Source organism: Pseudopodoces humilis, chromosome 3 (assembly GCF_049639895.1).
Source record: "Pseudopodoces humilis isolate 2021_Gansu_Grassland_sample_001 chromosome 3, ASM4963989v1, whole genome shotgun sequence".
NCBI lineage: Eukaryota > Metazoa > Chordata > Aves > Passeriformes > Paridae > Pseudopodoces > Pseudopodoces humilis.
In genome coordinates this window covers 7724530-7868708 of record NC_142202.1, presented here as the reverse complement: position 1 = coordinate 7868708, position 144179 = coordinate 7724530, and the positions used below count along the sequence as shown (strand labels likewise).

At 39.6% G+C, this 144179-nt stretch overlaps 5 protein-coding genes and 2 long non-coding RNA genes across 15 annotated transcripts; 2 read left to right on the top strand and 5 right to left on the bottom strand.

Moving 5' to 3' along the window:
• Window positions 1-28457: 28457 nt before the first annotated feature.
• C1D (C1D nuclear receptor corepressor) lies at window positions 28458-40766 on the bottom strand. 8 transcript variants are annotated; one of them, XM_088053399.1, is made up of 7 exons: window positions 40655-40677; window positions 35445-35527; window positions 34746-34840; window positions 33653-33802; window positions 32288-32354; window positions 31759-31814; window positions 28458-28901 (listed from the first exon to the last, which is right to left on the bottom strand). In XM_088053399.1, the coding sequence occupies exons 4-7, from the start codon at window positions 33797-33799 to the stop codon at window positions 28725-28727; spliced, it is 447 nt and encodes a 148-aa protein (XP_087909525.1). In that variant the 5' UTR covers window positions 33800-33802; window positions 34746-34840; window positions 35445-35527; window positions 40655-40677; the 3' UTR covers window positions 28458-28724. The 8 variants fall into 8 exon arrangements, with proteins under 8 accessions (XP_087909525.1, XP_087909522.1, XP_087909521.1 ...); XM_088053396.1 differs by having other exon boundaries at window positions 33653-33801; window positions 34740-34840; window positions 40655-40675; XM_088053395.1 differs by lacking the exon at window positions 35445-35527 and having other exon boundaries at window positions 33653-33801; window positions 34740-34840; window positions 40655-40759.
• A 10523-nt stretch (window positions 40767-51289) lies between these two features.
• Window positions 51290-58068, bottom strand: DNAAF10 (dynein axonemal assembly factor 10). Its single transcript, XM_005525417.2, has 8 exons — window positions 57863-58068; window positions 56812-56912; window positions 55648-55778; window positions 55086-55187; window positions 54226-54341; window positions 53739-53873; window positions 52886-52983; window positions 51290-52156 (listed from the first exon to the last, which is right to left on the bottom strand). The coding sequence occupies exons 1-8, from the start codon at window positions 58052-58054 to the stop codon at window positions 51949-51951; spliced, it is 1083 nt and encodes a 360-aa protein (XP_005525474.1). The 5' UTR covers window positions 58055-58068; the 3' UTR covers window positions 51290-51948.
• Window positions 58069-58132: 64 nt separating this feature from the next.
• PNO1 (partner of NOB1 homolog) lies at window positions 58133-63622 on the top strand. Its single transcript, XM_005525418.2, has 7 exons — window positions 58133-58327; window positions 58414-58563; window positions 60154-60237; window positions 61775-61835; window positions 62320-62437; window positions 62937-63007; window positions 63353-63622. The coding sequence occupies exons 1-7, from the start codon at window positions 58148-58150 to the stop codon at window positions 63418-63420; spliced, it is 732 nt and encodes a 243-aa protein (XP_005525475.2). The 5' UTR covers window positions 58133-58147; the 3' UTR covers window positions 63421-63622.
• A 1431-nt stretch (window positions 63623-65053) lies between these two features.
• Window positions 65054-104194, bottom strand: PPP3R1 (protein phosphatase 3 regulatory subunit B, alpha). The gene is made up of 6 exons (XM_014254679.2): window positions 103956-104194; window positions 79778-79817; window positions 71012-71188; window positions 69522-69581; window positions 68613-68797; window positions 65054-67214 (listed from the first exon to the last, which is right to left on the bottom strand). Exons 1-6 carry the CDS (start codon window positions 103956-103958, stop codon window positions 67167-67169), a joined length of 513 nt encoding a protein of 170 aa, XP_014110154.1. The 5' UTR covers window positions 103959-104194; the 3' UTR covers window positions 65054-67166.
• On the bottom strand, window positions 80243-85394 carry LOC148184568 (uncharacterized). Its single transcript, XR_015772187.1, has 3 exons — window positions 84874-85394; window positions 81976-83807; window positions 80243-81563 (listed from the first exon to the last, which is right to left on the bottom strand). It is a non-coding gene; the product is annotated as an uncharacterized LOC148184568 (long non-coding RNA).
• Window positions 104195-104316: 122 nt separating the features above from the next.
• Window positions 104317-124407, top strand: LOC106628305 (uncharacterized). The gene is made up of 6 exons (XR_001331631.2): window positions 104317-104455; window positions 104860-104983; window positions 105069-105150; window positions 108803-108995; window positions 122830-122935; window positions 123829-124407. It is a non-coding gene; the product is annotated as an uncharacterized LOC106628305 (long non-coding RNA).
• A 4215-nt stretch (window positions 124408-128622) lies between these two features.
• CNRIP1 (cannabinoid receptor interacting protein 1) lies at window positions 128623-139256 on the bottom strand. Of its 2 annotated transcripts, none has more exons than XM_014254621.2 (3): window positions 138991-139241; window positions 138194-138338; window positions 128623-129069 (listed from the first exon to the last, which is right to left on the bottom strand). In XM_014254621.2, exons 1-3 carry the CDS (start codon window positions 139167-139169, stop codon window positions 128995-128997), a joined length of 399 nt encoding a protein of 132 aa, XP_014110096.1. In that variant the 5' UTR covers window positions 139170-139241; the 3' UTR covers window positions 128623-128994. The 2 variants fall into 2 exon arrangements, with proteins under 2 accessions (XP_014110096.1, XP_005525476.1); XM_005525419.3 differs by lacking the exon at window positions 128623-129069 and adding an exon at window positions 132195-133631 and having other exon boundaries at window positions 138991-139256.
• Window positions 139257-144179: the final 4923 nt, after the last annotated feature.

The following is a 144179-nucleotide window of genomic DNA, read 5'->3' as shown; positions in this document are numbered from 1 at the left end:
GTGAAATTTAGTTGTAGCATACAATGCTAGTCCTAAAATTTAAAAATCTGAAAATTTTGCAATGAACAGAACTTAATGGGATACTAAATTAGGTGTTTTAGCTGTGGTCATGAGTCATTTCATGAGAAGAATTCCAATCCATCCCCCAGATGTCATGATATTTCTTTAGGGGATTTTGTTTCAATAGAGTGGATTTTCACTTTGTGTTCCACTAAGTTCTCTCATTTTTTTGAGATGGTCACTGCAGCATAGCACTAAGAAAGTAATTTATTATTTTAAAGTAGTGCAGAGAATGCCCCAGGTGACCTTACAAAGTTGTTGGGAAGATTAACCAGGATATGCAGTCATATGGCATTCATGATAAAAATAGTGTTAATAAAAGGCTAGATGAGGAAAGAAAATGTGTGCCACTCCAAAAAAAATCTCAAAAACACATCTAAAAGCCCAAACAAAACACCCAGGTTCCATAAGTATGTAAGACTTCTGTGAGAGAATGCTTATTTTTCCTTCAGATTTTGACAAGAGTATGATATACCTCTGTTTTCCACTTCTTGAGCCATGTTTAAGTCAGCCTTCCTTTCTGCACATGAAAACGTGCTGCCCCAGAAATACTGAATTCAAGGATAAAGTGCATTTCAGTTATTATTTCCATACCACAAAGCTTACCATCTACTGGGAAGATATCACAAAAGATAGCAAAGAAACATCCAGTAAGTAAAACCAAGATCAAAAAATCATGTTTTACAGACAGAAGATACTCAAACCCCAGGAAATTTTCATTTTGTTCTAGAAAGACAATCTGAAAAGAAATACTGCAAAAGAAAATCTATCCTACATTATGAACTAATACTACACTGAAGAGTTTTCTGTCCTATACTGGTGGATTTGCCCACTCTTTTTTAATGAATTGCTCCTTCCCTATCAGTGCTGTAGGGCAGAAGAGATTTCAGCTGCACCTGCCCACAGACAAACATCTGTTCCTTACCCAGCTGTTCTACAGGAGTAGAGGGTCTCTAGACCCTCATTTTCCCTCTGTGCTTCCACTACCATCCCCTTTTCAGAGAACAGAACCAAACAGCAATACCAGGAGTGCACATTATGGTCTCCAAGGCGAAAACGAGCCAGCTAACAGCTCCAAGTATCACTCAAGGACTGGGGAAAGTACTCATCGCTTCTACCACCACCTTCTGCTTCTGGAAACAGATCTCATCACAGCCTGGAGTGCTCTGGGGCCAGAAGACTGAAATTACAAGTTTAAACTTCTCATAATAACACAGAAGTAGAGAAACTTCCATTGGAAATTGTACTCAAAAATCCCATGGCATTTTTTAATCTCTCTCCCATACGATGATTCATCTCACCACCTATCCAAAATTCCATCTTCATTCTTTAAATTTATGAATCAATCCTCCCACTAAAAGATAGCAGAAAGCTTCCCATACAAAAAGTCTTTTATATAATAACATTCTTTGCACAAAAGAGTTTTCATTTTTTTTGAAGAAGACAAGCATGCAGGCAAAAGCCAACAAGTACACCCACCAGGATGAAATCCCAGCAAATCAGAAAACAAAACCAGCAAGCTAACAAGAAACAGTGGTTTTACATCCTATAGCCACTCCACTGTTGAACTCTCAGCCCTGATCCACTAGGATCCTCAGCCTACAAGTGACCTTCAAAATGTAAGCCTGAAAACAAAGATTTCCCAGCACAGTGGTTGCTGAAGATATCACTTAGCATGGAGTTCCCAACATACCTTAAATGCAAGGGACACCCTTCCCTTGTCTTGTTTATTGAGGGTGTGTTAGGCAGCCACAAAGAAGGTAAGCAGGAAAACTGCTTTCCAACACTGCTGGGTTTTGGTTTGTTTCCCTCTTTCTTCCACCACCACAAAATCTGAATCACAGGCATGGTGCATCTGGAAGAGCAGCTGTGGGCTGTTGTTCACATGGATGACTTCAAACCAGGGCTCATGTAGGTGTACAGGGGGAAGGAGGAGGGAAATAGGTATGTTTGAGGAAAGAAAATTAAAAAAAAAAAATAAAAAATTACATGGATTAGAAATGTAAGTTGGAGATGAAAGGATATCCTTCCCTACTTATTTTATTGTGTTCTTTCTGGCTGGAAAACTCTCTAAACTTAATTTTAGTAAACTCATAAAACAGGACCCTAGGGATGATACTGTACTCTGTGCAACCTGTAAATAGCATGAATAACTAACAAAAAATTACAAATTACAGGAAATTCCACCTAACTGTCTACTTGTGAATGAATATTCTAGTTTAGAGATTAAGTAGTATCTCAAGTGAACCTGAACTCTGGGCAAACATTGTGACAAAGACATTGTTTTCTTTCTGATTTTACTTTACTTGGGTTTTTTTATCTCATTTCTTTATAAAATAAGTTAGGGCAAGAAAGGAATCTGATTTAATTTGACTGAGGTAGCTCAGTTATATGAATATGAATTGGTCTCAATTCAGATACAATCTGAAAAGTATCACTTGGATTCAAACTCACTGTTTGCTTTACAATCAACCAAGTTTGAAAAATAAATTGTCCAAGATACTTTTGTAATATCTCTACTTCAGGGGGAAAGTCCCCAAAATAACCTTCAAAGACTCTTTTTACAAGCAAACCCAGCCATAAATACTACACTTGAACCAAGAACCAAAAGCAGAGATCTCTTGAAGTCTGCCAAAGCAGAATGCAGGCAGAATCTGCCACATATCCCTGGGATATCCCTGGGGCTGCTGTGAGACAAACCAGGTTCAGAATGTCCTAGGATTACTGTTCTGATTTCCCAGCTTAAAGCACAAGAAGCCAGAAAAATATTGTCTTTCTATCCCTCCTCTACACCATATTAAAACCCATACCAAATTACTCCTGATGACAAACTTGGGATTGCCTGCACTTGTCTGGTTTTCCTCCATTTACAACAGACCAATGGAAAAGAGAAAAAAATATGAAGTAGCAGCCCACACAGTGAGAGCTCATCAAGAGTTATATGATGCTGGAGATGGACAGCTACAGATATTCTCCTAAATTCTGGGAATGGCAAGGAAGGCTGGGTGTAGTTTTGCTATGTCCACTGGTACACGATGTACTCTGTGGAAAATCATGGAACCTGCTCCCTGCCAGACCCAGGGAAAGGGTGTACCAGGGTTCTCTACCCAAGGGGCTGTAGCACAGGGAGCAGTTTCCTGCTTTTCCTTCTGGGTGTTTCCAGGATGACAGCCAGCACAGAGACCTTCTGTGCTAACAGCATCATGCAGGGCATCTGTGTCAGACTTTACTTCTGTGGTTCTGAAGAAGTCAGAGTCACTTTGCCACTTTGTTCCAAGCCACTGGGAAAGACTTAACTTTCTTTGACCTGCCATTGTAGAGAGCAGATATAAGGATCCAGCTGCTTCTTCAACAGGAAAGGAAGGGCAGTATTCTCTGGTGGATGGCTCCTATTTAGGTACCTCAGGAAAGGGGAAAAACCTCCACAACTTTCAGCACCCAGGAATTCTAGCTGGTACTGGCTTTTTGAGCAAGGGAATTCTTGGCTTTTGCCTGCTTGAAAAATACTGCTGCAAATGGCACACAGCAAACACAGAGAGCCAAACATTCATTGGAAACTGCTGCCTCTTGGTCACTGATGGAAATCCAGCTGCCTGGGTCCTGCATGGCACTGCCACCTATTTTCTCAGTTGTCACCACGTGGTTCTCATTTTGCCAGAGAATGTGACTGGTGTGAAGATTGCCCTTTCTTCCAAGCTCTTCTGTGTGGGCTTGGCCAAAGCATAAACAGACGTATTTAAAAAGAGCAAATGGAAGCGATGCATCATCTGCAGCTCGCACAGGCTAACAGCCAAATTACTCTGTTTACTGCAACTTCTGTGCCCAGAGAGGTTTCTTTTGTTCTTAGAATAGCATCAGTCACTGCAGAGTGGAGATACAAGGGAACTGAAGAGTATATATATATATACACATACATTTTGTCACAAGTCCTGGTGCATGTACCTATTGTTCACTTTAATTACAGATTTAATTGATTTGCATATTACAGTACTGCAGCTTCTGTAGACCAATAAATATATCAGTATTGGATGTTAAATAAGAATATTAAAAGGCTCCTCTAATGCATAATTTACTTCATGGCAAACAATCACTTCCTCTCAGATCATCACTATTGCAAATTTGGAACCTTACCTGAAAGGCTTTTCCCTAATGTGTTTCCTAGTAATTAAAAAATTAATAAAGTATGATTTGATTTACATTATGATATTTTAATTCAAGTTGAGTAGCAGCATGGGAATGTGCTATTTTCTTAATTGAGCAAGTATTAAAACTTGGAGGGGAACATAGCAAGCTCTGAGTTTGAATGTATTTATTTTAATTTTGTTACTGATATAACAAGTAACCACCTTAGATTCCCAGCCCAGGTCAAGAACTCACAGGCCAGAAACTCTGCAAAGCTATCGTAAGGAAAATGTCCCTGGCATAAAACAGCTTGCAAAAAACCACATGATGGAAAACAGGAAGACAAAACCCTGACTATCATTATCCACACCTTGAAAAGCAAGGATGGAGATGCAGACTGCTGGAAGTCACAGTGACTTAAGCCAGGGAGTCTGAACTGTGGCAAGAAAATGGAACTGAACTCTATTAAATTTATCAGAAGATATGATCAATGCTTACAAGGGGAATATTTCTGGTACTAAAGGTCTCATTACTCTAGTGGAAAAGGCATGACAAGACCTCATGGCCAGGAGCCAAAGCCAGACGTGAAGGGTGACCATTTCTAAAAAGGGAAAGTAGGCCATTAGAGTTCCAGCAGTGCTACACAGAGACTCAGAGACTTCTCCAGCTCCTGAAGGCACTGAAATAGAGCTAAATGTCTGCCTAAAAAGGCAGAGATTCTGTGCACCAGAGTCACAGGCCACTTGCAAGAATCACTACTCATATTTCACAGTCTGGTCATACTCAATGTCAAACTCTTCAGATTTTGACTGAGTCAAGAGCAAACTTCCAAATTCCAACCTTTTATCTCAGCTACTTTATCTCATAAAGATCACATAACTACTAAGAACAAGCTAGACAACAGAAAGGTACCATCAACAAAAAAAAAAAAAAAGTATCCCACAATCCCTTCTTTTCAGCTGGGGAGAAAGGATGTCCTTATGTCACTCCCTGAATTTACACAGTGAAGGAGGAAGGAGACACTCAACAACACCATCACCTTTGAGAAGTGGCAGGGAATCCATCCCTGAGGTACAAACCAGGAATTAGCAGATGCAACCCACATATGCCCGCCTCATGGAAGGAATGGGAAAGCCCTCAACAAGTCCCAAAACATTTTATATATTTATATATTGCCACTGCAATAATGTGACCAGCTGGAAGAAATTTTAAAGGGGCAAAAAGTTTTGGAGTCTGGTGGTGCTTTTTAGGTGGTTTGGTTTGGGGGTTGTTTGTTTCTTTGAGGTTTTTTTTTTTGTTCAATTGTATTGGGTTTTTTCCAGGTGCTTGTCTTATAACTGACCTTACAAGCAAAGAAAAATTTCCCAAAAATGGCTTCATGATCTGCCATTCATGCACAAGAAAAAAGAATATGTGGTTTCTTTCAAGACAAGGTTTTGGACAGAGCTAGTCTTAAAATATTGAGTTAACTTTCCGCTCCAGTGCCTTGCAGCTCAGTTCTAAATAATGGCCAGTGAATGAGAGCAGGCAGAGAAGAAACAAGTTTTAATTAGCTGTACAGTGAGTGTCTTTGTCCCACAGATAGATTTGATTGTATCACTGATAACCTTCACAGTGTTTGTTATCACATTACACTGTGCCATTCTTCAGAGCTGAAGACATTTTCCACACACCCCAAACAGCCTTTGCAGCAGTGAAAAAATCACGTCAAAAGTCCCTTCCAGATGCTTTGGTGGGGTTCTTCTGTTTGACTGAGTTCCTTCAACTGGGATGAAGCCAGGAGAGCTCAGTGGTGGTGCTGCAAGTAGTGAGTGATACCAACACAGATCTCTGCCAGTTCGGTGTTTACAGGGTTAGTTTGTAAACCTGTTTATGCAGTTGTATGTGGTACATGAAGTGCTTTACATTAATTCCTGAGAATACCATCTGGTAGCTATAGACCAATGTGCTCTGCATAAACTCAGACAAGAAATATCAGCACTGATACTACCCGACATGTTGTGAACTTCAGGCATCACCCACTTTAATTTTACATACCCTAAGCTGTCACAGAATTGGGCAAGCCATGGAAAAAAAGTCCCTCAAAAACAGAGCAAGTTGTTTTGGCCATGACTTCAGCACTTCCACTGAATTGTTGTGCACTTTTGAGAAGTACACCTAGTACTGAGCTTCACTTCCCTTGCTAGTGGCTTGCATATGGTACCAGGTAAGGAGAAAATCAGAATCTGTTCTACAATAGTATTGAGGGGAAAAAGGGGTTTGGATCTAGCAGAAGGCTTTTTATACAAAGGTAAGTGGCCTTGCAAATAAGCACAGGCAGCCTGGATCATTCATTTCCAGTGACTGCACCAGCCAAGAACGAAGCCTTCCTGCTGTACTTAGATAAGTAGCTGTAATTTAGTAGGGCTCAGACAGCAGTCATTAACCACAGGATTCCTTCTCCCCTTCCAAATCAAGGGAACAAGAAACTGCTCCACAAACTGTAAGGTACAACAGATGAGATCCTCACAGCCCACACACAGCTTATACTGCAGGCATAACTTCTCCAGGGGATTAGCTCTAGTTCACAGCAGGACAGTTGAGGGCAAAATCATGCATTGCCACCTCATCTTTTCACTGCTGCTGGGATAGATGGCATCTTCACCGTGCTTGCAAGGAGGCTGAATCCAGACATGTGTTATCTGCTGCAAAACTGAGGTGGCAGGCTCCAAACTTGGCACCATCAGAGTGGCAGGCTGCAAAACTATGTCTGGTGATGAGCAGAGAACGAACTCAAATGTAATAATTAGCAAAAAATAAATTGGTAGTAATATAGACATATCCTAAAGCAGATGTGAGTCATATTGTGTTTATACTCATGGTTTCATCACTCCATTGGCATTGTGACACCCCTGGGGGAAGAAGAAATAGTGGCCAGTAAAACCCCTGGACAAGTCACAATTTCCTGCACTGTCAGGTGCATATTCCTTTGTGGGACTCAGGGAAAAGGATTTTCTCTTCTATTCTGTTCCCTGTGTGTCCAAATATGGACATACAAAGCAAGGAATAAAAAAATTACACCTTGGACTTTTTACTTCCAAGCCTGTCCTGAGTTTTGGCTGCTGTTTATTCTCATGGCAACACATCATTGTACTTCCTCACACACCCTTCATAAGGCTGGGTTATTGTTGATTTACATATATTAACAGGAAGACTGGGCAGAAGTTTCTCCTCCTGGCCTCACCTCCCTGCTGAGGCACCCATTTCTCCATGGTTCCCACCTGAGATTCTCCAAATCCTGTTTTTCTGGAATTCAGTGGGCCACTAGCTCTCATAAGGAGGGGCCAGGGCTCCTGAACCAGCGGCGGCAGCGCACACTCGTCTCTTGTAAGAGGCAGCCAGGACAGCTCTTCTGAGGACAAGGACAACATCCTGCTCCTGCCAGCCAGACCTGCTGTTTCTCAGAGAATGCAAAGACACAGCATCTCTGATGGATGCCTGGTGGGTGCAGACACACTCCTGACTGAGCCCTGCTGTTGCAGGTAGCGCAGGGTGGTCCAGCCTCAGCAGCTACAGGGGCTGTACTCAGGTTCACAATTTCCCCTCCCACCTTGCTCAGCACATCCTGCTTCTCCCTTCCCAAACCCAGGGCAGCAGTGCCTGGAGACCTTCCACACAGCAGCAGCAATGAGGCACTGCCACAGACACCGTGGGTGCTGAGCCCCTTGGACCTCTGCCCCTCGGTGGCAACTAATTCTGCCCCAAAAACACACACCTCCTGTCAACAGCAACAGCATTTTGGCTCTGTGTTGGAGGACAAGTTCAGCTGCTGGAATGTTGTAGCTCACAGAGCTGTTGTCCAGGGAAGAAGCTTGGGGGGCTGGATGGATGAGAGCAGGAGCTTGGAGCTGGCCTTCAGGCCACCAGCTGCACCACCTGGAACACTTGCAGCTCACGTCTCCGATGGTGCCAAGGAGTGCAAGGCTACCTCTTCCACCATGTATGTACTCACATCCCTAACACACACACAGCATCTGGTCAGACTTTACAAATCAAGGTTTTATTACAAAGTTCTGTTTACGAAGCTATTCCGAATCACGATCCCTTTTTTCTAGGCAGAGGTTTTAAAGGTTTACCTTTTCACACGGCGAAGAAAGGAATTCTTTTCCCCCTCTCCCCTTTCTTCATAGCACTGCTTTTCCATGAACTCTTCTGCACAGCTGTGACTGTTCATTTGCATTAACTATTCTCTCAATCTTTCTCTCTTCCTGAAGAATCAAAAAAGTATTCTGGAGAAAACCAGATTTGAACTGAAGTCAACAGAAAAGCACCAGTTCTGGGATCATGCAGCTCCTTAAGCATCAGTTCGAAGCTATCTGCCTAAGACTTATTTTAACTCCTTGGAGGAGACCTACTGATTGCCAAGACCAAATATTCATTTTCATCCTAGCACTATGCATATTTATTACTCCTTTTTTTTTTTTTTTTTAACTAGAAATTACCGTGAAGGAAAAGCAAAGCATACAGCTAAGATCACAATTACAGCAAATAATTAACCACTCGGGATTTAATACACCTCTCTGCAAATGTTTCTCTCATATAAAGCCCTTTGGCACACTGACAAGTGAGGTAAATCAAATAGCAAAATCGTTTGGCCATTGCAAGGTGGGGGAAGAGGATTGAGCTGAGATGTAAATTCCAACTTCAAACTGAGGAACACTTTCTCTCAGCCTTGTAACATCACATAACTTATTTTAATAATCTGAAACACCCTAAAAGGCATGATTTTGCAACATCATCTGTTGAGTGGATCTTCAGGAACTAACAAAAGCAAGATTATCTTCAGGGAGCCTGATTTAGCCAGTAAAAGTCATCACGTGCTTCAGCCATTTGCATACACGCCTTTTATTCAAATCCTGAAAAAGCTTGACATTCCAATAGCAGAACTATTACTGTTACAAGAAATGTTTTGCTGAAAAAATAGGCAGAACCACCAACTGCTATATTACACCTTGAGCTGATGTATGAGCCCTCACTTACAGGAAAAGTTACCGGGAATTTTCAGACTTCTAGCAAGGTGATACTCTGAAACTCTTCTCAGCTTTAACACATTTCTATTATTGCAGAATAGTTCCAATATGTTCTTTTGTTAGAGACTGGACACTTTAAAGCTACTCCTTAATTATATAAAGAAATGTTTAATATCTCTTCCTCTCCTTTTTGCCCCCTGTCCAGTGGTTTTGCCATTTCTTGTATTGCTGACTGAGCACCTTTGGCTCTTTGCTTGATCTCTCCCACATCAGAACATACTGCTTTGGCCTTCAAAAACAACTTGATAGAAACTAAAATGACTTAAAAATATATATGGCTGCAAAGCATCAGATTAATACTGGAGTACAGGAAATCAGAATGTTATATTCTAATGAGATGGCAGGTGATTCATGATCATGATAAATTTCATACTCTAGCTGACACATTTTCAAATGTTAATGTCCTCTAGAGGAATAAACTGTGTTGTAATGACTGGAATAATGGCTTCAAAGGTGAGCATTTGCCTTATTATTGTTTCAAACCCTGGCACTCAAGGTACATAGGTGTTAGGCTACGCACTCTACAAAAAGGAAATAATTAGCATCGTATAATGAAGAAAGACAAGGTTTACAGAAAAGAGGTTGTGAAGATCTCAGTGATGGAGAGAACAACCTCTTTCATCAGCATGAAACAATAGCTAATCAAGTACTGTACATAACATAGCAGACAAGCACTTGCAGGCATCCCAAGAGCCACAGTGTTCTGGATAATTGCAGCAAGTGTCTTGGTGGTTGTATGGTTTTGGCAGAAGTAAAACTCCTGTATTCTGCTTCCTCTCTCCCACCCTTTCCCCTCCACACACACTGCGAGCTGGTTTGCTCAGGGGAAGGAACACAGACTGCACAAAAGAAGCAAGGAAGCAGAAAGTTGTGCTTTAAGTCCAGTCTGATGGCAGCCAGTAACCAAAGTGAGAAAAGCATGTGCTGGGAAACAAAAGGAATTTCCATTTTTATGTTGTAACAAAGGATTTGGATTTTTTTTTTTGTCTTGTGAACCGTGGGCTCCTTACAGGCCAGGGCTGTAACTCCACACTTTCCCTTAATGCTCCCACATTCTCTGCTCACAAACATGGACACACTTAAATACTGGAGCCCAAAAACACTTGAACACCACTGCTCCTGCAGAAACAGCAACAATCCCTAGGCTTCCTTTTTGTGGGTATACAGTTCCCCCCCAGGTATTTTCTCAGTAGCCAAAAGTTCCCTTGCACAGCCACGAAGTAGCATTCTCCTCTAACAAGGAGGAGGCAATTCTTGGATTGTGGAATTAACCCAGTTTGCATCTAGTGATGACCCCATGGCCACGACTGCATGCTTCTGTCCTCTTTACAGTGTCTTGTGTTTTCACTGTCACAATAATTTATGCCTTCCCAAGAAGGGAAGAATCAACTGCTGAACAGCAGTCATGGCCTTATTTGCTCAGCTCTTGCGTAATCCTACCTTTGCCCCCATAACATTTCTTTAAAAGTGTCCTCTGTCAAGAGTCACTCTGCAATCAACATTGCTGGCCATGTGTTATTAATTAAGTAATTTTACAAAATTAGAAATACAAATCACATTGTTTTCAACCAAAATAACGATCTACCAATTATTCTGCCAACAGGAATGACTTGTAGCTTTTGGCAGGTCTTTTCCCTTTGGCCATTGTTTTCTTAGTTATTAACAAGGTTACAGTTGGTCCTTTTGATTAAAAAGCTTTTTGGCCAGAATCACTGCTATGGGAAAACAAAACCTGAAATTCAATATGCTTCTAGAATTCTTTTGAAATTCAATCTCAGTACCAATGAGGGAGGAAGGTGAGGGGCCACAGGGGACATATTTTGAGAAAAAAAAAAGAAAAAAAAGAAAAAAAAAGAGTATTTTGTTTTCACTAGTCTTCCTGTAAGGCACACACCATATTACTTAGGAGCTGATTGCAACAGCTTCAGTCTTCTAAAAAATATAAATTAGGTTCATGGAGTTTACAAGCTGGGATAAGGCTACATAGTGAGGTGTATCTCCATGACTCATTCAAGCCACGTTACCCACACAGACCTAGAAGATTCTTTCAGTTCCTCTAAAGGCAAATAAAATTCAGGCCAACAGAATCCACAGCCTTCATGAACCATAAAAGAATTTATAAACCTATACAAGTAACTATCATTAAAAAATTATTCTTTTTAATGTGACCAAAGCAACAATATAATTTAAGAACTAAATTTCAACACAACACCTGATTCTGCTAAGCATACCAACAAAACCTATCCTTGTCCTTCAGTATTTAGCACTAAGGGTGCCATGCAGGCAGTTTCATCCTAGAAAGATTACTTGGAAGGTAAAGTGCGTGCAACAGGGTGGTGCTGTACTCACATGGGTAAAGATTAGTCTCTAGGCTTCCAGCAAAACTAAACTTCTCTGAATATGAGAGCCTAGAGAAGTGATGACAGGCCTCACCTTCTGTGCAATACTGCAATTATTATTATTGTTATTATTATTATTATTATTATTATTATTATTGGTTTTTTTAAGAGGGGGTGCAGAAGAAGACCTGTAATTTGCCTGCCCCTTTCAAAAGGGGTTTTTCAAGCTGTGATGCTGTGAGGGCCAGCATCATAGAGAGGGACAGAAATGTGCATGAGCAGGAATATGCAAAAGCACAAAGAGCATTTCCAGGTTTCTCTATGAGCTGGCTTGTTCCAGGTACCTCAGATTTAAGGTTTAAGCAAATGTGTTGGGCACTTCAAACTCGGAAGATTTTAAGGTTTGTGTATGATTGACTAAACAATTCAGAAAATGGTGCACAGGGGTATCAGCTTTGCATATCAGCAAAGAATCAAACCTTCCCTTCTCCATTGTTCTGCTTTCTTGCTCAGGGAGAGCAAGTGCAAATAAAATATCTAAAGAGTAACCACGTTTACATAATTTTCAAGAAATAACAGACTAGATCTTTAACAAGATAAACTGAAGGGGGTTGGGTATTGTTTTTCCCTTTTGAATTTCTCCAATATTTTCACTCAACCCTATCAAGTGATTTACCCCAACTAAACATCTGGCACTGAAAAAGAAAATAGCACTATTTGTTGTAATTAGAGCTCTAGCCAACAGCACATTCCTGTAAGAAAGTTACTTCAGCAGCTTTTGGATCTCAGCCTTTGCAGTAACCCACCAATAGTCCTGCTAAAGCTGCTGGGAGCCATCTGAGAAGTTTTCACATCCTCAGTCATGAAGTTAGAAAAAATGCCATCTCTTCTGCTCTGACATGGTGCAAAGGCCTGGGAGTGAACCAAAAAATTCCTTACAAAACACTCTTCCAGAGCCAGTTTGCTCATGCCATTCTTGGCTGGGGATGGGGAAGGAGGAGAGTGAAACAAGAAAAAAAAATAAAATAAAATAAAATAAAATAAAATATTAAATAAAATAAAATAAAATATTAAATAAAATATTAAATAAAATAAAATAAAATAAAATAAAATATTAAATAAAATAAAATATAAAAAATAAAATAAAATATAAAATAAAATAAAATGTAAAATAAAGTAAAATAAAATTAAAATAAAATTAAAATAAAATAAAATAAAATAAAATAAAATAAAATAAAATAAAATAAAATAAAATAAAATAAAATAAAATAAAATAAAATAAAATAAAATTAACCCATCAGAGGAAGACACTGGACAGCCAATGTTGAATGTTACCATTTTGATTGCAGAGACAGCAAGGCTAAAATTAAGTTATGGTGTACTCTTGCTTGACCTTAGAGGAGAAAGTTCATGCATTTCAAGACTTCTCACTATCAGTAAGATTTATGCAATTCTGCACCAGTGACACTCACAGAATGTGCATCATGCTTGGCAACAGGCCTGCAATCCAGCTATTACTCCATCATGTATTATAACATAGAAACAGAGTCACACCTGCAAAGCCTATGACAAATGACATTTTGTTAACTTTGAAGGCTGCTGGATGACTTTCCCAGGTTACATGTCAGCCAAGCCATAATACTCCTTTCAGCAGTCTATCATGAATAGAAAGTCACTAAAATGTCCCAAATATTTCAGGGAGCAAATACTTCTCAATTTGTTAATGATAAAGTTCTATGTCAATTAGATGTAATGGGATAAAAATGGGATGTCAATTAGATGTAAATGGGATTAAAAAAATCTATCATTAGAGATCCTAGGCCACACAAACTTAGAATGGTATCTCCCACTGCTTGTTTTGTCATTTCCCCTCTCTCTCTCATATTTATTTAATTTTTTTACTGTTTCAAGTGACTAGTTCAGTACACTTCTCACTATCTGCTTTCATGGCAAACAGTCTTTCCAGGTATTTCAGTCCCTTGATGATTTCATGGGATCAACAAATCAAACTGTGAGGTTTTACAAACATGAAAATGTCAACAGAAGAACATGGGATATAACAGCTCAGGTGCTTTCTTTCCAAATAAAATTCTTTCTCCCCCCCCCCCCCCCCCCACTCCAGTCTGTTTTGGCTGAGTTACAACAACCAAAGCCCATTTGAATTGTGTGGGTGTAGGAGGACAGCAGTCTGTGCTGCCCACAGAGAAGGGATTATAAAACAGCTCTTTGTAGAACACATGTCCGTGTTTTGCTCACTGTGACTTCTGCTGTCCTGAGTGATTGCACTTCTCACTGCCCTCGTGGAAGGAGAGGTGAGAGGTGGGGGTTACTCACAAAGCTGAGCACATCTTTATTGGCTCTGCTACACAAAGGCTCGTGACTTTGAGCCAGACTCCCTCCTGAAACTTAATACAGCTTAGACCATGGCCTGCAATCGGATCCCACGAGTGTGCAAGGTTCTGCAGGCAGCAGATCCGGGTGAAATTCATCTCCTGAGGGCATTAACTGCACCCCACTGGCCTCACAAAAACCTAGGGAGGAAGACAGCATTCACCCCAGTCCTACAATTATTCCTCCAGCACCTGAGGATCAGAGAGTGATAGTCCTGGGGCACTCCTGGTGTGGGGAAACACTTGTAATAAACAGGAGGTCTCCCTTTTGCTTAGCCAGAAGCAGAAATGCCTGGAGCAAGAGAAAGGAGTCTGGCTCTTAATGTGGACACGCCAGTCCATCAATCTCCACTCAAGCTTATCCTGAAGAAGTCATTGGGAGCACCACAACCCTTCACAGTTCAGCTGTCCCTTCTGAATGATATCCAGCTGCACATCAGATCACAGCTGATACAGAACACTGTCAGCAAGCACCTGTAGTTCCTCCCACAGAGCACAGGCTGGCCCTCCATGCCATCTCACTTCACATCCAGATATCAGAGCCTGCCCCTTGCTCTGGGCCTTGCTCAGCCACAGGGGAATTCAGTCAGGATTAAGCTGCATGAGCTGCAAAGTCAGAGAGCTGCCAGGTCTCTGTCGGTGTCTGTTGGCTTCTCAAGGAATCATTCTGGCAACACTTATAACTGTAATGAAAAGCTATTTGCATCTTGAAAGCAAGGAGCAAACAAAATTTTAATATTCCCTAACCACAACCTCTGGGGCCAGCTGAGGACATATTTCTCTTGTGAGCACTCTGATTTTGAAGACACAAATTAATTTGACAAAATGTAAACAACCTGTTTCTAGGGTACAGAAACAGAGAAATGCAGGTGATAATATGTCAACATCATGTTGCTCTTCCCTAAGGAAAGCCAGCTCCATGGGTTTGGTGCACAGCTTTGCAATTGTAAATACACCTACACCTAAGACTCATACTGCCTACATTGCTCTGTGAGCTGCAAGTTACATCTCATAGCATTTGGAAAAAAATATCTGAAAGCAGTCTGTTATGTACAGATGGCCCATAAAAATTAGTCTTATGTATTGTGCTGATTTACTTAAAACAGGCTGTACTATTTTGGATTGGCTCAGAAGGTTCTGCATCAAACACCATCACAATGATCTAAACTAGGTATTGATTGATTTATGTCCTTTTACCTTAAAACATACTATGTCAGGCTTCATCCATTAATTTTGTTCTGTTTAGGAGTTTAGGTTTGTGTGTGTCTGTATTACTATTGTATTTCAGCTACATGCCCTACAGTAAATAATCTTAATGATCAAATGACAGGCTTCATATCTCTCTGAGCAGAGTTCATCTGATTTATTAAAGTGACACCAGACATTTACTCAAGGAGTAAACAGAGCTGACATTATAGGATGATCTCTGAGGGGAACACTCCAAGGTAAATACTGAGGAGAAAGAGGGGTTATGCATTCCATTCCTTTGTAGCTCTTGCCTGATTTTTTACTTTCTTATTCTTAACGTTCTTATTAGTATCTTTTGTGATCTTCAGGCAATAATCTACAAAAGGGAGCCCTTTTAAATAGTTTTACCTGTCAGTTTTAAACAGAAAAAGAGTAACTGGTTGAATCTGGAGAAGAATCTGGACAAACACCTGGAGAAGCCCAATGACTCTTTGTCTGAAATCAGCCTCAGTGAAACTGTGACTATTTGCCCTGCAGTGGGATCCTGCCTTTACAAGGGAGTCATTGAGGAGCTCTGGCTGAACCTCCTCATCTCTAGTGACTACTTAAAAATAGGATTGCTGCCTTTCATCCTCTCAAAACACCAGCCAGATTTTCTTGTTAGGATCTTGAGTTTGTATTTGTTAATAAGAACAAAAGGAAACAAAAGGGAAGAGGGGAAAAATATATTAAAAGTGATAAATCTCCCAGTCTAACCACAAGTCCACAATTTTCTCTTATGACACACAGACAAAATGACATGTGGATTGGAATGACCTGACCCAGCAATCCTGCCCCCTCTGTGAGTGACAATAAGAACCTCTGTAGCTCACTCTGAGCAGCCAAATTATTAAAAGTTATGAAAAATACTCTGTTATTTGCATACAAAATAAGCCTTACCCTCTTCAAATCAGGGACAACATATTCTGTTTCAAGACCCTAGTCTGGTGAACATCCCTGCCCTCAAGAGCCTGAAAATGACACTTGTAGAAGTGAAATGCTTTCTATACACACTGGCCAAAGCCAACAGAAAAGGAAACAGTTTACTGCTGGTTTTTAAATGACAAGCAAGAGCACAACAGAGCAAGATGCCTTTGTAGAGGGGAAGCAAAACGTCAGGGCCAAGAGGGCCACAAAGAACTTCTTTACAGCTTTCAGTTTTACAGAGATGATGGTCTGGTGACAGCAGGGAGAGGATGAACCCTCAGACAATGAAACAATACCCACAGGCAGTACAGAAGGCCAGGTCTGGCGTGAGGCACAGAGCAGGGGAGGCAAGAGCACACAGAAGACAACTCTAGGTGGTCTGTGAACATGCAAGCATTGCCTTCTCTCACCTCTTCTCCCACACGCTTTGACAGTCCTTGAACAAAGCTGAAGCAATGACAAACAGCTCTCACTCTGTCAAAAAGAAAACACATCACACTTGTACACAGGGAAGGGGAGAAGCCCTTGAAAGTGCTTTATCTTTTCAGCTAAAATTTGGCTAAAATGCTGAAGGAATGCTGCTGAAAACCATAACTTTGCCTTTCAAGATTGTTCCATCTGCAACATGGCCCCACACATGAAGGTCCACATCTGCAGTTGGCATAACTCAAAATAATGCTCCTTCAGCCAGTAGCCATGTGAAGAGCACTTACAGCTCCAAACTTAAAGGCCTCACTGCCATAAAGACAGCTAGAAAATTATATTTCACTATAACCAGCAAGTTAACCTGATTCTGTCATGAAAAATGTCTGTTTCCTTGACTCATCCATCATCAAGGCATAATAAACTTATAATCAAAATTATATCAATTCAAATGATTCTGCCAATCTTTCCTTAATGGATTTAATTTAATAAAATTTAAAAGAAAAAAATTCCATGCCTGTCTACAGTAGACAACAATAATAATAACAATGGATTCATGGGGACTGTGGGGAAAAAACACCCAACCTCTTTTCCCCCATGGCTAAGTGCTCTGTGTACCAGCTGCTGCTGGGGAGCTGTGGGGGCACTTATCCTCACAGGGCAGAACTGAGCTTACCTGTCCTTTCAGGGAAAAGCAGTGAGAAGAGATGACATATTCTCTTCCCAGTTCTATTTTCTCTGCCACTGGCTGGAATAAAAGCCTGGGAGGTTTGCTTGCTGCTGTTTGAGGAGGGTTTGAGGAGTTAAAGAGGGTTAGGTCTCTGTACCCGTAAAGAACATCGTAAAGTCACGAGATGGAAACTGCTATTCCCCTTTGGAAATTTGAATCATTATAGAAATAAAAAAAAAAACAAAGAAAAATTTAATCTTTAATATCCTCCTTTCTTCCAATCACTCATGACGATGGGCACAGTGTTGACTGAAGTTTTGGGCCTCCTGCTGAGCTTGAAAAGACCAATTATTTATTTTACTAGAAAATAGCACCCACTATTAGAAGCACTCACTAGTAGAAAGGTAAATTAAGTTCTGCATTCAGGGCAAAGATTCACCTCCAGATCCAGAAGACAGAAGGACTTTGAATTTATGATGGCAAAACCTAAGCCAAATTAGGGAAATTTGCTTGGGACTTGAGATCAGAGTGTTAGTATTGTATTTTCAGCACCTACAGACAGTTTCTACCAGTTGTAATCCCACTCCCTCCATTACAAAGCAAACCTATGAATAATAAAGATTGTAATGGATCAAAACCAGAAAAAGTCACTTCAGCTGGAGCAAAACTGGGCTTTCCATTTAAACTAAAGCAGTACTTAGACACAGGAACAAATGGCTTGTAAGTTCCATATTTTGGTTTGAAATAAGAAAGTTGTCACTAAACCAACTGCTTAAATACAAGAATACAGTTATGGAACAAGTTTTTGGGGGCCAATAAACCTAATTAGGAATGTTGACAGGATTTTTTAACAGAACTAGGCAATTCTAATGAAGTGCAGAAACCATGGTTGCCTAATTTCCCTGTCTTAAAATCCATCTTAATTGTTACACTGATGTCCTTTATAGAGTTACTCAGGAGTGTTATAAGAAGCAGAACAAGTCTAGACACGTCATTTAAGAAGAAAAGGGAAGAGGAGAAAGGGTATAAGTTCTTTTTTTCTCAATGGATATAAGTTTTCCCTCTAAAAAGAAATTTTAAAAAAATGGGCTAAAGGGTTAAAACCAGATTCATTCTTTTCAGGGTTTCTTCTGGAAGCTGAGTATTCTGCATTCACTTTCCAAGATTCAAACAGGGAACTCATCTTGGGATTCAGCCAGGGTAATTTTATACCAATGGGTTGATTCAGGAGCAAAATCTTCAAAGAGACTCCAACTGCTGAAATTCTAGACAGAAAAAAAAAGAACAACCAATATGCAAGTAACTAGATGGGTCAGTGGGCTGTGACTGAACCCAAAGGCTGGATTTTGCATTCCTCCTAAATTCAGTGGGCAAACTTGTCCAGGGGAGGTGACTCACCAAAAGGTTTACTCATGGAATGTAAAGCAGAACTCTCAAGCTCTATTGCCCCCATCAGGATTTCACAACCACAGAGCACCAGTGATTTCATTAGAGTCATACCTGGCGTATTAAAAAACAGAATCAAATTTTAGGTCTAAGGAGACTCTTTAAATAAGTCCTTACTAATATCTTGATTTTTTTTTGTGGTGTAAATCCACAGGAATCAGTTAAGCTACCCAGGATTTACAGAGGTATAAGTTAAAGCAAGATTAACATAAGAGTTTCTTGGACCTGTGACATGCTTATTTGCTCATTTAAGCACAGGCATGAAAATAATTAGTGACCAGATGCTAAGCAGAGAATAAACCCCATGAAAATTAGACTTTGACTCAAAAAAACTTTCCCAGATAAAGTCATTAAAAAAAAAAAAAAAGGGTATTTGTTGCTGCCATCCTGTGCTGGTGAAACTCAACATCATTCCATTAAGAGAAGAACATCTACTTTTGCTGGCCAAGGCTGCAGCTCTTGATCATCTTTCCCCACACAGTGGGAAGGACACAACTCTAATCTGGACAGGGCACTGCACAGATGTGCTCACCCCAGACAAGGTGTGACACACCAGGCCAGCAGTGACCACAGAACACAAGGCAACACCTGCTTAGCCCTTCTGGTAAAATCATTAATTCCCAAAGAAATGCAAAGCCTTTAGAGCCCACAGAGCATCAGCTGGGGTCCTGTCCTCCAGTCTGCAGAGGAGAAATGCTGCCCTTTTCCACTCAATATTTGCCACCTATCAGGATCCTGAGAATAAAGGACCTAATCTGCTTCTTGCTTACACCACTGTAAATCAGGAGCAAAGCTATCCACGTTAGCAGCCTTCCATGAGTATAAAACAGGTGTGAGAGTAGAAACAGGTCCATAAACTCAGCTGAATTTAGAAGGCAGTGTATTACTTTCCAATTTTGCAGAGATTACATTACATTACTTGTGTACATAAACACACACGTATACACACACCATTTTTAAAACCTCTCCAGGAAATCAGACAGAAACCAAGCAGAACATATGGAAATTTAACTGGTTGCTCATAAAAAGCTGCTAAAATCTGCCAAAGCCAAAAGACATGGTGGAGTCTGTCTACTCCCATGGTGGAGTCTGCTACATGGGCTTGTTAAAAAGAGGTAAGGTAAAAAAAAAGCATCATTTTTAACTAGACTACCTGATGCATGTAGCAGCAGTTTTACTTGTCTCAGAAATGCAGTATTTTTGCATTTTTAAAGACTTTGAGAGCTTGGTTTCTGGAGTTGGGGTTTTTTGTTTGCCTGTTTGTTTTTGGTGGGTTTTTTGATTGGTTTTTGTGGGGGGGGTGTTTTGTTTGTTTGGTTGGTTTGGTTTTGTTTGTTTTGGGATTTGGGGTTTTTTTGGGGGGGGGGAGGGATGTCTGTATGGGGTCGTTTTTTCCCCCATAGAACCTCAGGAGCAGATTTCTAAGACTAAAGCTCTTCTTGCCCAGTTCTCCTCTTCTCTTCTTCTCTCTTCTCTTCTCTTCTCTTCTCTTCTCTTCTCTTCTCTTCTCTTCTCTTCTCTTCTCTTCTCTTCTCTTCTCTTCTCTTCTCTTCTCTTCTCTTCTCTTCTCTTCTCTTCTCTTCTCTTCTCTTCTCTTCTCTTCTCTTCTCTTCTCTTCTCTTCTCTTCTCTTCTCTTCTCGTCTCTTCGTTTTATCTACTCTTCCCTTCTACCTTCCCCCTTCCCTCTTCTCTCTCTTCTTTTTTCTTTTCTCTCTTCGATGCTCCTTTGCTGCCACCACGTGGCAAAGATACAGGGCGGCAAAAATGTGCCCAAAGCTCCTGGAGCTGACACCAAAGGCCTCGTCTCAGTCTGCTTTCCCACCTTCCCAAGCCATCCCCTCCTCCCCCGGGGTCACCTGCAGGGATGGGGAGGTGACACTGTCACCCCCAGGGTCACCCCCAGCAATGCCGCCCCTCCACAGCACTCCATTCATAGGAGAAACTGGGAAAACGTGAGAAGAGACTGTCCAAATAATAAATACACAATGCCACATCTGACAGGCACCGTAAGGAAGGGGCTCCTCAGGCATTAAATGCATTTTCTCAGTAACACGTCCCCGCTTTGCTGCCCTGCCGAGCTGCTGCTCCTCCGCTGAGGGACACGGGTGTGCTTAATACAGATAGAAACACAAGGAAAAGTCCATTTTTTCCTTGTAGAGGAAGCGAAGTACAGCTCAACATGTGCTGGGAAGCAAACACAGCATGTGACAGGCCTGCTCAGTTGAGGGGAGGTGCCCCTAAGGCAGCACCACTAATTTTGTTGATGAGATTTATGAAATGGTGAAAGGAACAAACTCCCATTGCGTTGTGAGCAGGTGATTTTGGGGCAGGAATGCTGCCCATACTGGAGGGCACTGAGTGCTGAGGGAGACACTCGGGTGAAGATGCTCCCGAGGAGCCCAACAGTTCATATTGGTTTTCAGGGTTGTTTATACTGTTCACTTTTGCTTTTAATTTAAACCATTTTAATGTACTGTAAGATATTCTCCCCATTTTAATTCATCGTTTTTGTAGCAATTATTGTCTTTTAGGCAATATCACACACATGTGCTCAAGGAGCACAGAGTCGTGAGGAGCCCTGAAGAATTTCCGGCAGTATTTCTTTCATTTAATCTAATTTCAGAGGCAGAAGCAGAGCCACACAGCTGAATTACGTTGAAGGTGAACATAGGAAAGGCAGCTGAAAGACTGAAAAAGAGATTAAATGGCCTTCAAACACTAATGTAATTAAACACGAGAATTTGCCCACCTTCTGTGTTGTGCTGTGTAATCAAACTGAAAAAAAAAACCCAAAACTTAATACTTACACAAGTAAGCTAAACTGTTAAAATAAAGAAATACAAGAAACACTAAATAGAGAAGAATTACAAACTTCTAAGCTCATGGTTGACTGGTTCATTTTCCAGGTGCTTTTCAAAACCCAAGCTCTGTCTGTGCAGTTACAGCAAAGAAATATTCAGATATTTTAGCAACATGGGGGTCCCAAATGTGCTAACACACACACACTGCCAGCAAAGTCACTGCAGGTAATGCCACCTGAAAATCAGCTTTCAGATTTTTTTCAGGTGTTTTTTTTCCCCCCTGTTGTTGGTGGGATGCTTGAGTAAATCATTACTATCTTGCCAGCTGAGGTACTGACTACTGAGGCCAGCCAGCTACCCAGTGTAGGCTTTGTCTTAAATGACTTAGAACCTCAGATTCCCTTTGGGCCAGATGAACTTACCATTATGCATTAACTGAAGGCTTGGCTCAATTATATCTTGCCTTTTTGCCATGGGAATCACGGCTTCAGATAATTCTGCAAGTCAGAAATCCCTGTAGCCAATACCAGAATCTGGCCTTTTGCATTCTGAAAACTTGTGCAAGAAAATCCATGGGCAAAATCTGACCCTTAATTTTTTCTGATAGTACAACCTCACCCAGGTGGCAAAAAACAAACCAAACAAGAAGTTTTTTTGAAGCTTATTTTTTTCCTGTTAAATCGTGTAAGTAGGTATAAAGTGTACAAGGTACATAAGTCTCAGTCTGGGCAGTTTGCCCTGGTTTGGACCAAAAGCACAGGTACATCTAGAAATACTAATCTATGCCCAGAAATTACTCATTTACCTACCAAAAGTCTTCTGTGTAATTCTATATATAAGGGATGAGGTCGAATTCTTAGTCTTTAATGATCTATCTTCCAAAAAAACAGGATACTTCATTTGACACACCACAAGAACAGCTATTAAAAAGAATATGTGAAATGGACCAGACTTCATTTTACCAGCTCAAGCAAAGAGCAGACCCCACAGCTTAAAAAAATAAATGCACCTCCTTTTACAAAACAAACGAACTCAGTATGACAACTGTAACCCTTCTTTCTGCTTTGAGGTGAGACAAAATCAAAGTTTCAGATTTTTAATACATCCAATATACTTAAACAGTGAAAAGAGGCACCCTTACACTGGAGTTACCACTTAGGGAGATGTCACATGTGAGTTAATTCCATTTTTGTTTAACTGGTACAAAACTCAATCCCAGTGTGATCACAATGTAAATGAATCAGATACATGTAAGAGCATCTGTGGTCTACCTTAGGTATTTAAAAATCTGAAATTAATAAAAATCTACATTAAAACAACACTGTTAAAAATGGAAAAGCTGTACTACATCTGAAATTCTTCAAATATAGTATGTTAAAGAGCCCTGTCATCACCTGAGACAAACTGAACTTTAATTTGCAAGCCCATATTCCTCCCTAACCAATTTGTGTCTTCAGAACTGTGCTGGGAGCTTCCCATGCATGGCAAAACCAGAACACGAGCAGAGTAAGGGCCACCACCTACCAAGCACTTTGTGAGGTACCTGGATAAATGTTCACTGAGATAATTTTTCTTTTTAATCTCCTAACAATGTGTTTCAAATTTTTACCTCAGTGAAGGAGAGTTACAACCTTTAGAAAACCATAGTTGGAAATTTTAAGCTGACATTCCAATGTGGCCTATACCTCACACACCATGTTCTTCAACCACTCTAAGAACTACTCAACTTTTCTGGGTTTTGGAGAATTCACTCATGGAAGAGACCAAACACGAAAAAGTTCAATACAAGTAGCTAAAAGCTGGCAAAATTACAAACATCTGGGACCATGTTACCGTAAGAAGTTGAGGCACTGTATGGAAGTATGAATAGTAAGCCCTGTATGTAATAAAAAGTAAACAAAGCTTAACAAATACTCTCAAAGCAGGGAGGAAGTAGACTTTAACAGACTAATAAATTTCACTGGAAGTAAGTATTTCAGTGCTGGTTTTGTTACATAGAGACATTCATACCTACATAAAGTCAAATTCTCAGTTCTTTTATACTGGATTTTTGCCACTGTGACCTCAATGAAATCAAGAGTTAAACTGACTTAAAGCAAAGAGAATTAAGCTTCTGATGTTATAGTGAGTCTCCAACAATAGGATTTCAGTAATATGCACTTTGTATTCTGTTAAACACCGAACTTCCTGACAGCCTGGAGATCTGTAACACACAGGTGGATGTGTAATGTGTACATCCACAGGCAGCACCCCATGCGATTAACTGCCTTAAGGAATCGCCCTCTCCATGGAAACTTCACAGGAGAAAATGTGTTTTGTCTTGTGTGTGAGGTGAGGAGTAGGTCTGTCAGCCCAGGGCAACAAATGAAAAAGACTGTTTATGCTCTCCAACTTGTGTTTGTTACTAGGCATTTCTTCTTCTCACCTTTCCATAATGGGCACAGGGACCTTGTTACTTTAAACAATGAAATCATTTGTTCCTATGGGGGCAAAAACCACTCAGGTGGCAATGAAAAAGAAGCAATCTACAAATAAAAAAATGCTACACCATATTCATGGAAATATCTATATCATATGAGAGAATATCACAGACCCCTTTTTCCCTTGCAGAACTCAGCAGCTGCTCATTTACCTTAACAGACTCTGCAGGTAAACAGTAGCTAAGGATTTAGCCCTAGAATCAGTACTTTATTGAAGTCCATTTGCAACCACATTTCAGTTTTACTTCTTTTCTGTCTGTTCTGGAACATTGTTATCCAAGATGTATCACCAGAAATTGGAGGTGATCCTTCTCTTGAAAATTAGTTTGTGGTTCATGTACTCTTTGGATATGCTCTCTAGGTACCTTTGATACCAAGACTGTCTCTCGATGTAAAGTTGGAACAGTACAGAGCTGGGTTAAATCCATTTTCTATCACTTAGGCTTTAAATTTGTCCGTGGAACATGTCCACACTAGACTCAGAAGAAGCCTCTTGGCAATACTGAATTATCATACTGAACTGCTTCCATCAATTTGCAGGGGCTGCCAAATTGTAATGATGCATGTCAAGGCAACCCTACACTGAAAAGTAAAAGATAGCCTCTTAAATGTTCCATTTATAAAGCTTTTTATTCACAGTCAAATTTAGTATCCCCTCTGAAATATATCACTTTACAAATTGATACCTTGCCATTACAAGATTTCCATGCCATATTCACTCAGCTTAGTAGTAAAAACAAGCTTTTGCTCTTTCCCCTTTGGTACAGCTGATGAAAACAGTGCAGTTCAAGGTCTGCTTCTTAGATCACCAACACTAAATATTCCATAGATCTGTAATCTTCTGCTACAGGGAAGGTTAAAAGTCAGCAAAAAGATAAACGGTTGGTTTTATCAATAAAATATCACAAGTGTATCCCCACTGGAAAGCAGAAATTGAAGGGGAAAAAAACCAAACTACCACTAATGCTAAGGTGCTAAGAGTGCTCTGCAAAACAAAAGCATTCATGCAGACTTTCTGAAACTTTGTGTAAGAAGCACTACTCAAAGCAGATTAGGAAAAAGAAAATTATACTGTTCCACTGCAGAACTTAAATGCATTTTTTTAACAAAAACGTATCATGTGTAATTCTAAAATGACAAACTGTATTTATTTTCTATAAGGGGTGTAGCTTAAAACCCTTTTTTAATCACTGGCAAGTGAATGTCTAAGAAACGTAAATAATAACATACACTAATAATGCTGTTTTGACATCTTTACATCTCAATTTACAAGAAACTCATAGCCTTTGGTACACATTTGGGAAGCAACCACTTTCAATTATTTTGGGACTTCTAAGTTGGAAACCCTGTGTCACAGCTGCCACTTCCACCAATGTAACTCCACACATCTGGAATTTGCTGCTCATGGCTCCCAAAAGCTTTCTGGGGCTGAGCTGGTACAAATCTTGATCTAGGTAACCAAGGTCTCTCCTTCTAGAGCTGCAGAAACAGGTCACCATCACTTCCTGGGTAATGTGTGGCATTTACTATGAAAACCAGGATTTCCCTTGACATCTGTAATGGTCCCAGCCCTGCAGTTAAAAACTGAGTATCAGTCTCAGTTTCTTAAACCCGAGAAAATTCTTAATCCTGAGAGAATTTTGTTTGCTTAGCTTTTACTATTCCAGATAAATATGTCTGAGGAGATTTTCAGTGTAACTGCAACACTGACAGTTTTTGACAAAGCTCTATGCTAGCACTGATTTTCAAGGCCAGGGAAAATAAGATGACTTAATAAAAAACAAACTCTTAGGAATGCAGTTCTCCAGTAATAAAAATACTGAAGGAGTAGAAATGAGCCTCACTGATATGTTGACTTCCCAAGTCATATGGGTAGCATTTTTAAGGCTGGAAATTTAAGCCCTAGGAAAACTCCCTCTTTGTTTACAGCCACAGTAAACTCTCTGTCAGAGAAATGTTTTCTAGGAATAGATCTATGGAAACTTCACACAGCTCAGAGAATACCTAGTTTCTCATGTCAGATAATCATGGTGTTACAGTAAAAATCTCCTTATATGGCTAGGACAGTTAATGCCAAATTGCTTTTTTTATGTAGTTATTTGCCACTAACACGAATGGGATTTAACATCCTGAGCTGCAGTTTAATTTCTCTTATGAAATATATTTTTGTGAACTTGGAAAATTCACCATGCAACCTCATACCAAATTCTAGTCCCAGCTGCCAACTTCACGTGCTCTCACCAACCTCACCACTTCCTTGGTGCAAAGAGTGGAAAGCAAGAAAAGTTTCAACTCATAAAATGTCTGAATCAAAACAAAATTTTTAACAAAAATCACTTCAATGATGCAAAAACCATTTAGCATTCACAATCATGATTTCAAGCTTCTTTCTAATAGGGCTGTTAGTGCATAATAAGCACAGGGTGAGGTTGTGGTGTATTTGTCTGGGTTGTGTTGTGTCAGAAAACCAAAGCCACAACCACACTACTGACAGCCATACTGAATGATGCAAGCCTTAAAAAAAAAATTCACAAAATTGCATATGCTCTATCTATTTAAACTGCCCTATTAAAAATGTCAAATACCTGCATATGATTAATTATGCCAGATGGACTTCTATCTCAGCGAGTCTTAGCTAATAGCCTTGCATTACTCTTGTTTAAATATTTACCAATGAAACCTGTGTATTTTACTGCACAGTGAATTATGATCCTTTTCAGAAATTATCCTTTTAAAACAAAACCTGTAATTGAAGCTTAGGAGGAAAATCATGTAATGGAAATGTCCTCCAACCCCCTTTTAATTAACAGCACTGTGCATAAGTACAAGCTGAGCTAGTCATTTCCTCAAGACAATGCCTCTCAAAGATGTTATCTCCCAGAAAATTTCTATATTAAAGTGCTCTGGTTTGTGCTACTTCAGGCCACTTCTACCCAACCATCTTCCCCACTAGTGAAAGAACACCTGACCTATTTTCTTTTTTTTCACACCAGTGAGTCTGAGATTAACATTCTGAATCCCGTGCTTTGTACATGCAGACCTCAGCATTCACACCTAGTCCAGAAGTCTATTTATAACAGTCTAACACTGCCATCTGCAGTATCAGGTTGAAAGGGATATGAGACAAGGCACACAGACTTCCAAACAAACATCATCCAAACCTATTTAGAAGAACTGCTTTACACAAATGTGCTACTTTTGGTCAAGAACACACTTTGGGTCTTTGATTTTTTTTAAATTAATTAAACAAAATTAAACAAAAAAAAACCCCTCCCGAGTGCAACAGCTCCTTCATTTGACACAATGGTGACATTAAACTGAAGAAATAAAGCATTGTAATTTTAGCTTTTTATGGGCCTTTGACATGTATACTCACATAAGCAGTCCTGTGGATATGAGGCAGCAAAACAGTTCTCTTGTTAGATGGATTGAAGGCATTGCTATTTACCTGAAGAGTTTATTGTAAACAAAAATATGTAAATTCATACCATTAAAAAAGCTTCTGGACATGTAATGAGTTTAATAAACTTGTCAATGCATTGAATTTTTACTTCCAAATATGTATTTCTAGATAATAAACACCTTCATTTTAATACCTAATTCAATTTAGCTCACACTCTGCATTGCCTGCTGCAGTACATTGCCAAGGACAGTAACCATCCACTGAACATCATTCAGCTTGCAGTACTAGAGCTGTACTGCATCCCTCTGTTCTTGTCATTTAGTCTTTCACACTAACATTTCCCAAACACTTGTATGGACTGCTACTCAAACTGCACTTTTGTGAGCTAAATCATCTATTTTTCCTTCATAATTGTTAATTCCTTGCTAATTTTTCAATAGTTTTGGGGCAGATAATTGAGCTTTGCATTGTAGCATATTGAAAACTGCACCCACCTAACACCCCCTCCTTTCCTAAATAACTAAACTTCACATTTTGAGGAAAAAGAGAGTATTTGCAAGATGGAGCAGTAGTTTTCATTGTACCAGAGGATGCTTTCCCTAATGAAGATTTGAGAAACACCAACAGACGGCCACGTTCCTACCACCCCAGAGCACATTTCCCCGAGCATCAGCACTAAGGGATGAGCACTGCAGCCAAAATTCCATCAAGTTCCTCCATGTGCTGCTTCCTAATAGCCATCCCCAGCCTGCTCCTTTTTTTGGACCCTACAAACTGCCCTGAGGGGATATCTAACTTTTCTACTGACTAGACACAGGGGCTTAAAGTGGAATCCAGGATGTGTGACTGTGGCTCTTGAAGCCCTGCTTTCTCAGAGGCAACAGAAGTAAGGAAAAATTGCACACATTCAAGTTGAAAGGCTAAAAATAATTTAACACAGTGAATAAACCTTACAAAACTCTACAAATTTCACTCAATGCTCTTTCATGAACACCACAGCCTGGATAGCAGTGTTTGAAACTTTTTAATATTGAGGAGATGGAGGACATATAAAAAAGTGTCAAAAAATCATTAAAAAAAATTGAATTAATAGGCATAATAAACAAAACACAACTAGTATTTATTACCAGCAAGTATATGACAGGTTATAATCATTTGAGCAATGAAATGTCAAATGTGCACCAAATGGCATTTATATACACTTTAAATGTGATCACCTCAGTGACAAGTGTTCTGGACAAAATACAATCCTGTAAAGTTTGTAAGTATAATTTAATCTGTTATACAGCACTTCTGTGAGACACATCCAGTATGAAAAAACATTTCCAAGTTAAGTCTGCTACTGATACGAGGGGGAAAAAATGATTTAGTCCCTCTGTCGCTTTTTTCCTTTAGTAGGAGTTTTGGAAGTATGTTCATTTTCTGCATTTGGTTCCCAGAGTGCATTTTTTACAAATCTAGAAGCAGCTCCTTTATCCAGTTTTGATGCCTTTTTCTTGTCTGTTATTTCTTTGACCTTGTTCATGTATGTCCTTATTCTCTCCTAGGGAGAAAAAAAAAGGAAAAGTATTTCAAACCATTCTCCCAAGATCACTGATAAAATGAATCAATGAGTAGAAGTTCTCCACACTGCACACTTCTAGAACTACAATACCTAAAAGAATAGTATTATTTAAATAAATATACCAGGCCCTTTGCAAACTTGAGGCTTCCCTTTAGGATATTTTCCATCACAGGTACCTACCATACCATCTGCACAACACCCGCTATAACAGGAACACAAAGTCCTACAGAGATGCAGACTCTGCATCTTATTTGCAGAGATATGGGAACTGCTCTTGCAAGCAAAGTTAGAAAATACTGAACTCAATTTGATGTTTGACCTACATAACAATGCCAAAATAATGTTTAGGTATTTGACACATTTATGGATGAATTATACTGCTTGACTAATGTAAAAAAAAAAAAAAATTAAAAAATACAAATCATCAAGTCCAAGCAAAGCTTAAAAAGCATCTTACACAAAACCAAAGATGGTACAAGCATTACACATGCAACTACTCACAAGTCTAGAGGTTAAGTTCCTGAAATGGTCAAGGGGGATTATCAAAGAACTTATTTAGGGCAGCCTGATGAATTTCCAGCCATATCAGAAGTTCATTTTATGGCCATAAATAACAATACAAGCCTGTTTCCAGGGAAAAGGGTATGTTTTCTTGATGTATCCTAGCCTAACAAAGTTATTTAGTGTTTATGGGCACTTTTTTTGACCAAACCATGACTTGGACTCAGCCCCACAGAAGTATACCCTCCCAGTTTAACAATCTCATTTATGTGCCTATTCATCCTCATCTGCTCCTGCAACAAATAAATAAAATTACTTTGAGGGGGTACTAAGCAGCATTAAAGATGGGAATTCCCCTCTGATGTGTCTGCTTCTCTCTTCACTGACTATGGAGTACATTGACAGCAACTCTGCAAAATATTTAACAATTTAGTTTACAGATTTCAGGTCTATATATTTAGCCTAATATGGCCTTTAACTGTAGGGCCTTTGGCTCATACCAACAGTAACACACACACACACACACACACATATATATATATATACACACATATATGTAGTGCTCTACCTGATATCTGAATTATAAATGTGGATTAACAGAACACGTGTGGATACTGCTAAAATAAATTTTGATATTAACCCACACATTTCTCACACAGCCATTGCCACCTCTTTGAATCTGTAACAAAAGTTACAAGACTTACACTACAGAACCGATTTTCAACTCTTCAGTGATCACTATAACCAGCTGTCAAAAACTTGGCCACTCTTTCTGCATTAAAAACAACAGCTTTAACAAGGAGAGCTTTACAGGGTCTGAAATCATGATCGGCCGTAGTATTTCTTTGGTGACTGAGATGGCTAATGAGAACAGATGGCAAACCTACATGGTGAATTAACATGGGAAAAAGGAGCTGGAAAATGTCAACTTGACAAAAGAAATGAATTCTGATAGCTTGAGTGTAAGTTTTATTAATACAGTTTGAATACCTGTATGTACACATGGAGAGCAATTCTAAAAACAAAATAATCGTGACAGAACAGTCTTTTATAATTCCCTTTCCACATGAATAAGAACATCACAATGCCTTTGGAAGGAAGAAATGTGCATTCATTCAACCTTGATACTTGCAAAAGGAAAAGAGATCTGAGTAACAATCTAGGCTATGAAAATATTCACTCCTCCTTCAGAGTTAAAACGACAGTTGTGAAGTAAAATATGAACATAAAATATCCACAACAGAAGAGATAAAAGCTTTTAGTATCACTAAATTAACACAATATTCAGACACTATATAATACAGGAGGAACAAAAAACTGACAGAAAGCTCATGAAACATTAACTGATGCATTTTTTAATATGATATAGTCTAGACTACTGAAAAGCTCACAAAATTAAAAATAGAAGTATTCTTGTTATTCAGGCTAGCTTTCCACATTTTTTAGTCCTCTCTTCCATTCCACTGGTTATGTAAGGACTACATTTAAGCTAACTATTTTATATCTGCTGAGATTTAATATTTTCATTTATTCAGGAATTAAAATGAATAGTGAGAAGTTTTGATTTCTGTTTTTGTTTCAGGCTAAATGATTTGGTTTTTTAAGTCAGCAGAATTTTCAAGATAGCTGGCCTTCCATACTGTAGCCATGCATCTAAATGGAATATAAAGACAAAACTAAAGATTTATTATCGGTCGTAAATATGTCACTAATGCAGAATTACTGGACAATACACATACAACTGGTGCCAAAAAAGCTTTTAGCTTTGTTGCTGAACTGGATTCTTTACTGCTGAGAAAATGAATTAATGGAGGGCTTGGAAGTGGGAGGGGGGCACGTTCCCGTCTTTGCTAGTAAATCAACCACACTGTACTTTCAGAGTCATACAAAAGTAAGAAAAGGCAGCCTCAGAGATTAACATGATTCCAAGTATTTATAAGAAAAAGAAATGCCATACTGGAAGTTGTAAATCATTATCAGGCATGTAACATTTTTCCATTTAGCAGATACAAGTGAAAAGCTGCTCTGTACAGAATCCAATTCTCAACCAAAGGTAGAAAAAAGGAAAAGATAAGATGATATCATTCATCATCCTTTTATTATTTCAGCAGACTCTCCAACTTTACTTTAAACAGTACTATTTAAAAGTAAAAAAAAAATACTTTCTTAATTTAGAGAGCCCAGCAGGGCATATAAATAGTTTTATAACACCATGTAGCATATGCATGCTAATATGGCAATGTATCAGTTTTAAATGTAGATATAAACATTTTTAAACTTCTATTTGGGCTAACCATCCTGTTCAAGTAGGATGCATGCAGTGCAAGCAACTCACCAGTTCTTGTTTCACTGGATGTTCCTTTGCATTGATTCCCTGGGTAGCCAAGTATACTTGGAAAACACAAAGAAAAAAACAAGATTTTTTTGAAACTGAAGGCTGTCTGTGACTGAGGACCCTATCAAGCAGTCACACAGGAAGACCAAAGCTTCCACACAAAATCATTAAGAAGAATTATTAACTGTGTCATTCAGTATCTGACAAACTATTATTATCAAATATTGCAGCTAAAATACCCCCACCAAACAACTAAAATGGTTAAAACCTTTGGTCCCTTAAAGGACAGAAATGGTTGCCACAAAGAAACCAGAAACATACCCATGCATGTACAAAATTAGCTTTTCTAAATATAGATTTTTGATTCAGTTTCAACATCACTTACCCTACGGATGGTAATAATGTGGGTCCCCAGGGTAATTATGAGTTTATCATTATTTGGCTATGAAATATGATTATTAGTGTTTGTGGCTGTCTAGGTGTTCAAATGGCAATCACAAATACTGTTTTCCTTTTACCACATACTTACTCCAGAACATAGAATTTAATGTGTACACCGAAACCAAATCCAGCTTTGCTTGCTCAAGAGGATCTAACTAGAATGAAAAAAAAAATAAAATCATGTTCGAAGATTTTTAAGCAAGATATGCACAGATTGTAGTAATGTGCACATTTTATAACTGCAAATGTATTAATAAAAGAATACACACTGAAGGAGCACAATTTTGCATCACAAATTCACCGAGACTATGTTTATGCCTTATTTCCATGCCATCACAGGACCATTCATTCTCTCTTCTCAAAGTATTCATGTAATTCTCCCAGTCTGAAGTTAAATGCCACACTCCCCACAAAAACAAAAGCATAATCCCTTAGCATTTAGCTCTTGGACTACTGCTCCCACAGTCAGAAATAAGTCCCTGTTTTTCCACAGAAACTTAATTCAAAATAGTTGTTGCTATCAATGGAAGGGCAAAAAAAAAGTTTAAAAGTTGCTGAAATGTCAATATACGATCAATGAATGTTAACAGTACACATGACAGACTGTGTTCAATGCATGCTGGAATACTTAGGGATATAAAGCAAAGGAAGAATAAAGGTAATGAAGGGGTTTTTGTTTCCCTTGACTGTCAAAGTCAATTTATTATTTTAGTCCTACACAGCTTCCAGAAACTCTGATAACATCATTGTACAGCTCACTAGTTCTAACATGGATACTGTCAAAACATCTGTGTTGTCAAGACTGTTTTCTTCATAATTTATTTGTGTAAGAAATCCTCACAGGATAAAGAAGTTCCCTCATGTGCTGCCTTTTTCTTGCCCTACAGAAAGAAATTACACATTAGGCTTTAATTTGTTACAAGACTGAGATGCTTATATGAAACTCTCAGGCACTACCTTGCCCTGATAAAAAGCCACATTTTACAGACTTATGCTTACAGCACAGCTTGAGGAGACAGCTCAGGCTCTGCAAGTCTAGACTTCTGTAATCAGATCAGCTCTCACTTCTGCCAGTTCACCTTCACATCCTGCTGGGTACACCAGTTCCATTCAGTTTGTTTGTAAAGAAGCCTCAGTCAAAAATGTGAATGATCTCTCCATTAAGGCAGAGCATGTTAAGGAAGGTCAGGAATAAACTGTAATGTCCTCGAGCTAAATGACTCACTGGTAAGATTATCACATACCAGCTTGGAAGAGTAGGTGTTTCACTGTTGAGCTTGTAAGACCATCTGGATTTCTTAGAAATGTAAGAATCTAACAATAGGTGTCAAGTGTAGGAGTGTCATTTTTGTTATTCCTCAGTGCAGTGGCTGGCCTAACAGAACCTTTTATTTCAGTTTAAGCTCTCAAGTATTTGCATATTAATAACGTTTTCAAAAGGAAGATAACTTACCTTTTGCAAAAGCTCACTCCTAGAAACTGACATCATTGTCTTCAGCATCTCATCTACAGAACCAAGAGACTTTTCAAATGCTGTGAGATAATCATGAATTTCAGTGGGGTATTCTTCCATGTTACTATCATCTTCTGACATTTCCATCTGGAAAGTAGAAACAGAAACAATAATGATTTTCATTAAGTACCTACAGAGTCAAAAAGACTAACTTACAAAACAAAGCACTAGCATTCTTTCATTAAACATTAGAAGAAATGCCTACATGTGAAGAGTTCCAGCAGGCAATGTCAGCAGCAACACAGTTAAAGGTCCTGTAATTTCAGGGATATCTCCTAACTCCTGTGCAAAATGGCATGAAGAAGCATTACAATTTACATGACTTTAGTACCTATTCTTACAACGGTCCTAAAGTAGTATTTAGCTTTTATGATCTGTGATAGAAGGAAATTATTTGCGTGTTTTAAAAAAGTGCTCTTTATAGAGCTACACCAAGCAGCAGGCAGGACACCAGGGAAAAAAACAAAACAAAACAAAACAAAACAAAACAAAACAACTAACTACCTAACCAAAAAGAAAAACAAATCACAAAGCAAACCAATGGGGATAAAGCTTCAGTCTTTCCTAGGATTAGACATTACTTCAGCACTGGTTATGTCATGGTCAGTTCATTTAGGAGTATGTCAAAAAAATTCTTCTTGTGAACCCTGTATCCAGTTTTCTGGAGTCCCTATGGGGTATTAGAATCCCCGATCTAACTCTACCTGTAACAAAGCTGAGCTGTTTTTGGGATTTCAGAATACTCTTGAAATCCTGTCAACCCATCAGTGCACAGCAACTGGGAAATAAGATGTGAAAAATGCCAAAGCACTCCATTTTTGTTCTCAGAATTCATAGTACCATGGTATGGCTACTGCCAAGGCATCTGGCTGCTGGTTATAATCTGTATCTTTAATTCCTCTCGAATCATAAATAGTGTATTATCATAGGGAGCTAATGTTACTCAAAGCTATGTTATTTTCTACAACTTCTACTGAGCAACAACTTTTCCAATGTTTTAAGGAAAGAAGAGAAGAAATACATAACTTTCCTGCCTGTTTGGTGAGCTGCAGCAAGAACAGTGGGAGCACCTGGATCACTGCCGACTTTTCTTCTTAGAATCAGTGTGATAATCCCACTCTCTGGATGCTGAGTACAGAAACAGAGAGACTGCACTTTATCTATGAACACCAAGCCACACAGTCAGTACAAACAGCAAAGAGCTGTCACATCACCAGAGTTTGTTTTAGATAACAATTTCATCTTTCCCTGGCAAAAGCATGGGATGTGTGAGAGAGGCTTCTTTTAATTTAAATTGTCTCTTGGAGAAGACGACTGGGAGGGAAAAAAAAAAAAAAAAGCATGAAGCTACTCAAACTTGTTTGCAACTTCAGTTTTAACCACACCAGTGTGATTCCAGAAACATGATCAGCCAGTTAACAAGCCCAGTTTCACTGCTATTGTTTGCATAGTTAAGAATTATAATCCTACTCAGCTGCATGACTGCTTATCCTGGTCAGAGCTGGTTTTCACACTGAGTACAGAATCACAATGCCAACCACGCTAAAGGTCCCCACCCTTTCTATCTCTGCCCTTCCCAAGAAAAAGCCCTTCAGGTGAGAGAGTAGCCAGCTGCACCTTCCCCCACCTTGGCCATTTCTTTTGTCTCTCATAAGTACCGGTTGTTACTGTCTCTTACAACAAATGGGACAAAATTCCATGAGAGAAAGGAAAAAAAAGGAGAAGTCTTAACCTCCAACAATCTCACTTCAATGGAAGAAGGCAGCCCTTTAGCCTGTGTACAGAACCCTCCAGTGACAAGTCTGCTGCTTCTGCCTGTGGAGCAGGAAGAAATTATTAAACTTGTGTTTTTCTGTTCATTTCGACAGGAACTAGCAAGTTCCTATTCCTGCTGTGTAGGGACCTCTCTCTTTTCATTACACTGTTGTTTCAGCATAACTAATCTGTAAGCAGGCTATGTCACAGTGTTGGCACATGCCAGCAGTGAGGCAGCAGCCAACAGCCTAAAATAATTTTGGTAACATTAACAAGAGCAAACTACATCAGAAAACATCTACAACAGAAACTCCACAAATTTGTTTCTGCCAAAATCAACACAGGGGTTGTGTACTCACAACCTGCAGAATGGCAAAGCCAAAGACGAGAGGAACTCCATGACTCTCTAAACATACCCAAAAGCTATACTGGCCTCAGGACTAATGTTTCAGTTATTAAACAACACATAATTTTTCCTGAAAGTTCTTCAAGTGTTTCTTTTTGCATTTTGAGCAAGCAAAAACTTAAGTCAGTGCCTGAAGACAATGTTTATTAGACAGATTTTCTGATTTGAATTTACTGACTTTCAACCAGATTTTATTTGGCACTGAGTTCTCACTTCAAAAATTACTATTCAAAAATTAAGGATAGTAGAAATATTCAGGTAAGAGAAGTAATGAAAAATTCTAGCTAGGTAAGTCATGTGAACAATGGGGAATTCTAAAGGAAATAAAACAGAATTTTTCTTACCAAGCAGTAAGACCTATTGTGATGCACAACACACAACCTGTGGTTGTGTTACAATGGTAACACTTTAAAAGATCTTTAATTTTGAGAATGCAAAGTAAAGTTCACAACCCATAAACATAAAATACAAAAGAAATTGATTACTTTGATTAAGGACACTGAGGCAAAAAAAAAGGTGATGAAAAACGTTGTACAACTTCATAACATCAACTTACCAGAAACAAATTTCCCTTTCAATGACCCTGAGCTGCCATGTAGTTTTGGGGAAAAAAAAAAAAAAGAATATGTATTTGAGGAAGAAAAGTACTTTAGATTGCAAAAGTAAACCATTTTCATGAGGAAATCTAAGCATTGCATTTAGGTCTGTTTAAACAATGTTGATTAGCTTCCATAGGTGGAAAATTTCTAAATATTCTGAAATTTCTGAAAAACTCTGAATAAATTCTCATTTATTCAGAAAGATGACTACCTTTATGTAAACTTCTGCTCAGAATACAAGGAACACCTTGTTCTCTTTGTAGTCAACATATCAATATACTATAAACCAAAGTAGGTAATACAAACTGCAAAAAGGGAGGGAAATACCAGAATATTAATGAACCACGGAAAAGACACAAATATAGAAAGGAGAAAGAGAAAATATGTCATCTTCCACAGACTCTATAAAAACAACTACACAAGTGACAATCAAAGCAGTTTGCTGTAGTGTTAACAATTATTGATCTAAGATATAACCAAGTTAAATGCCATATTAAGGTATTTTAAATCAAAACAAACAAAATACAGATGGTTGTGCACAGTACTACTAGCAAAATTAGCTATATTTATCTTCCAGGAGAAGGAAGAGAACTACAGACCCCTTTTAAGAAAAGAACACCCAAGAAAAAGAGAAACTGCAATCAGTTTTCAGGTGGCTTTTATGAATAATCTTTTAATATACCTAGATGATTTAATATACCTAGGTGATTTAACACCAGCCTTAGAAAGCAATTGCCAGCTGGCTTAAAAAGCAAAGCCGAACTTCTCTTCCTGCTCACGCCCCCCCACCTGCTCCCAGCAAAACCTTGTAGTACTGAAAGATATAAACTCTAATTAGGCCACAAGTACCTCTGTGAGAGATTTTGCTGAAGATACATTGTGAGAGTAGTGGAAGCTACATGCATCTGTCAACATGGCAATAGGAAACCACTTAAGACAGAAATGAAAAATGCTCAGTGCTCGCATCATGCATGTGGTTTTCAACTGGAATTCAAACTTCAAGTTCGGGATAAAAATGGTGTGTTTGAAATATTTGAAACATGTAAACAGAAGGCAAGAAGCAATTTAGCATTCTGCTAAACACTGCAATTCATTAATCATGTTAATTCTACATATTCCTTAAGCACTAAAAGGCCTTTTCTTCATACTTAGCTCAGATTTTTCTGTTGTTGTTTTCAGATTATTCACCTAATAAAAACAGACTAGGTAATTAGATTATTTCTTCTTTTCATGGATATTTACAGATTGCATAGAGGAAAAAAAAACATATTAGAGAAAACACAACAAACCCAAAACCTTTTGGTCAGGGCACATAAAACTGCTCTCAAATTCAAAATAAACACATGAAATCATCAATACGACAAACCATCTATGTCAGCTCCTGAAACCTAGCACTGTCCTCCCTCTTGTGAGCTCTGACTCACAACCTGCAGTGAATGCAGATGATGTGCAAGTGCAGCCACGTTTAGCTTCTGCCCTAACATTGTACTTCACTGCTGTGGCTGTAGGGCAACAGAACAACCAGCATCCTAAATTTAAAGCAACCAGAGATGAGTATTAAGTTCTTTGGCCACAAACCTCCTTAGGGCAGAGAAATCCATGTTTGCGAAGTTCTGAGTACAAAAGGCTCTAATCTGTGACAGACACATATTATTGCTGATAATAAAGAATTACTTGCCCTCTAGTCATCACTGTGTCCACAGGCCTGCTTTGCTTTGTCCTTTCAAGCCTGCTTGGGACAGCTGGAAAGCAAATCTGGTACAATTAGAGCGCTCTTGCAATGCCAACTCACAATCCTGTTTGCAAGAAAGATTTCCATTGCAAAAGTGAAAAAGCCTATAGTGAAATATCAGGTATACACCAGTAGGCTTATCTTGATCCCCTTAAAAATATCCCAACTCAAGCCATGGTAGTTAAGCAGGGCATAATTTGCGCTATATTACAACTGGGAAACAGCCAAGAAATCCCTGCCTTCAAAGCCAGGCTCCAGCCACCACAAAAGCCTGCACAGAGCCATCCTACAAAACAGTCTCTTGCTGATGCCACTGAGTCACTTGAGCTTCAAAGGATTTGCAAAGTTTATTCTCATCTGTTTTAAAAGGAGATTAAAATTTTAAGGGTGGGAGTAATATTAAAGGCTCATTTACACTTCAGCCAATGGTGGATACCCCACGGGAAAACAGTTATCTCAGCTTGGATTAAACATCCCTCATTCACCACAGCCCCATCTATATCCACTGATGTAAACCTTCAACTCCGTCTGCATGATTCACAAAGCACTTTTACTCTCTGTAATCAACTATCCCAAATTCCACATCTTTGATGACATAGTGGTTTCCTCTCCTGAACAAATCCAGTATAACCTGGCTCTTGTTCAGCTGCAATCCATCAGTACACCCAGCATAAATATAATAATAAAGACAGCTTTCTTCAGGTGTGTGCAGAACATTTCTTTGAGAAATGTTTTCATAAAAGCTCCCACACTCAGATATGCTGTCACACTTCAGCTCAAATTCACTCTAAAGTGATACTTAATTTGGGTCTCTAAACTGGTCTTTAAAACACACACTTTTATTGGCACTGAACCTACCAGGAACTTCTTGTGCAGCAGAAGACTGTCTCCTTGGACAAATCAGTTTACACACAGTGGGGACGACAATCAGTATTGAATACTTCTGTCCTACCAAATTTGCAGCAAACAGAAAATTATATGTCTGCAGTTTTCACCCCCTGTATACTTGTAAACTATGGAGAGTTTGCTACTTCTAAAACCTACTGTCACTCTCCACTCTCATGGTGGTATCAACACCATGAATATCCAGAATTAAAGCCAAGAGGTCTTTTCAATCCTTTTAAACTGAAAAAGCACTTCCCTTTACCAAAATGCAATTTTCTGTATTTGCAATTCATGCAGTGCCTCTCTGTACCATTTTGAACAGTAGTCCACGTATATTTTTGGCTGGTTTTTATTTGGCTGTTCACTGTTTAGAAGCGTCTTTACCCATTTTTTGGTTCAATATAATGCAGTAACTATGGGATGTTTGTGTTCTTAGCATCAGTTTTATTGATGCAGGAAAAAACATCTACCTGAAGCTATAGTGGCCAGTCCATTCCCGTGTACTGTTTATTTATTTAGAGGAAAAGCAGACCACAGATGAAAAAGCAATGCTAAAAACCTTAAATCACTTCAAAGAGAAAGGCACTTATCAGAAAGATTTGTGTGACCTGGGCATTGCTTTTCTGGTATAAAGCCTGAAAATTCTACCAATTGCTTTCAAGTTTCTCACACTCTGGAGAAGAGCCTTGGGTTGAGTGTTTTCTCATTTCTTTACCAATGGTCATACTGCCACAGGATTAGCAACATCCAGGTATTTCAGATTTGAAGCGGTTTTTTAATACTTTTAAAACCAATAAATTAAGCTTGACACCTTTCAATGTTGATTTTAAGGTCCAGTTCTTCAATTTCAGTCCCAAAAATTAGGTCTTTTAATTGGCAACATCTGAAGTTTTTTAAAAACTTTAACATTTTCTAGTCAAAAGTCCATTCCACGTTGCTGGCAGCACCTAAGCTTGTGGTCAGAAAGCTGTGACAAAGAGTAAGGAAGGGGAGATTTTGACCTTTGCAGCAACATGAGAGACACCGATGTTTCATTACAAGGTGCTCATAACTTCAAGTACCCCCTGCCTTTCTGTTGGCAGAAACTAACTCTTTTTTAAGGCCTAAATATTATGCACACTGTGCCTTCCCTTTGGAAAACTTTGCTAAGTTCTCAAGGCTCCTCAAAAGTTGCAACACCATTTTGCTAATTTTTAACAGGAATGAAACCGTTTACTGCCTACAGAACATCCATCCTAAAAATAAAAAAAAATATAAAATAATAATAATAAAAAAGCGCCTACGTTAAACATTCAAGGCCAGGCCGGACGGAGCTCTAAGCAGCCTGGCCGAGTGGAAGGCGTCCCCGTCCATAGCAGGGGGTTTGGAACGACGCGGCCTCTGAAGCCCCTGCCAACCCACGCCACGCTGCCATTGCACACACCGCGCTCACCGCGCTCACCGAGCAGCGCCAGCAGCTGCCTCCCGACAGCCGCACCTCCCCGCTCCCCGAGGCCTCGGGAAAGCCCCAAAGCCACAGCAAACCCCCGGGCGAGGGGGGACAGCCGGGGGCCGGCCGCTCTTACCTGCGGGCGGGCGGGCGAGCACGGCCCGGGGATCGGGCGGCAGCGGGGCGGGCCCTGGGCCGCGTCACGGGCCCGAGCGGGAGGCGGAAGCGGCGGCCGGGCCGGGCGGCCTCAAAGCATTCCGGTTCCGTGAGGGGCCGGTGCGGCCCGGAATCGAACTCTCGGCGGAGAAGGTTCCGTGAGGCAGTCCCTGGCGGGCTTTGGGTAAAGGGGAAGGGGGAAAAGAAGAGAGAAAAGAAGAGATGAGTTAAAGGGGGGGAAAGAGAGGGAGAGGGAGAGGAGAGGGAATTGAAAAAGGAAAGAAAAAGAGAAAGGAAAGAGGAAACTAAAGAAGAAAAGAAAGGAAACGGAAGGGAAAAGGGGAAAGGAAAGAGATAAAGGGAAAAGGAAAAGGAGAAAGGAGAAAGGGGGAAAGGGAAGGAAAGGGATACCTTTTTATGTATAGGTTTCCCTGCCCCAAAGACGCGTTTTTCTCTCTCTGTATAAATCAGTTCTCATGCACAATCTATTTTATCAAGGGTCCTGAGTGGTCTTGGTCCCCCCTACAGCCCATGCCCACTTCTTGGCCTCATTCCTGTCCTTGCACTGTGTGTGTTGTGCTTATCTCCAAGAACTTCAGCCAGGATATTTGTCCAAGAAAAGTGGTGTCCTACCTCCTCGTAGCCCCCTTCTCCAGTCACAACTTGTTCTTCCTCACAGTGTGTTAATAAATAATAAATAAAATAGTGTTTAATGTTAGTACTCCTGCTATTACCAAGAATTCTTGTCCGATTCATTGGCTCCACAGCCATCCAGTTATCAGTGCTTGAGACACATACTGGGCCCTTCTGGGATTCTGCAGTGGGGAGGAAGATGCTCTTTTAAAGCAGGAACATGCTTTCCAGCCACTGGCTCCTCTGAGTGGAGAAGATAAACAGCTGGCATGACATATCTCCAGCTGTTCCCAAGCCCTTGCAGTTGCTTTCTGGAAAAAGGGAGGCACAAACTGTGTGTAGAGAAGGACTCCTAAAGCCAGAGATTGCATGGAGTCATCCTAGAGGGTTTGCACTGGCTCCTGCCTGACACTGCACATCTTTGCCTCACCCTCACGTGAAAGTTGGTTTCTGATTGTGTTATTGGCTGTGTTTTCCACTGTGTTTCTCCACAAGTCCAGAGGAGGCTACCACAATGATTGGAGAGACAGAGCACCTCTTCTACAAGGGAACTGGTTGTTCAGCCTGGAAAAGAAGTGGCTTAGGGGTGATCTGTGGCTTCCAGTGCCTGAAGGGAGCCCACAGGAAAGATAGAGAGGAACTTTTTACAAGGGCATGTGATGACAGGACGAGGGGGAATGGATCCAAACTGAGCAGTTTTAGATTGGGTATTGGGAAAAAACTTCTTGACTGTGAAGGTAGTGAGGCCCTGGAGCAGGTTGTCCAGAGAAGTGAATGCCCCATCTCTGGAAATGTTCATGGCCAGGCTGGATGGGGCTCTGAGCAACCTGGACTAATAGAAGGTGCTCCTGCCCATGGCAGGGGATTAGAACTGGAGGATCTTTAAGGTCCCTTCCAACCCAAGTCATTCCAGGATTCTATAAGACTTCAGCAAATAAATCTGGGTTCAAAATGCAGTGGATTAATATTTCTCCACTGCAAGAGCTCAATGACCATAAGATTGTACCAACACATCTGTGGCTCCCAAAGATAAAAGACACATTTTACAGGATTTTACATTCTGATAAGGAGTAAAGCAGAAGTCAGTATCTGCATCAAAAGTATTGGCATTACTTACCAAAGGCTTCTTTTTGCCTCCTGTTCACAATCTCATCTGAAGTTTATTGTAACTCTGGCTTTGCAGCCTATCCCCTCTCAGGCAGATCAAGATAAGATCACTGGAGTCCATCATAGTTGAAGAGGAACTCCTCTCAACTACAGGTTACCAGGAGTCTATATGTGGCTGACTAAACAGTGGCTGGTTGCCTGAAGGGAATGTGCTGAGCCTGCTTGCTCAGCGACAGAGTTTCTAGAGGAAGAGAAAAGCAGGTCCTGTCTGGAGAAGGACAAGTTCAAGGCTGGGGAAAGTAGAGTTACATCTCTAAGGGAAACAGGAGTGGAAGTTGGGGATCTTACCTAGCTTCAGTGCACCTCCCTGCACCTTCAATGCTTTTGAAAATACCACAAAAGTGGTATTATTTTTCCTTTTAATAAGTTCCTTTTAATAAGTTGGTTTACATCATCTAAGTGCTATACTATGTCAATTCTAATTAAATCAGTGTGTACTGCAAATGAGTCTTTCTCCCTAGTCCCAGTTGGAAGCATATCTAAAGATCTTCAGATGTCATCATTACTTGTTTACATTTTGTCTCCTTTTCCTACAGGAGATTTGGAGGTTTAACTTTGCACTTTCAACCAAAAGTGGCTGCAAATGAATAAAAGCTTGGGTTTTATGAGGATTATAAATGTAGCAAACAGAGGGATTATTTAAGAGTCTTTCAGCTATGTGTGGGACACACAAAGGTGGTGGAATCACTGGAGTAGGGAATGGTATCCCTTTTGTGTCCTAATATTTTAGTGTAATAATACAATTTTTCACTGCATTTTCTTAGCCATTTCTTATTTCAAAAAACACAGAATTATTGCATCATGTTCATTTTTACTGGTACACCTACGGAATTATGCACTGTAAATAAAAGGGAATTTAGGAGAGTTTTCTTTTCAAAGTGTTCAGAAATGGAACAGTCTGAAGGGTAGCAGATAATTAGCAAGAGCTGCACTCCTAAGTAGAATAATACTTTGTAGTTCTAGTATGCCAAATGTCTACAAGGAGGTCAGAACACTTAACATATGTTTAGTTCATTCTTACCTCAGTATTCACATGTCACAGACCGGGAAATACAGAGAGGGGATTTGATTGATAGACTAATTGATTTACCAAATGTTAGATAGAAATTGTTGCCAGAGTCTTATTTCCTAAACCTAATATTTTGTTTCAATTACAAGATCAAAGGAAAATGCAACACGTGCTGATCAATGTTCAGATTCAGCCAACTCTGTTTGTAGAAGATTGTACCCATGTAGAGCATTAATGCAGTACAGATTGTGCTCTTTATTCCCTGATCATACAGTGTGGCTCTGTCTCCTTCTACTGGTTTACATTTGTTACAGATTTGCTCCTACTGGCTCTGTACTACTACAGATTTATACTTTTGTTCTGTTAACTGGAGTTCCTACACTGAGTGCCAAGTCTTGGAATTTCTTGAGCCAATTCACTCAGGAGATTATTAGGTATAAAAATATTCATTTTCTGCTTAAAAGTGGCTGCACTGCCTGTATGGTTTTCAAGAGCAGTGAGTGATGAGTTAAGAATTCACAGTTAGCCCAGCCAAAATCTGATTGAGATACAGCTCATATAATTCAAATGGTTTATGCTGGTGCCACTCTGAAAATATATTATTATTTTATGTATGGATGTCTATAGACAAGTCTATCCATGAAAAGCTGTATTGGCATCTGGTACTTAATGGAAACAATTTCATTTGAGAGGCCTATGAAGGATTATTGATTTTTTTCTATCATTCCCAAAACAAGAGAAAAGAATCCTGAATTTTTTTGCCAAAATAGTTAAAGTGACAGGCATCTTTAACACAATTACTGCATTGTTATGATGCATCTCATCCACTGTACATACAACATAAGGATTCCTGCAAAGTCAATGTGCTTTGTGGAGCAAATGTGGAAGCCAAACCCTGTAGTCTTGGCCTCACTGGAATCATTATACAGCCTGGGCCATGCAAAGCACCACAGCCTGACATACAGACCAGCCCGGGCACCTCCATCTCCCTGAATCAACACCACTGAAAAACCTTTGGGAGATGTCATGCAGAAGACAATGGAAATGAAAAAATATAGCCTAGATTCTTCTGCTGTGAGTCTGGTGTGAATGTAACAAAAATTACTAGAAGCTGCTTGTAACAAAAGGGTTAATAAACCATTGGCAGGATAAAAATAGACTCTAAAATCAGACCAAAAAATCTGGCAAGCAGACCAGTCTGGGAGACGTTTGTGTGTGTAGTACAGGTGTGTCTGAAGGGCACCTTGGGCTCTTTGGAATAGGCATTTTGTTTTTGAGAGGCCCACTTCTTGGCAGTGTAATCTAATGAATTTGCAATCTAATTTCTTTGCAGTGTAATCTAATGAATCTACAATCCCCTGTGTGGGCAGACCAGCAAGTTACCAGAAGAGGGTGTAGCAGGAATAAACTGCAGCACCAACTTCCATCTGCTTGCCAGTATCACCCGACATGCACTTGCTCCTTGGTGAAAGAAAGGCAAGTACCCAATGTTTCCTCTGGTACATCAGGAGACAAACATTCCTAAAAGGACAGTGACAGGCAGTTGCCTGGCTCGATGCCCTGATTATGGGAATTTATGTCTGTGCCTGAATTCTGCTGAGACCAGATGTATGCAGGGAGGGAGGGCAGGGATAGAGGTTTTACAATGATTTATTGCAATGCAGATGGTGAGAGCAAGAAGAGAGACTAAGGTATCTATTTGGCTGCCAGTTTTGTTTTTCTTACTTGCTAGATGGGGTAAGAAGGGGAAGAGAGTCGTGAGGCTAACCCACATTTTCAGCAACTAAAAATCCTATGGTAGTGACATTATCACAGTGAAAAAGAAATGTAACCTCCAAAATTTTCCATGTTCTGTTACAGTTTGCTGAACTCGGGCAGTGTACGTGGCAGGCTAAGCCCAAGTGAACTTAGACTCACCTTTCAGTTAAAATGCTCTGGAAATGCCTTTTTGTCTGCACTCAGATTAAATTAGAGTGGATTTAAACCTACTAAACACAGACCCTTTTCTCTTTTGAAAACATAAGATTTCTAATCAAAATACAGATGCAAAAGTACATGGAAAGATGGAAACTGAGATTGATGTATCTTTGATTTAGGGAGGAAAAATAATATAATTCAATAAGATTAGCTTAAGCCCTCTAATTAAAGCTTTTTTAACATAACAGATAGGGAGTATGAGATCTACACTGAGATAGTGATAGTTGGTACAGATCAAAGAGCTTGTGTTCATGCCAGTTAGATTAAATGACAGGATGTGGTGAAGGACTGGGTTACTTTACATACAAAGCCTTATTTACTGAATGTATATATATCTATTAGGCTAAATACATTTATATATGGAAACTGTAGAAATAAATTGAAAGCAATTTATCATGTATAGAGTATTTGTCCTGATAGTATTCTAAGATTGCATCTCTTCCAATTAGTATGTGAAGCTGTAATTTTTTTACAGCTATCTCTCTTTTACTAAGATTGCGGAAGTAAATTGTATTAGAAACTGAGGTTTATTTTTAAATGCATTGGCATTCCACCTGTCTCACTTGTTAGCTTCTGTGCCTAAATTCAATAGAATCATATATTTTATACTCTGTTTTAGCAGAAAGCCTAAGACAACTTTAGGAGTAAATTAAACTTAGGACCCAAATTGTAGTTGTCATTTTAAAATGTTTTATAATATTTATTTATCTTATCATGCCCCCTGAAGAAGCAGGATAGAAGTCTTTGGCCTAACCCAGTGTGGCTGCTGTTGCATTTCTTATGCACTCTGAAACAGCAGGATGTGGGAGGAAGGGAATGAAAATGTCAAGAAGGGAAAACACTCCTGGATATAAAGATGCCACAGGCCTGTGCCATAACACACTTCTGCAAGGCAGGAGTTGTCTGTCCCTCACATCTGCTGAACAGGCCACAGAATTCTGCCTCCTCAAGCTGTGATAGAAAGAAACAAGGAGGATTTCTGTCACCTCTGCAGGAGGACTGATGACCTAAAAATGAAAGGTTTGGCCTGGGAGGAACTGGTTTCATTAGCTGCATCTTCCTGAATTTTTCTAGTGGTGGGTTTTACTGTAAATAGACACTCCAAAAGCAGCTGAGACTTAGGGAGTTAACTAGGAATTTACTTGATGGAAAGGGTAATTTCAGCTGTAACAGTCAGTCTAATAGTGAGCAACTGATACAGTGCAATCTGGTAAACAGGCCGAGCTACTAATTCTGATCCGCTGTCACATGAAAAGGTCCCATCATGTCTCAACTGCTGTGCAGTTCTGTGGGCTTTACTGCTTTTCTGCAAGCCACATGTCCTCTAGCTCCAGAGAATGTTTTCAGTGTTTCATAACCTTAAAATCACAAGCAACCTAGGAGAGCTTCTCTGTGCTAATTTATGCTGCCAATAAACTTTTCACAGTGATGAAAAATATTCAGCTTCACTTCCATGCTTAAGAACCATATAATCATACTATTGTTTAGAAAGGAATCTTTAGAAAAGATCATCAAGTTAACCCACCACTAAACCATGTCTCTTAAGTCCTTTTAAATACCACTAGGGATGGTGACTTCACCACTTCCCTGGGCAGCCTTTTCCAAAGCTTCATTACCGTGTCTTCACCACAGTGAAATTTTTCCAAATATCCAGTCTGAGCCTTCCCTGGCACAAAATGAGGCCATTTCTTCATCCTGTTGCTTGTTACCTACCTAGAAGAGGCCAACCCTCATCTGGCTACAACCTCATTTCAGAACAATAAGGTGTCCCTTGGGCCCTCTTTTCTCCAGGCTAAACAACCCCAGCTTCTTCAGCTGCTCCTTTTAAGACTCTGGTCTTCTAGTAAAGACTGAGGCAAAAAAGGCTTTGTCACTGTTTCCTCTGGCATCCAGTAAAGGAGATTCTCCTTAGCCCTCCATTTGTTGCTAATGTATTTAAGAATAAGACAGGTTAAGTTCTACCTGGGCTTTGGCCCTTCTAATTTTCTCCCTCCATAAAACTTCATGACATTCTTCTCCTTCTGAGTTGCCTGCCCCTTCTTCCAGAGGTCAGAAACTCTCTTTTTTCCCTGAGTTACAGCCAACACTCTCTGTTCAGCTGCACATTTTAGGAACCTTCTCAACAGTTTCCTCTCTGCTGTATTTCTAGCAGACATCTGGTCCCCCACAAGAACAAAGACTAGCAATTGTGAAATTCCCAGCTGCTTATAGAGCCTTTAATCTGCCTCCTCACCTTGGATGGATGATCTCTAATAGATTCCCATCAGGGTATCTGACTTGTTGGCCTGCCCCCCTGATTTTTACCCATAAAGGCTCAACCCTTCTGTCACCATCACTAAGCTCTAGACAATCAAAACACTCTTTAATATACATAGCTACCCCAGAAGGAAGTCAGGGTGTGAAGTAGAGACTGTCAGCCTTGGGTGGCCTCTTGCACTCTTGCAAGAGCGGAAAGAGCCATTGTCCTGGAAAGGGAACCCCAGTCCCTACATTCTGCACAGGTTATTTTTACTGCCAGGCATAAGAGAAGAGGGAACTTAGAGGTGCCTTCACATGGTTCTGCACCTCAGCTCCCTCTGCACATCCCCATACATGGAGATGGTGACAGAAGATTTAACTAAGACTGCAGAGGCAGGGGAGTACAGGCAGGAGAGGGGGAGATCTCTTGGAAAGAAAGGAAAGTACTCATTGAAGAAAAATCCCAGAGGAGAGAGTGTAGTTGTACTAAGCTAAACAGCAGTGGGCTCATTCTTTGGCTCAGAGATTGATAAAATGTGGGACCATACTGTTAAATTGAGCTAGTCTCCAAAGCAAGGCTGCCACACACATATTACCTATTAGAAGCAGCTCCTGCTCATGCTCCAGTCCTGAATCACACCAGCAAAGCATTGGGCCAGCTGGTCCAGATCAACCATTTCAGAATATAATACTGAATAATACTATTGGGAAGAGATGTCTTGCTGTGATCACCTTTCCTGCAGGATCCTGCAAAACTGCTGTGACAATTGCCTTTTTGGTGGCTGAGGAGGAGACAGCCCAGAATGTGGGGCAGCTACTCACTGCCCTTGAGACCCTGGATACTCTTGCAGCCTTCAGAAACACTAATCCACTTCCAGTGTCCTCTGTGGGACAGCGTTGTGCAGCTCCAAAGGCAGGCTGTGCTGTGGGAAGCAGGTCCTCCCAAAAAGGCCAGCAGGTAATGGAAACATTTCACAGCCAAGACCAGGCTAGAACTGGTCACCCCCACCAAGTCATCGAGTAGCTCTGGCCCAGATCCACAGAAATCCCATCTGGTCATTCCTCTGGGCTGAACCTGCACTGCCAGAGGCAGTCCCATGGCTGTGCTTCGCAGTGCACTCCGAGTGATACAGCTCTTGGCTCCTGCCCGAGTCAACAGCCGCCCTTGCACAAAGTACTGGGACTTGGGTTTGCCACTGCAAAGTATTTCGCATATATGAAGGCTTTAAATACATGGTAGACATACAGACTGTGGTCTGAATGTTTTTGAGGAGCAGGCAGTTCTGTTTAGAGTGCATGCTTCTGAAAACTTGACAGTAACAGCATCATGAGCAAGAAAATGAAGGATTAATAATGGGGTAAAAAAAGCAGTAAATCAATGTATTTTCCTGGCACTTTGTCAATACCAACTTTAGACAACTTCATTACCGAGTTGAATATGAAGGCCACAAACCTCTTACTTACAAATCAGTCAGCTTAACCAAACAATCCCTCTCTGCTATCAAATCTATTGGAAAGGAATAATTTGGGGAAGGTGAGCTGAACAGTACTGACAAACTGTGTCTGCTGTCTCTGAAGGAATCACTGAAGAGCAGATGTCTTTCTTTTTCTGTGCAATTCCCCATCTTCCTTCTTTGTACCAATTCCATGATGGCCCTAGCAGAATCAGTTGCTGTGAAGAGGTGAGAGCACAGCATTGTAGCTTCCCACAGAGTTACAACTTGCTTTACATTGCTTAAAATTCAGTCCAAGTCATGCCTAAACTGTAAATTACCTTTTTCTTTTCATGACAAAAAAAACCCTATATATTGTATGACTCCACACACCGAAACCTTGGAAAGTTGTAATCTCCAAGGACTTGTACAAATGGTGAAACTCAAAATAACTACACTGGTGTGATACAGAAAACCCAAACCTGATAGTTGTGGATTTGGGCAGCATCTTGTTAAAAAAACACAAAGCAAAATCCCAAAAAACATGTGATGTCCCTGTATACAGGCTGCAGTCGTGCCCATAAACAGATTATTTTCTTCCATGAGCACACAGGGATGGTTTGCACAGGAAACAAGCAATAGCTGCCAGGGAGATACACTTGTTAAATGTAGTCACTCCAAATTGGGTAGCACATTCCATTTCCCAGGCTTGGGAGAGGCAGGGGTTTTCCAGAGCGCTCCTCAGTGCTGCGTCAGAGAGCATTTGGTCTGGGCATGACATCCCAGATACATTATGATTTTATTTAGAACACACTTCAGCTCTGCAGGCTGCAGAGGCAAGGTGCCAGTCTTCAGCAAGAGGGGGAAGGACTATAAATAGAGCAGGCTGGGCTGCCACAGCCAGCTTTTGGTCTTCTTAAGTTTCTGGTTTAGCCTCGAAGAAGCAGAAATCCAATCTGCTGAGGAGATAAAGCACAGTACAAGCGCAAGCAACAGCTCTTCTCTCCAGCCAGTAACTTTCATTTTGTAGGTACACAGGTACAGCTACTTACCTTTAAGGAACAAAGACACAGCACCTTCCATCTGTGCTTTCCTACAGCTCTCAGTTTTTTGCAAGCTTCTGATATGCAAACTGTCATGTTTTCATGAAACCACCTACTCACAAGGGGAACACATTTCTTCATTTTCAAAACAAGAAGTAAAATGAATCTCAAAATAAAGTGTACAAAGGTAACACATATTTCATATTTTTGAGGCCCGTGGAGCTTTAAGAATTGTTGTTCCTGCTCTAAGTTGTATCCCACTAGGAGATCCCCCCTGGAGTTGTTCGACTAAAGAAGGGACATTTTTGCTGCAGGACAAGTACATAAAAATAGCACCAAGAGCCCAGTCCTGTGCTCAGGAGATTTTTGTTTTCTCTTGCAGGTACCTACACTGAGAGCTTTTTCTTCCCTTAGTCTGTGCTTGAGAGTTACTGTTAAAGACATATTTCCACCTATTTCCACTGCCTTTCACACTTTTCCGTGAGTATATTTTATTTACAGCACAAAGCTAATGGAAGCCATCTTTGAACAGTGAATTTTGCACCTGAATTCTCCCAAAGCAAGCCATAACCAAGACTGTGGAGTAATAGTTTCCCCTATTTCCTCCTGCTGGAATGCACCCTAAGAAGGACATTTAAAATAATTTCAGAATATGCTCTCAACATTGCACCATGCTCAAAAGGAGATGGGATTACTAGGGTCAAAAAAAATTCATATACAAAATACTACACTGAAAGCAAGCCATCAAGTCTTAGGGAAGACAGCTGAATCTCAAATTTTTGTCTTCCACAAAACATTTAGCCTAAATTCCCTGTGTTTTCATCCCTGCTGGCCCTTGTTAAATCTGAGATACAAGAACCTAAGTTTATAGACAAGATAGAGGAGAGTATCAGTAACCTGCTTAAACCTAGGACTTCCAGAGACACACTGTGTTTATGGGCTACTGAAATGCTCCTCCTGCCCACCCTCTGCTACACAGGCATGAAGGATTTCTCCACTCCACAAAGTCTAGGGTTTAACAGCCTGTGAGGTTTTCTGGACATTACTTCTCTAAATCTCAGGATATTTGAATAATATACTTTGTTCATATTAAGAAAACACTATATATAATTTTATTTGTAGAATACCAAGTTGAAAACAGATACAAAAACAACTGAACATATAAACTAAATAGGAAACCCAACTAAAATAATAAAACAGTGCACTTTGCTCTATAGCTTAATTTCAGTATGATCATCAATAAAAACCTTACTCCATTAAACCTGAATATTTTAGCCTTTTTTATCATTTCTCTACTGTATCAAAGAATCCTAAGTCACTTTAACAAACATTCTAATTAATAAATCCAATAACACACTGAGTTTCTGTAGTAGTTCCCACTGCATGAATGCACATGGACAATACCACATATAATAAAGCCAAACCAGTTAACAAGTGTGAAGAGATTTGCACTGTGAATAAACCGAACACAGACCCAAGTGAACTCTGAAATTACAGAGCTGTGTTAACACAAAGGCACATTTTATTTTAAGTGTAAATTCACATTTCTAGAAGGTTAAATTTTGTGCCCAGGCAACTTCAAGTCATAACAGCATAATCAGCCAAACAACTATAACTGCATGTATCTGAACTTTCATTAGAAAAATCTGGCTTCTATTTCTTTAATCCAGTTTTATTAAGGAAAAAAATTAAATTAGAAATAGAAGGGCTCCTCCTCCCATATTTACAGACTGCAAACTATATTGCTTTCTCATCAGAAATTCTAGTTTTCTTGTCAAATTTTGTTAAGCTTTGTAACTATCAGCACCCTCACAGTTTGGTCGAAAGCCCCACAGACACACAGTCCCTTTTTGTCAGGGCTCCAGTCCAGGCTAGAGATGGGCTGTGTTGACAGAGTCACATTCTGCAAGAGACTAACAGATCCTGCCACCCCCATCTCAGATCCTTCCGAATCCTTCTTGGAGCGCTGGGCTGGGTACTCACTGCCAACGAGAAAAGTGAAACAAAAGCAACTACTTAGAAATTTATTAATACAACCACATCATCATCCTCTTTATTTCCTCCTCTACAGATAAGGAAAATAAATGTCTTAAAAGAAATGAATAATCATACCCAGCTATATCTACACTGCATAATTTAGTAGACCTTTCATGGAAGAAAAACGGAGGTAGGAAATTGTGAATCCTGACAGCCCTCTCCTATAGCTCTTCATTTTTTAACTGGTTGGCTTTTACCACGGGCAGAAAAATTCCAGCAAAATTATGCTTCTGAAACTTAATGCACCAACTTCATTGCATTTAGGACAATTAAATTAATTTTCCATGTAATGTAAGAAAATAGAAATATAAGAATCATTAAGTCAAGGCTTTCAATATTCTTCTCAGATGTAATTGCTACCATATGAGAATTTTAAGAAACCCATTTTTTTCCATTTATCATCTTGTTAACCAAGGATTTAATCAGATCTTCATTACGTTAAGACAACAAGGGCAAGATTCACCTGTGCTGTCACAGTCTCTCATGGATTAATTCAAGATTCCAGATCATGTACTGACACTGAAATCACCCTTTCTACTGCATTTGTAAGCAGTAATTTCAACCAGATATTCTGAAGTTGGAAGCAGGACCCCACTCAGCATTTTCAGAAAGATTCTTTCTTAAATCATTAAATGGTTGGTTTCTTACTCCTGGCTGGAGAAGTGATCACTTACTATTTCCACAGATGAAGGCTCCCTGATCCTCCACTTGTCATAAATATATCTCTGTTCTGTGGCAGGTGTCGAACCTGCCAAATGGTAGATTTTTGTGCCTAATAAAAAGAAATCAGCATTGTACAGAAGTCATTTGGGGATGAACTTAATCAGAACGAACACAGAATCTTAAAACAGAGATCACTTGTATGAAGAGGGCCAGCCTTGCCATAGTGATGGTTAATTTCACTGTATGGTATCTCTTAAAATTATTACTGGAAGGTAATATATTACAAACACTGTGCAAACACAACACATAGTCAACAACTCAAACCTCAACCAGGGCACTGAGATCACGTAACAACAGAAATCACTTAGGGAAAAACCCCAACACCTCCTCTGACTTAATGCATATCTGTCTGCAAACGTCCACAAGGAACAGCTTGAATGCACTAAATGAACAATAAAATTATATTTTCACATTTCATTGCAAAATTATTTATAAATAAATAAATTAAATTTATTGTTTTATCCTGTAAAAAACTTCTTTGATTCAGAATAAAGTACCTCTAACACCTTATCTGCTTTGAATGATAGTACGGAAAATACCAAGAGATACTGAGTTGAAACTCAGCCTTTTCTAAAAAAAGGAAGTCCTAAAGAACTTCACCACAAAAGTGCATTTTCTTGAATTATCACCAGATTTTGTTCACTAAAAAAAAACCCAAACCAAACCAAACCAAACAACAAAAGAAAGTTTTATAAAGCAGCCTAGGCATTTCTTATTTACTTGTACTAATTACCTGTAATAATTTGACAGCATGAATTTAGAAAGTTTTTTTCTCTTATTAAGAAATTCTCAGTCTCCCCATACCTTTTCTGAAACAGAAGCAAAACCTTTGGTTGGATGCTGAGTTCTCATATCAAAAACATGGAATTTTCCCTCAAGTGATGTGGCCACAAGCTTATTCATATTTATATCTTTTCTGTCAAACTCCACACTGCAAACCTGGATATAGAACAAGATAAATTCAGTTGTGTAATTCAGCCACTGTGAAAAAAAAAAAATGGGTGCTTTGTGATTTGTAAATATGTATTAATCATTGGTTATTTCCACAATAATATCATCACCAAATAGGAAATAAACAAGTTCATCTGAAAACATGAATCCACTGAAAAATACCCCATCCTGTCCTGATCAAGAATGTGAGGGATACAACTTGCTGACCCTAAAGAAGATTATTCTTTGGTGCAATCTTAGCAGAAACATCTTCTGGGTAAGTTTCACACAGACAGAGTACTTTTAATTTTTCCATCTTACATAGAAGCTGGAATGAAAAATACTTTTATGATTTTCTTACCCCATTCTTAATGTTGGTCTCCCATCGTAGTGACATGGTTTTTAAGTCAAACAATTTAATGTCACCATTGTCATATCCAGCACATACGACACGTTCCTCTTGATTGTAAGCATTGCCTGAATGCAGAGAGAGAATTAAGCAGAAAACACAAAACCTCTTTAGCCTGTAAATTTTAGAAGTCCCAGGCCTGCAGTTCAACTTTCATTTATACAACAACAACAACAACAACAAGAAGTTACTGTTGGGATACTAAGATGTGGTGAACTGGATGGTTTTCAAACCTGAAGGGTCTAGAAAAATCTTGTGTAGGACACAAGCAGCTTTGCTCTTTCCAAAGAAAAATGCAGAGCTCACATCAAGCATTGCTGTTTTCTTTAATTAGCTCTTAAGCTTCAAGGGTCTTCTCTTTAATTAACTCCTTAATGCTTGGTAGCTGGAACTACACTGCAACCATGATGGGTTCCCTGTACATGGCAACATTTACACTCCTTTAGGCCCATACAGCTGGATATACTGTTTTTACATTCCCAGGCACATAAATAAAGCTTGCACAGCTCATCTGTGAAACCAAAGAATCATCAAACCATTTATGTGGAAAAGACCTTCAAGATGATCAAGTCCAACTACAAATGGTGACCAAAAGTGATTAGAGAATGAGTCCACAACCTATCACAAACCCACAAAACTGGTTTATTTTGAAGAAAAAAGCCACACACATAAATTTAACAGTGTAGAAAAGGAAAACCTGCTACTTATGCATTTATTTAAAACAAAGTTTTCCACAGCATCCTGAAATACATGGATAATCATCAAAGCACAATCATATGAGAGGGAGGAATGGTCATAATCTGATCAATTACCAAATGCCACAGTCCAGCAGTCTCTTTTGCTCTCCCCCTGTACAGGTTCCATATTAGCCACAGGAGTGTCATTCTGCCTCGGGTCCCACACCTTCACAGTTCCTGGGAAAGAAAGACAATAGATTTTGTGTTAGGAATACACTGTCATACTGTGTTCACCTTCCCAGGAAAGCCTTTTGCTTTTCATCCTAATAATTCAAAAGACAGGAGCAACTCCTTCAATTCTAGAAAGCCTCACTGTGTTTTGTGGATATAAGAAAGAACCACAAAAACAAAAACAGAGTGAAAGCATTTGTTAAGGGTGTATTTTCTCTAGCTGATATTTTTCATTTATTCTGGCTTGTGTTCCTTCTATCTCATGCCCAGTGACAACAATACCTTTTCCTTATCTGTGGCTTCTAGAAGAATTAGAGAAAATGGGCCCCAAGCAAGATCCAAAAGACAGTGTACAAAGAACTAGTTGCAACAGTTTGTAACTAGTTCGGATGGCAGACTGTGCCCTGCCATCAAGAGCTTGCAGGCTCAGAGGAACTGGAAAGACTTGCAGAGTTCACTAACTCACCATCTCGACTGCCAGTCACAATTTCTGGTGCACCTTCCCCAATTCCTAAGCCACCTACACCATCTATACTGTTTATGATTTCCTTATGACCTTTCACAGAATACACTGGTATTTCAGGAGCTTCTAAATTCCTAGGCAAGAAAGAAAAAGAACAGAAAACATGGCATTTTTCCTTGACACTCAGGATTTGTATAAAAATGAAAGGAAACTTGAGTACAAATCATAAAAGCTCAGATTAACGGTGAGAACAAATATGGATATCACCACTAGCAACTGGAGTCTTTGATTCCTTCTTTGGCTACTGCTTTGGACTGACTGCTCCGAAAGGTTTTGCTCTGTTCTGGATCTCCCTGTTTGTAAAGGCAGTTGTGGGATCCACCATAGCAACTGCTCAAACCCAGTTTTTACACTGGGCTCAAAAGTCAATCACACTACAGACTGAAACACTCCAATTAGCTTTGCTTTCAGTAGGTCTATAAAATAACTTGATTTGTTGATCCCCACCTAGCTCTGATTACTGCTCTTTAACTTCAGGTGAATATTGTATCCAGCCATGAGTTTCATGGTTCTTTCCCACTGATTCCCATTCTTCGAGAATCCTACAGAATTTTATTTCACATTTCAACTAGTAACTGTTCCATGTAATTCTTGCAATTCCAACAAGAACCAGTAGTTCCTTGATACAGGGCAATATAATAATAATGACAATAAACAATCTCCTTTTGACACTACTTTATTTGATCATAAATTTACCTAGACATCAGTTACACAAATAATTCAGAGACCTAGAGGAAACATTTGAAATTTCAAGATTAAAAATATTAAAAATATATAAAATATATATTTAATCTATACATTACAATCTTGTTTGTATCCATTCAAAGCCTCTTTTTAGAGGACAAGCTCACAGAACTTCAACAGGTTTTTGCAGCTGCACACAGAAGAGGGGAGTGAAGCAGCACTGAATTAAACACAGTGCAGAATTCTGTGTTGTTTCTACAAAACAGGCATGGCCCAAATACAGTAGCCAGCAAAGCTTGCACTGGGTCCCAACCACGGGCAGCACGGAGAGCATCTCATGCAAAAGCCACAAAGAGAAACCTCTGTTCAGACAGATGTGAACAACATTAAGTGAAAACGCTTCCAGAGAATATCTGTGCTTACCATATGTTAAGGGTTCCATCAAAATCTCCTGTAGCTAAGTATCTTTGCTGCAGAGATGTAGCACCAAAGGTCCCACATTTTATAGGTTTAGGCTTTTCGATCTTTTAAAGAAAGGAAATGTCTTTGTCAGCACATGGAATAGGCAAAATCACCCACAGCCCACGCAGTTCTCGGGAGTGCACAGGGGCAAGTGCCAGCGAAACACACATGGGATAGATGGTGCAAAATGCTATCAAAATGCAATCGAAGGCAGGCTACACTTTGAGTTTAGTCCTTGTGCACAGAAAAGCAGAGGGTCAAGTTTACTGGTCATGAAGAAAAACATTCTGCTTGTGGCCTAGTGGGGCCTTATGCACCTGAGGAACTGCTACGCCTCAGAAGCAGCAAACACGCAAAGATCAATCTGAGAGGAAAAAACCAACCGAACAAAATGCTAATAACCAACCAAGCAGCAAAAAAACAACCCAAAAACCAATCAAAAAACAACCTATCAAGCAAAAGTGCAAACAACAAAAAACACAAAACAAACAAACGAGAAAACGCTCAGAAAAAGCCAAACACAGACAGAAAGCAGAAACCCGTAACGCATGAAAAACACGGCAAAACAAAATCAGAGAATCACAGCCTTAGTTAGATTGAAAAAAGGCTTCTGGGATCGTCGAGTCCAACCTGTGACCGGCCACCACCTTGTCCATTAAACCATGGCACCGAGTGCCATATTCAGTCTTCCCTTAAACATCTCCAGGGACGGGGACCCCACCACCTCTCCGGGCAGCCCATTCCAATGTCTAATGACCCTTTCTGTGAGGAAATTCTTCCTGATGTGGAATCTAAACCTCAGCAGCTTAAGTCTATGTCTCCTTGTTCTGTCCCTGGTTGCCCGGGAGAAGAGACAGACTCTACAGCCTTTCGAGGAGTTGTGGAGAGCGATAAAGTTACCCCGGATCAAGAAACGACAGGGTACCGCTGAATCGGCACATTTAACACGGAAACCAGCTCCTGGTTTTTATCCCCGGCTCTGGACAGCCGTTCCCGAGGGCCCCGCGCTCACCTCCCGCAGCAGCTCCAGACGGGCTCCGTGCAGCTCGTACAGCTGCACCACGCCGGTGCCGCGGGCGGCGCTGCCCAGGCACAGCAGGCGGGCGCTGCGGGGCACCCACTTGCAATCGAACACGGTGTAGCTCAGCGCCTGCTGGGCGTGCGCCACCACCTGCGGCCGCTCCGGCCCCAGCGCCGCCGACATACCGGCCCGGCCCGCCCCGCCCCGGCGGATGCGGCGGCAGCGGCCGCCAGCCCCTTCCGGCGGCGGGGGCACCACGCGTGTGCTGCGGCCGACATGGAGGGCGAGGCGGCGGCTTCGGCAGCTGGCGGCTTCACCAGCGTCCTGTCCCGGCGGAGGCGGAGGAAGCGGCGGGCGGGCGGCGAGGAGCCGGCGGCCGGAGTTGCCATGGACACGGCGGAGCCGCGGCCCAGCAAGCGGCCGGCGTTCCCGCCCGTGGCCGCCGAGGCGCTCGGGGTAGGTGGGGCGCTGGGGAAATGCACCCCCCGGTTCTCTGCTGTCCCCCCGCCTCACGGCCTGCTGCTGCCTCTCGCCCTCGGCAGGTCGGGAAAGGGGAGCTGAGGAAGATCCCTGTGCCGGCCAACAGGTACACGCCGCTTAAGGAGAACTGGATGAAGATATTCACGCCCATCGTGGAGCATCTGCAGCTTCAGATCAGGTTCAACTTGAAAACGAGAAATGTTGAGATCAAGGTAAGGGAGCATCTTCTTCTGCCTTCCCCGGTAAGCTGAAGAGAAGGGGTTGTGTGCGGACCTCCCAGAACCTTCCAGTGACTGAAGGGGCCTCGAAGGAAGCCGGAGAGGAGCGCTTTGTCAGGAGCTGCAGTGATAGGAGAAGGAGTTGCGGGTACAAATTGAAAGAGGGGAAGTTTAGTTTGGATGTTGGGAATAATTTTTTTTTACCGCGAGAGTGGTGAGACACTGGAACAGGTTTCCCAGGGCTGCCCCAAGCCTGGCAGTCAATGCCGGGTTGGATAAGGCCTTGAGCAGCCTGGTTTAGTGCCAGGTGTCCCTGCCCATGGTCGGGGAGATGGGACTAGATGATCTCGTGGTCCACTGCAACGCCTTTCCATTCTATGATTCTGCCTCCTGAAAAGCACGGCCTCTCCTCATGGGTGTTTTTGGTCCACAGATTAAGGACTAGAAAAGTCGTAAATCCTATATAATGCTTGGAAAAATGGGGACTGTGTGGTGTCACCTCCCCGGGGATCAAATCGAGCAATTATTGCTTAGAAAAATTAGTTACTGCAAGTAAAATCCAAAAATACAAGTTTGTTCCGGAAGGAGCCTGTAGAAGCTGGGGGAGTGTTCAATTTTTGTAGGAGAAAGTTATGTACTATAGCATTAAGGAAAAATTTTCATCCATGCCTTAGATACAATTTTGTAATTCAATGTTTTCCAGCTATTTAAGGCTACCAAATAATTACCTGACAATAAACAGTATCTTTTAAGGGACACTGAATCTACTAGTGCCTTTGCTTGTGGCAGATGATAAGGGCCCATAGTTTAATAGCATGTGATTTTTTTTTAATGGATTGCCCTAGAATACTTTAGGGCACAGACACCAGTATAAACCTGTAAATCTTGTAGATGCTCATTCTTTATCCTTATTCCTCCTAAGGAGTGTTCACACTAGGAGATTTTAAGGGCATATCTGAAGTTTTGACATACAACTCACTGTTATTAGCAACAATGACATGAGATCTTTTAATGTAACACTGAAAATACAGACAACAACAGGAATTCTGCTTTCTAGCCATGAAATGTTATCACAAGTTTGATGGCAGGAACTGGAGGAAAGGTGACAAGAGTTTTCTCTTATTTACACTTCCTAGAAATAACTTTAGGGGAAAGGTAGGGGAGGAGCAGGAACTCCTGCAGTTTCACTCAGTAACTGTGCAGGAGAAAACCCTGTGATTTTAACACCACTTTTTGATATGCAGAGTAGTTTTGTTCTTAATCATGCTGATTTAATTTTGCCCATATCCATCATGACTGTAAAACTTTGAAATGCGTTTCATTCATCTGCTAAGGCATCTTTAGAATACTGTCATTAGAATAACTCTCCTGGCATCACCATCCTTCTCTTTTTTTTGCTGTTCACTGCTGCAGTTTAGTTTGCATTGGTTTTGGGTTTTCTCCACTGAAAGGGTTCTCCTCAGTCAGTGGTGGTGTGGATTTTCAGCAGCTTTTCTCTCCCCTCCAAGCACAGGCTGATAACTTTTAAGTTCTGCTCCTAAGTTGCCTGGTCTTAATTTGCAAACATAACTTCTTGTCTTGCAGACTTGTCAAGAGACAAAGGATCTCAGTGCTCTGACGAAAGCAGCTGATTTTGTGAAGGCCTTTATACTTGGGTTTCAAGTAGAGGTGAGTCTCCCAACAACCAGATGGTGAGATTGCTCTAGTTTTCTCGTCTGTCCCTGGCCTCTCTGCAAGTTACAGTAAGAAATAAAGAAAAAATCCATAGTTGGTTTTCTAGAAATAAATGTTTTCTAGAAATTGTGACTAGAGTAGACATCCAGTTTCTTAAGATAATGCCAGATTAAAAAGTAGCCTTTGAACAGCAAGTAAACAGAGGACATAGATTATATGAGACAAGCATAAAGCAATAATCTGTCTCTGAGTTGCTCTGCACAGGTCGAGACTGTTCATTTTTCCTAAGCCCAAGCCAATAACCTTCAGTCTGTGCAAAACTCACAGAATCACAGAATTAACTAGGTCGAAAAAGACCTTTGAGATCAAGTCCAACATATGACTTTATCAACCAGACCCTGGCACTGAGTGCCACATCCAGTCCTTTTTTAAAAACTTCCAAGGATGGTGACTTCACCAGCTCCCTGGAAAGCCCATTGCAGTGCCCAGTCACTCTTTCAGTGAAGAACTTCTTCCTAATATCGGGCCTAAACTTTCCTGGTGCAGCTTGAGACTGTGTCCTCTCCTCCTGTTGCTGGTTGCCTGGGACAAGAGACCAGTCCCCATCTGGCTACACCCTCCTTTCAGGCAGTTGTAGCGAGTGATGAGGTCTCCCCTGAGCCTCCTTTTCTCCAGGCTAAACAACCCCAGCTCCATCAGCTGCTCCTCACAGGACTTTTGTTCCAGACCCTTCATCAGCCTTGCTGCCCTTCTCTGGAGAGCACCTCAACATCCTTCCCAAATTGGGGCACCCAGAACTGAACACAGGACTCAAGGTGTGGCCTGACCAGTGCCAGGTACAGGGGAAGAATGGCTTCCCTGCTCCTGCTGGCCACACTGTTCTGATAGAGGTCAGGATGCTGTTTGCTTCCTTGGCCACCTGGGCACACTGCTGGCTCATGTTCAGCTGGCTGTCACCAGTACCCCCAGATCCCTTTCTGCCTGGCCACTGTCCAGCCACTCTGTCCTCAGCCTGTAGCACTGCAGGGGATTGTTGGGGCTGAAGTGCAGGACACAGCACATGGACTCACTAAACCCTGTATCAATGGATTTGGCCCATCAATCCAGCCTGTCCAGGTCCCTCTGCAGAGCCCTCCTACCCTCCAGCAGATCAACACTTGCACTTGCAGCTTGGTGTCGTCTGCAAATTTACTAAAAATGGACTCAATCCCCTCATCCAGATCATCAGCAGATACTAAGTAGGACGGGGCCTGTTGGAGAAAACAAAACCCACTTTTTTTTCACTGTTGGAGGGGTTGCTCCTTCCTCTAGACCTGTACTGGATTCACTAGAACAGGGAAGGCAGGGCTGAATGCAGGGGCATCTAAGCCTGTGTGGGGTTCTCTAGATGGAAATATTTGTATTGCTGTTGAAAAAAGTGGATTTAATTCTAGCTATTATTTGCTAGGTTATGTGTATAAAGAGGATAGCAGCTTTTAACTGTGGTACTAGAACAAAATAAGTGCTGATAACAGATTTCCTGCTCTTTTAGGATGCCCTTGCTCTCATCAGATTAGATGATCTTTTTCTAGAGTCATTTGAAGTTACAGATGGTGAGTACTTTCTGCTGCAGCATTCAAGAAGTCATGTGTGCATCCTGCTAGTATGGGTTTGTTTTTTCTCTCCCCCTGCTCCACTTGTATCACTTGCCCTCAAGGATCAGGAAAGCCAGAAACATCTAATTTTATGTAGCACTGGCACACCTTGGAGTCCCCTGTAGAGCAGGAGCTGAACCTGATCTACTTAATTCTACTAGTGTTATCTTGGTGCACTTTGACTCCATTTCCTCAACATGAGGTGCAGTGCCTTCCTCTGCAGTTCTGAAGGAGACTTTTGCATGCCAAAAACCCTGTGTCAGCATTGGATGCAGTGTGCACTACTAGTCAAAAAAAAGCTGAAATCCAGATGGATCTGTGTTGACCAGTGAAGCTGCTTTCATGGTACTTGGCATGAGTTGTTTCCAGCAACTTGACCAAAAGAAACATAACAGGAATACACACCACTGCTGTTACCCTGGGCATGCTATTCTCATTTCAGTCAAACCTTTGAAAGGAGATCATCTGTCGAGAGCAATAGGGAGAATAGCAGGGAAAGGTGGAAAAACCAAATTCACCATAGAAAACGTGACCAGGACACGCATCGTTCTTGCTGACGCGTAAGTACAGCCTGACTTCCTCCCAGGCAGAGCACAACCCCTCAGCTAATCCATGTCCTCTGCCGGGAACAAAGATAACTTAAAATTTATGAGTAGTAATAAGAAAAAATATTTAAGAGAATATTTTAATGAACACAAGCTATTTGGCGTTTTGTTATGAGAATGACAGTGTCACCAGCACACAGAGAATTCAGTCATTCCCCACAGTGTAAGAACTCCTTCTTACGAATAAAGTTGAACTCACCAGCACAGCAATGCTTTCCTCCTGAAGCTGCTACACTTTTAAATTTGCAAATAGTAAAATCTATTTTAAAAATATTTAGAAGATCACAGGTCTTATACCGTAGGTTTTGGTTGGGGTTTTTTTTGTCTTTTTTGTAGAAAAGAAACTAGTTCCCCGAGAGAAAACTCCACACCTATCTCTAACCTCCTGTTCTCTATTAAATGTGTAATCTCCTAAGTTACTTTCCATTAACTACTGCTACTTTGCTTTTTACAGGAAAATTCATATTTTGGGATCTTTTCAGAACATTAAAATGGCAAGAACAGCAATTTGCAATCTAATTTTAGGTAAGTCCTCTTATCTAATCTTCACTCTATAGAGATCCTACAATTTGAGAAACTGCTTTGTAGCTCTCACCCTTTTCCTTATCCTGTCCACACCAACATTTGGAGCAAATAGCTGGCTTTTGATTTAGCTGCAGCATTCCCTAAGGGGTCTCAAAAGCCAAAGGGAGCAACCCACTCTGAAAGCAGTTGAGCTCTACACTTGCAGTAAGACAGGGTGACTGACCTGGACCAGCCTTCTCACCCTTTGGTTTAGTTCTCCACTTTTAACACAGGTGTGAGCAAAACACATCCATTTTTGTGATAGATTACCTTGTTTTCTGACTGGATTTGTGCCTTCTTCTGCAGGAAGTCCTCCATCCAAAGTCTATGGCAATATTAGGGCAGTGGTCAGCAGAGCAGCTGAGAGGTTCTGAGTTGCACCACCAAGGACTGGGGCTGGAAGTGCAGGCTCCTGGACACATGAGAAGCTGAGAGCTACAGAAGCCATCAGTTTTCTGCTGGATTTGGAAGCTCAGAAGAAAACCGGGACAGTTTGTGCAGTCTGATTGCCTTTGGACATGTGGTCTGATTTGAGCTTAATGTTTCTGTGTAGTCATTAAAAGATATTTTAAATTGTGTCTATTTCAAAAGTCCATATCCAAAAATGATTTTACTTGAACGGCCTGAAACAAAAACCTGCTTCATTACAGATTTTCTGAACATCAGACTTAAGAGGCTGCTTCTTCAGAAAACCTTGGTGAATAATGTTTTGAGCCTAAAGGGATTAGCAGCGTTAAACATTTATAACCACACATCATGGTTTAGTATCTTCCTGAAAAAAGGAGACAACTGGAACACAGAGTTCACTGGCACAGGCTGTCCTCTGTCGCTGCTGCTGGAACAATGCACAGTAAAGAGTAAGATGAAGAGGTAAATAACACATTTGAACTGAATCCTGAATGGGCATTAGAATGGGCATAGATTTCTTAATTCCTAAAAATGATCTGCAAGGACAGCCTAGTGAAGCCAAGAGCTACCAGGTTAAGCACTTTCCAGTGTACCAGAGCACCAACAACTAAGGTCCCGTGTGTCTCCTCCTTAAAATATTACATAAGTAGCATAATGCAGCAAAAGTAGGGGGAGAAATTGGAGTGACCAGTCCCAGTATGACTTTAAAATGGACCCTCTTCTAAGGTGCCAGGCAACCTTCTGCAAAGTGTTTTGCAAAAAAAATGATTCAGCTCAGGCTTGGGAATGAAAATAAACTGAAATGAGATGATTAAACGCACAAGGAAATTGAGTAAACATTTAGGTCAATGTCCAAATTTCCAGAATAGCACTTCACAGTATGGGATTATCACTACAGCCAAACTGATTCAGTCCTTCAGTTGCCTGCAAATTTAAGCCTTTCTGGAGTTACCTCTTAACACACAGAATTTAGCAGTCTGAGCTATATGTAGATGTAGACAGCGTACACATTCCGAGCAGCTCCCAGTGCACATACCTGGTCACTGTGTTTTCTCTTCGTTGGCTGCTTATGTCATTTATTTCAATTAGCTTGAAAGATAAAAGAGTGAGGCAAGAGCACACAAAATTAATGTTTATCCTAAATGAGGTGCATACTGACACTAACCCAAAACAGCAGAAAGGTCCAAACACCTGCACCCCAAAGAGCACAGCACAGAGCTGCTGGGAAGGGCATACCTTTGCAAGGAGGCCAGCATCACCAGCACAAAGCTCAGACTTTTTCTGAGACAGGAACTCCATTCTCCACCTATGTTCATGTTAGGGTGGGACAGTTTGTTTTTTAAACCACTTTCTGCAAGGATTTCAAACACATAATGTTACCCACTTCGAACATTTAGCAAAGAGAACCAGATGTGCCTTTAAACAACCTCAACATGTCTTGAAACACTGAAATGAACCCTGGAGGTGTTCAGCAGACTGCACCTTGTGGAATTTTTCAGTAAATCTTAATCGAGGAGTGGACAAAAAAATATATACAAGTTTCAGAGCAAGGTGCAGAGCTGATTTAAGGTGAACAAGAAAGGTACTGAGCGCCCCAGCCAAGGTTCAAATATTTTATTTTGTATTCATACAGTATGAAGGTTCTTATAGTTCCCACAATATATGATGTAGCATGCAGAGGAAAAACTAAACATTCAACATAAATCATTTTTCCCCACACAAACTGAAAAAAAACCCCTCATCCCTCCCCTTCCAGTCCCCCTAAAGAAATAACATTAGCGCTAATTTCTATAATGCCAGCCAAGATATGCACAAGCAAGAAAAACTGAAAGCATTTGCTAAAATGTTTGTAACAAATACTTATGTACAAAAAATTCACAAAAGACTAATTCCCCCTTGAAGCAGAGCACATGGCAGTTGACACTGGAACAGATACAACCACTGGCTGGGATTATAAACCACGTACTGATCCAGAGGAAGAAAAAAGTTACATGTAGTGGAGATTTTTGTTTTGAACATTAACATTTACCAAAGTTTGGCAACATTATCTTTTTTAATTATGCAAATTATGTAAACAAGAGGAACATTTCAAATCGATCTACATGCAAAACTTCATGTCATGCAAGGACACTAAGCACCTGGATTTCTCTCTCACAGACAGAGCCCATGATGTGCAGCACTCAGTTGAAGGAACAGCTATGGCAGACAGGTGCTCGATTGAAGAGGTTCAGACAACCTGCACTTTCCACTGCTCATTATAAAACAATTTTTTTTAAATAGAAAAACTACTATACAGGAAAGATGTACTGTCCTAAAAAATCTAGCAAATGTTTTTCTTCCAGCCAATAGTACCACTGCAGAAAAGGGAAGGGATGATATAAAGTTGTAAAACATGGCTCGCTACTTTTATATCACACAAATAGATCAAGTTACCTTCCATTACAAATTATGATATGGACAAATCTAGAAAAAAAAAAAAAATTCTCCAGGAAAAGGACTGGAGAACTGCAAGAGGTATAAATTTAGATAGTGTGAAGTTTTCCTCCTCTATGGCATAGGTTAACAAGATTTCCCACCTGTATGAATCATATATACATATATATATATAAAATATTACCAGTTATTTAGCTACCTGTAGTATTTTTTAAATGCAAGGGGGAAAACTATCATGGGTGAAACAACAGAATTTAAGTGGCAAGAACATTTTATAATCTAAGTACTGTATAAAATAAGTAGATGGGAATCCTGCACAGTTATGTTGATCCTAATTTCATTAAGCTAAGCACAAGAGAAAATCATGAATGCATCTACCACCTTAAGCAGCTGTATCTAAACTGAACCCAGAACAGAAGAGTTGTCTTGGCTTCAGGACAGCTGTAACTGCTCCCAGTTCCTGGGTGACGAAATCTAACAGCCATCAAAGCATTCTGCAGTCACTATATGCACACGAGGACTAGTTCTTGGCAGTAGCATTAAACTATATTCTCATATTAAGTTGAACTGTACTAAGTTATTTAGCAAAGAGACACAGTCCCTGGTAATACATTAACAGGTATAAATAAACTTAGTCTCCCGTGTTACAAAAAAAAAAAAAGTAATTAAGGTGATTTAATAAGAAGCAATGCTTTGTCAGCCATTCAATATATAGAAACATCTGAACAGTCACAGGAAAGAGTTGACCTAAGACCCAAGTTAAAATTTTACATTCTTCTACTATATATATAAAACTGTGTGAAATAAAAGTAAGGATGTATATCCATATATTGAACTGTTAATATTCTGCTTGGCACTTTGTACTCTAGGTTTGTTTCTGAATCAAGTATATTAAATTAAAGCCCACCTAGCTACTACATATAGAAAGCTACATATATATCTATATATAAATACACACATATATATATATAGATAGATATTTCCTTGTTATAAAAGATGAAGAAAAATAAATTAAAAAGCCAACCCCTTCCCTTTCTCCGCCACACTGATATGCTCTTTCCATCTTTGCTGTCCTTCAGACTTTAAAGTGCTACACTGAGTTATTGAGAGAATAAAAGTTCAATAACACTTAGTTGGCTTCATGAGGCTCATGTTGGAAAATGTGGCTTCACAGAGAAAAATACTTCCATTTAAATACACAGAGAGCATTGCTGGACGTCTGGAGCAGATCTTCAGAGATGGAGAAGAAAGCAAAAGTGTTGGGTGGTGCCCTACAGAGTCACACATCTACGACCATCTTTTTGTGGATATCTAGGCCTCCTACAACCTGGGAGAAAAATAAGGTTCAGAAAGATGAGCACTGAAAGTTAGCAAGGTGCAAAGAACACATTCAATAGATGCATTGAGGTCAATAAAGGTAGTACCTCCTGGCCTCTCCAAACTGATTTACATTTTACAAGTACTGTGAGAGATTAAATTAATTACGTACAAACCAAGGTAGTTCAATATTAGTACAATTTACACGCTCAAGGGCCTGAAAACCATTGCAAATAACACCATTAGGCATTCCTCTCCATCTCATACTACAACCTTGTAGTATTTTTGTGTGTGTTAAGTAAAATGGTGACTTCTAGAACACCCTGAAGAACTTCTAGAACACACTTCCTAGGAAAAGGAAAGGGCCTTAGGAACAGCTGCAGGATTTCTGACAGGACTGCACACACCCAGGAAAGAATTACCAGTGTTCACAGGTGTGTGATCCATGCAGAACAGAAGGAAAAGAAAAGGTGCTATGTCAGAGGAACATTTTATAATGCAGGAACAAAATTCAAAGGCCTAATGGTATGTGCCAAAGACAACAAATGAAGAGGCATTTTTGTAGAAACGCAGCGCCAGATTCAGAGAGGATAAAACTCAAAAAGAATAAGAGGTTGTAGAACAGAATAGTGTCTTGTCAGGAGGTCAACAAAAACTGAAGAAATTAAAAGTAAGGAAGAGAAAAGTCCATCAGTAGCACAAGGCCAGAAGCCTGGGCAGAAGCCCAAAGACAAAAGAAGAGGCAACATCACATTTGATGGATGGCTGGAAGACAACAGCCCAGTGCAAGAAATAAAATAAGCAATGCACTAATCCAGGCATTTGCAGGCTGCAGCTCTAACTTCTTTGCAGACAAAATGTTTTTTACATGATGTCACAAAAATAATTAAAATTTTTTAAGAATCCCCAAAATGCAAACAAGAGAACCTTTTCACTTTATGAAAAGTGGGGATGGCAGATTTCCACCACCCCCCTCCCCTTCTTTTTTTTAGAACTCACATATTTTTTGAGTTATGAACAAGTTATGTTTGAACTGAAGTTGTAAATTCGAAGATGAGGACAAAAAGCAATGCCCAAACCATGCCATCAAGTGTATCTTCATTAATACCATTTAAAATCAATGTGTAAACACTCATTACTGCAATTTTCAAAGGATCAAGATTCAACGTGTCATTGACTTTTTTTGAGAAACTAATTTAAAACTTGCTGTCAGGTAATTAAATAAATATACCACATGGGTTGAAATCAACCCCTTCAAGCACTAAATGCTACATTTAAGTATTCTGATCAGTAAACCTCTAAGTTTTTAAAATGAACCTTTCAACTGTTTACTCTTTTTCCAGAGCAGCACTTGAGAGGTTTTATTTCTCTCTGTAAATGACCCAAGTTTTCTTTAGAAGTTACTTACAGCACAGAATTCTTCAAAGGATATTCTTCCATCACCATCCTTATCTGCATTAATTATGGTTTTATCTACAATTTGCTGTAACTGAGTGTCTTTGAGATTGTTCCCAACCATCATCTTCAGCACCTGGAAGAGCTCTCCATTTGAGATATAGCCATCTTTGTCCATATCATAAATGCGAAAAGCAACTGCAGAAGTAAAAAACAGTGATCAAAAATAAATCAACCAACCATTTGGTAGCAACTGTGGATGGAAAATAATACATACTCACTTTGGAAAACACCTGAAATTGTTTTAGCACCAGAAGTAAAAGCATTGTATGAACACCAAAAAAGAAAATCTTCCCCATCACAAGTAAAGCACCCAGGCAGCAAAAAAAAATTACAACCTTCCAGGAAACAGATCTCTCAAAATCCCATCTGCTGCAAACAACTTGGCATCAAGACTGAATTTATTTTTAAACATTTCAATCTTATTTATTGGAAGCAACATCCGTAACTGAACCTGTCTCTTTTCTACTCCTAAAAGCCTGGGTCTGGAGATGCACTTCTGAAACAAGAATTAATGCTTCCCTACTCTAAAAGCAAAGAATTAATTGAGAATTATTCTCAGATCCTGTAAGTTCACAGAACTATACAGCAAGCTGTTCTTAAGTGAATTTTTTTTTTTAAAAACAGAAAGCAACCAAAATTTTTCAGAAAGCAACCAACCTCCTTCAACCTTCTCTGCAGAAAAGGGTGCTAACAAAGCTTCACACAAATAAAGGACAAAATGTGCAAAAAGCTTACAATCTACTTTCATGATTTTGCACTCTTTACAACAATTTGGATTTGCCAGTTTCTTAATCTTAACTTACAAAAGTGTATTTCTGAGGATCAGAAAAGTTTTGTTAAGGAAAATCAAAATACTTACACCTCAACTTCTGTTCCTTATCTCCTTTGACACTGAACTGGGAGACTCCTTCTATAAATTCTAAGTAATACAAGGAAAACACGTATAAAAAGTGTTATTTTTTAATAAACAAGTCAGTATTCAGAAAATTTTAGAAACTGTAAAGCCAATCTAATCTTTAAAATTCTAAATTCTAAAATATTGTCTACCTTGTGACACCTAAATGTCTGCATACTTTTATATTTAATGCTCTTCAGTGGAGGAACCCCAAATCAAATGCAGCACTCACTAAACAGACTTGGTCAAACCAGGATTTAAGGAATTTTGTTGCTGGACCTTCACAAGAACCTGACAGAAAACTCTAAGATCTTTACTAAAGCTACTCCAATTGAGACTAATTGTACAACTCCTCTCAATACTGGTTTCTTAATGTAAAGAATTACATTGAAACTGAAAACTGCTTTTGAAGAATTACTAAAGTAATATTTTTCTCTAAAAAAATAGATTTTTGCCAACTTCCTGCTCCCACCCAAGAGGAACAACTCTTGATAACTGTATTAATCACAGCTCAATGTCACAGACAACATGATCATCATTGTTCATGACTATCTATTTTTAAGAAAGGAATTTTAAATAGTTCCATGCAACAATTACTGCTTCCAATCAAAACATTCTGGCTACACTTCAGCTATCTCTGTAGATATTTATGGGGTTTTGCAAAGGTTAGCAACTCTTGTATATTAATACATTATTTAAAATGTCAGTCTGTCAGTATAAATAAGATTTAAGTACTTACTCCAATTTAAAAAAAAATGCAAGACTGATTAACCTTCTCCAGCCATAAGCAACAAGAAATACTAATTATTACCTTGGACAGAAGTTACAAACATTATCACTTCTAAAGGTCAGACAGTGTTTTAAGATAAACTAGTGATGAAGATTATAGCTTGCTAACCCTTTTAAAGATGAACATTTAAAATAAGTCTAAAATTTTGAGAAATGTTCTAAATCAAATCTTCTGGGTTGTCTGAATATTTTTTTTCCTTCAAGTGTCAATCTAAGATCTATCTAAAAAGCATCCCATATAAGAAGTATCAACAGAAAAACCTGGGCTCCTTTCTATTTTCTAAATACTCCAAAGGACAGATTTCATTTGGATATTTAGATAAATACAACTTATGCAGCAACACACCACTTAGCCTAACACACTTCCTTCTTCTCCTCAGCATTAAAATTAAGAATCTAAATTGGTGTACTTTAAGAGATATTTAATGAGTAGTCCTCAGTCAGCAAGACCTTAAAGGCAATTACTAAACAATCTGCTCTTTTTAACATTTCACTCCAAAGTTCCCTAATGCAGAGAAACTAGTTTTACTGATATTTACTTTCACTAGGATTTAGTACGTTATTTTAGCAAATTTTCCTCATCTCTCCTCTCTCAGATGAAGAAAAACATGAAAGCTCTAGGAATTCTGAAGTACCACCACCTGTCACAGAACACTGTGCCTTACCTTTGAAATCCACTTCTCCATTGCCATCTGTGTCAAATATATCTATTACTCGCTGTACTAATGGGTTCTGTTGCAATTCAGGTAAAGACATGAACTCCTCCACGCTCAGAGAACCAGAGTTGTCCAAATCAAGCTTCTTGAATCTCTTTCCTAGTCGTTTTATCTCATCAGCATCAACTGAAATGAAAAACAACCCCATACTTAGAAAGGCTTCAAGTAAACCCTTTGCAGTTAAACACAAGGCACATTTCATTAATTTCCTGCAAAATTCTCTCCTACTTTACTGTAACTATTAAACCCCTATAAAGGTACCATGAAATTCTGAAGCAAAGACAGTTTTATTTTAAATAAGACTTACCTTTTTTTCTCCCTGCACCTGCCATAATACAGCTATTAGCCTTGTGACTCACTGAATACCACATGCTGACACAACATTTTGAAGGATTGAGGATGCTTAGCTAGTTAGTTCTTAGTCAGCTCTTACAAATACCATTTATGAAGAAATCAAGGAAGAGACCAAGTGTTCTCTGAAGGAGCTAGCATTATGTTTACACTAGACTAACAGAATATGTTAGGACAATGACAAAAGATAATTATATTAAATTATATTCAACTTATTAGCAAAACTAGTGTTTCTTCAGCACACTGAACATGAGATCTCCTGGGATAAGTGTCAAGTTAAGCAGGTTAACTGTCCTACTGTTGACCAGTTATCTCTCACCTACTCAAAACATCCCTCTGACTGACCTAAAATAATTTTTCCTCTCCATTTCCAGACAGGAAACAGATACACCTGTAGCCACAACCTGCACACAGCTTTTTTTTGTCCCAGAAATTAAAGTAGATTCAGGTTGTGCAGCAGCATGTCTTCATCTAATCTCTTCAAATTTATAGAGAATCTCAATTAAAGCATACACCTAGTACCCTATTTTACACATCTCATTATGCCAAGGATAGACTAAACCTGTGAATCCATAAACACAATTAAATGCAATCTTGTACGTTGCTACTGCCGAAAGGCTTGAAAAAATTTCCCCAGAACAACCTGATAATATCCTGTCAGCAGCTCCATTTACAATATCCCAGTCTGTTCACATGTTGCTCACCATTTTTGGCTATAAAGGAGAAACTGGGGTTCTCAGGAATCCTAGAAGAAGCTCAGCATAGAGCAAACTACAGCAAACAGACCTTGCAGAACCTAAGGCTGCAAACTCCCCCTACCAACCTCCTCCTTAACCTGAGCAATTCCTTCAGTATTTCTTAGCTCCATTTAGTAGTGTGTTTACTGTAATAGTAACAAAAATTGTATCCTATCTTCCACAAGGCACATACCTCCACCTGATCCATTTCACATCACATTTGCACATTCTTAGGCTTTTGTAAAAGTGCAGCATAAACCAAACAGCTCTGAGTCCTTTCAATACATAAGGTCAGCCAGTCTGCAGAGCTTCATGTTCTGAAACTGCAGCCAACTCAAAATCGTGATCCTCTACCAACAGTAACCAACTTCCAATTCAATTCCTTCCTCAAAACCTTCCATTGTTTTTTTTGTCTAAAAACCAATGAGACACAAATAGAGTCCTCACTGTATTATTTCAGAATGAGAGAGAGCCTGAGAGAAGTCCAGAGGCACAAGATGATTTTTCTGACGCTCTGCAGTCAGTCTCAGTTACTGCTTGCAACTGCAGAGACAAAGGGTAAAAACCAGTGTACAGTCCCAGAATAATCTTCTCTTTCCTCTGCCAGAAAGTGACAGACCTGATTCTGCCTCTAGGGCTATAAAAGCAAGACTAAACATAATTTGCTTCCCTCGGTTTCTAGTAAGCAGTGTGGTATTTCACACAATTAACCTCTCGACTGCTCTGAAATATTCCTTTTACCCCGGTTTGTGCAGAAGCCTTGAACGTGACTGGAGGTGTACCCTGGACAGTGCAACGCCACAGCAGGGGCAGCAGCACATTGCACAGCTACCCAGGAACCTCTCTAGAGGACACAGAAGGAGATAGAGTACCATATAGTAACCTGGATGTAGAACATCATCATGTGACTAAAATACAGTATTAAAGAGGAATGGCAAAGCAGAGCTCCACAGGCAATTTTAGGAGCTCCATCAGCACAAAATGCTGCTTCCCATCAATACACTGAAGGTATTTTCCAACTTTTGCCTCTGTACACAGAAACTCTTTTGCTTCCATTCATCCTTGATCCCAGTCCTACCAACTGGACAACTACTGGGCCCACCCCATCTTAATGCAAAGACAGCACCTTGGAAAGCTGCAAATGTGGGAACTTCATTTTTAGTGCAAGCTCTACTTGCAACTCACATAGAAAGAGTTGATACCCTCAAAAAATCCTCACAGCAAAAGCATTTGAAAAAGCATAAAAATATTAAGGGTGGCTTATCACAGTACCTATGTGTTTTACTACCTTGTAAAGTAAGTGTAGGAATAGACATAATTTATACCCTTATTACTTCACTTTAGAACAACTAAACAGCAAACTCGAAGTATTGTCTATGGTGTATATACTGTCAGTTTCTTACCAGAGTAGTGGAATCTCACTTCCAGTATTAACAGAAAAACTAATCTTTCCATATGGTCATTCTAAAGCCTCCTAAGCAACCTAAACACCTTCATAGTTCTGCAATTTCACAAAATCACAATGGAGAAAAATGACAGAAGCATTAACACAGCTGGATCTCTTCTCCCTTGCCACAAAAACTAATGAGTTAATGAATTGCAAGTTCTGTAACATTTCCAAGTAACACATAAACTCCTAAGAACCAAAATACAGCATTTCATTTCACAAATTAGGATGGAAACACAGAGCTGCCTGGGTAACACCATTTTCTCACAACCCAGAGTTCACACTAAAGAAAGTCTTATTTCATTACTTCTGTTCCATTTCCTGCTTTGGGAGCTCAAGTCCATGCCATTTTTCCTCACAAATATAAGAGCAAAGACTGGAAGTGACACCCAGAGTTCTGTCAATGGTCTGCTATGAAGTGGAGCTAATTAGCACACATACAAGTCACTCACACACGGCTGCACAGCTTAAACTGGCACAAGCTGGCACAAAAGACAGACAAGCCCAACTTTGCCATTGCAGAAAGACATGCTAAGAAAACAAACTGTTGTCACAAAGGTATTTTATCTCGAGTTAATGTATCTCCAGCAGGAACTACCAATACTACAAAAAATGTTTTCTTGTGGCATTCAGAAACTATTTCACAGAACACAGTATTAACAAGCAATGCTGCTCTGCCATCATGTGCTGGGCACAAGAACCACTGTTGGGTTAACCAGCCTCGCATTTGCAGTTAACAAGGTCCTTAAATTCAAAAGCTAGCAAGTGTAAGAGAAGAAATTTTGTTTTGTTTTAAAGATTGTAGGCAAGGAGGTCAAGATTATGGATGACAAAGATAAGAATCAGATCACAGGAAGGGGAGGAGGTTGCAGAGGCTTGTAGGGCTCAAGAATGTTCGTGTTTTGCTGAACTGTAACAAAGCAACAGCTGCCGCAATAATGAAATTAAGGATACTTGAAAAATGTTAATTACTCTTTCTCCACATATACACACATCCAATTTCATAGCTCATACCAGCTCAACTTCAATGCACAGTCCAGGTACAAACATCTGGAAACAGTTCCTACTAGAAATGGGATTACAAATTTCTCATTCTAAACCTTGAAACATTCAAGCAAAGGGTTTGCCTGCACTGGAGATCTGAGAAAGGTTCTTTTCTTAAGGGGCAAAAAACCAAAAAAGGTCAAAAAACAGTACTGAAAAAAATTAGCATCTCTGCCAAAAGCTGACCAAATAGTAAACTCTTCCAATGTTCTGTTTCTGGCAATTGACACACCATGAATGACAGTACTTGCAGGAGGAAATAATGAAAAAGCAAAGTAAATGCCGGACTAAGAAAATTTTCTTTAATAGTTCATGAGCACATAAATGTCTGTTCCTAATGGATGTATCTGGATAAACATGACATCACTGTGTTCATAACTGACTTTTACCAGAATTTAGTATCAGAACCTCATTATTTTTCCTTAAATATATTGCAGGCACCTCATCTCCCGTTAAATCCTTTCCACAAGCTGAATTTTAAAAAGCTTATGCACTTGAAAAAAAATTATATTTCAGTAGCATCTTTGTCTTCATAGAACAGCTTTAAGATATAAGAATGCAAATATAAAATTAGGGATGAATACATCACAGTATAATATGCCTTAGATTTGCATACCTTCTGTCTATTCTTTCTTCAGTTCAGAGTCTTCATTTCTGGTGACTCTCCCTGCCTATGCTGAGTTTACCTAACAACTATGTAGGTCTTCTGGGGATTAATGCTTGTTTCTTCATTCTCCTTTGGATTTTTTAAAGGAAAACAGCATACATTTATGTGGAACAGCAGATTTCAGTAATACCTTATTCATTTTTTGTTGATATTATCTCCCAGAATGAACATATACAACAGTTCCTATCCAAGATGGATGCTCCCCTTTTTTACAAGGCCTTTATTTTCCTTGTCCTTATCAACAGACTTTCTTAAAATTCCACATAGTTCTCACTGAAGAACAGAGCATTGAATTAAATTTTTAGTCTGAACAAAAAATATGACTTTGTGCCCACACAAACTCTCTTAAGTTCTGCTGGAAATGCAAGGCACAAGCTAGTTCAGATCAAGGGAAAGCTGAGCTGAGAGGACTGACGGTGGCAGTAGCAGACAGAATTTAAGAAGACCAGCTCAGGAGACCAGGACAGATAGAAACACTAGGAACTCCACGTCCACAGTAGTGTAAAAAGGCAGTAACACCACTGAGGCAAACCAGGAGGACTGAGCTTTGTTTACACTGTTTGAGGCAGAGTTTGCCTGTGACTCATCACCACAATGAACAACCCTGAGCATTCCTCTCCCTCAGATCTGAATTAGCCATTTTTGTGTTGTGCTCCCCAGCTCACAGGGGGCTTTGTGCTTCCTATGCCTTCCACCAGAATCTGACACTATCCCATCAGCTTGGCTCTGATGCCTGAGCTTACAAACTTACTAACTGGCTGGAAATAATAACTGCTAAGTGCTTTTCTTTAAAACCCTCTCTTGGCAGCCATGTAAAACACCAAATTCTGCACTGTTCTAAACCACGTAGAATTATTTATGTTTATTTCATAATACATTTTGAATCTTGTTCCCCTTGTAATTAACATAAGGTGGGTGTTAAATAGTTCTGGGGTTTTTGTTAAAGAACTATCAGTACTTTCAAAAGATTCCTCTTCTATCCAAGTATTAAAATTCTTAGGGCCAACACCTGCTTCATCTCTTGAATTTGTTTGCATACATCTAAAAATATGATGAATCAGGTTAAAATGCTTCCAAGAAACTACATGCAAATGCTTCCCCTCACTCCCATTTTAGTGCAGGAGCCTTATCTCCCAGTTGCTCATTTTCTAATATGCTGATCCACACCACTGAGCTCCTCAACTTCTTCCCCCAGCACAGCAGTAGAGGATGATCCATCAGATTTTAAAACAACTCTGTTTCAAATTGTTATGCACCCAACAATCTCAGATAAGACTGTAAAAACTATTAAAGTGGCAACTCAAAAAGCTTTATTAGAAGCCAATTCCACTGTGCTCTATCTTGAAAACTGTAATTTCAGAAAAGAATTTAATACTATTTTTTCCAGTTAACATAAAGGTACATAGCTTTCTATTAATGTAAGAGCCAGAAGTAAAGAATGCCCTAAAACTACAGGTTTCTGAAATCCACTACACTCAGTGATGCTTTAAGAGGATAATTGCTTATGTATTAAGAAGCATGGTACATCCATTGCTGCAGAGCACATAATATACACACAGACATCTGCAAAAAGTACAGACCTTAGAAAAGCTGTACATCTCTCAGCAATTAGGTGCTGAGCACTTCTGAAATCCATAATGTTTACCCCTGTATTTAAAAGGCTGGCTTTTCAGAAACTCTTAGAATATTGGTGCAAAGATTTAACTAATAAAAGCCAGATCAGAGTGTGGTCACAGAGAGCCCCATTTCCACTGATTTTTCAAATATGAAATCATTATGGACAAGAATATTGCTAAGGTATTAGGAGAAATTTTAAAATCAAACATGTTCTGAAATTAATTTTAAATGTTTCCAGACTAACCTTCCCCCAGAAGAATGTATTGCAGAGATCTCAAAATAAAACAGAGCTTCAGCAAAACTTGCACCTCTACCTACGGTCTCATCTGATTCACAAATATAACGTTTCAGAGTAGCAACTAAGTCAGCCATTTCAGTTTTGGAGATCACATTTCAAAAAGATGACGCCCTTGAGAACACATTCAACCACTTGTCTTGTATATGCTTACACACAGCTGGCCTAATCCTTTTCATGACTTCAGATGTGTCAATTACAATTTCCTAAGTTAGATACTAGTCCTTCTTATCCTAAAATCTAAACACTCTACAAAAGAATGTTTATATTAAAAATACTACACCATAAACTATTCTTTACTGGATAACAAAATAGTTTTTTCTGTATCTTTTTGCTATAATAAAATTTTCTTACAGATAATTTGACAGATTCTGGCTGACATCAATTCTTCACCAGGGAAAGCAGTGGTAGGTTTTCAGTAACTTCTGGTACAGCATAGCTAAGAAACAAAACCAAACCACTTTAAGGAATCCAACAACACTAAATCACCCAGTGAGAAGAACCAGTGTTCTAAAATGAAAGGTCAAAAGAATATGCTTGACTATTTAATGGTGTGCATCCTCTCCTTCATTCAGTATCCTGAATTTGCTTCACATAACTGCCAACTTTAACACAAAGTTATTCTTATGAGACACTAAAGTAGCAACTGTAGCACCAAGCAGAGGTTATGACCCAATGCCTCCATGCAAACAGCATTAATACATTTTTACTAATTGGCAATCTTCAAAAGATGAAAATTCAAAATTCCTATCAGATGACCTTCAAAAACATCATCTGGTCTTGCCTTGAAAGCTTTAGATCTATCAGTAACAATTTCTGGGAAGCAGCAGGAACATTTAACATTTGAAAAATGATGTGAATGTCTACTTCGTGGACCTGCTTCCAGACATACAGCTGTGCACATCTGTGCTCAAAACCCCCAGTTTTAGAACATTGAGGCACACAGGAGCTTTAAGCACAGCCCTATCACTGCAGTGGCTGGCCCACCCAAGCAAAGGGACAGTGATAACTCCATTTTCCTGGTGTGTATAGTTATGTTGCCCAGGGATACAGCTGAACTTTTGCTGTGAGAAAGGCCATCAGAGCAGAAGAAACTTTAATCATGCAAAACTTCACATTTAAACAACAACAGCCTCAACATATGGTTTAACCACAGAATGTAATGTGAAAATCCTCACCTTCTCTGCAATCAAAATGGGCAAACAAGCTCAGTAATAAACCTTTAGGCTGCCCATTGCTACCAATGAATATAGCTTGTCCTAAGAATCAGAAGTTAAGGATGGAGATGCTTACAACTCTGACATTGACATGGCTAACTAAAAAAAAATCATTCTTCAGAAACCAGTTTGTCTCTAACAAAACACTGACCAATACAGCAGTAATGTAAGATTGAGATATATATGTATACTATTCAGGAAAACACTACTGAAGTCTTCATCAAATACAAAACTCCAACCAGATACTTGCATTTAACAAAATATACTGAGAGCATTACACAGCTATGCACTGCTGTGGATGATATTCTCAAGTGTTTGCAAACTTATGACTCAAATTAGAATTCAGGTAGATGCCCCTATTAGGCACACAGGACTTGCAAATTACCAGCTAAAGCCTCATGTCTGAAAAAAACCCCACATTTAGACAAAGACTTCTACATGACTATCTGCTTTCTATTACAGTTTGAGTTATGAGAGCCAAAGGCCAGCACAAGCACATGACAAGCATTGTGAAAGAAATCCAGAAAACAGTCTCTCTCTTTAAGAGCTACCCTGTTTAAAAACAAGATCTGATTCACCCAAGGTAAGGAATTTTATGAAGTGGTTCAGAAGACACATACACATATCTACATACACTTCAGGGCTGAAGAAAATCATTCCATAGGAAAGGCAACTAAGAATAGGTACACTTAGCACAACACCACAAGAACATTACACAAGAAAACCCTTTCTTTGGTCAGCTTTCAGCAAAAAATACTTTGTCATTTTTACAGGGTAGACTAACCCCATGAGATGGAGCAACAAATTTTATTCTCACATGGCCAAAAGCAAGTAACACCAAGTGGGTTCTCACCTAACTGCTTGGCTGCAAGCACACACAGGAGAAAAACAAAGCTCATTTGGTCTCAACTTCTCCTTCCTCTGAGGGCACAAAGCCAGTTAATGCAATATACTTCGCTCCTAACACATCACAGACTGCACCATGAGCTGCTCCATATCCCTGAGGAACTGGCACCAGGACTGATGGAAAAGCCCCACTGGCTGAACTACACTTCACCCTACAGACATCAAGACTATCATAAGTTTTTTTTATATTCTAATGGAAGACTCAAAGAAAACCCTCAAAACTTGAAGTGATTTTTGTTTTAAAGATGGACTGATTTTTGATTTTACAATCTAACAGCAAAAACTGTATTATTTCCAAAGGTAATTTTTAACCTTTTAATTTAATTATTTTGGTTAGTATATAAACTGCATACCATACATGGAAACTGTACATATCAAGCCCCAAACAAAATTCACTTCTGTAACAATACAGTGTAGCAATTAAAAAAACTTACAGTGCGAGCACATTTCCAAAGGGTAGCTTGCCTCATTTCCCTGAAACACAACAAGAAAAAAAGAGCAAAGTTGCAATTACTCCCAAATTAGCTTTGAGGAACTGTTTACATTTCAGCATTGCAAAAATCTCAGGCAATACAAGTTACATTGTTATTCAAAAATATGTATTTCAGACCCAACAGTCATAAACAGTGTTTTATTTGGATAGATCTATGTTACCAAAACAAAAAAAAATATAAAACCATTAAGAGGTCTCCTTAAATGAGAATTCCCATGAAAATGTCAGTTCACATAATTATAACAAGAACTTCAATCCCATATTCTAAACTCAGAAAAACAAACTCACTACTTATATATTGAGCAAATGCTACTTTTCAAGTTAAAAACATTTAATTTCAAAACTTCACAAAACCTGCTTTACCGTTTTATTTCATATGCAGAAGCAGACGCGTCCTTACGAATTCCGATGACAAATCTTATCAATTTGCTTAAGAAAACTGTATCAAGTTTTCTTCCCTGAACAACCTGCCCATTCCCCCCAAAAAGGATTCACACAGCAAGAATCAAGCAAAAGAAGAGCTTTACATGACCACAAACTCAGACATAACAGCTTTACATTTAAATATTTTTGTAATGTACTATGTTAATATGTTCCTGCTTTATAACTGAACGGAAAGTCAAACTAAGACTTTAAATCCCTGCTACACAACAACACAGTAATAGCACAAAAAACTTAAAACTTTGAGGGTATAAACACTAAATTTGTACACATGGAAATTAGCATTAACTACTGCAATATGAACGCAAAAAACCCACAGAGTTTGTATTTTCCTCCAAATGCCTCACTTTGAGCCAAAGATCACAACACACACATGCTTAATGACTTTTCTAAATCCATTAGCAAAGGTGCAGCCAGATAACTGAAGAGATTCATAACCACTTTCAAAACTAATGTTTTTAAGGGAGTGTGTTACATAAGAAAACAAAACGTATTTCAGATGTGTCTAAGACAATCTATTCAGCAGTAATTCTCTTATAGTGTGGAGTACAAGGGATTCCACAGCTGAGCACTTGCAAAGAAAGGCTCGTCAAAATAATATAAAACTGAACAGATACAGAGAGATTACTTGACAGAAGGCAGGGGGAAGAATTACTTTTAGCCTAGAAGTTAAATGTGACTGCACTTCCTAATTAGAGCAAAAAGGGGCAGAACAAACATCTCATGAATCTAAACATGTCCAAGAGGAGACGTGGTGGTGGTGTTGTTGTTGAGGGGAATTGTTTGCATTTTTTCATCTCAGAAACGCTTTCACTTTGCTTATCCCCCACAATCCACAGGCACTCTTGCTTCTTTAAAAAATGTTCATGCATTTGCTTTCTAAGTAGGGCAGCAAAAGGTACAGCCTTAATGTCTTCTCCAATGTCTACTTAGAACAAGACAAAGTGGCAGAACAGAAATGTAGATGAGGACCATCAGGCCACAAAAACCTCAGAAGCTCAGCAGGGATGTTCTTCAGACAAACTAATTGAACTGTGGCAGGCAATCCAGGAGAGCAGTGCCACGTGGAAATATTGCACGGAACCCAACCAAAGTCTTAGGATAAACAGCAAAGACTAAAACAGGTAGCAAAAGGCTAGTGTATGCATATGACTATAAAAGGGTAGGGAATCTAAAACGGGAGAAAGCAGAATTTTGAGACAAGAAGAAACAGGAACCAGGGGATCCAGCTAGGCTGCTCAAGACACGAGGTCATGAAGAGGCAAGAAAAACACCAGACTGGAAGGCTGCAAATTAAAGGAGAAAGTTGAATTAAAACCAGTGCATTTATGCACATGCACACAAATATACAATCTTAACTACTACTGCTCTTTTGGGCATTTACATCCTTGTTCAGGTCTTGGGAGAAAATTAATTTCTGGTACGGGCTGCCTATAAACACATAAAATGCTTCTGAAAACTGAGCAGGACAAAATGAAAAATTGAGAATAACTGTTTCCAGTTCATGAAATGAGTAAGTGTAATGTTTATAAGGAGCCTTACTATACATTTAGATGCACATGCTAAGTCATAAGCTAGTTATCTAAACGGAGTAGCCTAAAAAACGTATTTGGAGATCAGAGAAAAAAGTGAATAAACTTCAGCTTAGCTTTTCTTTGAAACGGCTATGGCTAAAAAAAAAGTGTTCAGAATACTTACCTATCCAGGACTGGATCTTGAATATCTAAAAAGGTAGAAAAATCTAGTAAATTACAATGTAAAAATTACATGATTATTCAACATTTTCCACATAGTATTTAAGCAAAGTATTTTAAAAAGTAGTTACCTGCTATTGATGTGTTGAATATTCATCTTCACAGGAGAATCCAAAATTCTTGTAAGATTCAATAGGAGGTTGATGGGAGGTGGGGAGTGTGTGTGGTACAAATAAACATCTGAACTACTCATGCCAAAATTCCTGTTTATACTGCTGTGACCTGGACAAACACAAAGATGGTGCTCTATACCAAAGCCTTGATCTTCAGAGATTAAGAGGAATGATTTGGTTTCCGGAGCAGGCATTTTTATCCTATTCCATCAGCAGCAGTACAAGACGGTTGCTTACTTGCCCCCAAATACAATCAGGAAGTGTATATGCTCTGAGACAGGAGATAAACCTTGTAACACAAGCACTAAGCTGGCTGAATATTCTGGTTGCTTAAGAAGCAAGGACTGTTTAAGAATAGACAGGCAGTTAAGTAAAATGGAAGGTCTAGAGTCATATCCACATTCAGGTGTTCAGAAAAAAAGTAGGGAGGGAAGCACAGCTATAAGACATCAGTAAGTATCAAACAGACCCTCTAAGTAAAAGGAAAGAAACTGGATACACATTTTTATCTGTACAGTTTTAATGCAAACAATTACCAAATTTTAGCACCAGATAAGGAAGCATTCTAAAGAACGCTGAAAAATATTCTTTGTGATTGAGTGCACTAACAGAAAATTTGAGTTACTGCAAATGATCACTATAATTATACACCTTATTCATTAAAGTAACACTGCATTTACACTTTATTTTATAGTTTTAAATTATACTAATCTATAAAGACCAAAGCCAGTGTAAAACTCCAAAGCTGTAATTTCATCTCCAATATAAAAGTTCATTTATACAAATGCATCTGAGTCACAAGGTTCTGACACAGCCCTAAATTGTCAATTTTAAAACCTCATTATAATATTAGTGTTTCCTGACAGATATATCTTTATCATACCTCACAAAAAGTAAGAGTATCTGCTCATATACACTATTTCAGCACATTCAGAAACCAGTGACACGTGGTTTGTTGAAGAAATGCAGCTTTTACAGAGTCAACGCTCCACAAGAGATTTACTTGGCACCTACGCCCAGTGTAGAACATGCCTTCCTCAGCTGCATCTGGGTATCCCAACCAGACTGCTGGAACTCCACTCTCTCCCAAGCTGCATCAGTAGAAAAAGCAGCCGAGATACTACAGATACTTTGAATACCCTTATTCTTTTAGACTAGTCTTGAAATTTTCTTAAATGCTGTTAGAAGCCTGTGAGTTAATTCCCAGTTAAACAGACACAAAAATCACAACTTGTTGACAGAAATAATTACAGATAAGGGAAAAGTCCAAAATCTACTAATGGAAGGCTGACCCAGTTCTGAGTATTGCAGAAATACCAGTTTCCTAGAGAGAAGTCAAAACACATCACAAAAGGAGCTGACGTGACACATAATGTGTTCCTTTAAGAACAAAAGTAGGTTTTGCAATTTTCTACTAAGTATTCTTTTCTCCTTTCAGCAGCTGTGCCTTTTTACTAGGTAAGAATAACCTCTTAATGGACTTTAGTTATTATACCTTCTGTAAATTATAAATAAAAAAGTCTTTGTTGATTTTTTTTTCCCCTGGCAGTTATTTCAAATACTAATCACTCTTCTTAAGATCAGTTTTATACATGCTGCTCCAAGGTACAATAGTTAAGGCAATTATCTTGACAAGTTTCCTGTTAGTGAAAGACATGAAGATCTATGGATAGAAAATAAAAAAGGAAATTAGCAATTAGCAAAATTAGTAACATAATTTCAATTCTTAGCTGCAGTTGTTTATACAAAACGGCTTGTACACAGACATCACACTGCAAAGCAGTTCTTCAGCATATATTAGTAGAACACTGTTTCTAGGTCTGATTATGCATTTCTTTTCTGCATGATGTGCATTTTTCTGAAAATAGTTCAGAGAGATAAATCACAGCTTTAACCCTCAATTAGTTTTCTTTTTTGCCTTTTTTTTTTTTTTTTTTTTTTTTATAAAAGCAGAAAATGTGTTTAAATGTCAGCAAACCACAATTTCACCTTAGGACTAATCTGAAATTTAGCCCTCCAAAGGGGGTGGGAGGGTGTGTGAGTCACTACAAATGAAAATTAATTCCTGGACAGTCTAAAACATTAGGTTCTTTCAAAGATTCTGATTTGTTTCCACAGCCAGGCAGTAAATTCAACAAGGAGCAAGACTGGTCTCCTGACCTCTTTAGTTCATGTACAGGAGTAGTTGACCAAGATTTACTACTTTCTCCAGCAGCACACAAAAGCAACGCAAGATGTTCATCCTTGTAAATTGCCTTAAATTTGACAACTGCCTTGTCACAGCACTGGCTGTTCCACCTCTGTCCTAGATGCTCCTGCATTTGTGTTTTTAATGCAAGGGCACCTCTTGGGGTGTTGGCAACACACTGTATGTTGTGCTTCTTGCATCTGCTTCTATACCTTCTACACTACTTATTACCACTGTCAGCAAAAGCAAGAAACTTCAGCAGGCAGTGAAACAATCCAAGTCATGTCAGCTGGGGACCAGAACTAGGCATTATCAAGATAGCCAACTTCAATTCTTAAGTTACAAAAACGCTGTTTTCCATTATCCCTTACTACAACACAAAATAATGGGAGTATTAAAATGAAAGATGGAAACAGCTAGCAGCTCACTTCTACGGAGAGTCCACAAGACCCTCCTCCCTGTTCCACAAACACACAAAATGTTTCTCTGTCTTTCCTCATTCTTCTCCCTACCACCAGAATTAATGATTGATGACAATTACCTGTTGCAGAGAATTCTTCCTCCTCCTTCGAGCTCATTTTCCATGTATTGTCGCTTTCATAAAGCTTTAAACAATGAAGAACTCCTTGGTGAAAAGAAGTTTGATTTGGTTGGGTTTTTTTTAACGATCATTGTTTAACAAATTACTAGAGCTTTGGCTGTCAGAGGTTGGTATTCCTCACTAAAAAACAGCAAGCAAATAGGCAAACTAAAAATGATGGTATGCGTTTTCATGGCTCTAGAAATTTCTGCATGAATAGGACATGCCACACAGACACATCTACAGTGTTTAAAATAAATTTCACACAAAGCCCAGGAAGCTTTAAGCCGCTTTAATATTTGAATTTCTGAATTAAATGTTGGTCACAAAAATATACAAGATCTCACCTATTGTAATTTATACATTTTATAGGGAATTTACCAGAGAATTAAAACAGTAAAAGGAGTTTACCAGAGAGCAGATGAAAGACATACAAAGTTTCTGTAGACACCACAAAAAATACGGCTTAAAACAACAAAAGCAAGAACGAGATTTCAGTCAAAAAAAAGCAGCAAGAAAAATACTTTAATCTTCATAAAGAGTATGAATATACTTATACTTTGCCTTTTTTGTTAAATTCAGTAACAAAATTCAGTAACAAAAAGAAAAAAAAATTCAAAAACCCTTGAACAAACTACTCAACACAGGAATGCTGTATCAGTCCAAGAGGAGTCTATGAATCAAGAAAAGTATGTCACTGATTATCTTCTATTTAACAGAAATATTCAATTTATATACAGAAAAAGGAAACTTGTAAAGGAAATGTTATAGATAAGATCACCATGGAATTTGGCATCTGTGTTTTGACTTGGGAGTAATTAAGTCACCTTTTAGGCTTTTTATTGCAGGCAGTAAATAAATCTGCCTAAAATTTGAATATCCAAACATAATTACCTGAAAACAAAACTTAACTGAAGAACTGGTAATAGTGTGAACTAGCTGACAAAATTTAGCAAGTAACATTTAAAACGTTGGTGACTTCTGTATTGTTTTATGCACAGCAACTACTAAGTACTTGGCTTTGCTTAAAAGTATTCCAGGCAGAGAGAGTGCAACTCTCCTAAATCCTTCCTCCTCCAATTAGCAGTTCTCTAACACAAGACTTCTACTCAAAGAAAAGAAATCTATCTCTGAGGTGCTTACACTGGTACTAACGTTGAGGTAGATTTTGTGATGCAAAATTAAGTGAAGCCAAGAAATTAGAAGACATTGAATAGGAAGGTTTGTGGAAGTTCACCCTGAGAGCAGTGACAGTTTCACTGCTGAGCCCACATTCTCAGCCTGTTTTCTAAGATCATGTGCTAAAGAAGGAATTAAAGAAATACATAAAAATTCATGTGAGGGGACACCCACCTCACATTCAGTAAGTTCAAAAATTAAATATCTCCTAGCAGTAAGCTAGTCCACAGTCACCAATCATGCATTATGTTTTCAGGTCAACAACAAATCCAGTCTATCCTGAAGCTAGGACAATATGACAACAATTTAAGATCCACAACTTCCAAGCTGAATTCAGCTCAAATGACAATTTATTGAGCCTTCATGACTACACCACAATTTTCACCACCTCAGCTCTGTTTATGTTCGTTCTGTTCACTGTTGTAACCAAAGTCCATGACATTTTCATGGCTATCCATTTCCATGACCATTACCTTGGCTATCCAAAAATCCAATATATTTTCTGGCACTGGACTGTCAAATCTGGGCACCTTGCTACCCTATGGTGGGAGCCTTTGTTGCTGCTGGACACAAAATGAGTCACACGGACACAGCTCTCAAGGTGTGGTGAAGGAAGAAGAAAACATTATTATTTCTCTCAGAATTTATAGGTTTCTGACCATGGCCAGGGATTGGATAGTCAGGATAACACTTTCCTAACCACACTGGCTGTGAGAGATGTCCATTGAAAGATGTGTATCAGAAATAATGTATACATATCTATGTTTACAGTTACTGTCTTGGGAAAGTCTTTAGAAACTATGTCAAGATCAAAAAACTGAGTTTTCAGGACGACAAGCCTCCAAGTCATCCACATGTGAAACAGAAGGAATTAAAGAGGACACAAATGAGCAGCAAATTCTTATAGGTTATACAGGAAAGTCAAGGATTAAAGTAAAAAAAAAGATAAGATAACAGAGAAGCAGCCATAATGTTACCAGGTAAGTAGCACAGACCACAAGTGTGACAGTGAAGGACTCAGGCATTTCACTGGTAGGTAAGAGTTATAATTATCTACGCTTCTTCAAGTAAAACTTGCCATTAAAATCAGTAACTCTTATTATGAATACAACTCTTAACAGCTAGAACCAGCAATATATATTGAATTCACAGGATGACACAAGTAATGAAAGAAATCTGTTTTGGTATTTCCTTACCAAATAAATCCTCCAATGGTCTATATGCAAAAGAATGAACAGTATTTTTATGGAAGAATATCCACCACTTGTTTATTTAATTCTTTAATCAACCAGCAACAAGATGCATATTGTAGTAATACATTATAATTATTTTCTCCTGGACCCCTGAAGACATAGCTGCAAAAGCAAACTATGAAATTTATGAACTGACCTTAAATGTTGGTATTTAGGTTATCCTGGGTGCAATCACACACTGCATGCATAACAACCAGAGCAATTAGTGCATCTATCAGTCCCAGTAAGCCTGGGTTCATGCAAGGCAGGCCCTGCTTGGCCAACGTCAACTCCTTCTATGGCAGTGTCCCACTTAGCAGATGAAGGAAAGGCTGTGGATGTAATTTACCTGCACTTTAGGAAAGCCTTTGACATTTGTCTCCCACAGCATCCTCTTGGAGGAACTGTCTCCACATGGCTCAGATGGGCCAGGAGTCCATTGGGTAAAAAAACTCCCTGGATGGCCAAGCCAAGAGTGGTGGTGAATGGAGCTGTGCTCAGCTGGAGGCCTGTCACCAGCTCCCCAGGGCTCAGTTTTGGGGCAGGTCATATTTAATACTCTATCAATGATCTGGACAGGAGGATCCAGGGTGCTCTTAGTCATTCTGCAGATGACACTATGGGAGTTTTGTTCTGCTGGAGGGTAGGAAGACTCTGCAAGAGGGATCTGGACAGGTTGGATCAATGGGTCAAGGCCAATGGTATGAGTTCAACAAGGTGAAGTGGGGTCCTGTCCTTGGGTCACAATCCCAGACAGCACCACAGGCTGTGGGAAAAGTAGCTGGAAAGTGACCCAAAGGAAAATGACACAGTGGTGTTGACTGACAGCAGCTGAACACAAGCCAGTGTGTGCCCAGGTGGCCAAGAAGGCCAAGGACATCCTGGCAGCATCAGGAATAGTGTGGCCAGCAGGACCAGGAATGACATTCTTCCCCTGTGCTTGGCACTGGTGACACCTCAAAACCTCTATCCAGTTCTGGGCCCCTCATTTCAAAAACTACATTGAGGTGCTGGAGCAAGTTCAGAGAAGGTTTGGAACGTAAGTCCCATGAGAAGCAGCTGAGGGAGCTGGGGATATTTAGCAGAGGAAAAAGGGGATTCAGAGGGGACTTTATCTCACTACAACTCCCTGAAAGGAGGCTGTAGCCAGGGTGGGGTTCAGGCTCTGCTATGAAAAGGAGAAGGGAAACCACCTCAAGTTGCACCAAGGTGGTTCATGTCGGAAAAATTTCTTCACCAAAAGTGGTTAAATATTGGAACAGGCTGCCTGGGGCTGTGGTGGAGTCACCAACTCAGGAAGTGTTAAAAAAAATAAGTTGACATGCCTCTTTTCCAGTTTAGTGGGCATGATAGTAATCACTCAAATTGGACTTGATGATCTTGGAGTTCTTTTCCAACCTTAATAATTCTTTGATTATTTTTACCTCAATACCTTCCTTTGAGCTGTTAACAGTTCCCTAAGAATACAGGGATAAAGGGGATATAAACACAAATACAAGTATTATTCCAAAGTTGGTTGTACAGAAGTTGAAAGACCAAGAAGCACATTTTTAATGGCTCAGATAATGTAATAAACAAAGTATCAAAAGCTTTAGAAGTCTAATAATCTTTTCTCTTTGAAAAAAATAATCTAGAAGAGCTGGAAAAGCATACACATTTCATCTGGGATTAAAAAGAAATCTTACAATTACATTTAGTTCACACATTGCTGTCCAATCAATTTAAGGTTTCCTTTGAATAGGAAGAGGAATTTTCCATTTTCTGTCAGGCACAATTTCCAAGAGGCTGCAATGATCTAGCACACTACATCCACAGCTCCCTAGCATCTCTGTTACAATTCCACTCAGCAGTTTAAATCCAGTGATGTAAGCCAGCCAACGTACTCTTCCATTCCACCTTGGTGTTGGATAGAACTTCCATTTCGACACTACAGCAAAACTATGTTCTCCCCTACATCTGTCAATCATCAGACCTTGAAATTTTATAGTAACTTTTTGTGGACACTTTGAGTTACATTTCTTGTAAAGTTTACCAGAAATCTGATAAACTGAACTTGTATCAGTGCTCAGTTTTTATGTATGATCTTAAAAGTGAAACCATAAAAGTACAAAAGATAGGTCATACAGCTGCTGTTAACTATTCTAACTCAGTACCTCACCTGAATGCTAATCAACAGCAAACATCAAGGAAGGCTGTAAGCATTTTATATAGAGAAAAGAGGGCACTTCAGGGGGAAAAAAAAATCATAAAACCACAAAACCAAACACAGCTTATTTTAACTTACCTTTGAAAGAAGAAGATTGCAAGTTTTATATATGTTACCCCCAAAGCAGCCTAAACTTTTAATCCTGCCTCTAAAGAAAATACTCTGTGACCTTCAGTACTGAAGGAACGCAAAAAAATATTAATACCTAATTCTTCAACATATTTAAATTGCAGACATCAGAGATAATGAACCAAGGCAAAGGGGATTGGTGGATTTGGGATTACAGCAGAGATCAAGTCAGGTTAAAGCTGTTACAGCACTCTGGCATTGCTTCTTTCAAGTATGCCAAGTGTTATAATTCCCTTTGCCACATTAAAAAAAAGAAAGGAGAGTCTTATAAAAAAAAAACAAAACAAACAAACAAACTTATTTTGGATACATTTACTCAATTTGCTCATAATGAAGTAAATCATGCTTCCTTAGAAGACTCTCCCCTCTTGCATACATGTCAGGTTCTACTACATCCCCTTTCTGGATATAGGAGGTAAGAAAGACTGTCCAAGTCTTAGGAAAAGCCCACAGTTTACTCCTTAGTCACTATCTAATCCAGTCATGTCTCTGCTCAAGCTTCATCAGTCATTTTAAGGGAATCCACTTGTCCCCTGGCTGGCAGTTGGCCAGTAACTTATGCTATGCTTTATTTAAATCCTTCACTGTCCACGGGTCTCCTCCAATGTGAGATATTAATGGCTTAAGGCCATCACAGTCAAGTAACTATTCTAGGATATCACAGGGAAGCCCTAAACCAGTGAAGCACAAAGCAAACCCGAAACTAGAGATGGCTCCTGTTGCCAAAGCCTCTACCAGACAGAAAAACTAAAGGAATCAAGAGTGTAATTTATAGGAGGATTCAGCCTTTAATAACACCATTTGGCTTCATTAATAAAAAGTGCATCTGTTCAAATGGGACAAAAACACTTATTTTAAATTTTAGTCTTTTGAATTTCAAGTGATCAGGACTGAAAAGCAATCTATAAAGTCTGTCCACTTACAGCAGGTACAGTATGATTATATATATATATCCATATACATCAATCCCATAGTATTCCCTATCTGAACTCAGTTACACTTGCTCATCTTCCAGCAAAAATCTAGACTTGCATGATCTTGAAGGTATGATTAAGTACTTGGTTTAATCATGGATCTGTACATGCAGGCACAAACACTAATTACTCACCTGCAGCGTCTCCCAGAAAAAAAAAAAGTCACCCAAGACAGAATGAGACATACAGACCCAGCAGAAACAACGAAGAGCAGTTTGTTAAATTGCTTAAGAAGAATGACCAAAGATAAAAGCAGTTTGACCGCAAAGTCCTTTTCCTGAATTTAGAGAAAAAAGAAGTAATGAGGTCAGAATGTACACTGATAATATCATTTACTAGGTATGTACATACTTCCCCAAATCATCTCACACAAGTTTGATGTAGACATAATAAAAACCTAAAGGATAACTAGATTACTATAAACTTAACTCAATTGTTCCATCTGTAATATGTGAGACTATTCACATTTTCTGTTGAATTTTATGCTCTCCCTAACAGAGCTTGCAGCATGTCAGACAGACAGATAATAAACAGTGCTAAAAACAAACATAGTGAGTTTTTAAAACTAGGTAAGGCAGAGAACAGATTGTGCCACATTTAGAAAACTAACAAATTAATCTTGTTATTTGAAGGAGAAAAGCAAAATCCCCTATGTATGAAAAACCACAGAAAACAAAAAGAGCTCTCATTGTAAAAACCTGCAAAAACACTGCAATCTGTAAATAAAACCTGAGAGAAAACCGGTGACAGGAACAAAAGTGTTAACTTTATGAGCTATGGTACATTTCACAATTTCATTTTTGGCAGTTCCCAGCTGCTACTCTAGCAGCAACAACCCAATCTGCTTATCCAGTCACTTCAAAGCTCACATTTCTAAAGCTTGCATCACTCTCAAAAATTCTCAGAACCCTGTAATTTTAAGAGCATAAATGAATAATGAACTCTCAAAAAGCCAAGGAAAGGAGTTTCCCAGAAGCATTCCGAAGCAACACAACCTTTACTAGGGGAACAATAAAATTCTGCCACCATTAAATTAAAGTTGTGATGCAATTAATGGGAAGTCTTTGGGATTAACAGGTTGTTCCTCCACTGCTTCTGAAGAAGTCACAAAAAATTTTGCAAGATAATAACTTATTTGTTCCACTTAGGTCAATATATCAGCTTCACCTACAATATTTCTTTCTAGGTTTACAGCTCAAACTGAAGTTTATTCAATTCCCTTAGCTAAAAGAGGGGACCATGGCAGCTAACCCTTTCAGCTTTAAAGACAATTGCAGCAAAGTTTCTCAATCATCCCCCCCATGACTGTGCTGTTACATGGACTAACCCACACTAGTAAAAATGAAACCAAGCCCATACTGTCCAGAACATTTGTAATCCCAAGTACAAAACAAGATAGAAAATACAAATGACTGCAAGACAACAGACACATGAATGACAGGATACAAAAAAAACCCCACAAACCTTAAACAAACCACAAATCTTTACGCATAACAAAAATAGAGCTGAAGAGCTTTAGAGAACATTTCAAAGAAGCTTTGGAAGCATATAGTGCAAAAGCTTATCCAAAGAGTATGGGAGAAAGCATAAAATGCAACTGAAGACTTATCAAGTAACTCAGGTGTTCTGGGATTTTCAGAGTCAACAGTCAACATCTTAACAAAGAAATGACATTAACTTGCATTTAACAAGATATTAAAGAGAAACAAAATAACTAAAGCATATCACACTGATCTTGTTTTTTGGGACAGTGATGAATATACACTGGATATCAGACACTTATGATCTCCAATTTAATCACTTCATTAGTAGGAAGGATTTTTTTCCCCCTTTGTTGGTGAATATGAACACAAAAAATACAAGCAAATGCAAATAGTAAATTTTGTCATATTCATGCGAAAGAACAACTTCAGATTTGGAAAAGTAAAGTAACACACAGAACAAAGGAACAAAACTTCATTCAAAACATTAGGCCAAAATATTCAAGCATCACCAAGAACCTGGAGGAACTACAGAGTTCCACAGTTTCCACCAGAAATTAATATTATAGCCAAACTGTTATTTAGCATACCATAGCCTGTCAAATGAAGAAAGACAAACCTACCCAAAACAATCAAAACACCCAATTTTTGCAGATAAAATACTTAATAGGTAATTAAAACTCTTTCAGCTTTTCTCTTTCTCCACAACAATTTGAAGACAAAATGAATTTTTTCCCAAAAAACAGACTTCAGTCCAAACAGTCCAAACTTCCACTCCAACACAAAGTAATAACAACTTCATCACTGGCTGACCTACATATAAATAGGAACAGAACAATTACTCTACAGGAAGATATTCACTTGACCTAAAGCCACATTGAAATATAATTTGCTATCTATATTCTCATGAAGCTGCTTTTAATCAGGCCAGTTTGATTCTCAGCATTTCAAGCAACTATAAAACCAAAAAAAGAAAACTAGGGAGCTTCAGCAAACAGCTCTATAGACTAATCCTTGTAAAAACTGCCAAGTTAACTGGTATTTCAATACCCCTCCAAAATTAACAGTCAAAGAATTATTTTCTCTGTAATACTTCCAAGTCCAGCACTCTTGCCACTGGATTGATGAGGAGTATAAAATATAGGCTTTCTTTTCTCTGCATTGTTTTTCAACCACGTTTTGTAGATTGCAGAAATCATAGTCACTTAAGTATAGGACTTGTTACCATGCTTGCAAATTTAAACTTCTTTTTGAGTAATCTTTAAAAACCCAAAGGTTATCAATATCTGTAGAATCAAAAATAACCTCTTGAAAACGTGAGTTGTGATACTCCAAATACAAGAAATGAGTAAATATAAGGATGGCTCAGTCTTCTGAGAAGCTTCTGAACTTCTGGATTGGCTTGTACCAAGAAGACATTTAAGTCCAAAAGCCTCAATTCTACAGGCTGGAAAAAAAGCAATAACCACTAGATCAGTTTCCTACTACTACACTTCAGCAATGCTGTGAGCACTAGAAAGTATAAAAATACTTCACTTTGCTGAGGGTTTTTCTAAAAAGCAGAAAAGGAGCTACAGCAGTCACAGAACCCCAAGCAAAGTAAACAAATCTCTTCCCTAATTTCTGCAAGAAATGGCTACAGATCCTTGTGCCTGATTAGGGTTAGACAAATATGAAAGGTAAGAATTTAGCTAGAAATTAAATGTAGCATGTTATCCTTTGACAACAAGTGATGAATATACAAATTACTATGTTTGTTAATATATTTATATAACTGGTTATATATATTCATTAATGTTATATAATTAATGTATTTCTTCCTCATGCAGCTAGCAAAGGTCCCTTACCACAAACTGTTAACAAACTTGAACAAGGAAAGAATGGAAGATCATTATCAGTTAGAAAATAACTTTAGATGGCTTCTTTATTTAAGGTAGTTTAGACAGCAATTCACTGCAAGTGGCATTTATGGAGGGCAAAGAATATAGCAAAGATACATAAACAGATTATACTGCATCATATAACAGTATTATGCTACTTAATGTAAAAGACTCTACTGCAGCTCAAAGTAATTCCCTTTTCACAGAAATAGGTTAGAAACAGTGAAGAAGTGGACCTGCACATTTTTCTCTACCAATTTTCCTAAGTTTTTAGATTTCAACAGTGCATTCAGTCATGTGTTAACTGCAAAGGGTAGGGCTTTAGGAACAGTTGCACAAGTATTATAAATTAATCTGAAAAGGTCTGGAGGAAAAAAAAAAAAAAAAAGCCTATGCAGTTCAACTGCACACAACAGTTTAGTACCAGTTTTAACATAAGTCATAGAGCAGGGAAGTGCAAGTACCAGTTCAGAAAGTATCAGTAATTCACAAAGGCTCTACCATGAGGGGATGGAACAGAGTCAGGAAAGCCATACAGCTCAGTGTACAGCTCTGCACAGAAACAGGCTAAGTAAGTGGATGCTGTCACCAGCCTTTCTTCCCATGTAAGAGACTTATAAACAGTTCAATACCAATTAGGAAATCAAAAAGGGAAATCGGAGTTTGAAAGGAGATAAACGTCTTACAGCTGCCCAACAAGAAGAGAGAAAGAAGAAATAGCACCATTGAAAAAACAATCACAAAGCAGGCAAGATGTCATTCAGGATCCACCACAAAAGAGGCTGAAGAACATTGTGAAGAGTTGTGAAAATGACACATCTCAAAACAGAAAAGACAGTTCCAAAATGAGGATTTGATTTCACAAACTGACACGAACAAAAAACAATCAAGGAGGCAAAGATGCAGAACTGGGCAAGATGTGCAAACCAAAGGAAGAAGCAGGCTATGCAGAAGGGGAATTGTTGCATAGAAACAGAATCTGAAATATAGAGATTGTTAGTATTCTCAACCAGTTAACACTAACCTAAGTTTGTCTTTATCCTTTTTATTAAAGGACAATAACTTACTCAGAACTTGCAGCTGTCAGCTAATAAATGGAGACATGTTAACAAGTTCTGGTTTAGTTTGTGCTATTCAAGGACTCACAAAGAATAAAAATGAATCATATGGTTTGAAAACAGGCCCTACCAACACTATGATCCAAAACCGAGTGATCAAATTCATTGTAATTATCAAGAAATTTACAAAACATTAAACAGGTCTTCTTGGCATTACCAGGTTCCATTCTGAAGTGAACACAATTTCCAGCACTCAAGAATTTTCCACAAATTAGAAATCGGTTTTCTGAAGATGCATTGCAAATTTTCAAAGTCTTCCAATTTGCACAGATTTCCCAATAAAATGAAAGCAAAATGAAAGCAAAATGAAACATAGTAAGACACTAAAAAAGTCCCAAACAAACAAACCCTCAACAACACAAATGCTTTCAATTCAGGTTTTCCCTGCTATGGAGTATTTGAAACCTTCAAACAGTTTTCTTTCTATGACATGTGTCATGGAGAAAGTACTGACTATTTTTAGTCATAACACTGAGGTGATGTCCATTCAGGTGTTGGTTATATTAAGTAATACTCAAATGCTATTTAGAAGAATATTTTAGGTTAAGTTCTCAAGGGCAAGAATTGGCTTATTTCTTACATACAGGAATGCAAATACTGAGTATCAGAGATGTTTGTCACTTTTGCTACAAACTAATAATAGGGTACGCAAAAGATAAAATTAGAAATCCAAACCAATTTCAGTAGCTTATAAACATTCATGTCTAATGTTTGAAGAATTTTCCAAAATCTCATTACCAGAATAGTTCTAAGCTCTCTAAATAAAAGATTCACAGTACTTGCTAAAGATTGCTTAATCATTATAGAAATCAAAACTTATTAATTGCTGTAATTGACAATACAACCAGAAACAGCTGTCCTGAAAAGCCAGAAATTTTCTTATGTACATAAAGTTGTAAATGTATGTAAAAGCAAAAATAAGAGTACACACAATGCAGCATTAGAAAAATTACTGCTGTTTATAGGGTCTATAGGTTCCAAAACAAGTCCTGTAGATACAGCCCTGCAGAGTCACAGCGACTTCCCGTAATAATTACCAGTTGCTGGCAATCAAGAATCCACTCCAAGGCACCGTACAAAGACTGACAATTGTGCCTGTAATCACAACCTGTCCACAGAACCACGGGCCACCCTCTTTCTGCTATCCACCATCTTATCTCTTCATGTGCCATACCAAAATTTACAGTTTGCAAGCACTAGAGGCAGTATACAATGCATATACATTTGCATCCCAATCTGTAATACAAACTGCAAATCATAGAACACTTGTCATTTTAAACTGTTTTAACAGCTCTTTGTGAAACACTGGGTAACAAGGATTGACTTGACACAACATTTATGGCACTGCACAGGTGCAACACAATACCTCTGAGAAAGTAGATTAAACTACTAGTAAAACCCATCCTCTTTCTCTAAAACCAATTTTTCTGGAATCTTTAGTTGTTCTGCCCCTTGCTATAGAGCAGTACATTCTTTCTACATCATTAAATAAAAATGTCTACCTATAAACCCACCATCTTCTAATTCTGCTCCATTTTAGACCCTTTTACCCTCATGACTTGTTTTCTCACCACAAAAGGGCATTTGGCCACCTTTTAACTCACAATCCCATTTTTTCAAGGCCTCTTAAAAGAGAATTTTTCAGAACTGACCTTTAGCAAAACTCAGCTGCACCAATGCTAGTGCTGCACCATAACATTCAAGAGTATGCAAGATTCAAACTTACTAACCTTTCATATTTTACAAATTACATTTATCTGATTTTTCAATGCACTGTCTGAAAACAAAAAAAAACCCAAAACCCTAACACCAGTGGTACCTACTGCAAATGCTTTAGTCTTAATAAAATAAACAGTGTTTTGAATAAAATATTTCAGGAAAACTAATGCTGCTTTTTAAAGAATCACTGGGAAAAGTAGCAAACAGGTATTTTACTTGATACCTCTAAGAAGAAAAGTTATTAGAGTGCCAAGACAGTCTATTTGAGTCAAATACAGAAATCAAGTCTATTCATTCATCTGACATTTTTATTATTGCTGCTTAGAAGTTCTCCTATTTATAATAACTTGTTTTTTTCCTAGACTTGTTAGCAGATCTACATGCAATCAAGCTTTAATCTAAAAAAAAATCTGTGAAGTGTCACATTAGCATTATCAACAAAACTGACCCATGACTGCTCAGATACCACAGTGCTAAGCCTGTTAGCAGTGGCTCAATACTAAATTAAACTTCCCAAGGGAACATCTTATACACACAAGACTGAAAAGCTGTTCAGTCATCATGACTACAAAGTACATGAGCTCTCCTTCATAAGCTCAGGCCTGAAGCATAGCCATGGAGTTTACTGAAAAAGAAACCCAACAACAAACCAAACCAAAGAACTCCTTTTAAAGTCCTCTCTGCTAGCCATAGTGTCATTCAGCAGAGAGAATTCAAGAGACCATCTTCAGTGATGCTATTCAGAACCTACACAGTAAGCAGTGAAACAACAGCTGGTTTTGTCTTTTACCACTTATTACCAAAAAACCCCAAAACATCTGATAAATGTATGCAGAGGAGTTACAGGGTAACAACAGAGAAGAAGTAGAAAAAGAGTCCTATGGTTTCCAGCTGGTGAAAATAAGGGGTAAAAAAATCTCCATTTTTGTCACAAATATATCAAAGGAAGAAAAAGTTCCAGAGCATTTAAAGATAATCCTAGGATTGTATTCTGAGAATCACAGCTGGATCCACTTTTCCAGTAGCTTGGTTTCTTCCCAGAAACATATCAACCCTGGGCTTCATTTCTGGGCTTCCTGTTGTCCCATTCCTTCCTCTCCTGCCCCTCCCAAATTCTGACTGAACTGCTTCCATAAACGTCCTACTACATTTTTTTTAATTCCTACCTTACCTAACTTAGGCAATTTTATAAACTATTTTAACTTTAAGCTGACTTCAGTTTTTTGCCTGAAGTTTTCTTAGAAATGTTCATCAACACAGACTTTGCAAATATTCACTAACTCACACAACCTGTTTACAGCTGGGAAGCCAAGATTTTTATTGGCAGTTTGTAAGAAATGCTGCCTTCAATCCAACTCAGTTAACGTGTTTCCAAAACTTCTTCAATGCAGTTAAGGATTATTTATATCACTAGATTTCTTCCTTAATTGTGGAAGGGAGTATCAATAGCAGGGCCAAATGACTGTCAAATTACAAACAAGTCAGATATAGTCTGCAGCCTGTTTTGTACCATCAACACAGTTTTGCCCAAGCAGTTAAAGTGCTTGTAGCAACATATAAAACACAGTCTTATATGGAAAAAGCCTAATAAAGTATAGCTACCAAATTAAAATCTTCAAGCTACAAAAAACATCAACATTAAAAATAAATGACACTCCAGAAATTACTTCACTTGAAAGATGGGGGTTTTATTCTCAGACACACCTGAAAATTAAAAAAAAAAAAAAAACCAAACCAACTCTCCACAGACTTTTGCCACACAAATTATATATGTAAGACCTGAACAGAAAGACAAGATATAGTTCAAGCTTAGCCCTCGTTAAACTAATCTAAATATATTACTAAATAATATATTATTTCATCCAGTGACCAAAAAAGTCTAGCTACATCGTATACTAAGTAGAATATATTGCTTCTAGTCCTGGACTTTCCCAGAATACTTGAATTGGTATACAGAAAGATTTACCTATACAGATTAAAAGATGCTGGTGCATGTCCAAGACTTTCCCACTTCATTCAGGACGTTAAGACAACCTCTGCAGCTGATCTTTGTGACACTGCTGGTGTCAGGATTACTTTAGGCCACTGACAACTAAGAAACAGAGTAGCTTTTGCAGGATATTAAAGGCCCATCCCCAGCTCAAACCTCAAAGCAATCACTTCAAGAGTCTAAAACACTGCTACAAAGATGTTGGAAGAAGGCAGCCAGAGACCACTGAACACCATCACATGCCCTAAGCCAAATGGACAACACACAGCACAATTTTCTAGTGGCTGCATTTTAACTCCAAGATCCCTAAATTTGTAACAGTTAATTTGATTTAGGCATATTTATTTTCAAAGCTACAAACACACATTTCCAGTATCACATACTAATGCTAATTTCTAAACAGTAACAAGGACCGTGGTTAAGTTTATTGCCCTGCCATGACCTCGACCTGTTCCATTTGCAGAACAAGGGCAGTATTTACCATCTTCACAAGAGCACAGCAAGTTAAATTCTTACAGTCTTTGGGAAAGAAAGAACATATTTAAGTAATTTATATAATCATGTCAGCCAATAAAATTCCAACTGTTTCAGGAGTTCCAACTTTCCTATATTTTAATTAACATAGGCCTGCAAGTCAAACAAGATGCTTATTTTCTAATGGTATCCTGCACAGAGGTACCAGCTGTGTAACCTTTAAGCACAAGAACTTTTTACTCCTCTTTTTATGCCGACATATGCTTGTCATCATTCCTTCCCACCACTTCAATTTTTACTGTCCAATCCTAGCAGTGCTCACTCCTCCAGCAGCAGAAGAGTTGGATCATGACAAGGACATCACATAGTAGCACCTTCTCCGTTCCTGCTGATTCTGGCAAAGAAATAGCATATAGGAAGAAGGGAAATAGCCAGTCCCCTTTACCCCCGTGGTCCTTCTGTAAGGAACATAAAGGAATAAACAAGCTCAGGAAAACAGAAAAACATACAGTCCAGAAAAAAACAAGGACGGAAAACTGGGAAATGTGTCACTATATGAATTGGCTGCCAATGAACAAAGAGCAGTGCAGTGTAATTTTTCTCTCAATTACAACTTGACAAATGATATTATACAGAGAAGGGAGAACAGATTTGGCAGGGAAGAGGAGGGGCAAGGAAACAGAGAGCAAATTGCAATCAAGAACTCATGTACTAGCTCAAATTACAAAATATGTTTTTCCATGAAAACAGTTTTTGGTCATCATTCCATATAGTTAAACCAGTGTCTTTGGAATCATGGAATCAGTTAGGTTGGAAAAGACCTCTGAGATCACTGAGTCCAACCTACAGAATTTTATGCTCAACCACCATTCAGATTTAAAACGTTTTAGGAGAGGATACAATTTTCTTTAGTGAAACACAGCTAAAAATAAGCAGTAAAAACAGGGAAAGCAAAATTCTTCAAACTAGGAGAAAAAAAAAAATCAAAGCAACGTCGAAAAATCTTATGCAAGATTAATTTATGAATTACAGTAGAAGAACACTATTAAGAACACCTACAATTAAAAAAAACAAAACAATTTCTTCTGTAACACTGCCAGGTAAGCACCAATTCAGCATGCAGATTAAGAGACTGGAGTATCTCTCTTAGAAGGAAAGGCTGAGGGAGCCAGGACCTAATCAGTGTGTATCAGTATCTGAAGGAAGGGTTCCAAAAGGATGGATCAGGGTCTCCATGTTAGTGCTGAGCAATAGGACAAGAGCAATGGGCAGAAACTGATGCACTGGAAGTTCCACCTCAGCATGAGGAAGAACTTTACTCTGCAGTGACCATGCATGGAACAGATTACCCAGAGAGGGCGTGGAGTCTCCCTCACTGGGGATATTCCAGAACCATCTGGACACAATCCTGCACAATGCGCTCCAGGATGACCCTGCTTGAGCAGGGAGGCTGAACCGGGTGACCCACTGTGGTACTTTCCAACATGACCCATTCTGTGAGGAGGCAGAAGCAGACAAAGAGAAATAGTTTGGCATAAAAATGTGCATTTCTGCCTCATCTCGTTTCCTCGGAAATACCAGAATTACTGAATTCTCTTTTTCTGGCTCTGATTGACAGAAGACAGTCCCATCTACTTTAAGATATGAATAAACCCCACAATTTAGGTGTTATTAATCTCACTCCTTTAAAATTTTCCTTTCACCTGCTAAGCCAGATGCCTTACATGATGAATATACTGAAGCTCCTGAGGTATGCCCACCACAAACTATTTTCCCTTCAACTACTCAATTTTCATTCCTCCCTACTGTTAAATTAATAGTTTAGCCATATAAAAACAGAATTCTACTTCTACCACATTAATGGTGAAAAAATATAATTACTTTTTAAAAAATTCTTTCTCCTTCTTCACCAATAGGCTCTATCTTCCTGTTTAGGTATAACTAGCTTTTTGTTCAGCTAATAACCAAAGCATTTAACACCTTCCCTGCTAAATATTAAAGGATTATTTAGGATGGTCTTCTGGGGTTCTTTTCTCTTTGTTTGTTTTATTGCAAAGGAAAACAAAAAACAAACCTGTTTAGAAGTTCTTTACTCCAGTAATTTAGAGCCAGTGTTAGATCAGTTCTGGCTGGAGAAAATGCACCAGAGGCACTAGTATTCAAGTGAATTGAGTCAAAACAAATTAAGAAGAGACTAGTTAAGATGGATGCACGATGTCACACATTTTGGGTGATTCCTGCACAATTCTGGGGCTTCTCTACTACATCTATAAAGTTCAAGAACTGGATATGAACTAGAACACAGACCATTCCAAGAAGACAGAATTTATCTATCTAAAACAAAGATCATTTAATACCTTTATCTCTGCTGTTTACCTTTTCCTAGAAAACACTACTCATAGGAAAAACTTGCTAAGTCAACTCTGACAAAAATAGCTTATCAACATTACTTCTGGCATTATGTAATGGACTCGTCATCGTATGCTCTGACAGATTATTTTAGAACTGGCTATACCTAAACAGCCAGAAGAACACTCTTTGACTCACTAGATGTTTTTGTTTTATCTTAAGCTACCTACTACAATCACAACAATACATTCACCTCTTTTTTCACCATAACTGTCAGCTCTCTATTCCTGTAAGAACACAAAAGAAATGTTCTAAACTGTGAAAAAATAACCTCTCTAATACCATAAGGTTTGAAACATTATGTACTCCTTCATTAAACTGAACTCTTTCAATGAAAGCATCCCTGATGAATGACAACAAAAACAAAAGCAACTTAAATGAAATGCTGGGGGTGTTTTTTTGTTAATGTATAGTTTTATATTGGTTTTCAGACTAAAAGGCACCTAAGATCAGGTGCTACCAGAACCAGTGTAGTGATACAGCTACAGTGGTGTTCCACTTACTTGAGGACACAAGCACCTTTACTAGTAGAGATAACTCTATTTCAGCTCACTTTTTTTCCCTAGTGTATGCATTTCCACAATGCAATTTATCATACACAACTACTATTCAAGAATCAATGAAATAATGATCACCATGATTACATCATCAAAAGATTATAAGAAAGCTTCAGTTACAACAGAATGGAGTAAAAAATAATCAAAGGTAATAATACATGAAAATTAAGTTCATTAAAGGTCCCTGACACACATGTGGGCATCAAAGTTCAATGATATTTCTTTCCTTTAATGTATATTAGTCTATCTCATCTGGCAGATTTTGAGAACAAAATTTTCAATGAAGACCCAACTACTGGCAGGATGAGCACAACCACTGTGTGGAAAATCATCACTGCTCATGATGCTCTATACAGTCAAAGCAATTAGTGGTACTGCAAACGTGGCATAAGTGATAATAATTTTTTAAGCCTCAAATTCATTAATACCTTGTTCTCAAAATACGAACTTTTTTTTTCCTTCACAGTCTTGATGTGCCCCCAACCAAACCCAAAGCTTTATACATTTCAGAGCACTTCTTCAAAGGCACATCTATTAAAGTGTACACACAAAACCAGCCTGAGCATGGCACATTAGTTTCTGCCACAACTTTATTTTTTAAAGGAAAGACTGTAATGCCTGCTTAAAAACAAAAAGAAACCCATTTTGGGGTTTCTTTCAGGCCCTGTGAGGTCTAATGTGATAACCAGCTAGCCTCGCTCTGAAAGGGTTAAAAACAGACAAAAAAAAATTTAAACTACTTGTATTTCTCCAGATGTAAAACCGAAATATTGCCAGGTCTTCCTGCAGCCAGGGTACTGGATAATTTAGGCTAAAATAAATGTTTATTAAAAAAAGGGCGTTGATTTCTTGGCAGCGGTGAAAAGCAGGAGACACCCCTAGTGTCGACGTAAAATACTACAGGACTCCATACTGTATCTCCAGGTTAATTTTACGGCAGAAGAAGGGAAATTTAAACCCGTCATGATTGAAAAAACAGAGCGACTCTCGGACACACACACACCTGGACACATGGCACTCCCGCAGCCTCAAACCCCGAGTACCCATGGTGTGTGAAGTGTCAGCTTTCCGCCCCAGCCCAGTTACAGCGCACATTATCCCGTCCATTGGGCTACGTGCATTACAGCTTTCCGGTCCGCACACGAACAGCACAGCGCTACTGCTGCTGCACCGGGGGCGGGGGGAGAACCCCGCGGAGCTGCGAAACAACCCCCGCACGGCAGCGCTGCCGAAATTGCCGGAGTTTGGTTTGGAAACGGCGCCGGGGGCTGATGGTGCCTCTGTGGAACAGATGAGGCGCAGCCCGGGCGACGCGAATCCCCGGAGCGCGGGGAGGGCCGGGTGGGGGTGAGGTGAGAGGGTGCTGGGGAAGGGAAGGGCCGAGCCCGACCAGCGCTGCCAAGGCGGCGGAGGGAGGAGGCGGAGAGCAGCGGGGCTCCGTGGGCGGCGGGGGAGAGCGGGGGATGCGCCCGCCGCCGGGGAGAGCCAGGAAAGAAGCCCAAAGAGGCGCTCGCCCGCGGGAGGACGTGGACGGCCCGGGGGCGGGAGGAGCCGGGTCAGGGGCAGGGCAGCGCCGAGGCGGAGCGGTGGTGGGGCCGCGGGGGTGGGGGACCCGGCCCGGTCTGGAATATTCCGGCGGGGCGGGAGCGGGGAGGTGGGAAGAGCTAGGGAGGGGAAGCGAGGGAGGGTCCTCACCATGGCGGCGGGTGGGCGTCAGGCGTCTCCCCCGCAGATGAATCCGCCGACCCCGGCCTCGCTGTGCGTTGTCCGGCGTCGCCGCCGCCGTTGCCACTCCCAGTCCGCTCCCGATCCCGATCCCGCTCCCGTCACTGCGGCAAAGGCTCCGCTGACCGCGCACGGAGCGAGCGATGAAGGGAGGGAGCGAGGGAGGGAGGGGGCGCGAGCGGCGCTGGCGCGGGGCGGAGGGGGCGGGGCTCTCGCATCCGGGTACTCCGCCGCGCCGGGGGGCGGGGCAAGCCCGTGACGTCATCGACGGGGTGGGGAGGTGGGAGCGCAAAATGGCGGCGAGGTGATTACGGAGTTGTCAGGGGTGGGAGAGGGTTTTGAGGTCATCGAGTCCAACCGTCAGCGTGGCATTGGCACTGTGACTCTAACCTCGAAACCTCTAAACTCCTAAAACACTAAGCTACGTCACCCAGCTACACAAATCCAGGCGCCTCTTAAACACCTCCGGGGTTGGTGATTCCACCATTACTTCGGCAATTCATTCCAATGTTTCACCATCAGACCAGTGAAAAAGACTTTTTTGTCTACTATCTAACCTCGATCTGCCCTGTCTCAGCTTGAGGCCGTGTTTGAGGTCCTCTCACTGCAGTGTAGAAGAGGCTGGACTCCAGTTAGCTGGGGAGAGCCATGAGGTCCCCCTGAGCCTCGTCCAGGCTAAACTACTCCAGGTCCCTCAGCCACTCCTCATAAACGTGTGGGAAAAAGGAAGGTCCCTTCTATTAGGCCTTTTGTATTTCGTCATTCACTGTTAATGACGAAACACAACTGCATTTTTTTCCTTTTTGCTACTAAACCAAGACTGATTCAGGATGATGACGTACAGTTTTTTTCCCCCCCTTGTATAATTTGACAGATGAGTGTGTGATCGTTTTCAGTGCTGAGCCTGGCTAAATGTGTACTGTGGGGCTGCAGTGAGTGGCTTGAAAAGTCTTGAAAAGGTCTCCAAGGATGCGGATTTCCTGACCTGTGCAGTAGGTGTAAGTACAAAAATACCTTAATAAAGCCAAGGTTTATTGCTGCTACAGCTACTGGTGCTAACAGTTGATATCTTTGCTCCTTCAGGCCTCTGCCCAGGGAAAGGCTCCCTCAGGAAAACTGCCAGAGCTGCTGGTTGTCCTTGGGTTCCCAAACACCCTCTGCTTAGGTTTGTCTTCCTCAGCTACAACCTGTATATATATATTATATACATAGCTATTTTATAAATACATATATATATACACATATATATTATTATATACATAGTTATTTTATATATATATATATATATATATAAAATATGTCTATGTGTATGTATGTATTTTTATAAGCTGTGCTGCTGGAGCCCTTGCTGCTTTTGCTTCCTCTTGTGACTTCTGCATTCTGCAAAAGTGGAAAAAAAAAAAAATCCATGCAGGGAGAAAGCTCTGTGCAAGGATGTATTTGGAAGCGTGCCTTTGAAAGGTGGCTGCTCTCCCTATGTTCTGGCTGTTATTTTCCTCAGGTTTTTAATATTGTATTGCAAGAGGCTATCCAGGCTTGAAGCTGCTTAGTAAAGAATCACAGATTATTTAGTGTTGGAAGGGGCCTCTGGAGTTCATCTAGTCCAATCCCCATATTTAACAGATTTTTAGAGTATGGTATACAAAACTAAAGGAATTGTGCAGTGATGAGATAATCCTTCAAAGTGTACTCCTGTATCTTTGTTGTTTCATGCCAGCCTTTTACCCTGCATAGTCTACAAAATAAAATTACTGAGCTGAATGCAAACTCAGATGAAAGATGTAGTCGCAGTAACCCCTTTGAGGCAAGATTTAGGGCAATGCAACTGCTTGCATAAGTAAGGCTGACCCTCAGGGAGTGATCTCTATATATTGTGAAGTTTTAAGTAGGCCAGACGACACGTTTAAAAACCATTGTAGAGGGTCAAATAAAATAGTTAATAAAGAGGGTGTGATTCCACATTTCCTTTGGTGTTTTTGCCTTTCTGCCCTTTCTCTGCTAAATGAGTTTATTCTGGAGCACCATGACACAGCACATAACACTGTAACAAATTAGGTGGTGATGTGAAATTCATAATAATTACGTATTGTTGTATTAGTACTGCCAAAGAGAAGACTCAGTACCATCCTGATGTTGTTTTTAAGGCGTTTGTTACTTGGCTCACAATAGCTAGACACTTTGCCAGGGAAATGCAAATTAATTCTGCCAAGTTCAAGGTGAATGGTGAGCTAATTCATGGGGGAAGGGAAGACTGGATGAATACTTTAAAACCAGGTTAATTTTTTAGGACCACAGCTGAGAGCATGAGTTTTCCAGTCTAAAATGGTAATAACCTCTCTCTTCATCTCCTTCTGGAAAAGGAACTGCCTCATCACTGTTGCCCTATTAGCGGGAGTCTGAGCTGATCTAAGATTAGCAAAGGTTACCTTCAGAGTACATGGAGAAACCTGGAATCTTGAAATTAAATGCACAAATGCTAAGAGGAATGGGAATCTCCCATAGGGAAGTCTGCTCAGGGACCTACATAAATTAAGGGTGACTGTGGAGTTCAAGAATAAATCAAAAGTTGTTCTGTTCTATAAGACTGAACCAAAGCAGAACAATAAATGTGCAGCTCTTAGAAACTGTTAATGACTGACGAATGTTCTGCTCCCAAACAGACATGCAGCAAGGGGGAAGCTTGAGCAGGAAGAAGCAAGAGTGGGTCAGGGAGATTGCACAGAAGAGTCTGGTAAAAGTAACTGAATGAAGGTGGTGGTGTTGAGTGAAACTGAATGGTGGTAATTTGCACCAGAAGAAAACAAAACAAGCACTAAAACATGAGTGTAAAGTTTGAGTTAGTAACAAATCAGCAAAACAGGCCAGTAAGAACCTGGGCCTGGCCACAATGGGAGTTTATACACCAGAAAATGATCTGGTCCAGGAAAGGAATTTTCTGCCTGTTTTTATTAATAGATACAGATGGTTAGAATGTCTCTACTTTTGAGGGGAAAAAACCCTAATTGATAGGATGTCTAGGAATAAAATATTCCTAGATTTCACTAAAAACTAGCTTTAAAACTGACTGGCCTCTAGCCAAAAAATAATAATTTCAGATCTCCAAGAGAAAAAGGAATTCTGATGTAAAACAGTCTTGCTACTTGCATCTGTCAGTACAGCTATATCTAGCAGAGGTAAATCTGGAGTAAAATCAGCTAAATTAAATTGAAGGAGGCTAGAATTTCTATTGAATAATGTAATGAGATTAAAATAAACAGAAATGAGGAACATAATATTTTTGGGCTCTGAGTAGACAGAGCCAAGAACTTAGGAAAATACAGTTTTAATTTTATAATGCAGTTATGTCACTGCTAACTGTTTTGAACCTCTAAATGCAGTTCAAAGAACTAGTGCACTTTTAACTCCCATCATTTTTTGAATGTGTCCAAGTTCCTTTTCTTTTATATCTAACTTCTAAAATAAGTTAAAAATTAATTAAAGATGGTGATTATTAGTGTGTAGGTAAGAGTCTGAAGAAAACCATGACTTGCATATTTTTTTTACCTGTACTTGTGATTAATATTTTTTGCAAATATTTGTATGTGAATTTTTTTTTTTTAGAGTAAGTTTCAGACATTGCTTTTTCATTTTCTGCTATTAGTAAAGTTCATCTGCAGCATAATTGCAACCATTCAAACTAGGATCATAACATCATGGAATCATTTGGATTGGAAGGGCCACTTAGTCCAGCCATGGGGCCACCTATGTCCACCAGAAGCAGGGACATCTTCAACTGGACCAGGCTGTTCAGGGCCTGGTCCAGTCTGACCTTGAATATTCCCAGGGATGGGCCTTCCACCACCCCTCTTAGCCACCTACTCCAGGGTTTTACCACCCTCACTGTAAAAAAACATCAGTCTCCATGTAAATGGAAACTGATTAAGCTACAGATAAATAAATATGCAAACTCTGTAACTGTGATCTTCAGTGTTATTAACCATTATGATGTGGCTTGCTCAATGCTTGACCTGATGCCTGGAAAACAGTTGCCATGCTGCTGTTCATGTGTCTGGGCTCCAGCTTCTTTCATAGCATGTTTCTTTGAAAGTGCTATTTGTGATGCCTTAACTGTATCAAAGTTTTGAGGGTGTTTTAATATAGCATGTGTCTTTGATGTCCTGAGACGATCCTTCTTTGTCTTGCCTTGCACTAGTCTTCATATAAACATTCCTGACTCACAAACCTTGCTGGATGCAATTTGTAAGAAGCATTCCCCTCTCTGTTAACCCAGGGTTAGGGCTGCCACCTAATTAAATAATCTTCTGTCCTGACCCTTAACAGGCTGTAAGCAGCTTTTCCCAGCAAGGCAGGTAAACTCTTGGGACAATGCAATAAAGCTTGAAAATACACTGTTTTAAAGCATGTTTGTGCTGTGTGTATGTAGTAGTGTTTTACAAAAATCAATAAACTCTTTTTCTTCTGTAATTCTGTAAAAGGAAGAAAGGAAAGCAACCTGTTATGAGCTGGCTTTGAGAGAAAGTGCTTTCAGTTACAATGGGCAAGGGAGGCTGTACTTTTATCAGCAAAAGAGGAAGTCTTTTCAGATAGAAATGAAAACTGTCCTTTCTCAGCATGTTTGAATTGCCTTGTTAGTGCAGGTCCTGAACTGTTAATATCTGTAAAACCAATGCACCATATTGATTCATCGTTTCAACTGTAATAAAAGAAGCAAAAAATAAGCAAATCGAAAGATACAATACTGACTAGAACTGACAAATGGTTGGAAGGATAATGTGCCTCTCATTGTATCTCTCTTACTCCTACATCTATCTTTTCAGTTGAAAGAAATCAAAGGAAATCTGTCCTTATTTTCTCACGTATTTGTGACAGCATGTATGAAGTGCCAAGACTTAGGAGGAAAAGGAGATGATACATTTCAGATCCAGTGAGGCACAGCTGAAAAAACTGATCTAATGAAAAACCAGAAGAACACTGTGGGGCACAGAAGCCTTATGAAGCTGTTGGTAATAGGTGAGTTTTAGTTACCCATTGGTTTATTTTTGTGTCACTGTGGGATGCTGGATTTCAAATTGCTAGAAGAGGTGCAGATGTTCAATTGTCTCTTGCATTTGTGCATTTACTGAAACAGTGTTTGTTAATGCTTCTGATTTGTGGATCTTGCTGCCCAAGGTGCTGTGAATTAAATGACCTGATAGTAGGATTATTTCTTTTCAGCTCTTGTTTGTCATTAACAGCCCCCAAGGACTTGAAGCCACAAAGGAAAAACTATTAGAAGACACTTTTTGTTTTTTTCTTAAATGCATTACGAAGAGGGGCCTTCTGATTTCCTAAACTTACTGCCAGTTCTGTCTAGGATGAACTGGGGATAAAAATGCTTTCTTTGTCTTTGTCCCTGTGCCTATAATAAGCACGTTACCAGATAACACTCTGCAGAACAATATGGAAACAATTGGCAAGAAAGATTGAGACTAAAGGGTTGCATTTTTCTAGAGACTCTGCTGTTAGTGTAATACTTTCATGTTGTGATCTTGTTTGCCTAGCAGTTTTTAAGAATTCCTGATGGCATCCAGCTGTAGCTGGGGTTGGTATAATTGGCTGCTTTTTTTCTAAAGACATTTGTTCTGGGTAGCTGTGGGCTGACTGCTCAAAGAACTTCCAACAATGGAAGCAAGTGCTGGAGTAGTGTTTGATTTTTTTTTTCCACTTATGTGCCTGTTTACAACCTTTGAAAAGTCATATTTATTTTGCTTAATTCTGCTAGAGATAATGTGTATCAGTCTGACTTGTGAAGTTCTTATCTTCCTGCAGTAACTGATTAAGGCTGCAGAGACTGGCCTTCACAGGTTAATGAGCTCTTAATGTATGTAACTCCAATACTGTAAAAACAATCTCTTGAATTACTGTTTTATCACTGGTCATTTATTAGCTGACTAGTTCAGGTTTGGGCCAGTGCAAATTCTGAAGGTGATGACCCAGGCAGTGAACTAGACCAACAATTTAGTGGCAAAACAACAATCTGAACTGAAACTATGCAACCTAAGACATTGCCAAAGGGTCTTTATTTGTTCACTGTCTTTTCTTGTAGTAGAGAGAAAAGTAGGGAGCTGCTTTGTTGCTGATTCTCCAACAGTTTGAGTTGGGGACAAATTTTGAATACCAGTTTGTAACCTGACTCTTTCAAAACCAATCAGTGTATACTTTGTTTTCCTGTGGAGTACCTTTTAGCATATCCGTATGTGTTGTGGGGAGTTAATTAGTGCAAGGTTCTGTGTCTGTTAACTTCTCTTTGTTGTCATGGTGGACAAAAACAATGGCATTAACAAAAGCTGTCTATGGTGTGATATGTTAAATTGCATCTGGCTTAGTTGTGCATTTATTTTACAGCTTTTACTGCCATGATCTCTGTGCTCATGTAATCTGTTTTCATTTGCAGTGCAGTCAGCAGTATGAAAAGTTAAGTATTGTGTTAGAGCTTTCAAGGAAAACATGATGCAGCATGATCACGTATATTAATGGAAATGTTCAGAGCCCTTTAGCTGAGCCAATGAGACCACACTAAGGGAGTCACTTGTGTCTGGAATTCTCTGCTCGGGGCTGCTGTTTCATGCAGAGACTCTTGGGAGTGCAGATTGAGGACTGTGTGGTTTGTCATTGAGGGAGTATAACTCCATATGCCAGTAAGATATGTTTGCCACGGGATGGGATTTTTTTTCTTTCCTAGGGAATTGAGAAGACAATATTGTTTTCTCAAGGTGCAAAGCACCTGGTTTATCAACCAGTGCCTGTCGGTGTTTGGATCAACATTGGATACTGCCTTCAGGCATTTTGCACCTGCAGCACAGGATTAGAAAATCACCTCAGCTCTTCAGTGGTGTGTGGAAGTTTCAGTAGAAAGTGTAATTATCCTCAAGCTGCTGGATGGGGATTCTGTGTTTTTTTCATATAAAGCAGGTTCAGATCCTGAATCCCAAGCTTTTAGACTTCCTAGTTTTATGCTTGCACTTTGCACCTGTAACATAGTATGGTTACTCAAGGAGTCATAAATAGGTTTAGCTTCCTGGCATCCCCTTCCTAGAGGTGTAATAGACTGCAGGTAACAGACTGCAACATTTTTGCAGTGTGTGTGTGTCACTAAAGCTGCTGGGAGGTCCTGCTTTGCACGTAAGTTAAAGAATCTATTACAGGAATTAAAAATTGGCTGGATTTGCTGTTAATCTCTGCTAATCTGAAGATTTTGAGTGATTTAAGTCTTTGGGCTTTCATCTTGCAGAAGACTGTCTAATTAAAAGGGGAACTTGCCAGGTATGGTGTGCAGTTTGTTACCCTGGTACAGTGTTAAGTCATGGTGCTTCTGCCTCCTACTTATTTGGCAAAGTACCAAAGTTTATGGTGTGGAATTGATTTATAACTTCAGTATATTTAACATCAGCTTCAGCTCCATCATGCTCTTTCTGCCACAAGAAAAAAATAGAAATTTCCCTTTTCTGAAAAGTAGTGTTTCCAGAGGAAATTTCAGAAGTCAGTATAAAGATATTTTCTCTTATTTTCCTATCAAAATCCCCCCCAGTTCTGTCTCCCTGCAGACAAAACGTATGCATAATGACAGCGAGGTTCCTAAGTAAATACCATGAAATTTTGGGTGTCTTAGTCATACAGTGATATTTTTCTTTCCTCAGTCAATAGGGAAGAATACTGCTCTCTGAAAATTGTGCAGTTTATTTTGTAGCCTACTTTGCACACTGGAAACAGTTTCAGATTTTGTACTGTAAAATACCACTGCTGGAATTTTCCTGAAGCCCAAGCAATTTTCCACTGGATGATAATATCCTTAAATGCACTGTCCCTAGTTTATGCAGCCTGTATTATACAACAAGAGATACTCCAGGCTGTCCTCAATATGAAATCTAGTTTCAAACAACCCACTTCTCTAAGCCTTGTCTGTGGCAGGAACAATAAGACCAGTAATGATTCTAATGCTTTTCAGCTGGCTGGGAATGCAACAGAACATTTTGTGATTTGGATCATGTGTTTAAGCATAAATAACCAAAAAGAGGCTTAAGAGAACAGTGTCAGAAAAAAAAACAGTGCAGATTATTAGTTATCAGGATAGTACTAATGAGATGAGACTGTATTGAAAAAATGTGTATTATCTTTTGAAGAACTTCTGCTTTGTCTTTTCACATTCAGTTGAAGTTGTCATATGACCCCTTCTGCAGATTTAGGAACAGCTGGTAAATTTGCAGAGGAGAGTTAATGCCCAGGAAAGTAAGGTATGCACTTGAACCTCACATCCATGAGACCTTTGTACTGCATGTAAATCTCAGTATTAAAAAAAATATGGAAACTTTTTCAATGTTGTAATAAGCATGTTAGTAATGCTATGACTTCATGGGTTAGAACTGAAAAAGGTTTACTGAATTGTATCCAGTTCTGCTGGACCTGCTGGACCCAGTCTGCCCAGGGTAAGTGCAGCCTGTGGATGAGGCACTACGCTGTTCTGACAAACCTTCCGAGTGGAATTGCAGTGTCTTTTTCCTGTTATAGCTCACACCAATTTTGGACTAGAAGAAACAACACTGTAGTGGCTTTTTGGTCATCATAATTTGCAGTTTTCTGGCTGACTTGTGCTCACAGGAGTATTTTGCTACCTCCCCAGAGCTAAAAGTGTAGGATGTGTCTGGGAAATGTTTATGTTATGTCCTTCTTGGAAATAGAAACCATTCTAAGCAACACCATCAGTGGTACAGTGAGGCAACATGCTACTTCCCAATTCTGACATCTGTAGCAAAGAATAAACACAGGTTATCAATACTCTCTTGTGCTTCTGGGTGTGACCTCTCCAGCTCTAGCAGTATTTAAACCAAGACAGCAAGCAGCTGAAAGCTTTCATTCTCTGTGTCTGTATCCTGTAATTGTACTCTGGGATGGAAGGGACTAATTAATGCCCGAATATCAGGGAATGCATACCCAGTCTTTCACTGATCAAATGCAGCAGAAGTCAGCACTGGATTTAGCTTAAGGTCAGGGAAGAGAGAAGGGATGCTGTTAGGGTGAAGGAGTAATCTGTAATCCTCTTGGTGGTGAAACACAATCTGCCTCTCCTGACCAGGTCAGTCTATATGGGTAGCACATCAGATATGCCCACATCTGGTACAGTGAGAGAATTTCTCTGGCATATACGTTTTCTCACACGTGTAAATGAAAATCTACATTTAATGTTGAGCAACCTGCAGCCCTTCTTGTGTGGGCTGTTAGCTTTTTTTAAGAACTGCTGTTCTGAGTGCGATAAATAGAGCATATTTTAGAATAATTCTACAGTGAAAAAAATTTCAGTATAACCTGGTTTTCAACACTCAAAAGCCTTTGGATGTACCCTAAAGCTGTTGCAAACCCTGGGAGATAAGAGCCTTTGAAATAGCTGAGTGGAGTAAGCAGTGTTTTAAAAACAAAACAAAAAACTTCCCCAGATATGAGCTGTGATGCTCTCAGAGCCTCCCAGTTGCTGCAAATCTGAGTGACCCTGCAAATGGACTTTTTAAAGAGGAAATGCTGCTACATGATCAAGGTCCCCAAAGGTGCTAAAAAAGAGCAGTGAACATATAAAGTCAGTAAAGCTTGTGGTATTAGGATAAAAAACATTTATCATTGAAGCAGTCAGGACTCCCCTTTTAAGAGTACATCTTGTTTTTACAGTGTTCAATTATGATCTAGTTTGTATAATCATTAAGGAAGAACTAGCCTCACAGTGTAAATCCTTTAGTTTATTGGTATTTTAGTAAGAGAGTACATACTTTACTGCTCAAATGATTAGTTTGTTAGTGATGATGGTTGTTTATCCTGTTCTGAACATGTGGGTGTTCATTTTGACTGAATGCATACGTGTGTAGATGTATGTTGTAGAATATGATGAAAGCTTAAAGTACTCAGTTCTTGGCCTCATAGTAACCAGTTCAAGTATTTGCTCAAAATCTACATTCATGAGTAGCCAACTTTGAGGTTTCTTTTGCATATCTCATGACAGTTTGGGGATACTTATATTTTGAGAGACTTTGGACTAGGGTAACTCTGCAGGTAACTTCCAGTTAAGATATAAAACCAGTTTCCCAGGAATTTCACTGGGAATGAGTCTAGTTTCACTAAGCAGTGAGGCTGAGCTGGAAGCATGCTGCATCCCTGAGGAGACCAGTGGAAAACTCTTGCTGTGGGCAGCACCTCTTGCCCACTCCCTTAGAGCTAATGTGTAGGCTCTGCAGCATCCTTAACTGTCCCCAGGTGGTGTGTGGTCTTGTTCTGGTTTCACACTTTGGTGAAATGTGTCCTCAGCTGTCATAAAGTGCTCTGGCCTGCTGCTGTTGTGATGAAGGCCAGAGAACAGGTCCAGGTATTGTTATCTGCACAAGGTTTAGCTTGCATTCTGTTATTTCTCTTCTGATTTATGGGATCACTAAGCACTTGAGTGTTTACTTTCTTGTGGAGCTTGGGATGCCAAATCTTGATCATGACCACAGTGATTTTTTGCTACAGCTATGAACAAATCCATTACTTCAGCATCAGTGAGGTTGGTAAGTGTTAATCCTGATGTCTAAAACAAGTGTTCTAGTGCGCATGCTTCTCTGGATGTCATTTTGGGAACTCCTCCACTAATACTCAATTTACACCAGTGAGCTGAAATAGAGGATTTTTAACAACAGATTTCTCGTTCATTTTCAATCTGACCTGACACAGTAGGTATCTCAGGTAGATGTGTAGACTTTAGGCCCTCTTTTAAAATGTCCTCTTTGAAATGCAATAGGTGGAGGATTCAGAAATTCTTCCACAAATGTGTTGTGTATTTATATGTGCATTGTAATTTACACAGAATAATACACATTTAACTTACTGAAAAATACATAATATTAAAATGTGGTAAATTCAACCTTGCTTGACATGTACAGCCTACTTTTTTGTAGAGGAAAAATGGAAAGAACAAAAGGATTCCTAATGACTTCCAGTAGCTTCAAAATGCAATGTCATCAATGTTAGATAAATTTTTTTATTTGCATAGAAGAGATAAACAGATCAGCTCACTAATGAAATTTCAGGTATTAAAAGCAAGACAAATCTTAAAAGCTGCTCCTTTTTTTCTTTTTTGTCTTTTTTTTTTTTGTGCTGCAGTCTAAATTGACAGTGTTTCCAGTAAAGATATTCAACTAAACTCTTTACTGTCTTTACTGTTTCATGTTTAAATGAAAACAGGATCCTTAAAACTGTGTACCATAAAATTTGGAAACAACTCAAAATATTAAAGGTATTGATAAAAAAAACAACACTTTGAAATTGCTTTAGTCAACAGTCAATTTATCTGTCTCTCAGCACAACCAATAGCTCTAGTGTCTGTGTTTGGGGATGTCTAGTTCTTTGCTGTGGATTATCTTGTAAATGTAAATGAATGTTTTGTGAATTAATATGAACACATGTTTTTAATGATAAAAGGACATTTAGTTTGACTTAATTACCTAGTTACTGCCTTTTGCAATAGCACACTGCTTCCTGCAGCTAAACACTCAATTGAAATAAAAATAGCTTATATAAATATGTAACTGTTTATCCCATAAAACTCCCTTGATAGAAGATGCTAAAGCTTTAAACCTTGATGTTTGAGAAGATATTTTAAAATTTGGATGGTTTCTGAAAAGATAATCAGATTCTAAGCCGAGTTTCTTCCCTTAAATACCTTCATTGTCTTCAGTAATAAATTTGCATGCAAACTGGAGGAAGGCATTTGGCCTATTCTTAGAGCAAGTCAAAATTACTTTCTGCTTCTTCATGATCAGCTGTAGATCTTCCCTTTATATTTTGTGTGTCAACAAGTGCAGGGCACTGAAGAAGCAGTTTGCCTAGGAGGAGTTTACAGCCTACATGTAAAGGATAACTAAATGTTATTCTGTGAGTTTGTTAGGGTTAGGAACTCGCTGTTCCTTACCAGTAGGTTATATTGTGTGGGTAGATAGCAGGTGCTATGCTGCAGGAAAAGGGTTTTTCCCTTTTGGTTTTTCCCATCTTACTGGAAGTTTCCCACACATGATCTGCTTGTATGAACCTGCATGTGTCTGCTTCCTAACACAGTTCTTAAAATATTATCCCTCTTAGCTTAAACACTTAATGTAGCTGAAGTTTTTCTAAAGTTAATTTATCAAGCAGTTGGGCTGGGGAGAGAGTACACATGTTATTTTAGCAGACTGGAACATGAATAAAAATTTCAGTCAAAGGAAAGAACTGTATTAGGTGACTGGGACAAGAAGCCTCTTTAGTTGCCCACTGTCACCAAAACACCATCTCTAACCACCAGTCAGTCATTGATGCCCATTGGGTGGATAAAGCTTGATTTCATCATCACACTTGAGACCAGGGCTGGATCTGGGTCAGGCTGAGAGAGGAGTGTAGTACATGTGGATAGGCAAGAGCTGGCAACAGATGGTATCATAGAGGGAAGAAAGAGATAGCTCATCAGCTGGCAATATTTCTACTGCCTTTTATCAATTATTTGTTTTTCTTCAGGGAAGAAATCAGTGTTTGGTTAAGTTTTGGTGTTAGCTTTTATAGTTATTGATCCTAGAAAATCTGAACTTCGTATTCCTTTAATTTAAGACCATTTTATATTCTAAGTAATATGATTAGTGCTCACATTTTAGGACTGTATTTTCTTAATTAAAAAAACAAACAAATTACATGTAAATATTGTGGCAAAGGGTTCCCCAAAACCCTGAGCAGAATATTCATCTTTGTGGCAGATGGTTCTACAGTAATTGCTGATTCATAGTCTTTTGAAAAAGGAAGTAAGCTACTCATGGGTTTATGGACTAAGCATTTTGACTAAATTAACTTGTTTATATCAGCATATTGCTTTTGCAGTAAGCTTAGAATTAGAAAATACTGCTTATATTTTACAAGTAGAATTGACTTAATTTAGTGATCACATGGAAGAAAAGGACTCATACATTAGTTTTTCATTCGGTAAGTATTTTTTAGGTTTTGTTAAACAAGAAGATAGTTTTATTAATCATTCCTGTTTTTCTTAAGCAAAACTCTAAAATGTTTAAAACCAAGTGTTAGCTTATTTTGTAGGATATTTATAGTGTAATTTTCAGAAGAGATGGTTTCTCATTGACTATTTTTTTGTTTGTTTTTAATTCTTGCTATAGATTTAAATTATCATTAACTTGTGGATGAATAGCAGTGATTCTTAAGTTTTAAAATTTTAATTTGTTTTTACATTTATTTAATTTAAAAAATATGAGTAGCTGCATGTGAAAAGGACAACTGCTTTCTTGAAGGAATAATTTAACTAATTATATATAAACATTTATTCCATGCTTGTCACCATAGTAACTGAGGCCTCAAGTCAGTGTGCTTTGCTGAGCAGGGTTGCAAATGCTGTAGTGAGCCAAGGCCTGAACTTCTGTATGAAAATAGTTTCACATTTTGTTGAGGCACAGCTATTCCCTGTTGACACCTTTTTGACCTTGTGCCATTATTTGTATTGCCAGGGCTGCAAGCATGGCAGAAACCTGGGAGTTAATGTGTCTGAAAATTAACCTCCCTGAAAATTAGTGTGCACCAAATCATCCTTCTGATCTGCTCAAGCATGTGATTGTATGGCCACTAGTGAGGCACTGGCGACAGTCGGGAATGAGTGATTGTGAAAAGTGTGGAGAGACAGCTATAAATCAAGCTGATTACACAGCTTCTCTGGAAGCCACTTGTTAGGGCCTGACTATGCTGTGGCTGAAATTGTTGAGAAATTGTTGGGTTGGGAGGAGTTAAGCCAGTTTAAGTGGGGAAATTATCTAACTGATATTAATTTTGAAGTGCTTTTTGTGCCTTTGGAAGTATATCCCTGAGCCAAGTATCTACTTGGTGCTGTTTTGAGAATGGAGGACGTTATCAGGATTGACTTTTGATGTCTCTTCCCATATGCTGACCTCTGACAACTGGCGACAGAATTGTATCAGAATGTTCACTTCAGAGATTCTGTTACAGTTAACTTAATTGCATATCTTTATTTTCATCTTTTTATTTGTACCTAGAAAATTACTGTCAGAGAAACCTCATCTTTTTACTTCAGCTTTCATTTTGACAGCAGCAAGGGTAGTACTAGCTATTTCTGTAGCCTGTTTGTAAGTAAATCTCAGATGTATTCATGTTTCAGATGTTCCCTCTATCTTATAAAACATGACAATAGTATGTGTTTTGTAATTATAAAGCTTTAGAAACCCAGACATTAAAACTCAGAAAGACTTTAAAACATTTATCCTAAAAATTTGATGAAGGCTTTTAATTTTTATCTGCTACATTAACCAGGCCATCATTTTGAGCCTTTAAAATTGCACTTTCATTTTATTTTCCAGTGCACTTTAGATCATCACTTCACCATCCAAGGTCCTGATCCCATAAAGACTCGAACACTTGTTTAATAATGCGTGTTTCAAACAATACTACTGATTTATTACTCTTCATTAACTGTTACCTGATTTGAAGACAATCAGATACCGGGGCCTCTGCATTAATTCTGCAGTATTTGCAAACAGAGAAATGATTTGCAGGTGTAGCACAGCACAGCAGTTAATCACACTTGCAAACTGCAGTGTGAAGTGTGATATTGTATAGCCATTTATAGCCTGAGTTTTTAAGAGCTGTAACTCTGCTTTTGGCTTGGCTAACTTCCATGGCTGTTGTAGATTACATTTGCAATCAAATTGTTGCCAAACTTCCACTCAGTGTTAAGGTCATGTTTACTACTGCGCAGCTGCATAGTGAAGAGTTGCAGTAAAAGCAAAATAAATTTAAGACTATTTGAGGAGCAACTCTCTATGGGAATGGAGAGCAAGTGGATGTTGGGGAAAAGCTCATATTGACTGTAGACCAAAGCAGAATATTTTTGGCAGCATTTAAATTTTACTGTTTCATTATAGCTGATGTGTTCTTGACTGCAGCTCTAATAAAAACAACTTGTGCATGTTCTGAGTGCTGTTTAAAAAGAACGTAGATGTAAGAAAACTGGAGTCTGCAGCTGTCCATATGTGGTGTTGGAATGGTGCAAGGTTTTCATCTATTAGCCAGAGTGAGGAGCCTCCTAAAAACCTCATGCACATTAAATTTCTGGCACTGCTCATGAAAAGAATGCTGTTGGAACACTTGAGGACCTGTTGCTGTTCAAGGGAATGGCTACAAAGGTTAATGTGGTCCTTCCAGATGAGGGTTAAAGTATACTACAAATGAGCTGCACTGGAGCTTTCATTATGACTTGACCATTCTGGGTAAGATACCCACACCCATACCCCCTTTTTTGTTTTAAAATCTTGTAGATAGATTCATTTTTGCTGGTGTGGATGCCAGTAACTCTTTGAGCTTAAAAAAACCCAGAAAATCATGGCTGGGGAAGGACTATTACTACTGCCACTGACATTTTGAAAGCCTTTTTTAACTAGCTTTAAATAACAAGGTGTATGCAGTGATGATCAGCTGCATTTGACAAGCAAAATTCTCCAAACTACTAAGTTTTCTGTGTGAAAACAGACCACAGAGCAGAAGAGAAGGATTTCTGTATTATCCTTACATGAGGAAAGAGATAGGTTTATATCTTTCATTAAACACCAAAAATCCTTAGGGGACCAACACCTTATTGTCCCACTTGTATAAAAGCTTCAGCTGGAATGCTCAGCTTTTTAAGGACCAGTCAATCAAATATAGACTATTAGTGTGCAGGAAACCAAATTTCTTTATTTCCAGTACTATAAACATTTTTGTTTTCCTTTTCTGGAAAGTTGATTTTGAAGCTGGTTTGTGGGGGTGTGATCATACTATCTTTGTGAGGTATTGGAAATACATGTGCAAAAGTTCACAGAACACTATTAGAACTGGAGATGTAATTGAGTTTTGGCCTGACTCAGTACGGGTTGTATGCTCTCAAATCTCAGTGAACCTGGGTGGGATCTGAAACCTTCTCACACCTGGAGTCAGTTCTTTTTCTTACTGTCAATTTTGCTGATCTATTTTTGTTTTGGTATTATTTCTCTTTATAGACATGATGAAAACTAATTTGAAATAATTCTCATTCTTACTGTGGTGGGTTTACCCTGGCTGAACACCAAGTGCCCACCAAAGCTCTATTACAACCCTCCTCAGCTGGACAGAGGAGAGCAAAATATAACCAAAGGCTCATGGGTTGAGATAAGGGCAGAAAGAGATCACTCACCAGTTACTGCCACGGGGAAAAAGACTCAGCTTGGGGAAATCAATTTAATTTGTTAGCAATTAAATCAGAGTAGGATGATGAGAAATAAAAAAGATCTTAAAACACCTTCCCACACACACTCCCTTTTTTCAGGCTTAACTTTACTCACAAATTCCCAAGGTGCAGGCACTTTTGTAGTCTCCTGCTCTTATTTGTTGTACTCAAAGTATTGAAAGTAAGAGCACTTTGTGTCCATTGCTGTTTCACAGATATAAATTACTCAGAAATGGCAGTGTATCACATAGACTGTTGTAAGTCTCTTTTATGACACAGGCTAAATACCTTAAAGAAAGCCATTTGAGGTTGTAAAACTTAAAATTATTTCATGACTTCAGTAAAGCTGAATGTATGTTGCAATAATATCCAGGGATCATATGAGTATTTCCTATTCCATGGAAGTGAACTTCCAAAACAATGTGTTGACTTCGCTTCTGAGCTGGAGGCGTTGTAGTTGCCCAAGTTCAGCTTTCACCTTCAAACAGAACTCTAGCTGAAGCAGAAGAGTCCTCGTAACTGTTCTGTTTTTCTGTGCTTGCTGCTTGTATTTGTTTTGTCAGGCACTCATGTCCTCTGGAGACTGTGGTTCAGCTCTCCAGTCAAAATCTTGGTAAGCCTCCTATGCAAGAGTAGCACAAAAAGGAACCATACTAGGATAAAAGGTCTGGGACCCATTAATGTTCAGGTTTAAGCAGATATGTGATTTAGGAAAGATTGTACTTCGCAGTTTGTTTTTACTGATTTGGAATAAGAAAAGGTTGAGACCAGTAAAACCTTAGGGAGCCAAGTGATTATTTTAACCTTCCATCTTGTTAGGAAGTAATACTTTGAATGAAAAAAAAAATCATACTTGATGTTTATCACTTATGTCTATGAGCCATAGCAATTTTACAGGTATGATAGAGGTAAGCAGTTTATATAATGTTACTTAGTTTTTTACAGTCTCAGTTATGAGCTACTACTTACAGAGCTCTTAAAATTAAAACAGGTTTTTGCAGAAAAAAATTTTGTCACAAAATTTCTGCCTTCTAGATCACACAAATTAAGCATCCCAAAATTCAAGTTAACTCTTTGTGTGTATATATTTCAAATTCACTAGATATACTTGAAAATGAAAATGTTTTTTGGTTAATGTTTTAGTTGGCACGTGTTTTTCCAGTCTTTATTTGGAAAGTAATTTTAGATGGATCTTTAGTATTAGGTGATGCTTTAAATAACAAGAGACAATTTTCCTTTTTCAGAATGTTCCAAAATTTTTCTGTTTCTTTTAGTGTTCATTTTTCTTTCAAGTCAAGTAAAGCAGGTAGATGCTTAGCAATTCTGAAATTCAGACTATATATCTGGGTATCTAGCTTTGGTTAAAACGTTGTGGATCAGTTTATAATACTGGAACTGAATGAAACCAAGTAATTATTGTTTTCCAGATGAGTTCTAATTAGCTACCTTATACTCTGTCCTTCGCCTTCTTATCTTAAGGTTGACTCCAGAATTTTGTGTTTCTCATTTGCAGTTTCAAGTTGTAGGACAGTGATTGTTTTCAGAATCTTTAAAAACTCTATCATTTCTTTTCAAGTGCAGAAAAAAAAACCCAAAACAACCCCCCCAATAAACCACCCTACTTAAAGAAATAGAAGTCATAGAAGGAATTTATAGAAGGCATGATATCATTATTTTAACTGACTACAAGTCCTACTGGGAAACTTGATGTTAAGTTCACTTTAAGTCCTTGCACTCCCAGTAAGTCAAGTGAGACACAACACAGTGTCCCTCAGTAAAGATTTTTACTGGACCTAAGGAGATTTTCCAAGATGATCTTGGCTACCTTTCAAAATGTATCACTGAGGATGCTTTTTAATCTGCTTTCTATGTCCAAGCTTTATCTGTATTCATACTGAATTTTTAAAAGACTCTTTGGACATCTTATTGTATGAAACATCAGCAACAGATGTAATTACAATTAAAAAAAAGAGACAACTAAGGTGGCTTTACACAGCTGTCCCTTTTCCCTCTGGGACTTATTAATGTTAAACAAACAAGATTCTGGTTGCCTTGCAGTCTTTTTTCAAACTGTGCTGTCTGGCCTGTATTGTTTCATTATTAATTTGTTTTTTTAGATTTACATTTACCACATAGCACAATAATTTTTCAGGGTTAATTACTTGTGAATAGGAACAGTTTTGTTCTGAAAAATTACCCTGAGCATCGAGTGTGATCAGATGTGGTCTGTAGATTGGAGATATTTTAGACAAGGCTTTAATTAATGAAAATTTAACACTACAAAGTTATCAGTCAGAGCTGGCTTTTCTGACTTGACATTTAGCCTTCTGTGGAGCTGATCATGGCTTGCAGCTGAATCTGTTTTTCCTAGGTGTTTTATGTAAGCCAAAACACAGCCTGCATGATTATACCATAGTTGGCTTTGAAATAGTAGCAAGGATTTGAAGACAAGGAAGATTTTTAATGTTTTTTGCACTTATGACTTTAATAGGAGGAAGAGGTTCTGAGCAGCATGGAAGACCTTTAGAGCAAAAGTTGTACTTTGTCTGATCCTTTCTACCTCATTTTCCTCCACAGGGCTTTGATCTGGGATTAGATCTGTGTGTATAGATCTGTATATATATAGCAATTGCTTATTCATGGCAGAATGGTTTCTTGAAGTTCCTGCAAACCTGGAAACAGGGTGAGTAGGGTGTCTCTAGTTCTCTGAGTGTGCAAACCCATAATACACTCTTCAACACAGAAAATGATAGCCAGGCTTATTACCTATCACATGCAAAATACGTTTCCCCTGATATTTTGAAGTCACTACTACAACAGACCTCGAGGACTTCTTGTCCCCTTTGTGTGCATGTGTTATTCCCACTGTCAATGACAGGAGTTATCTATACACATCAGGAGGATTTACCCATTGGACTAAACTTAAGACAGCAGGGAATATGAAATTCTCTCTTCCCTAAAACTGGACAATTTAAGCATTATTTACCTCTGCATTTTGTGATTTTTTTTTTTTTCCTGAGGAGACAGTTGTGGAAGTAGCAGCTGGGAAATGTGATGTTCACACAGTGTTACCTTGATGGAAATTGCAGCTCAGAACTCTAGGTCAAGTGTGGCACAGAATCTTGAATGATGGAAGTGAGCTGTTTTTCTGGAAAAAGGAGCCATTAAGTTTGACCTTTGTTAAAGCTGACTGTCACTTACTGGCTTAATAAATAGCTGACCAAAGAGAGGATTCCTTCTTTTTGTGTTACATATTTTCAAGTATTCAAATATTATTTTCAGTTGTTAGGCTAGATGTTAAGTTCTCCATATTATTGCAACTTGTTGTACCTCTTCTACTACCATCTGAATAGCTGATACCTTTAGCCACATTAGTGACATTTATATACATATATATCCATTTATATATATTAGATATATCTGATGGTGTTGCACTTGATGTGCTCAGCTTTTTTCCACTATATAATTGCATTAGGGGATAGTAATAGTGTGACATAAACAAGGGTACAAGAATGGTCTAGCTTATAAATGCTTGATCTTTCATTTTACGGGCTTTTTTATTTTTTTTTTCCCCAGTTTTTGAATCTCAATTGATAATCCTGTGTGGAAGCTGTCAGGCGTGGGGCACTCCAGCATGTTTAGAGCTCCTACACATTTCCAAATTGAGAAGTGTGAGAGAGAGTCATCTTAGCAAGAGAAAAGCTCCCTCCTGTGGAAGAGATGAACCTCTGCTGTGACAAGGAGCAACCATAAGGGCATTACACCGTGATTTTAAATTAGCAGGGAAAGGGGTTACAAGCACGGTGGGACTTTGCAAATACTGGAATGCAAAACCCTGCTCCTGTTATTTTTTTTCTCAAAGTAAATTTTTCATATTTTGTATGGCTTATATCTATAACTGTATGTCAATTATAACTGTTGTCTGTGAGTAAAACTGGATTGTTTAAATAATATAATGTGGCCACAGTGAACTCTATAGTGTTAAAGGGATCTAAAGCAGCTGATATTATTAAGATTTTGCTTTCTGTAGCTCTTTGCTGACAAACCTTAGTATTTTGGAAATTTGTGTGAATTCGAGTTTGTAGAGCTTACTTTTAAAAAACTTTTACTTTTTTTACTTTTTTACTTTTCCTTTTTTTGTTTTCCTTTTTTTTAAAAAGTCTGACAATCTGTATATCTTGAAGATCTGTATTAAAATGTTTCTGAATCTTGCTGTGATTGGTGTTCCTTGATAGAAAGCTCTGCTGAGCTCAAAGCCCCATGTAACTTGGAAAATAAAGCTGCACAGAAATTATAAAGATGAAATTGTGGTGGAGGGGCTGGAACTAGAACGTGGTATCAAATTTCTGCTAGAAACAGTATTTTTTACCTTTGAGCTGAATATGATTCATGCTTGTGATCTGAAGGTGGAAGGCTGCAGCTCATTAGCACATTAACAAAACCCTGAGGCGTTTACTCCCAGAAATGCTAATGTTATTCCCCTGAGAATGAAGCACTTTTGGGAATGGGGGAGATGAATCTTTATTATTACAGTGGAGTTTTAATTTTACCAATTCCAATTCATTGCCAGCTAAAGATGACTGAGACAGCACCGAGCACTCTGACCCACCGCAAAAAAAATGCTGTGTTGAGATTGGATGCTGGGATCATCCTGTCCATTGGCCAAATGGTAAGTTGTCATCTTGTTCAGAGATAGCTGGGTTCTAGCTTGTGACACTCAGCAGCACAACTTTGGTTACAAAGCATGAGATTAGCATACATTACTATGTAATGGTCAAGTGAAGTTTGGTTTCTCAGTTAGAAATGTTGTGGTGTACCTGCTTATTTTCAGTTTGGAGTCATCATTGAAGCAGGGAATCGTTGCTCTGTTAAGGTAGTATTATACTCAGTTATGAGAACTGTGAAGGTGTTATAATTTGGGTGAACAGTCCTAATGCTTGTGCATGTCAAGAAATGCAAATTCCGGACTTGGGGGCAAGCAGAAATTTTCACGAGGCTGTGCATGCAACAAAGGCTCAAGTCAAGGTCATGATAGATGTTGGCAGAAGTGCCTTATCAGTGAGGATCGGTGCTGTGTGAGCCCCCTTGGACCTCTCTGATCTCCTTCTGCACCACAGAACACTCGCTGGCTGCTGCTCTTCAGGTGCCAGTTTGGATTAAAAGAAAATCAACAATAGCAGAGGGGAGTCCCTTTTGCATGTAACCCATGCTCTGGGTTCTGCAAGACAGCCGTGTTCGTGTGGGAGGAGAAGTGGTCTGTGCAGCTCTGATGGGGATAGGGAGGCTTTTAGTTGTCGTTTACAGCTCACTAATGGCTCCTGGGATTGCGAATTCCTTCCTGGCATATGAGCCACCGTGCCTGGAGGGATCAAGATGTGTGAATGTGGCACCTGGGCACTTGGTTCAGCGGTGCACTTGGCACAGTTAACAACCGGACTCGATCATCTTAAAGGTCTTTTGCAACCAAACCAATTCTAGGGTTCTGTATTTCCTGTTAGTAGCTCCATCTACTGATTGTCTGGAGTATTTCTGATCGCTGCTTTTTTCCCTACGGCAATTTTTGTCTGGTTTCTTAAGAAATTGAAGCTCATGTTGAGCGCACTTTGTATTGCTCTTCTCCTTTCTCTGCACGCCTCCACCCCCAATATTGAAAGTTTTTTATGAAAATCAAAAGAGGGGCTGAGGGCCCCTACTGAGTTGCTTTAGTTTTATGAAAGTACAAATCTAAACACAGTACACTGGATGAAATTAGTGCCCATAATGATAGAGGGGCTGCATCATGAGTTGAACCGTAATGTTATAACACCAGGGAATCAACAGAAAATCACAGGAAATTAGTCTTTATAAGTCCCATGGTTCATCATGATTCACTAAGAGAACACAAGTAAAATAAAAGTTTTACTGTTTTTAGTATTCATATGGCAGTGATTTCTGCAGAGCAACTGTGACCTGGAAGAAGTGGCTGTAAATCTCTGAATCCTCGGCAGTTAATTTTCTTTTACTGCAGCTGTGGGAATTGAAATAATGATAAAAATACAGAGGAGAAAACTTACCAGAGCTGGACATTTACTCTTGACTGGAATGACTAATAATTTGTACCTGCTCACTTTAAATGAAATCTTGTCTGAAAACTTGTAGACTATGGTTGAAACTATTTCAGAGACATCTTCTGATGTTCTTGAAGTAACTTAAAACACTGGTTTGCATCACCTATTGCAGATTGTACTAAAGCCTTGTCCTCCTTCCAGGAATTCTGCATTAAACAACAATTCTGCAATAAACAACAGGAAACTCAGAGCTGGTCTGAGATTTGACAGTTAACCCAATTTTTTTTCACTGCATCCTAAAGACCATTGTCACGTTTAATTTTTCATTTCCATTTTAATAAAAGCCCAGGAGGTGAGAAGGAGATGGGCTAAAACTGATTCCACCCTTTTTTCTCCTCAATTGAAATTCTTTGTTATGTAGTATAAAACTAGCTTGAATATTGTTCAGCAACATGAGCAACATGCTTGGCTTAGCTGAGCTGTGCCAACTTCTACTTGGAGTACCTCCTCTGATGTCTTGAGGAGTGCTGCTCCACAGAGTAATGATGTACTCAGTTGCTATGCCCTCTGTGTTGGAGGTATAAGGGCTTCCTTGCTTATTCCATACCATCTAACATGGTACTGCTTCTCCCACCCTCTTGGATTATTACATTAAAAGTTACTGAATGATTGGGGGCCTTGTATTTTGTAAATAGCCACTTACTCCAGAGCTTTCAAGGAAAACGAGTAGTAGATTGAACAGCAAATGCTGAGAGAAGAGAAAGGCTTTTCTGTCTCTCCATTACAGATGAAAGATGAGAGAGAGGGGATGTAGGTAGGCAATGACAGGATGTGAAACCTGAGAAGTTTGAGATTTGTATGAATCTGTGGAAAGTTACTGAAAGACACTGAGTTTAGCGAGCCAGAAGCTTAAAGCTACTTAGCAATAAAAGCCATGGGGAGTTCAGTAGGAGATTTTTCAGGTTAGGAACAGACTTTCTAGCAAAACTGAGAAGCATTAAAGTTGGCTGAGATGGAGACTACCAAAAGAGATGTCTTGGGAGTTCTCTGCTATTGTTACACTTTCATATGGAGACTCCTAGTGACTGTTTCCCCCAGTGCCTGTGCATCAAAAGCACACTCTGAGATTCTTCTGTCTCCTTCATGACTCGAAGCCCATGCCCCTCCAATGTTTTCCCTTTAGACATCTGGATGGAAGCTGGTGTCTCAGATTAAGACATGATTCCTCATGGATTTGTAGAATGGAGTATAAAGACAAAATTGTGTATTTAGCTGTCCTAGTCGTGGTTCTCCAAGAATAAAGGGCAGACTGCAAGGTGGCAAATAATCTCCTTTTCTTGAGCTGTTGGAACATCTCTCGGTTCTGGAGCTAAGTATATGGCAGCATTCCTTCTTTGCTTGCTTATTTGTGTTTCAGAGCTGCTGCTGGCATTGCAGGGCTGAAGCAGAAAGAAGTCAAAATTGATAGCTGCTTTTATTAAAAGAAAAAAAACCACAAAAAATCCTGCAAGAAATTTTTCAGCTCTGTAAGTTCATTCTACAAATGATTCTGTACCTGTTTCCAAGTGCAAAATGTTAGTTCTTGCTCCCTGGAGAAAAAGAAATGTATTTTCTAAGATAGGGTAAATGATCTGTAGAGGAAATCTTTTCACTGTATTTATAACAAATAAGCTCCCTGGAAGTGTTTCCTCAACGTCTTTAAATTATACTTAATCTGTATTAAAATTGTTAGGTCTAAATTCTTACAGATCTGTTTTAAGCAAGGGCAGTTCATTCACATTTTAGCATATTAGGGCAAATTTGTCTCTCCTGTTTATTCCATGTGTTTTGGTGGAACTTTGTACCAGAAGTGCATTTGGGACTTCTGTTTTCATACCCATCTACCTCTTATCTACCTTAAGGGTAGCAAAGTTCAGTGTAAACATTGTGAATTTAAAAATCAGGTAACCAGCACATTTATATCTGGCTATTACCTTGTCCTGATACACAAAATGTTGCCAGACTTGAACAGAATAGATGCATGATAACTTTTTTCTTTGTTTGTTTTAATGCTTTTTAAATTTTTGGAGAGTAGTCATATAGTTTCCATACTGAACAGGGATGACTTCAGTTCCGTTTTCTTACCCTGGTGTTTCCTACATTTGTTCAACTTACCTGTAGCATAGCATTGAGCCAGAGATGTCTCAGAAGCCAGAAGTGAAAATTATACAGTTAATTAAAAAAAAACTCCAACAACCAACAAATAAAAAAAAAGCCACCAACTCAGATTATATATTCTATGCACAGAATTGGCCACAGCTTGTTCTCTTCAGAAAGTCTGAAATGTGGAAGTGCCTTAGGTGAATGTGTTGGCATAGCAACTTAGTGAGCAGGAGGGTGCCATCCATCACAGTCAGAAGAGAGGGTATGTTGTGATATTGCACTACTGCCACTTGTTTGCAGATCTTCTGGGCTTCACAGTAAACTCATAAAGATTCAGTTCAAACTTCTGAGAACATTTGGTCCCTGTAGCACATTGACTGTAGCTTCATGTGGTTATTACTGACAGTGTTGTCACAGTCACTCCTGTAACAGCAGGCTCCCAACCTTGTCTTTAGTGTGCTGAGAAGGAGCAGAAGGTCCACTTAACCACCAGCACAGTTCTTGCCTTCATCATCATCCACTGATAGTTTATTATTTCTTCTCCCAGGATTGTTCAAAGGCTGCAGATCCTAGATGGAATACCAGGCTGTTCCTCACTATTGGAATAAAGGAAGTAGGAATGCCTGTTCTGGGGGAGGGAAACAAAGGTGTTACAGAGAGCATGCAAAGCACTTGTACATGGATAGCAGCATCAAGACTCAGTTTTATCTGAGTGAGGACAAACAGAATATCAGAGCCTTATACTTGGTCAATGCAGACATGCTGCTATGAATTTATTTATTTTTTATTTAATATTTTTTAGCATAAAAATAGTTGGAGAGGCTGTCTGTCATTGCTTTTAAGCTGTGTCTCCAGTGGAGATGTGTTTGTGTCTATGTGGTCATAGTGCAATTCACTGTGGGTCAAAAGATTACAGACTCCAATGGCTGCAGTGGGAGAACTCACAAAACCTTCCAGCAGAGACAGAGAAATGACACAGAGAGAACTGCTTTGTCTCTTCCTAACTTGATGCCACCTTGTCTTCCTAAGGCTGAAATCCAAGGCTCATAGGGATTTGAAGCCCTAAATCCTGGTATCAGGGAGAGGGGGGAAAGGAAGCAGTCCAAGGAATGCTGATGAAAGGTGCCAAGCATGCAGCAGGGAAGGCCTGTGGGCAGGAGTGTGTGTCTCCTGGCCAAAGGTCTGGATTAGCTGCACTAAAGGGGACTTCACAAGTCATCACTTGGGAGCTTTGCAGAGTTAAGGGAAAACGTGGATGTTGTAGGACTCATTATACTGCTCTTTGTGCTTCAGGGTTAACGTAGCTATTAAGGCAACATTCGCTGCTTTGAATTTTGAAAGTCATAGCGTTTGTTTCAGATCTCAGAAAGAGGTTAGCATTTACAACGTGCCACATCCTTATTTAATCAAAGCTTTGCATGAGGCTTTAGAGGAATGGAACACACAGCCCATACATTAAAATTTTACATAGCAAGTGAGGGCATTGCTCTTAACTAAGTGAAAAAGAACCTCTGCTGGCATGCAAAAGCCTTGTATTACAAAGCTTATGCTTTTATTGTACAGAAGTTCTGTTCACATCTTTTATACATTTTATAAATGAGGTCTTGTGATTCTTTGCTACTCTGGAATCAGTAACGGTCACTGCATTTGCAAACCAATGGACAGGGCTTCAGCTGAAGCCAGTAAAACCTCTTTACCATATGAAAGTAGAGCATGGAGACTTGAGGTATATTATTTCTGTTTCATATACTGTCAGAGGGTAGGAGATACCAAAGCCTGTAGTAGCTGCACTAAACACAAAGCATTGTGCAAAATCTAATGATCTAATACAAACCCTATGCAGGACCACAACTGTAATAATCATGACTAATAACTTGCTTTTGAGTCCTGTTACTCAGCAGTATCAAAGAGCTATCTGCTACCTCTAAATATAGATGAAAAAATGACACAAATATTTGGAATGTTAATTTCATTTTTCTTATGAAATTGACAGCTGGACACTTCATGACAAAAATCTTGAAGTCTCTCATTTATAAAACCTCCAGCTATGAGTGCTTTGTGGTTTCAGCTGGATGGTCAGCATTTTCTGACACATATATTTAATCCTAGTGTATTGTGTCCTGAATTATGGAGTTCTGTATAAAAATGGAAATATTAATTAGAAAAAGCCGTGTAAAGAACAAACTTGTCTGGAGATTTAAATGCTGCTGACTGAATAATGCATTGAACTGTCACAGCAACAGTTTTGTAGTGATTCAAATTCCATGAATATTCAACAGAGTTGTCCTGAATGAAAAAATTCAAAACATTTCTTTCCAGGGAACTGCTGAAGTTTTGGGTCTCCTTCACTAGGAGCAAATGTTTTCTTTGTTAGCAAAGCACTTGATGAGCAAGAGGAAGCTGATGGGACTATTTTGCTTTACCTGTGTGGAGCTGCTGGTATGGATACTCAACCAACATCATGTGAATAATCTTCTAATTAAGAATAATTCAAATCACATTTCTGTATGCCTAAACCTCACCTAGGGGAGAAGGATATAAGAGCCAATAAATGCCATTTACACCTTCCCCAGGGAAGAGATTAACCCATTCTCATCCTTTCTATCCCTGCTGCTGTCTATAAAAGGGGTGCTGCAATCCTGGGCAGCAATGTTCAGTCTCAGGATATGGGACATGTACAACACAGTTGCTCTTGCTGTTCTCTCCTTCCTTTTAAAAGCATCTTGCTCCATCTGCAGTCTTTTTCTTGAGCATCCTCTGACCTGAATTGCTACAGGAGCTTCTAGGTTGTAAGTGAAGACATGCCCTATTTGGCATTAATGTGGGCATGAGGATTTGCCTTAGGAAGGGTATGCTTCCAGCTGGCTGAGAATAACAACCCTCCTGTGCCAGGATTAGCTGGATTTATTCATTGCAGCATTTTTTTAAATGCTGGAGAGCTAGGACACTGTCGGTCTTACTTGTTTTTTATTAGGACAGAAGTTTGTGGATTTATGTGTCACATGTATTTCTTCCAGTGTGCCAGTGTGCATATGTGTTCATATGTACAAACATAATAAACCAAAGTAGATAAATTATTGCAGAATAAAATCACTTTTCTAGCAATGTAGAGACAGAACTGATTCACTACTATAAGTCTAGAATCATTAAAGCATGTTATCTAGAAACTTCTGCCAAAATGCTGGTAAACAGCACTTCTGTCTGAAATGCAGATTTCAGTTTGGTCAGTTTTTTCATTTTGAAGAATTCTCTCTAGGAAAAGTCTAGGAAAGAAGTTAATGGAGAAGATTATTTCTAGATTTTCATTTCAGTAAGATCTGCCCATATAATGTTGTCTTAGAGTGGAGATGCAGCTGGCTAGCTCACTGTTCCAGTGGTGCATAACATCAGTGTCACTGACAGTTCTTTTGGCTGTAGAAACCTCCAACTTTCAACAATCTCAAATCCTTTTTATTAATATTCAGTGCAAGAAAAGATTTCTTTGCTAATTCAATTCTGTCCTAAATCTTTACTTTTCACACTATATTACTGGAACTAACTGCATGTTAATAAGGTCTACATTAACCATCTGCATTTTAGCACAGTGGATCTGTGTGTCCTAGAAACAGTAGCTTTGAGTGAAAAACATAAGGTACTTTGGACTGTATTCTCAGAAAGCACTGGCTACATACCCTCTGCTGTCTGACTCTCTAAAACCACTGCCTTTTTTCATACAGTGTTTTCAGCTCATTTAGATGGCCATAGTAGAGAAGAAATTGTTTAGTTCCTTTATTACAAAGATCAAAAGTCATGTTTACCATTTACATACACAATTTACAAATTATTCACACAGGGAATAACAGATATGCAGGAACTGGCAGCTTACTTCAACCCAAGCTGGGGACAGGACAAGTGCAGTTGTTTCCTTGCTTCCCTGTCTTTACTGAAATAACAGATATGTCTGTTTTGTGTTGTCTCTTTGTGTTAAACACTGATCTAGTGTTTATGAAGCACCTTTAGTTATAACTATGCAAATGCTTACATGCTTATCTTTATTTGAAAGAGTGCAGTGCATGTATAAACATGCACTGGGATCTGTGTCCTTCACACTACTGAGTGTTTGTTGGTCAGAAATCTTGTCAATTAATACAGTGGTCAGGCTTGAAAATGTTGATTTGTAAGATTTAAATGATTCCAGCAATATGCTATTAAAATAAAAATGGAGTTTAATATCAGAACTCTTACTCTAAGAATTAAATTAAGTATAGCTGCTGTATCTCTCAAGGATACTGTATGATCTTAAGATAGGTCTTAGCCATGTTGTTAGATGTCTTGGATAACACAACTGGTTTATTGCTCTTCCTTCATCAGGTTTTATACCATTTCCTAATGATATTTCAAAGACTGGGAAACTTGAAAAAGAATCCTCTTTGAGAGATTTGGTAAATTAGCAAACTTCACAGAATATTTTACAGCACTTAACAAAAGGGAGAATGAGTTCCCAAATCACTTGGTATGAGAGCACAATACCAACAGTGCATTAGCTGCCATTTAGCTAAACATACAAATAACCATATTTTTAATTTTTGGTGTCCACTGGGAGGACAGTACAACAAAATGCATGAAGGAACACACCAATTTTGAAGCAAACACAAATGTAAATACAGAAATCACCAATGTGATGTTAATCCAAATTCTAAGCAATGAAGCAAAACACTTCACAAAAGTTGTTACATCTAGTCAGAATAATCCAAATACTTACAACAGTATTATGATATGACTTTCTACCCAGCTATCAGATATCCTTTACCATGAACCTTTCAGTATTCTCAGGGTGACAGATAAAGAACGTTGCAGATGCCGTGGTAAACTTAAAATACAGTAATAGGCAAATATTTTAGTGGCACCACCTGTATATACAATGTAGTTGTTGGAATCTTATGGACAAAGGAGTGTTACAGTATGCCTTGGTTAAGGCTTCTTGCTGGTTTAAAAGGTAGATTTCTCTTTAGGGAGATTGTCCAGCAGTATTGGTTTCCCATCTCTTCAGTGGAAGGTCTCTTTATTGATCCACATGAGACTGCGTGTTTCATTTGGTTTGCATTCGTACTCAATACTGCCAAAGCTGTTTCCCCATTGGCAATGATCCCGTTTGTGGTAGTTGTAGAATTTGACTTGCCAGACTGTCTCAAAAACGCCAATGTCATTAAACTGTGAGGAAGAGGGAATACCAGTGTTAGTCAGCTGATTATTTTGTTGGTTTCTCTCTCATCCTGAGAAATAACACTTGTGAAACTGCAGAACATAAAACACTTGCTATAAGGACTATTGTTCCTCAGATCAATAAATCAAAGACCTGTAAAACCTACTCTAGCAATCAGAAAGTCTTTTATGTGCAGCCATACATAAAACATGAAGGATCAGATTCTGCATGTACTGTTCTCTTGCACTCACATCTGGGATAGGTGAGGGAGTAAAAATATTCAAATTGCCATACAGATAAATGTTACTAACAACAAGAATCAAAGCCATAATCTTTCTTAAGATGACACAGCTTGTATATACTGCAGATCATGTACCAGTGATCTGCAGTGATACAGACCATCACTTTACCTTTATACCATACCTAGAGGCTGCAGTTGGGATTGGGAAGATTCTTCTTTTCTTAGTCTGAAACATTTAATGTGTCTGCATTTTGGAGTCTTGTGTCTGCAGTGTTCTTGACTGAGATGTGTGGTTCTTACTACTTTCCTGGGATCCTATTCCACATTTGAAATGAGACATAAGCAAGGGAAGTTCTGTGTGCATATTTGTAACTGCTAGTTGGACTGTGATAGTGCAGCTGAGTAATAGGAGCTAGTAAAGACATAATCAGTGTGCTTACCAGGTAAGTTTCTAATGAAGTGAAGTAGTGAGACATTGACTTTAAATTGTCTGTGCATGCAGCCTTGAAGTGAAGGAGACTATGGCTATAGTATGTTCTGTAAAATAATGGTGTTTTTCTTCTTTAAGCCACTGCTAGACACCTGTACAACATCAGAAAAACCTCAGTGAGGTTGTCAAGCATAATTTATGATTTCAGTTTTGGTAATGGAAATGGTAATGGAAAATTTGAGTTCCTATGCCTTGAGACATTGCAGAGAATCTCAAGTGTGAAGCCTGTGTGTATTGCCATTGGTCCCAAGCCAGTATGGCTTGTTGATTGTGTTACGTTGTTAGAAGATACTAAATAGTGAATTTAGTGCTACTGAATGGCGCCATTCTTCTGTATTTTTTTCCTTTAAGTATTTCCATCACTCACTTTAATGACAGCTTCTTCACTTGACTGTTTTCCATTCCTATCATGTGCCTGGGAGCTGATCTTTGATCATCTGCCTGCTATAATCACACTTGCAAAGTCAGTATGAAAGCCCTTTCACAGAGAAATTGTTCCTGATTTACAAGCAGAGTCTCCTGTATTCAGATTTTTCAGAAGGACACATTTGTTGTTGTTTTTTCAATACAAGATGTGGTTTGTACGGTTCTGGTGTGTGGCAGACATTACTTTAAACCTTCCCTCCGCCCACTGTAGTAAGTTAAATTTAGCCTTGACAATAGCAGAAGTTGCTGTGTCCTGTAAGTGGAGGGGTTTTATTCAGCTCCAGTTACAAGTGTTACCTTGAAGGAGTAACTGAAACACTTCTGCCACTTCCTTTGACTAGGAAAGAATCAGATGGACAGGCTATTTTATCTCTCCCAGCAACTAAAATCTTAATTAGGGATTTTATTTTTAATCAATCATCTTTGATAGTACATGATACACTCATAATGCATGACAGTAAAGGTTAAGCACATTGGATATTAATGTACACAGTCCACAAAACTCATCAGAGGGGGAGCATCAGCCATGCTCAGAGTAGAAACTAACGAAGAAAAGGCATTTCTAATAACATTTGTAGAAGGTGTTATGACATAGGAGCAGCATTTCATTTCATTAATGTATGAAGGATCTGAATTTCAAAAAGACAGATGAAGAAAGAAAATTTAGTTTTCCTTCAATGACCCAGTTTGCTGAGCTACCCTGAGTAAGTTTGTCTGCTGTGGGTTTCCAGGAGAAGGAAAAAATTAATTGCAGAGCTTTTCTACTACCATGTGCCTCCCCCAGCCCAGTACTTAGCATACACAGAAGCTTTGTGGTGTGATGAACATTCTGCATCCTCAGAGCTCCCCTGAATTCCCATGGCTCCTGCAGCTGAATCCTGGCTGCTCCACTGAGCTTGTATATGGGCATCCCCAGGGAGGAAGAACAGCCCTACTCTTTGCAGGTCAGGCTTCAGGTTAAGTGTATTTCCCTGTCTGCTCTTCTCTGTCATCTGGTGCTGTAGGAGTAGTTATTTAATCACTCCCTCTACATTTGCATGCTGAGATGATTTGATAGCTATTACTGCAAATAGAGTTCTAGCTTCTTTATTCAATCTTAGACTAGTCTGATCAAGAATAAAATTAGGCCCAAAAACAGGCTTCTAACTTAGTTTACACCATTTGCCAGACAGTTTATCAGTTTCTGGATAGTGTGCATGATTGACCAGTCAGGTAATAGAAACAGATAATCAGATTCTGGAATTCAGAAACAGGATTGTTGTTTAACATGTATAAACTCTGGCATGTCTACTAGCCAATTAATATAGCAACACAAAGAATTATCTGCTTAAAGTTTCAAAGCAGATAAGAAGGAAGTTCTTATGGACCTTTATGGACCATAAGTCATTCAGACACTAGATGGGCAGTATCAGACTAGTTTTTGAATGCAGGACTGATCTCACAATCTATTTCTAATGTGAAGTCAGTTTTTCTGCCTCAAATACTGTCCTTACCACTGCAGGATGCATCAGGATTCTGTCTTTTCTAGAAAAGGAAGTGGAAGCAGAAGTTCCTCATAGCTGAAGGAAGCAAGAAAATTTAAAGCTATTTGCAATGAGCTCAGTTTTGAAGATTCAGAAAGTAGGTATTCAAAGTAGTTTTCAGACTGGGGTATCTGAGACTTGTTCCCTAAATCTTTTACAGCTCTGCTTAGCTAAGCAGCTAAATGATGAGTTAAACATGTAAATCCTTATTGAGATGCCTATGTTTAATACTTAAAACTATCAATTCTGGGTATCTAAGTCTCTACTGATCAACCTATCTATCAAGATCAGTTCCTAAAAGGAATTGAGGACCTGCTTAATGCTTGAAAATCCTCTTAGCTTCATGGTTAATATCTCAGGATCTGATCTGTAAAAGCAACTCTTCAGGCAAATATTGTGGCTACTCATTCTGATGCTGCAACAAACCATGTCAGGGCTTGTAAATGAAAATCAGACTCTCCTTACATTTCAATCGTGATTTGACTTGGTTTCCTCCAAAGGAAAAGTTAAACTTCTAGGTTTTCAGAGTTCACTTCAGTGCTGCACTTAAGGGTAAAGGTGACCATCAAAATAAGGATGCCTTAATCAAAGCAGATGGTTTTTTGGGAATGTTGTCCTTTCTCCTCCTATTACAAGGTACAACGATCAACAGTGGCATCCAGCAGTTGTGTTCAGCTTGTTGTGAAATAATACTGTTTGGTTTTCCTGGGTGTTAAAAGGAGATGGTTGCATATAGAAATGATAAATGTAATACTCCATACTAGTCTTAATAACATAAGATTATGAAATAGTAATGTGATGTGGGTCTCCAAAATTAAGTCAGGCACACTGTAATTATTAGAAACACCAAATGGAAATGTTACAGTTCTTACTCAGGAGGGGATTACTATACTAAACTATGATTCCAGAAAAAAAATACTGAAGACCAGCATGAAATCTTGTGTGCTGTAAGCAAATGTCATAAAATGCTGAAATCTGGTGGGCTTGCATAAGCTGGAACAGACTCTTAAGAAAGCTTCAGATGAAGATGGCTTACTGCCCTGATTCCTTTTTTTGGTACAGAAGATATGGAATAAACAGCAGGAATCTCTCACAACTATAGTCAGGAGAAGGAGAAAACAAACTGCCAAAACTGAGCATACCACCCAGAGTCCTGTGGAAATCTGCCTGCTGCTCTTCTGTCAGCTCTGCTGCCTTGTGGGCTGGAGCTTTTGTCATCTCACTTTGGGGCCATGGAGCCTCTCTTTATGACTGGGGAGAGGATCGACTTAAATATGAACTTAGGTTCGTGGATGCAGATAATGGAAACATATGGGAAAAGAGAGAAAACAGCCTTCTCTTGTTGTTCTCTTGCATGCTTTTAGTCTCTGGCAGGTCCTCAGGCATGCTGAAGGTGACAGATGGAAGGGGAGAGCAGTCACCCCTTGTGCTTGGGGCATGCTCTGCACTAAAAGAAATGGTGCTGCCAGGCAAAAGAGGGTCCCTGTATGCCAAGGGATTGGATTTCTGGCCACGAACCTCTGGGAGCTGCCTGATATATGTATTATGTCCTGTAGAAGGGGTGGGAGGTTCAGCTCACAGTTCTTTCTGCTGCAGCACCCCAAAGGGTTTTGCAGGTTGTCCAGGGGTGACAGGCCCCTAAACCAGGACAGAGGTCTCTAGAAAACCTCCTCCTTCTTCCTTGTCCCTGTTGTTTTCCTGGGAGAGAAGGCAGCAGGACTTGTATTTTCCAGCTATGTTCTGGCCAGTGACCTTACTGACACAAAGCAAAGAGGAAGGCAGCAGCTGTGATCAGACTTTGCCCTGGAACATTTCACCACACTCTCTCTGGGAGTCAACCCCCTGCTGCCCTCCCTTGTCCTCTCGTGCCAGGCTTGGAGAACCACATACCTGCATGTTGACTTGGATGGGCTGTCTCTCCCCACTTTTGGTATGGGGCACCCCTTCCGTGTCGTAGATCCCTGTGTAAGAGGCCACCTGTGCATCCCGTGATTTTTCTTCCAGTGGGACATTGACACCGCCGATGCCCATGGTCCTACAGAAAGAGAGAATCCAGCCTTTCAGCCCTGAATTCCCCCTTCCTTGGCAATTTGGAGCCAGCACGTGGGTTTGCAAGCCTGGTAGCCTCTGTGCTGGGAAAAAGCTTCAGGGATTTTAGCAGGCCTGCCTGTGCTGCTGACTCACTGGGGCTCCTGAAATATGTCAGGGCTCTGCAGTCACCCAGGGAAGGAGTAGCAGGGAGAGGCAGGCGGGATCTGATTTCGAATGGATAGGGAGAGGTTAGTCGAAGCTCTTCTGCGGGGCTGCGCCTCCACCCAGAGCTGGTTCCCCATCTGGTCTCGGCTTTGCCGCGCCGCAGCGAGGCTGGGGCACTGTGTAGGAGGGGTTTCTTCCTCCAGCGAAAACCGCGGGGAAGGAGGGAGAAAAGGAGCTGGGCTTGAAAAAGCTCCGGGAGAAGGTGGGGAGGGAGAGGGAAGGCAGCGACTCCCAAGCGTGGCCGCCCCCCCGAGCCGGCCAGGCGGAGCACTGGGAACAGCTGGCCAGGGACCCAGAAACGGGGAGGGAGAAATCACGGAACCCCCGCGCTGTCAGCCTGCCAGGAAAAAACATTAAACGTCTAAAAATAAAGCAGCGGGGAGGGAGGGGAGGCCCGGGGGAGCCGCCCTGAGGAGGACGGCTGCACTTACGTGGCCTGGACGGTGCCGGGTCGGAGCGACACCTCGATCTTGTATTTGGCCCCGGTCAGCAGCTTGATGGTGCGGTTCTGGCCGAAGCGCTGCCCGTCCACCTTGAAATACACGGCCCCGTCGTTGGGCTGGATCTTGAGGGAGACGCTGATTTTCACGAGGCCGGGGATGTCGCCCATCGCTTGCGGCCGGGGGGGCCTGCGGGCTCTGCGCGCGTCTCGCCCCCTCCGAGGAAAGGCGGCTGGCCGGGAGCGAGGGAGAGGAAGAGGAGGAGGGAGAAGGAAGAGGAGGGGCTGCCGGATCCCAGCCAGCCCAGCCCTTCCCAAAAGCAGCGGATGAGATGCTTGATTATTTTCCCTCCCACTAATCGCGGCGTAGCATCTGGGCGGTTGATGCGTCTTTTTTTTCCCCCCCTCTTCTTCTTCCCCCCCCCCCCCCCCCCCCCCCCCCCACTTCATCATCCCGCCCTATATCCCGGTTTGGGGGACATTTACAGCTGCTCAGATTGCAGCCGGTTTCCAGGGAGTTAATCCGGCCCCGATTACTGCAGCCGTAATCCCGCGTTTCGTCCGGAGGAAACGAGAGGGGCCCGGGCCGGGAGCCGCGTTCAGCACCACGGACAGCGGCGTGGGCAGGGCGCGCTCCGCGGGGTCCCGGCTCGGGGAACCCCCAAATCACCCCTGATCCCCTCACCCGAGGGGAGCCCCCAAATCACACCTGATCCCCTCACCCGAGGGCAGCCCCCAAATCACCCCTGATCCCCTCACCCGAGGGGAACCCCCAAATCATCTCTGATCCCCTCACCCGAGGGGAGCCCCCACAAATCATCTCTGATCCCCTCACCCGAGGGGAGCCCCCAAATCACCCCTGATCCCCTCACCCGAGGGGAGCCCCCAAACCACCCCTGATCCCCTCACCCGAGGGGAGCCCCCAAATCACCCCTGATCCCCTCACCCGAGGGGAGCCCCCAAATCACCCCTGATCCCCTCACCCGAGGGGAGCCCCCAAATCACACCTGATCCCCTCACCCGAGGGCAGCCCCCACAAATCATCTCTGATCCCCTCACCCGAGGGGAGCCCCCAAATCACCCCTGATCCCCTCACCCGAGTGGAGCCCCCAAATCATCCCTGATCCCCTCACCTGCAGAGAGCCCCCAAATCATCCCTGATCCCCTCACCCGAGGGGAGCCCCCAAATCATCCCTGATCCCCTCACCTGCAGAGAGCCCCCCCAAATCATCCCTGATCCCCTCACCCGAGGGGAGCCCCCAAATCACTCCTGATCCCCTCACCCGAGGGGAGCCCCCAAATCATCCCTGATCCCCTCACCTGCGGGGAGCCCCCACAAATCACAACCCGATCCCCCACCTGGGAAATGCCTCCCAAGGGTTGATGGAGCCCTGTGGGGTGGGCTGAAACATCTGTGTGGTGGCACGGAGGATCCAGAGCTGCCCGAGAGTGAGGGGAGGGCGGACAGCAAAGACGTGGTTTTCTGTCTTTTCTCTCTCCCGGTGCAGCAAAAGGTTTTGTTGAGTCACCATGCCTGGACTGAGGGTCATTGTCTTTTTCCCTGAGGTCAACAGTCAACATCAGCAGGCCAAGGTTTCTCTTGGGATTATTTTAATCACTTCATTGCAATCCTCTTATTTAAATAGAAAAAAAACCCATACACTGTAATTGCACTCCAAGATCAGAATCTCACTTCTTTAAGTGTGATACTTCTCTTTACTTATGGCTGGTGCTGTTTGTTCAAGAACAAAGATCTTTGAAACTGAACTATGTACCTGTCTCAGACTGTCTCTTTCCTATCTATCAGAGATTACTTTTAACCCAGGCAGGTTTCTGCCTCTTTTCCATTCTTTTTTTATTTGTTCTTGATTGCTGTTAAAACTGCAGCATCCTTATGTCTGACACAAGCTTTGGACTACAAATACATTTTTTGCTTGGACATTATTGCAGAGTTAATGGTTTTCTTAGGAGAATTCCATAGGTCCATGCTGCACTGGACCTAACCTGTTCTTTGTTTTTCTAAGGCTGGAGTGTACATGTGGTGGTGTAATGTAAACTAAGCCAAATGGTAGATACAGCAAAGCCCAGCTGCATTTCCTTATGCATGCAAGTTATTCAGTAATTTAATTTTTTTTTAAATTTAATTAAATAGTATTGCTGAAAACCTCTAGAAAAAAAAGCCAAACTCCAAAAATCCTACTGGATATCCCTTGTTTAGGGATCCAGCTAAACACAGGCTTCATAATGCGTTCAGCCGTTCAGGTTCCCACAAATATAGGGGCAGGATGTGATCCCTGCCTCTCAGAAGGGTGTATCTCTGCAAAAATACTAAACAAACAAACCAAAAATAAACAAACACACCCCCCCCAGTGCATTTCTCCTTATCTCTTTTCCTCACTGCAAGAGAAATCCCATTTTGCATTGCAGTCTACAGAAACTGCTGCACTTTGTGGCTTGTAGGAAGTTTTGCCCGCAGTAAATCCCCCTTCTGTAAGTTTAAGTGTAATTCAGTATGAAATCACAGAGGCCTAACCTGTGGGGAATCTGATACTGTCACTTAAAGTGGTGTGTGAAGAATAATGGCCATTGCCAGGGATCAGTTTTACTTGCTTCATGGGCCAGACATATCATGTTGTAGTAAATTGTGTGTAGCTGAAGATATTGATTGCAATTAGCTTCCCAAGTACATGAGAGGTCAGATCTATAGCCAGGGTTTTTTTCCCTTATTATTTCTGCCTGAATGATTATCTTTCTATGGACACAGCTCAGACTTCATCCCTGACAAGTACTGGGAAAACACGAGAGAAAACTAAAAAAGCATCATGTTATGGAATGTGTATGCATAGTAACTGTCTTACCACATGCAAGGGCAACATGGTGAGAGTAGAACATTTATGAAGAGGAAATTCTTAATTTAGGCAATTACTTTCTTTTGATTGATCTAATAACTTCACTTGTGTTAATACATTTACATATCTGATCCCACCAGATGCCCTTTACCAGTATAGATCAAGGGGAGGGGTTGCCTTTGCTAAGTCCTTCTGGGAGGTCAGTTTTGTTGCTGCCCACCTGGGGCTGCCCTTGGGCCCAGTTTTAGCTCAGCCCAGGTTTTTGTGCCCTTCCTGAATTAAGCTTAGTTCGGCTCTTCTCCAGCTGTGCCACAGACAAATCCAGCCATGGATGCCCTTGATCTCGCTCTGCATCTTGAATACCTGGTTTGACCTCAGCCCATCCAGATGGAGGTGCTTGGTGCTGTGGGATGGGCCCTGGCTAGGGAAACCCAGGCCCTTCCAGTCCCCATGGGGATTTTCTATGGGTCCCAGATCTCAGGCTGCTACATTGCCTGATGTTAATTGCTTGATATTCTGTGGGGAGCAAAATACCTGAAGGAAGAAGGAGTTGGTGTGGTGTTTCCAGGAGAACAGAGCAAACATGCTGACATTTACAAGATTCAAAGTTAAAGAAATCTTCACAGACTTAGGACAAAGTCCTATTTCTCCTAAGCCACAGCAGCAGTTTGCTTCTGGGAACAAAAAGATAAAATTGTGTCAATTCCTTCATTCTTTACACCTACACTTGAAGGCTGGGGCTACAATATTTAATGTCTTTGTAAACTGCAAAACTCTTCTTCTGTTTTTTTTGTTTGTTTGTTTGTTTGGGGGGGATTTGTTTGGTTTTGTGTGTGTGGGTCTGTGTTTTGGTTTGTTTTTTTCAGTCCTTCAAATCTACTTTTCATTCCCCTGGCAGCTGAAGCTTCCCAGTCTGTTGTGTGGAGTCAGCAAGGTACATTAAGTTAATTCCCTTCCCCTGGGGTAGGAAGATTGGAGCACTCACCTATGACCTGGCCAATGCCTCAGTGCTTTTGAAGGGAGTGGTGAGTGAGTTGTAGCCAGCAGTTCTTTTTCTTCCTAAAACTGTGGAAGTCTCACACATCTCACAGGATATGTGAGCTACATACAAGTTACATGCTCCACCTTTTTCTTGTACATAGACCTTCCCTGCTGCATCAACATAACCTGCATGGATCACTGATGGGGAACTACTGTAGGGGAGAGGTGAGGGTGGATGTGCTCAATGAAAGCTAGGAGATAACATGCAGATGAACCATGACTTATGCTTTTTGCTGGTCTAAATTATCTAGAAAACATTCTGGAGAAATGTGTTTGGTCTCTTGATTGCATCTACTCGATTTGATCTCTCTAAGCATAATATCTCAACTGCATAAGCTTTTAAGTATTTACATTTATGCAGACCTTTCCACTAATGCATTAATCCTGGTGCAAAGCTCAACAATCACTACATATGTAAAATGTACCTTGAGGCAGAACAAGATGGTTCATTAAAGATGGCCAAACCATTCTAGGGTGACATGTAATACCTGTATTAGCCTTTTCATGCTTGCCCCTCTTCGATTAATTCCTTAACACATTGCTAGATTTGGAAATGTTGTGGTTTGGGGTTTCTTTTCAAGAAGGACATGCAAAGCTACAATCTCTCAAGCACTAAAAATAGCCGTATGTTTGATTCTGTATGAAGGGAATTGTGCTAAGACTTGCACCTGCCAGCTCTCAATTTAAAACTTTGATTTTTTTGAGCCCTCTGCCTCTGTGCAGAAGTGAGAAATGTTTTTTACTGAAATATCAGCTGGACAGTTTTTCTCTTGTTTGGAAATCACTTGTGTGCATAATTTTTCCCATACAGACAATCATTTTGAATTTACAACACTTGTTATCATTTCCCCTGCAAATGCAGCTTGATTTGCTGTAGTGACATATATTTATGGAGAGGTCATGTGTTTTGTTGCAGATCAGGTGGGCTTATGGAATTTACAGTGCAGCAAACATGTTAGAACCATCTGCAAGGGCTTGTGGAGCAATGAAGCTGGTGTAACTGAGAATCTTGCCTTCCAGTTTTTGGTATAAACACTTCTTAGTCCCTCAGGTAGATCTCTTGCTCAGATAAATGTGGCTGATCACCTTTTTCTTTTCTCAATGCTTGTAGGAGCTCGTATTCTGAAGCAGCGGAAATAAAGCAGAATTTTCTGAAGAAATACTGCAGTAAGTTCTCCTGTACAAGAACAGCAAACTGAGCTAAGATTTTCAGTTCTGCTGCAGATTGTGATATTGTGACAAATTCTGCTCATCTGACACCATGCACCTTTCCCTACTTGAGACAGAAATG

Coding starts and splice junctions, on each gene's coding strand:
- C1D (XM_014254730.2), bottom strand. CDS start 33,799: ATGGAAATGTCAGAAGATGATAGTAACATGGAAGAATACCCCACTGAA. Junction 32,355..33,652: donor GGAGTGAGCTTTTGCAAAAG/GTAAGTTATCTT, acceptor TTTTCATTCTAG/TTAGATCCTCTTGAGCAAGC. Junction 31,815..32,287: donor ATTAAATTCTATGTTCTGGA/GTAAGTATGTGG, acceptor GTGTTTTCCAAG/TATACTTGGCTACCCAGGGA.
- DNAAF10 (XM_005525417.2), bottom strand. CDS start 58,054: ATGTCGGCGGCGCTGGGGCCGGAGCGGCCGCAGGTGGTGGCGCACGCC. Junction 54,342..55,085: donor CTGCTGGACTGTGGCATTTG/GTAATTGATCAG, acceptor CTCTGCATTCAG/GCAATGCTTACAATCAAGAG. Junction 53,874..54,225: donor AGACCAACATTAAGAATGGG/GTAAGAAAATCA, acceptor TTCTATATCCAG/GTTTGCAGTGTGGAGTTTGA.
- PNO1 (XM_005525418.2), top strand. CDS start 58,148: ATGGAGGGCGAGGCGGCGGCTTCGGCAGCTGGCGGCTTCACCAGCGTC. Junction 58,328..58,413: donor TGGCCGCCGAGGCGCTCGGG/GTAGGTGGGGCG, acceptor CGCCCTCGGCAG/GTCGGGAAAGGGGAGCTGAG. Junction 61,836..62,319: donor GTCATTTGAAGTTACAGATG/GTGAGTACTTTC, acceptor TTCTCATTTCAG/TCAAACCTTTGAAAGGAGAT.
- PPP3R1 (XM_014254679.2), bottom strand. Junction 71,189..79,777: donor TTTGGAAATGTGCTCGCACT/GTAAGTTTTTTT, acceptor TTTTCATTTCAG/TTGATGCTGATGAGATAAAA. Junction 68,798..69,521: donor TAAGGAACAGAAGTTGAGGT/GTAAGTATTTTG, acceptor TTACTTCTGCAG/TTGCTTTTCGCATTTATGAT.
- CNRIP1 (XM_005525419.3), bottom strand. CDS start 139,169: ATGGGCGACATCCCCGGCCTCGTGAAAATCAGCGTCTCCCTCAAGATC. Junction 138,339..138,990: donor CCCGGCACCGTCCAGGCCAC/GTAAGTGCAGCC, acceptor CTCTTTCTGTAG/GACCATGGGCATCGGCGGTG. Junction 133,632..138,193: donor CCATCCAAGTCAACATGCAG/GTATGTGGTTCT, acceptor TCTTCCTCACAG/TTTAATGACATTGGCGTTTT.